The sequence below is a fragment of the Canis aureus genome, chromosome X (genome assembly GCF_053574225.1).
Source record: "Canis aureus isolate CA01 chromosome X, VMU_Caureus_v.1.0, whole genome shotgun sequence".
Classification (NCBI taxonomy): Eukaryota; Metazoa; Chordata; class Mammalia; order Carnivora; family Canidae; genus Canis; species Canis aureus.
Window position 1 is genome coordinate 62,334,681 of NC_135649.1, and position 144,179 is coordinate 62,478,859.

General features: G+C 36.5%; 1 protein-coding gene across 6 annotated transcripts; it reads right to left on the bottom strand.

Moving 5' to 3' along the window:
* Nucleotides 1-1,538: 1,538 nt before the first annotated feature.
* TENT5D (terminal nucleotidyltransferase 5D) lies at nucleotides 1,539-110,457 on the bottom strand. Of its 6 annotated transcripts, none has more exons than XM_077887385.1 (3): nucleotides 110,179-110,320; nucleotides 104,401-104,479; nucleotides 1,539-6,881 (listed from the first exon to the last, which is right to left on the bottom strand). In XM_077887385.1, exon 3 carries the CDS (start codon nucleotides 6,860-6,862, stop codon nucleotides 5,690-5,692), a length of 1,173 nt encoding a protein of 390 aa, XP_077743511.1. In that variant the 5' UTR covers nucleotides 6,863-6,881; nucleotides 104,401-104,479; nucleotides 110,179-110,320; the 3' UTR covers nucleotides 1,539-5,689. The 6 variants fall into 6 exon arrangements, 5 of the variants coding, with proteins under 5 accessions (XP_077743511.1, XP_077743510.1, XP_077743509.1 ...); XM_077887384.1 differs by lacking the exons at nucleotides 104,401-104,479; nucleotides 110,179-110,320 and adding exons at nucleotides 11,324-11,445; nucleotides 26,700-26,812; XR_013374392.1 differs by lacking the exon at nucleotides 1,539-6,881 and adding an exon at nucleotides 101,535-101,748 and having other exon boundaries at nucleotides 110,179-110,457.
* Between the last annotated feature and the right edge of the window lie 33,722 nt (nucleotides 110,458-144,179).

Here is a 144,179-nt window from a genome sequence, read left to right on the forward strand (position 1 = left end):
CCCAGTTTTTTTTTAATTTATTTTTTATTGGTGTTCAATTTACTAACATACAGAATAACCCCCAGTGCCCGTCACCCATTCACTCCCACCCCCCGCCCTCCTCCCTTTCCACCACCCTTAGTTCGTTTCCCAGAGTTAGCAGTCTTTACGTTCTGTCTCCCTTTCTGATATTTCCCACACATTTCTTCCCCCTTCCAAGTTTTGCGCTGAGATGCTTTCCTACAGCTACCTTCCTGCAGTGGCTTTCCACCTCTCCCCCAGTATATCCACCCCATTCGTCTTCTTCACCCTCCTATCTTGTCAGAAGTAATCACTTTTCCCTCTTTAGTGTTCCAGCTATTCTCTCTGTATATCTTAGATTGATTTCATAGGTGTTTAGGATGTTTTAAGTTATCTACCTAAGTTTGGGGGAACCAGATGTATTGAGGACCCCTACTCTTGTGCCACTTTGCCTCCCTTTCCTGCTTTTTGAAGGCATTTAATCCTAAGTGTTCCAAAGCTATCCTACAAAAGTCCCCAAAACCATAAAGAAAATAATTTATGTAGAAATCCTTTTGTTCAATGAGGCCACATGTTGGCTTAAAGAAAATTTTTTCCAATCCTGTTTATTCAAATATCCAATAATATATGTTTGGGTTGAATAATTTTATTGGGGGGAAATGAACATTTGTAAAAACTTTTCAAACAGACATTTTAAATGTAAATGAATAACAAATACCAGTTTTTATGTAAAATAACATTTTATAAGTGCCTACCAAAAATATACTGGAATTCCTTTCTTAACTGATTTTACAAGTTAAAGGTATTACAACATTTTTATTATTTTTCCATTTGAGGTTGAAGCCATATTATATATAGAAAAGTTTTTCTTTTGTCTTTCTATAATAAAAATGAAGTTTCTGAATATGTTCAAACTTGTATCACTCTCTGCTATCATTTTCATGGAGACCAATCTCCAATACTCATTATCTCCAGGGGTGTACCGATGCTAAAAGAAGAATTCAATCTTTGGATTCTGGGTTCTCTAGTTGAGCTAATGGCCATGTGTGACTTGGTCACACTTTATTATAATGTAGACTACTCACTAGAATTTTGGAGAACAGTTCAAATTCTACCAGCAGTCTAGGATGAGTAACAAGTACATTTTCATAAATCATCACAAAACCACTTGAATTAGATTTAACAGGGTTATTCAATTTACCACTTTTAATTTGGAAACATAAAAGAAAACTTTGAAAAGAAGATACTCTCATGGCACTTCTGTTTTATGACACTTATGCATTTATAGGAGTTAATTTCTTGGCCCAGAAGCACTGAAAGATATATCTATATGGTGCTCTTTTTCTAGGATAGGGAGTTTGTTTTCCTGAGGGATCATAAAAAACACATATACAAAAAAATTTCAATAAATTATTTGTTGCTCTTTCAAAGGCTATATCTAAACAAAAAGGGGTTTCTGATGTTTGATACACTAATGCAATTCATGTAACACTACCTTTGACACAACAATTTTATAAGAAATAACTTCACATTTTGCCATATTAAAGAAAAACAAAACAAAAAGTATAATGTGTTGAGCTTAAAGATAATCTGTTACAAGTTTGTTTTTTTTTTACAAACACCACAATTGGTTTTCACTCAAAACGACAAAATTCAAGGAAAACTGTTTCCTTAAGGAGGCACCTAAGAGCAATACATTGACATCTCAACAAATTAGTTCCTTCCAATTATACATGCTGAAAAGTGTTCAGAAAAGGGAACATTGGATCAACAATACAATTTCCAATACTTATTACATAAGTTTTAACATTGTAACATATAGAATATGACCACAAAAATAAGTGAAAACAAAGCATCATTAAATGTATTTTCTTTTACAATGGTAAAGCAAATGAATCCTAAAGCACTTTGAAATATTGGGTTTTAGGCCTTTCCAAGATGGTCTTCATAAGACTGCTTATCAAACTTCAAACTGTAGTCCCACAAATTTACCAATCTTGTTTTAAAGTTAATTTTACAGGCCAATACTTTTCTTTAAAATCTTCTATAAATGGAAATGCCATATTCATAGATCAATATAATTTTGATAATCATTACAGACTTTAAAACTTTAAACGTTTTCTCAATTATAAATTTTAACTCCCTATATTTTCAAAGTTGGATGAATATTTCCAGATAATAGATCTGCTGAATAAAAAGAGTTATAATCATATCTTGGGCATTTTGCATATTGCAGCTGTATAAATGTCTAAAAATAAAATATGGCTAAAGACAAATTTTAAAAACTTCTAATTTGCATACATTTTAATAGAACGCTTCTGAAATGATATTGAAAAATGGAATTTGGGACTAGGATGTTTTCCCAATATTTTTGAGAAGTGCACAACTGTTCTAGCTCTGATATTTTGTCTTTAATAATTCCACTAGCTTTTTGGAGTTAGGGGCACGTGGGTGGCTCAGTTGGTTAAGTGTCTGCCTTCAGCTCAGGTCATGGTCGCAGGGACCTGGGATAAAGCCCCTTGTGGGGCTCCTGCTCAGCAGTGAGTCAGCTTCTCCCTCTCCCTCTCTGCTCCTGCCCCAGTTATTGCACATACTCTCTCTCATACTCATTCACTCTCTCTCAAATAAATAAAATCTTTTTTAAAAAATAAATAACTAGTTAAACTTTGTCTTCAATTTTCTTAGACAAACTGGACCTCAGTCACTATGAGAAGAATACCTCTAAATTTAAAAGTTACAAATAGTCTAGAACTTTGATAATAATGTGAAGACATCTGTGAAATGCAGTAATATTTTGGTTTGAAAATATGTAGCTATAACTTACACCAACTGTGTCCCCATGATATGAATGCTAGTACTCTATAAAATGGTTTTCTTTTTCAGTTTTGGTTAGGTTTCTGAGAAGAAAATAAAATAATTCCCAAACTAAGACCCAGTCTTGAACTTGTATAAAATAAAAGAGGAAAAGACAACATAATTTCTCTCTTGCAATGAGATGACATATGCTCTAGAGTCAAATTTAACTAACCTCTATTAACACTTTTCGGCCAAGAAGCTAGCACATTTTTCATGGGAAAACTCTTCCATTTATTATCTCTAACGAACAGAATGAGATAATACTGTCTTTAAGACAACTACCCTAATCCTGGGGAGATACTCATATGCAAAGGATAAATATTTTTGTTTGAAAAATTGATAAATATTTTTGTTTGAAAAAGCAAAATTTTGGGATCCCTGGGTGGCGCAGCGGTTTGACGCCTGCCTTTGGCCCAGGGCGCGATCCTGGAGACCCGGGATCGATTCCCACGTCGGGCTCCCGGTGCATGGAGCCTGCTTCTCTCTGCCTGTGTCTCTGCCTCTCTTTCTCTCTCTGTGACTATCATAAATAAATAAAAATTAAAAAAAATATTTAAAAAAAAAGAAAAAGAAAAAGAAAAATTTTGCTTCTGTTGGAAGCAAAGGACAGCCTCACTTGGTGATGGTATCTATAGAAAGAAAACCATGAAAGATAAACCTATAGCCTTCTCTTAGTGATGGCATTTCCATTCAACAGGTTTGGATTATCTCCCTTGAAAAAACTATATGACAATTCTGAGCTTTTCTACTATAGTGAAAACACATATTTGAAATGTCAGGAGGAAGCTGGTAGCTTTCAGGCTACCAGTGGGACTTAAAGCTTTATGAGAACACCATAGGCAATTTGCTTTTTAGGGGAAAAGGTGTTCAAATTCTCAACTGGACCAAAGGAAGCTAAGGGAGCACGTGGGGGAGGTTTCCAAGCAGCTTCAGAATTCTGATATTCAGCATAAAATACTATGGAAATACTGAATCTTTACCTATTATTACTATAGTTCTTTTATTCCTAAATACTTCTCCTATATCTCTTTGGAATTGTTTTTTGGTACTGTTAATATGCATGTACTCCTTCAGTTTCATGTGTAAGCACTTATACTAATTTAAAACTAAAGATTGTACTTTACTGCAGAAAGATAAATAATTTTTTAGCCAATACATTCATTGTGTTAATATATTACTGAATTTTCTCCTTAATATATTATTTATAAATCCTTTATTTGTCCCAAGCAAGGAGGTGAATCCACATAATGTTTAAAAGCTTCAGAGTTGTATGCTTGATAAATATGTGCATGTATATATACGCATAAATTTATTTTAAATATGATTCTTTAAAAATATACTGATGGCTAGTGGTGTGGTGGTATAAAATATCTTGGAAATATTGGTTATTTGAAAATACTATATTTTATGTACTTTCTTTGTCCAGTATTGTAATGCAGAGAATAAAGATTAAGCACAGTTTATAAGTGACAAATTCTCAGAATATGCCTCTTGGATCATATGGTGATGAAAAAGTTCTGATTGTCAATGAAAACTGAGATGGTAATAAAAAATCAGAAGCAAGTTAAAATTATGATATTTTCTGATGGTCTTCTATATCCATTCAGAACAGTTCCCCTTCTATGATCTCAGTTAATATTGGTCATGAAATATTTTCTTCCCATAATGAAGAAAATATTTTAATTCCACTGGTAGATTTGCTAGCAGCATATTTGATGTAGTGAGTAAATATTCAGATAACTAATGAACATATGCAATTGCTGGATGAATTATATTATTATGCAAAAACTCATATAAGGAGGCATTTGAGTGGTAAGTTAGAAACTGATGTTCAGTAAGAGCAAAATGAAAAAAAGTTTCATCTCGCAATAATGAAAATATTTTCACTTACTAACAATGAATGTCTCCAGATATATTTTAAGATTTTAGACAATAGGTCATAAAAATGGTAAATACAACGTATGGCTAAAAGAAACACTACCTATTTTTTGCTATTTGCCATTTAGATAGGAAATATTCACATTCCATTCAGAGTTGGTCATTTTCATTCTTTTCAACTTATTCAGGGGGAAAAATGAAGAAACCTATAAAACTGATGACAGTGTTGGTTTTAGAGCTGGATGCTATTATTCTTCAGATCAACAAATTAATTTATTTGATAGCTGACAAATAGCTAATGTGCAGTGTTTTCCAGAATCAGTTTTTTCAGTGTTCCTTCAAACCATTCTAGGATTTTGTGTCTAACCCAATTTAATTTGAAAACAATAAGTGCTTGTAAAGTCCAGAGTTTTAATCTCTTCTGAATCGTTGTCTTTGAAATTAGGCATTTTTGTTAAGTATTGAAAATTCATTGATGGTGATATTCACTACAAAAAAATGAAGTGAATGAAACAAAGGAGTTGGTTTAATAAAAAAATGTGGCACTTTACCTTTGGATTTTAATACATGAATCTGTTCTTTTATATTTTAATCAAAGATGTAGGCATCTGCAATGTATTTGTCAGAGTAAATATGAAAGTCTTACTTAAGATTAAGTGAGATTTGAAAATCATTTTAAGTGATCCACAATATTTGAAAATTATTAGAGCTAATAAATAACACTTGAAAATCATATAAAGTAGCCAGTTCATGGATGATATTGTATTTACTATAATGGTGTAAGCTATAATTGATGGAAAATAGTTGGTAACTGCACAAAAATAAAAATAGATCTTATATTTTATGGATTTTGGAAACTTGCTTTATGAGGTGTTTAATTAAAGCAAAGTTTCTGGTGTGGGTGTGTGTGTGTGTGTGTGTGTGTTTGTGTGTGTGTGTGTGTGTGTGTGTGTGTTTAAACCATACCATTTGGCACATGAAAGTGCAGTGGGTGGTATGGCTGAAAGAAAATAGGTGGTGGTCCAGATGTCACATAATAAGTAGGGTGCCCTCCCTCAGCAGCAAAGTATGGAGCAGGCTGATAAAAGCAAGTTACATTATCTGTATTAGGTAGGATATTCTGTTCTCCAAGTACTTTTAAAGCCATAAGGGTGATCATATTGAGCGTCTGCCTTCTTTCATGTCCCATGAGACAAACAGTGCTTTCATTCACAACTCCACGCAAGGTCATAAGGTAGTCATACTTGCTCTTTTCTTCACCTATGAAATGGTTACGAAGGTATGATTCAATCTTCATTTGCTGTTCTGCTACATCAGGAAAATCAATAAAGAACCTAGAACACATATAACGTTCCAGTGTCTTGATTTCTGCTTCACAAGCTGGCTTAAAGTCACGAACCAGCAAGTTGCTGTACTTCAGAAGGCCACCACCTCTAATCTCTTCAGGTTTTCTAGTAGATATAAGCTTGAATTGCAAATGTGTCATTGCTTCCCGGAAGTCTCCATACATGCTTTCAGCTACCACAACAGGATAGGATTCTTTGGTTAGTTTAGCATTTTTGTCACTGTAGAATTCTAACATGGGATCCAAAACAATTTGAAAGGAATCAACGCTAAATTCAAATTGTCGTCTGAGTGAATTCACAAATTTTAGCTCTACATTCTTTCCAGTGTTGTTTGAAAGAGAAATGAGACTCCAACGATCGTGCTTATTGCAAACTTTGACCATCTTTTGCACATAAGCCTCTCTCATGGTTTTCAGGGTGATCTTTTCCTTTTTCACACCTTTTGGTAAAAAGTCAAGTAGACAACCAAGAACTGCATCCTTAACAACTTGAAATTCCTGATCACTTGGTAGTTCAACACCAAAAATAACATCTAGATCCTTATAGCTGATTCCATTGTGACTTGCAAGTATATAACTTGCTGTGGAACCATTCAATCGGGTATCTTTAACAATAATTCCTTGCTCTATTAATTGCTCTTTCACAACCTGAATGATATCTTTTGGTTTTACCTCCAATGTGGGGAAATTCCCCCTTCCATGAATTGGAATTACTTCATCTAATACTTGATCCAGTGTTATAAGTTGATCCCAAATGAGATTGCTAAATCTGATTTCAGACATTGTAAAGTCAGTAGAACAACTAAAAAGCAAGCAAAACATTAAAATCAGTGTTAAACCTAAAGCATGTAAAAAGTTAACAGACTTCTCTCAACATAAAGCTAATGTTAGAAAGTTAATTATCACTGTACCTAATTGTGTTTAAATATATTTTTTAGTTTTTATTTAAATTCCAGTTAGCATACAGTGTAATATTAGTTTCAGGTGTACAATATAGTGATTCAACACTTTAATACAACAGCCAGTGTTCATCACAGCAAGTGCACTCCTTAATCCCCATCACCAATTTTATACATCTCCCTACCCACCTCCCCCCCTGGTAACCATCAGTTTGTTGTCTATAGTTAAGCAAGTGAAATAAAACCCATTATGATTCTGTCAGAATTTTTAGATCCATTGGTATATGCAAACAAACATTCTTAGGGAATTCTTATAGTTGCAATTACTTTTTATATAAAATGGTGGTCTTCTCAATCCCCTCCATGTAAATACTATAATGATTATATTTGGTACACATTTTTTCATGAAATTACCATAGTATATCATTGATATTATTTGTCATGAATTTAAAGCGAGGTCAAAGAGCATGTCTATGTGTGTTAGATCCAGCTGACTGAAGGTATAATGTTTAGAAATATATAGCATCTTTAATACAAAAACTTTAGGGCAATAACCGCTGAGCCACTCAGGTGTCCCAGACTTAACTCATTTTGAATTGACTTTGACAGTCCATACCATATATATATATATATATATATAGTATGGTTTCATATATATTATTGCTCAAATTTTAAAGACTATTCATTAGGCTATGAATTCCCTGAATTTGAGGATAAGGATGGCACCTAATTTATGACCTCTTCTACTATGTGCCCATAACCTTATAAAAAATGTTGAAGGAAATAATATGTAGTCACTTTAAAATGAAAACTAAATGAGGCAACTCCATGTGTCTCCAAAATGAGAGTAAGAATATATAAAACCATAAGATTCCTGAGGTCTAAACACATTTTCTGCAGATGTACAATATGACATGCTCAGAAAATTTTACAGTTTGGAGGTGTTAAGAAATTAAAGTTATAAATACTATAAATTCAATTGTTAAATATATTATTAGGTACAATTACAGTTACTACATGGATCTTCAAATACTCTATTAAGCTGTCTAAGCAAATAAATCTAGGAAAACAAAGTGTTAGTTATGGATGTAGCTTTGGGTTTAGGCTTCCTATCTTGAATTCCAGAAATAAAAAATACCTGAAATTTAAGGCAGATTTGCATAGAGTATTCATATTTTGCCTATATAAGGAGTTATTGGAAAAAATCTCAATATTTAGAATTTTGTGTTATAGAAATAGAGCAAATATCATTATATTTGACATATATAGAATCAACTTTTTTTCTTTTCTTGATTTACTTATTTGCTTGTTTGTTTATTTAATTCCAGTATAACTAGGGGGTACCGGGTGGCTCAGTGGTTGAGCATCTGCCTTTGGCTCAGGTAGTGATCCTAAGGTCCTGGGATCAAGTCCTGCATTGGGCTCCCTGTGGGAAGCCTGCTTATCCCTTTGCTTATGTCTCTGCCTTTCTCTCTGTGTCTCTCATGAATAAATAAATAAAATCTAAAAAAAATAATTCCAGTATAACTAACATACAGTGTTAGTTTCAGGCACACAATATAGTGATTCAACTATTCTATACATTACTCAGCATCATAAGTGTACTCTTAATCCCCTTAGCTATTTCACCCATCCCTCTCATCCACTTCCCCTCAGGTAACCATCAGTTTGTTCTCTGTATTTTAGAGTGTGTATTTTTTCTTTTTTTCTTTGTTCATTTGTTTCTTATATTCCACTCGTATCTTGGACCTACTTGTTTTTTTTATTCATTCTTATTTTTTAAGACTTTATTTATTTACTCATGAGAGACACGGAGTGAGAGAGGCAGAGACATAGGCAGAGGGAGAGGCAGGCTCCATGCAGGGAGCCTGATGTGGGACTTGATTCCAGGACCCCAGTATCATGCCCTGAGCCAAAGGCAGACACTCAACCGCTGAGCCAGCCACCCAGGCATCCCAGACTTACTCATTTTGAATTGACTTTGACAGTCCAAGCATTTTTGCAAAAGGCCAATTAAGCAATGGCAAATCTATGTCAGTGGAATGATAACACTAAACCTATTCTGTTTCTGCATATGAAATCTCCATATATGTGAATTAAAGAAAACTTATTTTTATTAATTATGGGATAATCTGTCTCACATAAGGTATTCTTTGTTTCATTTTAAACCACTTTAATTACTAATGTTCAGAAAGTTTTATTGGCCGTGTCAATATCCACATCAATTACTTAAAAATGATTAAGTTGAATTGACTATACACCAGGCTGCTGGATTTTAGTTATTCACATATCAAGTGAAATGGTCTGTATATTGACATTAAGATATTGGAAAAAATAAAATGTTACACAAAGAATATAATATATAGCAAGAACTGGCATGCCAATTTCCTAATTTCTCTTCCTGGAATTATCACTGAATTGTTTTAAGCTAACAAACTTTGTTTTTCTCAAATTCTCAATCTAGAACATAACATTGGCTGGTTTCATGTAAAGGCCTAAACAAGATTAATAATTTGCTATTATTTTAGAAATATCACATGTAAACTATACAACTTTGATTGATATAGAAAAAGTTCCCAGGGATGCCTGGATGGCTCAGTGGTTGAGCATCTTCCTTTGGCTCAGGACATGATCCCAGGTCTGGGGATTGAGTCTCACATCGGGCTCCCTGCAGGGAGCCTGCTTCTCCCTCTGTCTATGTCTCTACCTCTCCCTCTGTGTCTGTCATGAACAAATAAAATCTTTAAAAAATAAAGTTCCCACATTTCTTTTTAATATGTAAAATTTTTTTTGCCAGCAGAAGTTTTTCCTTTCCTTATGGCAGATTTCCTTTTTCAATATTAGTTAAAAGTTTAAAATTCACTGGTCAAACACCAGGCCTACAATCCCCCTGTAAAGCTATACCTTTAATCACCAATGATCTGATAATAAAGATAATTTACATTGGTATACTGACATTATTAAAATTACCACATTCTTTCTCATACAAAAGTTTCCAGGATATTTATGTGCAAATAAAACCTCAAAGACATAACTTATCTAATTGTCAATATGTAGGAGTCCTTGATCAAAATGGTGTCCTTTAAATCAAGATATAGGAGGTTTTACTTTATATCTTAAATCTACTCATAGATATAAAAGGAGGAAGGGAAGGGTCAGAATTTTATTTCTCAGACAGAATCATACTGTGATCTTGAAAGACAAGAAAAGGTCGTCCAAATTTTAACTTCACTATACACTAGAGAAGTGGTGTAGGAAAACTGATCATCATTAAGTAACTATTTAGCTGCTGCTTGATCACCTATGTTAATGATACCCAAACTTCTGTTTTTCAGAATTATCTAGAGAACTTAAAAGATACACATATTGAATATCCATCAATGCTCACCTCTATTAACATGGATAATTAAGATCTGAGAGCAATATTATACTTCTTTGGAAAGTCTACTATTTTCACATAATGCACAATATCAATATAATGTTGTAACTATAGGTTTCATATATGACATTAAAATGATAAGACTTATCTTCATGTGTGGGTTATTGCTCAGCAGTTAACAGTCATACTTCATATAGAAGAGTCAAATACTTATATATCAATAACAAAAACATTAAAAAACTTGGAAATTTTAATTTGAAAGAGCACAGCGAAATATAAACTTTGGATGACTACCATATAAACGATGGGAAAACACCAACAAAATCATTCACATTGCTTACGTTTGTCTTGGCACAATACAGTTCTTAGTTACTGAAAGTGAGTTTATTGAACATGAAATATAAAGCTATATTTTTCACAGACTAAAATCTCAAATTCAAGGCAGAAATCTTTCACTATTGTGTAACATAAACCCAGACAGAAGTACAAAATCTGAAATTCCTAATTATTTTTCTCAAAGTATGGAAATCAACAGTAGGTCACTATTTTGCAGAGCATATAAATCTTATTCTGACTCTCTGATTTCTCCCAAAATAGTCATCTTTAAAGCTATCACTTTTTCTTTTTTTTATTTTTTATTTTATTTTATTTTGCTATCACTTTTTCTATCTAGCTTAACCAATATTAGTATGCCCATATTGTACCCAACTGTAGTAAACACAGAAAGTAGTTTCCATTATTCAACTGGTTATATTCACTGGAATTCAAGGCAAGATGAATGAGTTGGCAAGACTTCACAAAGAACTGAAAATAGACACCTGCATAATAAAGTATAAGAGTTCTCCCTATCACCATTCTATGGTCCTTCTGACTATAGGAAGAAAAGGAAAGCTTAGCCACTATTTTCATATTTATATTAATACTAGAATAATATTTTCAAAGAATTATAAAAGGCTTAAGACTTACATTGGAAGGATTACTTCAAGAATGCAACACAGTTGAATTAATATGATGATTTAGTGGATCCTTTAATAAGGATAGTAATTTTCATTTTATCACTGAATAAAATAATGAAACTTCCAGGAAAACTACAGGAAGAAAAAAATGCAACGATAGAGTTCTTCGATAAATGTTATATGCAAGCAATCTGGTGATCCCTTTTCAGTAGTCCTACAAGTTACATACACAGAGACACAGATACACAGAGAGATAAAGAGACAGAAAGTCTGACAGAAGAAATTATTTTAGCATACATAAGAATTACATTGACGGCCTGTAAACACACATATTCCTGAGTCATGCCTTCAGAGTTTCTTATCCAGATCAGAGGTAAGGCCTAAATATTTGCATTTTTACTAACTTCCCAGGTGATGTTGATGCTGCTCATCAGGAAACCACACTTTAAGAATCACTAATTTATAGAAAACTGAGAAAGAAGAGTAATCCCAATAGCAGTACATAGTCTCTCATAATTTGGCTAGTTCTATTTAATTTCAAGCATTACTTTGAATAATCTAGCTAATTCTAATAAAAGTAAATGTTCTTTTAGAATATAGGCTTTTTAAAATTTTAACAGTTAAATATTATTTCTCAACTAAATATTTAATAGAAAGTGTTTACAAACTTTGTATCAGGATTCTAAAATACAGGGACAGCTGGATGGCTCAGCGGTTGAGCTTCTGCCTTTGGCTCAGGGTGTGATCCTGGAGTCCCAGGATCGAGTCCCACATCAAGCTTTCAGCATGGAGCTTGCTTCTCCCTCTGCCTATGTCTCTGCCTCTCTCTCTCTCTGTGTGTCTCTCATGAAAAATAAATAAAATATTGTAAAAAAGGATTCTAAAATACAAGTCTAATAGTACCACTATCATAAATGATTGCATACAGAATTGGATTTCTCTGCTTTAGACACTGTCACTACATATATACATATATACCTACATATAGATAAACAGATTTTTTTTTCAAAACTTCAACATTAAATCAGGCCCTGGGCTGAAGGCAGTGCTAAACTGCTGAGCCAGCCGGACTGCCCAAACAGATTTTGATTATAATGTATTTTACTAGTTAAACGAACTGTTATATATTATTTCTCTATTGGAAAGAAGTATTGGATATTTTATCTGGTATACTGCTTTTGTTTCTAAGAGGAAATACTACCATCTGTGAGAAATGGTAAGAAGTGACAATCCAGTAATTTATTAAGCTATATTTTATTCACAACCAACCGTTATCTTTTAAAAAAAATACAGATACCCATTTCAGAAAAAAATAGTATTTTGGTATATCAAGAAGAAAATATTATGGTTGCCAATTAATATTACTTTGATGTTTCCATGCTATATTCGGCAACACAGTGGAATACCTTGGATGACATTAATAGTATAATGCACTAAATAGAAAATAAAAAGAAAACAGTATCTATGAACAAAAAGTGTTAGTCATCTCTTAGAAAATTCTTGCACAGTTTTCACCCTGCCAAAAATAAAGAATGAAATATTACATTATCCTAAGAGAAAACTCCTACTGATATTTGAAATCACTTAAATCTGAAAGAATAGTTAATAATATATTGATTGGGATGCCTATGTACCCATAGTCAGGCCAGGATTGGGAAAAAAAAACCCTCACCCCATCATGGTCACTGCTTTGTGTCTGGTTCAGGGATGAAAAATGTAAAACATCTACTGTTTTGTGATTTTGCATTTCAATATTAAAGTTGTAATGTCAATCAAATAGTTGGTTAATCAAACTACACTTTATTTATTTTTTAAATATTTTATTTACTTATTCATGAGACACAGAGAGAGAGAGAGAGAGAGAAAGAGAGAGAGGCAGGCGGAGACACAGGCAGAGAGAGAAGCAGGCTCCATGCAGGGAGCCTGACGTGGGACTCAATCCCGGGTCTCCAGGATCACACCCTGGGCTGAAGGCGACGCTAAACCACTGAGCCACCTGAGCTGCCCTCAAACTATAATTTAAAATTTACTGGGGGGAGGAGGGGCAAGATGGCAGAAGAGTAGGGACCCCCAATCACCTGTCCCCACCAAATTACCTAGATAACCATCAAATCATCCTGAAAATCTACGAATTCGGCCTGAGATTTAAAGAGACAACAGCTGGAATGCTACAATGAGAAGAGTTCGCACTTCTATCAAGGTAGGAAGACAGGGGAAAAAAGAATTAAAGAAACAAAAGGCATCCAAGGGGGAGGCGCCCCATGAGGAGCTGGGCTAAGGCCAGGGTGCGTGCCCCCAGGACAGGAGAGCTCTGTCCCAGAGAAGCAGGAGCATCACCAATCTTCCGGGGCAGAAAGGCACTCGCAGGGAGTTAGAGCAGGACCCCAGGAAGGACAGGGATGCCCTCAGGCTCCCTGGGACACTAACAGACACCTGCGCCCCAGGGAGAGTGTGCCAAACTTCCTAAAGGGCTGCAGCCCGCGCTCGCATTAACCCGAGAGCAGCACTGAAGGGCTCCGGTGGCGGGTCTGCGTGGAGGCGGAGGGGGCTGTGCGCCCCGGGAGCAGCTCGGAGGGGCTCCAGCGGCGGCTCCTCAGAGAGGGGGCTGCGCGGCCGGGAGCGCGAATCCAACAGCACAGGCCCGGGAGCACAGTGCGGGGACACAGCCCAGGATCCGGCCTCACCCCAGGACAGGCAGAGGCCAGGAGGGCCCAGGACAGCAAGGACGCTCCGGCCCGGATCTGGGCAGATCAAGGGCCCCGCCCCCAGAGCATCCAGGCCCCTGCAGACCAAGAGCTCCTTAGTTACTGCAGGAGCTGAATCCAGGGCTCCAAAGTGGGCCGCCACCACTGTGGTTGTTTCTCCTGGGGCCTCATGGGGTAAAAATCCCCCACTGAGCCCTGAACCAGGTAGGGGGAAGAGCAGCTCCCCCAAGTGCTACCACCTGAAAATCAGCACAACAAGCCCCTTCCCCAGAAGACCAACTAGACGGACAAGTTTCAGGGGAAGTCAAGGGACTTAAAGTAGACAGAATCAGAAGATACTCCCCCGTGTTTTTTCTTTCTTTCTTTCTTTCTTTCTTTCTTTCTTTCTTTCTTTCTTTCTTTCTTTCTTTCTTTCTTTCTTTCTTTCTTTCTTTCTTCTTTCTTTCTTTTCTTTCTTTTTCTTTCTTTCTTTCTTTCTTTCTTTCTTTCTTTCTTTCTTTCTTCTTTCTTTCTTTCTTTTTTTTTACTTTTTGACTTCTGTTTGCTTCCCCCACCCTTTTTTCCTTTCTTTTTCTTTCTCTTTTTTATTTTTTTATTCCTTTTTCCTTTTTTTCTCTTTTCTTTCCTTCTTTCTCTCCTCTCTTTTTCACCTTTTCCCAGTACAACTTATTTTTATCCACTCTGCACTGAGCAAAATGAAACGAAGGAAAAATTCACCTCAAAAGAAAGAATCAGAAACAGTCCTCTCTCCCACAGTTACAAAATCTGGATTACAATTCAATGTCAGAAAGCCAATTCAGAAGCACTATTATACAGCTACTGGTGGCTCTAGAAAAATCATAAAGGACTCAAGAGACTTCATGACTGCAGAATTTAGATCTAATCAGACAGAAATTAAAAATCAATTGAATGAGATGCAATCCAAACTAGAAGTCCTAACGACAAGGGTTAACGAGGTGGAAGAACGAGTGAGTGACATAGAAGACAAATTGATGGCAAAGAGGGAAACTGAGGAAAAAAGAAACAAACAATTAAAAGACCATGAAGATAGATTAAGGGAAATAAACGACAGCCTGAGGAAGAAAAACTTACGTTTAATTGGTGTTCCCGAGGGCGCCGAAAGGGCCAGAGGGCCAGAATATGTATTTGAACAAATTCTAGCTGAAAACGTTCCTAATCTGGGAAGGGAAACAGGCATTCAGATCCAGGAAATAGAGAGATACCCCCCTAAAATCAATAAAACTGTTCAACACCTCGACATTTAATAGTGAAGCTTGCAAATTCCAAAGATAAAGAGAAGATCCTTAAAGCAGCAAGAGACAAGAAATCCCTGACTTTTATGGGGAGGAGTATTAGGGTAACAGCAGACCTCTCCACAGAGACCTAGCAGGCCAGAAAGGGCTAGCAGGATATATTCAGGGTCCTAAATAAAAAGAACATGCAACCAAGAATACTTTATCCAGCAAGGTTCTCATTCAAAATGGAAGGAGAGATAAAGAGCTTTCAAGACAGGCAGGAACTGAAAGAATATGTGACCTCCAAACAAGCTCTGCAAGAAATTTTAAGGGGGACTCTTAAAATTCCCCTTTAAGAAGAAGTTCAGTGGAACAATCCACAAAAACAAGGACTGAATAGATATCATGATGACACTAAACTCATATCTTTCAACAGTAACACTGAACTTGAATGGGCTTAATGACCCCATCAAAAGGGGCAGGGTTTCAGACTAGATAAAAAAGCGGGACCCATCTATTTGCTGTCTACAAGAGAATCATTTTAGACTGAAGGACACCTACAGCCTGAAAATAAAAGGTTGGAGAACCATTTACCATTCAAATGGTCCTCAAAAGAAAGCAGGGGTAGCCATCCTTATATCAGATAAACTAAAATTTACCCCGAAGACTGTAGTGAGAGAAGAAGAGGGACACAATATCATACTTAAATGATCTATCCAACAAGAGGACTTAACAATCCTCAATATATATGTCCCGAATGTGGGAGTTGCCAAATATATCAATCAATTAATAACCAAAGTGAAGAAATACTTAGATAATAATACACTTATACTTGGTGACTTCAATCTAGTGCTTTCTATACTCGATAGGATTTCTTTTTTTTTTTTAATTTATGATAGTCACACAGAGAGAGAGAGAGAGAGACGCAGAGACATAGGCAGAGGGAGAAGCAAGCTCCATGCACAGGGAGCCCGACATGGGATTCGATCCCGAGTCTCCAGGATCGCGCCCTGGGCCAAAGGCAGGCACTAAACCACTGCGCCACCCAGGGATCCCTCGATAGGTCTTCTAAACACAACATCTCCAAAGAAACGAGAGCTTTAAATGATACACTGGACCAGATGGATTTCACAGATATCCACAGAACTTTACATCCAAACGCAACTGAATACACATTCTTCTCAAGTGCACATGGAACTTTCTCCAGGATAGACCACATACTGGGTCACAAATCGGGTCTGAACCGATACCAAAAGATTGGGATCCTCCCCTGCATATTCTCAGACCATAATGAAATTAGAACTAAATCACAAGAAGTTTGGAAGGACCTCAAACACGTGGAGGTTGAGGACGATCCTGCTAAAAGATGGAAGGGTCAACCAGGAAATTAAAGAAGAATTAAAAAGATTCATGGAAACTAATGAGAATGAAGATACAACCACTCAAATCTTTGAGAAGCTGCAAAAGCAGTCCTGAGGGGGAAATACATGGCAATACAAGGATACATTCAAAAACTGGAAAGAACTCAAATACAAAAGCTAACCTTACACGTAAATGAGCTAGAGAAAAAACATCAAATAGATCCTACACCCAGCAGAAGAAGAGAGTTAATAAAGATTTGAGCAGATCTCAACGAAATCGAGACCAGAAGAACCGTGGAACAGATCAACAAAACCAGGAGTTGGTTCTTTGAACGAATTAATAAGATAGATAAACCATTAGCCAGCCTTATTAAAAAGAAGAGAGAGAAGACTCAAATTAATAAAATCATGAATGAAAAAGATCACTACCAACACCAAGGAAATACAAATGATATTAAAAGCATATTATGAACAGCTATACACCAATAAATTAGGCAAACTAGAAGAAATGGACGCATTCCTGGAAAGCCACAAACTCCCAATACTGAAACAGGAAGAAATAGAAACCCTGAACAGGCCAATAACCAGGGAGGAAATTGAAGCAGTCATCAAAAACCTCCCAAGACACTAAAGTCCAGGGCCAGATGGCTTCCCAGGGGAATTCTATCAAACGTTTAAAGAAGAAACAATACCTACTCCACTAAAGCTGTTTGGAAAGATAGAAAGAGATGGAGTACGTCCAAATTCATTGTATGAGGCCAGCATCACCTTCATTGCAAAACCAGACAAAGACCCCACCAAAAAGGAGAATTACAGACAAGTATCACTGATGAACATGCATGCAAAAATTCTCAACAAGATACTACGCAATAGGATCCAACTGTACATTAAGAAAATTATTCAACATGACCAAGTAGGATTTATCCCCGAGACACAAGGCTGGTTCAACACCCATAAAACAATCAATGTGATTCATCATATCAGCAAGAGACAATCCAAGAATCACATGATCCTCTCATTAGATGCAGAGAAAGCATTTGACAAAATACAGCATCCATCTTTGATCAAAACTCTTCAGAGTGTAGGGATAGAGGGAACATTCCTCAACATCTTAAAAGCCATCTACGAAAAGCCCACAGCAAATATCATTCTCAATGGGGAAGCACTAGGATCCTTTCCCCTAAGATCAGGAACAAGACAGGGATGTCCACTCTCACTACTGCTATTCAACATAGTACTGGAAGTCCTAGCCTCACCAATCAGACAACTAAAAGACATTAATGCATTCAAATTGGCAAAGAAGAAGGCAAACTCTCCCTCTCGCCGATGACATGATACTCTACATAGAAAACTCAAAAGCCTCCACCCCAGGATTGCTATAACTCATACAGCAATTTGGCAGCGTGGCAGGATACAAAATCAATGTGCAGAAGTCAGTGGCATTTCTATACACTAACAATGAGACTGAAGAAAGAGAAATTAAGGAGTCAATCCCATTTCCAATTTCACCCAAAAGCATAAGATACCTAGGAATAAACCTAACCAAGGAGGTAAAGGATCTATACCCTAAAAACTATAGAACACTTCTGAAAGAAATTGAGGAAGACACAAAGAGATGGAAAAATATTCCATGCTCATGGATTGGCAGAATTAATATTGTGAAAATATCAATGTTGCCCAGGGCAATTTACACATTTAATGCAATCCCCATCCAAATACCATGGACTTTCTTCAGATAGTTAGAAAAAAATATTTTAAGATTTGTGTGGAATCAGAAAAGACCCCAAATAGCCAGGGGAATTTTAAAAAAGAAAACCATAGCTGGGGGCATCACAATGCCAGATTTCAGGTTGTACTACAAAACTGTGGTCATCAAGATAGTGTGGTCCTGGCACAAAAACAGACACATAGATCAATGGAACAGAATAGAGAACCCAGAATTTGACCCTGAACTTTATGGTGAACTAATATTCGATAAAGGAGGAAAGACTATCCACTGGAAGAAAGACAGTCTCTTCAATAAGTGGTGCTGGCAAAATTGGACATCCACATGCAGAAGAATGAAACTAGACCACTCCCTTGCACCATAAACAATGATAAACTCAAAATGAATTAAAGATCTAAATGTGAGACAATATTCCATCAAAATCCTAGAGAAGAACACAGGCAACACCCTTTTTGAACTCAGCCACAGTAACTTCTTTCAAGATACATCCATGAAGGCAAAAGAAACAAAAGCAAAAATGAACTATTGGGACTTCATCAAGATAAGAAGCTTTTGCACAGCAAAGAATACAGTCAACAAAACTAAAAGACAACCTACAGAATGGGAGAAGATATTTGCAAATGACGTATCAGATAAAGGGCTAGTTTCCAAGATCTATAAAGAACTTATTAAACTCAACACCAAAGAAACAAACAAACGAATCATGAAATGGGCAAAAGACATGAACAGAAATCTCACAGAGGAAGACATAGACGTGGACAACGTGCACATGAGAAAATGCGCTGCATCACTTGCCGTCAGGGAAATACAAATCAAACCCACAATGAGATACCACCTCACACCAGTGAGAATGGGGAAAATTAACAAGTCAGGAAACCACAAATTTTGGAGGGGATGGGGAGAAAAGGGAACCCTCTTACACTGTTGGTGGGAATGTGAGATGTTGCAGCCACTCTGGAAAACTGTGTGGAGGTTCCTCAAAGAGTTAAAAATCGACCTGCCCTACGACCCAGCAATCGCACTGTTGGGGATTTACCCCAAAGATACAGATTCAATGAAATGCGGGGACACCTGCACCCCGATGTTTCTAGCAGCAATATCCACAATAGCCAAACTGTGGAAGGAGCCTTGGTGTCCATCCAAAGATGAATGGATAAAGAAGATGTGGTTTATGTGTACAATGGAATATTACTCAGCCATTAGAAATGACAAATACCCAGCATTTGATTCAACGTGGATGGAACTGGAGGGTATTATGCTGAGTGAAGTAAGTCAATCGTAGAAGGAGAAATGTATGTTCTCATTCATTTGGGGAATATAAATAATCGTGAAAGGGAAAAGAAGGGAAGGGAGAAGAAGTGTGTGGGAAATATCAGAAAGGGAGACAGAACATAAAGACTCCTAACTCTGGGAAATGAACTAGGGGTGGTGGAAGGGGAGGAGGGCGGGGGGTGGTGGTGAATGGGTGACGGGCATTGGGGGGGGCACTTGACGGGATGAGCACTGGGTGTTATTCTGTATGTTGGCAAATTGAACACCAATAAAAAATACATTTATTCTGAAAAAAATAAAATAAAACTTTTTGGTTGCTGGGGAGTAGAAGGGTACCTGTAAAAGGAATAAAAGTATTGCAGTAGCTACGTAGTGATAAATAAAATAAACCTTTTAACAAAATTATCTTAAGAGGTTTATTTTTTCCTTTATTCTCAATAATGCAGAAAACTTTTTTCTTGCTTCCTTATTGTGCTATCCCAAAGCACAGAGATACCATCAGAGATGACAAAGCAGTGAAAGGCAAAGTAAGTGAGCTTCTGTAAATGGGATAAAAATCACCTCTGTATCAATAGAGAGTTTGGTGCCTTAGTTTCCTGATTATAGAGAATGCAAATTAGAAGAGGAAGTATCTTTCTAGTAGTCATTGTATTGATAAGAACGAGATTAAAAATTAATGCACTTAAAAAAAAGAAAATTAATGCACTTATAACCTACTTTGCATTATAATCCTAAAGTAATGCTTAAAATGGCCACCAAATCAGAATATATATCCCTTCAAAAAGACAGAGATGACTCCAAAGAATAGTTCAGATTATATACAGTTGAAACTAATAGCTAGATGTAATAAAATATAAGTACATGTACTTAAAGTTGACTGCATGTAGTCTGGTCTATTTTTAAATTAAGATTCCTAGTTATACCTTGAAGCAGACTCCTCCTCTATGGCTGTCATACTAATTTATGCTGATGACAGCTGAGGTTTTTTTTTTTAATTTCAGTATAATTGACACACAATGTCACATTAGTTTTATGTGTACAATAGTTATTCAACATTAGTATTAGGTGTACAAATAGTGATTCAACTTCTCTGTATCTTATGCTATGCTCACCACAAATTTCATGGCTGTAGTTTTTAAAATGGGATAGATGAAATTTTAAATATATATATATGGATTTTGTCTTGTTTTGTTTTATCCAAACTGAAACTGTATGTCTTTAGATTGGAGTATTTACTCCATTTACATTTAAAGTAATTATATATATAATTATATTATTATAAATTTTAATATTATAATCATATAAAAATGTATATATATATATATATATATATATATATATATATATATATATACACAATATATATATCGGACAATGGAAGTTAAAAAAACTCTAAAGAACTAGTTTTTCTTTTCAATTGAATTAATTCCTTGTTCCACTAAAATCAGAATGGGCCTTACCTAAAAGGAAACATAAAAGTAAGTCTGTGTTTAGAATCCAATTGTAGATGCAAAATATTTTAAGGTAAAATTTTCTTTTTATTTATTTTTATTTTTATTCCAGTATAATTAACATAAAGTGTTATATTAGTTTCAGGTATAACATATAGTGATTCAATAATTCCATACATCATCCAGTGTTTATCTTAACAAGTGCACTCAAACCCCAGCAGCTATTTCACCCAACCCCCTACCCACCTCCCCTCTGGTAACCATCAGTTCTCAATAGTTTAGATTCTATTTCTTGGCTTTTTTCTATTTTTACCCTTTGTTAATTTGTTTTGTTTCATACATTCTAAACATAAGTGAAATCATATGGTATTTATCTTTCTATGACTGACCCATTTCACTTAGCATTATACTCTCTAGCTCCATCTATGTCATTGCAAATAGCAAGATTTCATTCTTTTATATGGCTGAATGATATTCCATTGTACTCTTAATAACTAGTACTAACATTAAGTTTTGTGGAAAATCCTGAAAATTCTTTTTATAAACACCATAATCACAATACATTCATCAATCTAAATAGGTGGCTATTTTATAATCTGTTAAAAATAAACATTCTGACTAAAAGTCAGTTCACCCTTGTGGATTATTCTACTAATCCACATATGGAATTTAAGAAACAAAACAGATGAACATAGGTAAAGGGGGGAAAAAGAGAGGCAAGTAAACCATAAGAGATTCAACTGTAAAGGACAAACTGAACGTTGATGGAGGGGGGGTGAACCGGGGATGGGCTAAGTGGGTGATGAGTATGAAGGAGGGCACTTGTGTTAAGCACTGAATCACTAAATTCAAATCCTGAAACCAATATTACACTATATGTTAAATAACTAGAATTTTATGAAAATTTGAAAAAAAAAAGATTTTGATGGGATGAGCACTGGGTACTATACTATATGTTAGCAAATCAAACTTCAATTAAAAATGGATAGGAAATATCAGAAAGGTAGACAGAACATGGAAGACTCCTAACTCTGGGAAACGAACTAGGGGTTGTGGAAGGGGAGGAGGGCAGGGGGTGGGGGTGACTGGTTGGCGGGCAATGAGGGGGGCACCTGACAGGATGAGCACTGGGTGTTATTCTGTATGTTGGCAAATTGAACACCAATAAAAAATACATTTATTATTAAAAAATTTTAAAAAGCATAAAGGATAAAAAAGAGAAAAATGATTTAATTTAATTACAAAGAGATCTTAAAACATACTTCAGTTTAAAATCTGGCAAAGGGTGAAATGTTTTAAAAGAAAAAGTGTAAACATTTAAAAAGAAAGTTGCACACTTCCAACATGTTTAATATAGATAAATAGAATGGTCAAACTGTGGAAGGAGCCTTGGTGTCCATTGAAAGATGAATGGATAAAGAAGATGTGGTCTATGTTTACAATGGAATATTACTCAGCCATTAGAAATGACAAATACCCGCTATTTGCTTCGATGTGGAGGGACCTGGAGGGTATTGTGCTGAGTTAAATAAGTCAATCGGAAAAGGACAAACATTATATGGTCTCATTCATTTGGGGAATATAAAAATTAGTGAAAGGGAATAAAGGGAAAGGAGAAAAAAATGAGTGAAAATATCAGTGAGTGTGACAAAACATGACAGAATCCTAACTCTGGGAAATGAACAAGGGGTAGTGGAAAGGGAAGTGAGTGGAGGGTTGGGGTGACTGGGTGATGGGCATTGAGAGGGGCACTTGGCGGGATGAGCACTGGGTGTTATGCTATATGTTGGCAAATTGAACTCCAATAAAAAATAAAAAAATAAAAAAGATAAATAGAATGGAATGTTACCATAATATTTGTTTATAATTTAATTTAAAATGCTTATATGAAGTTTCTGTTATTGTGTGTATGCAATTTTTATATGATTGACCACTGTGCTTAAGTCCTAGAACAATACTTACATCACAAACACTGTATTAATTATCCACAATGCCCTACAGCAAGTTTATAGCATTTAAAGTTTTGAGAGGGACTTCTCAATACCAGTTCACTTTAGCATTAATCATTTTCAAATTTGGTGCTGAAGAATAAATCTCATCATACTGATGTTAAAACAGTTCCTATTTAGATTAATTTATAAATTATTTCATCTGTGATTTTACTAATGAAATAAATGGGTTCATATTCCAAATTTATAGTCTCTTACCAATGAACCTCAGATAATTATGAAATGAGAAAAAAGTATTTATTTTTAAATTTTCTTAATTTTAATGTTTTTAGTTATGTTAAAAACGTGATAATTTCATTTTTAACTACTAGTAGTGGCAAAGTGCTCTCAGAGATGTTATTGTACTTATTATAATTAGGCTTGGCCCATGGAGGAAGGGGTAAAGAAACATGAATTTCTCCTGTACCAAAAGATGGCAGCAGAAATGTTCATTATTTCTAGTTTCTATTCATATCCACAAAAAGGCAGGCAGATAGATTCTACTTTAGTGTTACTCATATCCTGATCTGCCATTCTCTTTACTTTACGACCATCTCTTTTCGAACACTATGCTTAGCTCCAATTTTTGTTCTAACAGTGTTATTACTAAGAATTAACATGAATTCCTGGTTTCCTGCCATTGATGAATAGGGAAATAACTTGTGCTTGAAATTCTTATATATGGATGGACCCATGCAAAAAGAGGGGTTTTCTATGGAAATCATCTCCCAAGTCCTTCCAGGTTTAGTGTCAATCCCTTATAGTGGGAAGTGTGAGAGAGCTCAGTAGCACAACTTTTTTTCTTTCCCACTGCTCCTTACAATGGCTGGTAGAGGCTGATAGCAATGCAAATTCGACAGTCAGATTTATTTTGCTTTAAGATACCTGATGCTTGGGGATCCCTGGGTGGCTCAGCGGTTTGGCGCCTGCCTTCGGCCCAGGGCCTGATCCTGGAGACCCAGGATTGAGTCCCATATCGGGCTCCCTGTATGGAGGCTGCTTCTCCCTCTGCCTCTCTCTCTCTGTCTCTCATGAATAAATAATTAAAATCTTTTTAAAAAATAAGATACCTGATGCCAAGAGTTGCTGCCTCTTCAAACTGCCATTAACCTCAAGGAGGGGATCTGGACAGAGAGAACTCTAGTTCCCTTTGGAGGGAATGACAGGGTAGGGAAATCACTAAGACTGAAGTACAATAGGCTCATAGGCAAGTTGTGAGCTAAAGATACCTACTGAGATCAAAGCTCCACCCCCTCTGCACTAGACTGTTCAGCTCACTATGACTCTCACAATATACTCAGTAACCAGGTAATCATTCTTCAAGTCATTCCAGATCTGTTACCTCTTTGTGGATAACCCTATCAACACACATGGATCAAGGATTCTCTGGAGGCTGAATGGGATTCCAGAATGATAGCCAACAATATATGTACCATCCATATGACTCAGGAACACTACCTGAAGAGGCAGTAAAGTAGGAACCTATCAGAATGCTCCAGGAAAAAGCCTTAGCATTAAAAAAATCTATTAGCTTATTTCCCCTTCTCCCTTCACAGCACCTTCTGGACCATAATAACTCAGTTCACCAACTGTTGCTCTCTTCAAGTCCATTCAGACAACTGCAGTGGGGCAGGGATATGGTGCTAGAATAAGGCTCTGGAGGGGGGCCTGCTGTTAAGCACAGAGGAGAAGGGGAAGGGTGGCCAAAGAAAAAACAAAGAGAAATGCAAAAAAAATAAATAAATAAAAGAAGGAATAAAGGCAGAAGGAAGGAAAGAAAGAAATTAAGGAAGGAGGCATGCCTAGGTGGCTCAGCAGTTGAGCATCTGCCTTTGGCTCAGAGCATGATCCCAGGGTTCTCTGCGAGGGGCCTGCTTCTCCCTCTGCCTATGTCTCTGTCTCTCTGTCTCTCTCTCTCTCTCATGAATGAAGAAATAAAATCTTTAAAAAAAGAAATTAAGGAAGTAGGAAAGAGAGCACAGACAGCAAGCACTTGTAACAGCTGCCAGGGCCCTTAAGCCACTGCTGTCCAAGGACAAGTGGGTACTGGCAGTACTTCCCCCAACAGACTCCTCCAGTCCCACTCACCCAGGCTCATGTCCCTTGTAGGGTAAAGCTATTTCCATGGTGACCTATGGGCACACAAATTAAGGTGGTCCATAATAGGAGTCATAGGAGTTCCACATACTCCAGGCGAGTGACCTGTCCATTAATTTCCTTTCTCCCTTAGTGTTGGACTTTGTCCAGTAGAATAATACTACCTTTTCTCTCTCCCCACACAGAAAAACAATCTCCTCTCCTTTCCCAAAATGCTCTGACAAATGTCTTTCCCCAACATACACTCTCCTCCTGCCTATACCTCTTCAATCATTGCCAGCATAAACACTAACTTAAATTCATGCTCAGAGGGCAGTTTTTCTGAAACAGGGGGCTTTTGGTCACTGGTGTCTTTTTTCCCCTTAACAATTTGTGTCATGAGGACTTCCCTCTCTTACTTAATACGTTCTGCTCTTCATTTGGGCTAGAAATATTTAGGTCCTTATGTTTCCTTCCATATGTATAGCCACTTCTAACAAAAGAAAACAGCTGGATGGTATTTTAAAAAGAAAGTTTCAAAATGCCGCCTTTAATAGCTTAAAGTAGAACTGCCTTAATGAAATCCACTAAGTTTATAATTAATAATATTAAATGTATTAATTGGGTTATTGTTTTTAAACTTTACTTCCATTAAAATTTTCTAACTAGCATAAAGTTCATTTTTAAGGTACCTAAAGACTATCCGAGAGATAACTAATGAGCGCTTTATAGAAGGAAAAATAAATCTTGAAAGGAAGTTTAGGATTACAGAAAAAATATATATGTAAATATTCCTGGTTAGATGGCTATAACATTCTTTCACTGATACATAGGAAACACACTTGATATCTAAAAAAAGTGAGGTACAGACTTTAATACTTCAATTTAGAAATGTGTGAGTTTAAGGTTTTCAAAATCATTCACTATCTGGCTATTTATTTAATTTAGGTGTTTTTATTTTATTTATTTATTTTTTTAAATAATAGATTTATTTTTTATTGGTGTTCAATTAGCCAACATACAGAATAACACCCAGTGCTCATCCAGTCAAGTGCCCCCCTCAGTGCCCGTCACCCATTCACCCCCACCCCCGCCTTCCTCCCCTTCCACCACCCCTAGTTCGTTTCCCAGAGTTAGGAGTCTTTATGTTCTGTCTCCCTTTCTGATATTTCCTACCCATTTATCTGGCTATTTATTGACATGTAAACGTGTTAGTCAATTAATCTGGAGGAGTTATAATTCCCTTACCCTAGAGCCATGAATTAACATAATTCTTGATACCACATCAACGTATCAGTTATATTTTGTTTCTCATGTATAACTGTTGACTTAAGCACAGAAAGTAAAATACAAAAAAATTACTAATGCCTTTTTCATCACACTGAGTTCAATTTTAGTCCTAATTATAGATACAATTATTAACAAAAGAGCTAATTTTCTACGAAATTCAGTGTATATTTTAGTTAAATAAGTTTTTGAAGGAAATTTAATTCTAATGTCAATTTCAATGTCTACTCATAGTTGAAACTAAAAGGAAAAGTAATGAAACTCCCTTTCTATGAGATTTCTCACCGTGTCTTTGGTTGCACACTTTTTTGAATTTAACACTACTATTTGGAAGATTAATTTTCTTCTCCAGAGTTCCCCATCAACTGATCTCCCCACATTCTCTGTACCTCACCTGCCACAACACCATGGATTCTGTTGCCAGGAGACAAAGAATATTACTGTTGCATCATTAATGCTCTTACAGTTAAAAAATATTTTCAAATGAGAAATTTGTATAAGGCAATTCTAAGTATGAAATCTCAAAAAAATCCAGTGCTACACAGGATATATTAAAGATTAAGAATGTATTCATTATGTTACTTTGAATTTAATAAAAAATAGTAACAATAAATAGATACCCATACAAAAGGAGAGAAAATGAGGGGGAAAAATCAGAGAGGGTGACAGAACATGAGAGACTCCTAACTCTGGGAAATGAACAAGGGGTAGTGGAAGGGGAGGTGGGTGGGGGCATGGGGTGACTGGGTGACAGACACTGAGGAGGCACTGGATGGGATGAGCACTGGGTGTTATACTATATGTTGGCAAATCGAACTCCAATAAAAACATATACAAGAAACCTCCCAAAAAGCCAAAACCAAAAACAAACAAACAAACAAAAAAAAAACAAAACAAAAAACAAAAAGCCAACAGGAAATAACAAGTGTTGGTGAGGATGTGAAGAAATCAGAACCCTCCCCAGGGCGTGATCCTGGAGACCCAGGATAGAGTCCTATGTCAGGCTCCCTGCATGGAGCCTGCTTCTCACTCTGCCTGTCTCTCTCTCTCTCTCTCCCCCTCTCTCTCTGTCTCTCATTAATAAATAAATAAAATCTTTAAAAAATTGGAACCCTTGTACACTGTTGGTGGGAATGTAAACTTGGTTAATTATTATGGCAAATATGATGGCAGTTCCTCAAACATATAATTCCCATATGATCCAGCTACTCCACATCCGAATATATACTCAAAAAATTGAAAGCAAGGTCCTCGAAAGAGAATTGTACACCTGTGTTCATAATAGCATTCTTCACAATAGCCAAGAGGTGGAGGCAACCCGGGATCTATCAGTGGATGAACGGATAAACAAAATATAGCACATGCATACAATGAAAGATTATTCAGTTATTAAAAAGAAACGAAGTTCTGACACATGGATGAACCTTGAGGACATTATGCTAAGTGAAATAGCGAGTGACAAAAAGACAAATACGGTGTGATTCCCACTTATACGAAATATCTAGAGTGGTCCATTTATAGAGACAGAAAGGGGAATTATGGTTGCCAGGGACTGGGGAGAGGAGGAAATGATATTTTGTTGCTTAATGAGAATAGGGTCTCAGTTTTACAAGATGCAAAGGTTCTGGAGATTGATTGCACAACAAATACACTTAACATTACTGAACTGTACACCTACAAATAATTAAGATGGTAAGTATTATATAATGTGTACTTTTCTAGAAATTTTTAAAAGCCTATCAAAAAATACTTAACTATGTTTCCAGAAATGTGAGGTTGGTGAGATATTACATCATTTATCATATTTGAGACAATTTTTCTCTGTGAACCTTGACTTCTGTACTTCAACCTCTAACTATGTCTACCTGGTTACCACAAAAATTAACCCGACAGCTATCAAATAAAAAAATGTACACACAGAACCAAATATTATTTTGTAATCGTCTATATGCAAAATCAAAATTAAGTTGCAGTTTTCTGGAATGCAAACTTTGAGGACATACTATTTAATTTTCATCACCCAAATGAACATTGTTTTGAAAATCCTTGAACAGTTACAAAGTATTGTAGTTGTTTAGCATTTGATATTTGTTCTGAATGCCAAAAATTAATATAAAACCATTTTAAGAGAGAGTTCTTTCCAACATAAAGTCATGTTATAGTATGACCAGTTAATAGAAATCATCACATAATTGTTTTTAATAAAAATATCAAAATTGAGAAAATAGGCAAGCAAATAGATTATAGGCAGGAAATTATTTTTCAAAGCCAATGATCCAAAGGACATGTTTTGGATAACCAATGTAGTCATTTTGCTGTGAAATGTAAAAGGTAATTAGTATACACTTTGGAAGGGCCAAAGATGAAATAAGATAGTTTCTCAATTTTCTCTTGGCACTACAACATATATCAAAGGAAGAAGAAAAAATTAACACCATCTAAGAGTATAAATCATGTATATGAAGAGATAATGTTAATCAGAACTTAATTTGAATAGGAAAATATCTCTGTAAAATTTCTAAAGGAAAACATAGAAATTATATGTTCCTGATATATAATAATGATACAGATCTTAAAATTTTACTTTTTGAGTACAGAATTTTTAAACATGTAATTAAATGGTAAAAATTACAAAAATTATACAATGCTCATAATATGTCAGGTACTAAGTGCTTTAATTAACTCACTTAATTCTCACTGAGAAAAATTATAATCAGAAGGCTCGGGATTCATGTAAAAGAAACAGAACGAGTCTTACAAATAATTTAATGAATAGAATAATAGATAAAATAGCCCAGGATTAACTAAGAGACCAATAGGCACAAGTTGGGGGAGGGATTTTAAGTAGAATTAAAAAGTTAAAACAATGTAGTAATAAAAGAAGACAATACATGTAAGAGTGAATAAGATGAAAAGAGTCTTAGGAAAATAAAAATACAAAAGAGAAGTCAAAAGACAACTATCACTAGGTAGCTGTTTAGTGATCCAAATGTCTGATTTAAGTCCCATTGGTTCCAAGCTTAAAATTCCCAATTCAACTAATTGTGCCATATCTCCTTATTAAAAATTTTTATTGGAGTTTAATTTGCCAACATATAGCATAACACCCAGTGCTCATCCAGCCAAGTGCCCCCCTCAGTGCCCATCACTCAGTCACCCCAACACCCTGCCCACCTCCCCTTCCACTACCCCTTGTTCATTTCCCAGAGTAAGGTGTCTCTCATGTTTTGTCACCCTCACTGATATTTTCACTCATTTTCTCTCCTTTCCCTTTATTCCCTTTCACTAATTTTTATATTCCCCAAGCCATATCTCTTTTGACTCAGTTCGATACATTAAAAAATCATTAAAGATCCTTTTCTCAAACAGAAGAGATTTTAAAACTTATTGAGTGAATTGTCACATTTTCGGGCAATTCAATTCCTTCCCTGAGCTCCTAAGAAAAGTGATAGAGGAATCATGCTCTGGAGAGCCAGAAAGGTAGATATCAAGATAATGGACATTGGATGTGGTAGAGAAAGGGAAAAAGCATTCTTATATGGGTTTTGGAAAATGAGCTGCTAGGGAACAAAAAACCCCTCAATATCTGAAGTACATCTTTGACCAGTTATATCTATCCTGAATGAAAACTATCTATTGTCAGCTAAGAGCTAGTTGAATAAAAAGCAGTAACATTTCCCTGGCGGGCGTATCAGGATGAACAGTTTGCTTAATATTTTTCATTTCACCTTCTTTTACCAGTAAAATGTTGCTATATTTTGTTTTTTAAAAGCTTTATAATAGGGACACCAGGGTAGCTCAGTGCTTGAGCATCTGTCTTTGGCTCAGGGCATGATCCCAGGGCTCCGGGATTGAGTCCTGCATCCAGCTCCCTGTGAGAAGCCTGCATCTCCCTCTGCATATGTCTGTGTCTCAAAAATAAATAAATAAACAAACAAATATATAAAAAATAAAATCTTTTTAAAAAGCTCTACTATGTTTTAGAGTGGAGAGTTCAGCGTGATTTTAATATTTATTTTTGCCTTTTTGTTTCACACAGATTGACTGGCCTTTTAAAAATATTTTTATTGGAGTTCAATTTGACAACATATAGCATAACACCGAATGCTCATCCTGCCAAATCCCCCCTCAGTGCCCATCAGCCAGTCACCCCAAAACCCCACCCACCTCATCTTCCACTACCCCTTGTTCATTTCCCAGAGTTGGGTGTCTGTCACATTTTGTCACCCTCATTTATATTTTCATTCATTTTCTCTCCTTTCCCTTTATACCTTTTTACTAATTTTTATATTCCCTAAATGAATGAGACCATATAATGTTTGTCCTCTCTGATTGACTTACTTCACTCAGCATAATACTCTCCAGTTCTATGCACATTGAAGCAAATGGTGGGTATTTGTCTTTTCTAATGGATGGGTCATATTCCATTGTACACATATACCACATCTTCTTTATCCATTCATCTTTCGATGGACACCGAGGCTCCTTCCACGGTTTGGCGATTTTGGACATTGCTGCTGTAAACATTGGGGTGCAGGTGTCCTGCCGTTTCACTGCATCTGTATCGTTGGGGTAAATCCTCAGCAGTGCAATTGCTGGGTTGTAGGGCAGATCTATTTTTGACTCTTGGAAGGAACTGCACACAGTTTTCCAGAGCGGCTGTACCAGTTCACAATTCCGCCAACAGTGCAAGAGAGTTCCCCTTTCTCCACATCCTCTCCAACATTTGTTGTTTCCTGTCTTGTTAATTTTTCCCATTCTCACTGGTGTGAGGTGGTATCTCATTGTGGTTTTGATTTGTATTTCCCTGATGGTCAGTGATGCAGAGTATTTTCTCATGTGCTTGTTGGCGATGTCTATGTGTTCCACTGTGAAATTTCTGTTCATGTCTTTTGCCCTTTTCAGATTGGATTGTTTGCTTCTTTGCTGTTGAGTTTCATAAGATCTATATAGATCTTGGATACTAGCCCCATATCTGATATGTCATTTACAATATCTTCTCCCATTAGGTACGTTGTCTTTGAGTTTTGTTGACTGTTTCTTTGCTGTGCAGCTTTTTATCTTCATGAAGTCCCAATAATTAATTTTTGCTTTTATTTCCCATGCCATCAGGATGTAGCTTGCAAGAAGTTGCTGTGGCCGAGATAAAAAACGGTGTTGCCAGGAAGCCTGGGTGCCTCAGCGGTTTAGTGCTGCCTTCAGCCCAGGGCGTGATCATGGAGACCCAGATCAAGCCCCACGTTGGTCTCTCTGCATGGAACCTGCTTCTCCCTCTGCCTGTGTCTCTGTTTCTCTCTCTCTCTCTCTCTCTCCGTCTGTCATGAATAATTTTTTAAAAGGAAAAAAATGGTGTTGCTTGTGTTCTCCTCTAGGATTTTGATGGATTCTGTCTCACATTAAGATCGTTCATCCATTTTAATTTTATCTTTGTGTATGGTGGAAGAGAATGGTCTAGTTTCCTTCTACTGCACGTGGCTGTCCAATTTTCCCAGCACCGTTTATTGAAGAAACTGTCCTTTATCTATGGGATAGTCTTTCCTGCTTTGTCGAATATTAGTTGACCATAGAGTTGAGGAGCCATTTCTGGATTCTCTATTCTGTTCCATTGATGTATGTGTCTATTTTGGTGCCAGTACCACACTGTCTTCATGATCACGGTTTTGTAGTACCACTTGAAATGTGACATTGTGATGTCCTCGGCTCTGGTTCTCTTTTTCAATATTCCCCTGGCTATTAGGGGTCTTTTCTGATTCCACACAAATCTTAAGATGACTTGTTCCAACTCTCTGAAGAAAGTCCATGCTATTTTGATAGTGATTGCATTAAATGTGTAAATTGCTGGATAACATTGGCATTTTCACAACATTAATTGTTCCAATCTATGCGCATGGAATATTTTTCCAACTCTTTGTGTCTTCCTCAATTTGTTTCATAAGTGTTTTGTAGTTTTTAGGGTATTGATCCTTTCCCTCTTTGGTTAGGTTTATTCCTATGTATCTTACGCTGTTCGTGCAATTGTAAATGGGATTGACTCCTTAATTTCTCTTTCTTCAGTCTTATTGTTAGTGTATAAAAATGCCACTGATTTCTGGGCATTGATTTTGTATACTGCCATACGGCCGAATTGCTATAGGAGTTTCTAACAATCTTGGAGTCGAGACTTTTGGGTTTTTGTATGGACAGTATCGTGTCATCTGCGAAGAGGGAGATTGTGACTTCTACTTGTCCAATTTGAATGTCTTTTATTTCTTTTTATTGCCTGATTGCTGAGGCAAAGATTCTAGTACTATGGTTAATGGCAGTGGTGAGAGTGAACATCCCTGTCATGTTCCTGATCTTAGGGGAAAGGCTCCCAGTGCTTCCCCGTTGAGAATGATATTTGCTGTGGGCTTTTCGTAGATGACTTTTAAGATGCTGAGGAATGTTCCCTCTATCTCTACACTCTGAAGAGTTTTGATCAGGAATGGATGCAGTATTTTGTCAAATGTTTCCTTTGCATCTATTGAGAGGATCTTGTGGTTCTTGTTTTTTCTCTTGTTGATATGATCTATCACATTGATTGCTTTATGAGTGTTGAACCAGCCTTGCATCCCGGGGATAAATCCTTATTGGTCATGGTGAATAATTTTCTTAATGTATTGTTGGATCCTATTGGCTAGTATGTTGTTGAGAATTTTTGCATCTGTGTTCATCAGGGATATTGGTCTGTAATTCTCCTTTTTGGTGGGGTCTTTGGTTTTGCAATTAAGGTGATGCTGGCCTCATAGAACGAGTTTGGAAGAATTCCATTCCTTTCTATCTTTTTGAACTGCTTTAGTAGAATAGGTATTGATTCTTCTTTAAACGTTTGATAGAATTTCCCTGAGAATCCATCTGGCCTTGTACTTTTGTGTCTTGGGATGTTTTTTTTATGACTGCTTTAATTTCTTCCATGGTTAGTGGCGTGTTTAGGTTTCCTTTTCTTCTGATTCCAGTTTTGGCACTTTGTGGTTTTCCAGAAATGCATCCATTTCTTTTAGATTGCCTATTTTATTGGCATATACCTGCTCAGAATACCTGTTTAAAATCGTTTGTATTTGCTTGGAATTGTTTGTGATCTATCCTTTTCCTTTTTTTAATTTTTATTTTATTTATTTTTTTATCTCTCCTTTTCCATTCGTGATTATATTAGAGTCTTTTCTCTTTTCCTTTTAATAAGGTTGGCTAATGGTTTATATATCTTATTAATTTTTTAAAGAACCAAGTCCTGGTTTTGGTGATCTGTTCCACAGTTCTTCTGGTCTCTATTTCATTGAGTTCTGCTTGAATCTTTCTCTCTCTTCTGCTTGGCATTGGTTTTATTTGCTGTTTTTTCTTCAGTTTTTTTAGGTGCGAGGTTAGCTTGTGTATTTGAGTTTTTTTCCAATTGTTTGAGGGATGCTTGTATTGCGATGTATTTCTCTCTCAGGCCTGCTTTTGCTGTATCCAAATATTTTGATCAGTTGTATCTTCATCCTTATTAGTTTCCATAAAACTTTTAATTCTTCTCTAATTTCCTGGTTAACCCTTTCATCTTTTAGCAGGATGCTATTTAACCTACACGTGTTTGTGTTTCTTCCTAATTTCTTCTTGTGATTGAGTTCAAGTTTCAAAGCATTATGGCCTGAAAATATGCAGGGGACAATCCCAATCTTTTGGCATCGGTTGAGACCTGATTTGTGACCCAATATGTGGTCTATTCTGAAAAAAGTTCCGTGCACTTGAAAAGAATGTGTATTCAGTTGTGTTTGGATGTAAAGTTCTGTAAATATCTGTGAAATCCATCTGGTCCAATGTATCCTTTAAAGCCCTTGTTTCCTTGGCGATGTTGTGCTTAAAATATCTGTGATTTGCAGAAAGTGCCGTGTTGAAGCCTCCCAGTATTAGTGTATTATTATCTAAGTATGTCCTTACTTTGGTTATTAATTGAATGATATTCATGGCAGCTCCCACATTCAGGGCATCAATATTCATGATTGTTAGATCCTCTTGTTGGATAGATCCTTTAATTATGATATATTTCCCTCTTGATGTCTTACTACAGTCTTTCGGATAAACTTTAATCAATCTGATATGAGGATGGCTACCCCTGCTTTCTTTTGAGGATCATTTGAATGGTACATGGTTCTCCAACCTTTCGTTTTCAGGGTGTAGTTGTCCTTAGGTCTAAAATGTGTCTCTTGTAGACAGCAAAGAGAAGGGTCTTGCTTTTTTTTCCAGTCTGAAACCCTGCATCTTTTGATGGGATCATTAAGCCCATTCGTGTTCAGAGATACTTTGGAAAGATGTGTATCATAATACCTATTCAGTCCCTGTTTTTCTGGAGTATTTCTTTGGGCATCATCTTACTTTTACAGAGTTCCCCTTAGTATTTATGGCAGAGCTAGTTTGGTGTTCACATATTCTTTTAGTTTCTGCCTATCTTGGAAGCTCTTTATCTCTCCTTCTATTCTGAATGAGAGCCTTGCTGGATAAAGTATTCTTGGCTACATGTTCTTCTCATTTAGGACCCTGAATATATCCTGCCAGCCCTTTCTGGCCTGCCAGGTCTCTGTGAAGACATCTTCTGTTATTCTAATATTTCTCCCCATATAATTTAGGGATCTCTTTTTTCTTGCTGCTTTAAGGATTTTCTGTTTACCTTTGGAATTTGCAAGTTTTACTATGAAATGTCGAGGTGTTGAATGGTTTTTCTTGGTTTTACAGGGGGATCTATCTCCTTATTCTGATTGCCTGTTTCCCTCCCAACGTTAGGGAAGTTCTCAGCTATGATTTGTTCAAATATGCTTTCTGGTCCTCTGTCCCTTTTGGCACCCCCTGGAACTCCAATTAAACGTAGATTTTTCCTTCTGAGGCTGTCATTTATTTCCTTTAACCTTTCCTCATGATCTTTTAATTGTTTTTCTCTTTTGTCTTCAGCTTCCTTCCTTGCCATCAACTTGTCTTCCTTCTCACTCTCTTTCTTCTACCTCATTAATCCTCATCGTTTGGACCTTCAGTTTGGATTGTTTCTCATTTAATTGATTTTTAATTTTGGCTTAATTAGATCTAAATTCTGCAGTCGTGAAGTCTCTTGAATCCATTATGCTTTTTTCCAGAGCCACCTGTAGCTTTATAATTTTGCCTCTGAATTGGGTTTCTGACACCAATTTGTAATCCAAATTCTGTAACTCTGTGGCAGAGAATAATGTTTCTGATTCTTTCTTTTGTGGTGAACTCTTCTTTCTAGTCATTTTGCTCAGTGCAGAGTGGGTAAAAATGAGTTGTACTGGAAAAAGGAAGGGAAAAAAAGGAGGGGGATCCTCTTGTTCTTTATAGTGTAAATCGGTGTTTTCCAGTGCTGCTTCGTGAGGAACTTACTCTTCTCCTCTCCTTCCAGCTGTATTCTGGGGGAGGGACCTGCTTTGCTGATTCTCAGGTGTGTGTACATGGGGGAACTGCCCGCCCCCATCTCCCCCCAGCCCCCCGCCAGTTGCACAGCTCAGTGGGAACTCTTTATCCTGTGTGGTCCCTATTTCCTGGTGGCCCAGCTCTGTCCCAGGCACAGGGTGACACCAAGAGGAACAACCACACTGGTGGTGGCCAGCTCTCCAGCCCTGGAATCAGCTCCAGCAGTAACTACTGCAACCTCCCAGTCTGCACTGGCCTAGATGCTCCAGGGGCGGGGGATGCTGATCTGCACAGCTTGAGGGGGCCCAGTTGCAGTAGAGACCTTGCTGTTCTGTGCCCTCCCCACCTCTGCCAGTCCCGTGGGGAGTGCTGGATAGTGGGTTGTTTCCCCCGGTGCCCTAGGATCTGGGACCTGTGCTGCTGGAATCGCACTGCCAGGCCATGGCTCCTGAAAGGAGCAGGGCACAGCCCCCTCTGCCAAGACCCACCTCCTGATCTCCTGTGGCCCCACGGCAGGCTCGCCCTAGCCCTTTACTGAGCAGGGCTGCGGTGTCTGGCGCTCTCCCCTTGGGTGCACTTCCTCTGTTAGTGACTCTGGGAGACTGGGGGCTCCACTGCCCCTCCTGCAGTTCTTCCTGAGTTCACTGCTAAGTGCCATTCCGTCCGGGATTAATCCAGTGTGGATTTTTAAAGTTCCTGCTTCTCTGGGACTAGACTTTCCTGTCCTGGAGGCTTTTGCCGCCTGGTCCTAGGGTGGCTCCTCGCGGGGCCCCCCCACTTGATTCTTTATTTTTTTCCACCTTTCTACCTTGTTAGAAGCACAAACTCTCTCTCTGTAGTGTTCCAGCTGTTATCTCTTTAAATCTCATGTCAAATTAATAGGTTTTCAGGATGATTTGAAAGTCAGTCGGAGAAGGACAAACATTATATGTTCTCATTCATTTGGGGAATATAAATAATAGTGAAAGGGAAAATAAGGGAAGGGAGAAGAAATGTGTGGGAAATATCAGAAAGGGAGACAGAACATAAAGACTGCTAACTCTGGGAAACGAACTAGGGGTGGTAGAAGGGGAGGAGGGCGGGGGGTGGGAGTGAATGGGTGACGGGCACTGGGTGTTATTCTGTATGTTAGTAAATTGAACACCAATAAAAAAAAAAATAAAAAATAAATAAATAAATAAATTTCTCTTCAGCTATAATGTGGCCTGCAAAAAAAAAAAAAAAAAAAAAAAAAAAAAAAAAAAAAAAGAAAGTTATCTAGGTAAGTTAGTGAGGATAGCTGACTTGGGGACCCTACTTCTTCACCATCTTGCCCAGCCCCTGATTGACTGGTCCTTAAAAGCAGACACTCCCTGGAGTAAACTCAAAGATCTGAGTTCACACTTGGTCAACAACTTTAATATACAAAATCAGATGCCAATATCCATCTAATATCATTTGGGCAAGGGAAATGAGTAAGAGCAAACTGAAGGTATCAAAATATCTTGGATAAGAAATTAGAACATTTTAAACAACAGGAAGTTATTGTGACGCAGTATAAGGCTCTGCTTTTAGCCTCTAATTTATCTTTGTATACCAACTACTCTCTACTGATTTTTAAAACAACTAGATAGGCACTGGGAGTGAAGATAAAGATGGAACTATATAAATGCTACTATAACCCCTTCTCTGAATCGGTTTGGTGTTGGCAGGGCATCTTTTAAATATCAAAAGTTTTCAGATATTAGAAAGGCAATATGGGAGTACATAGCATATATTATATAACATCTCCACTGGGATCTGGAGTAGCACCTACTAATAAATACTTTTAATATTTTAATGGGAAACATGACTATTCACACCAAAGGGACTAAATAAATATAATAATTAGCATCTCATATTTCTAGGCTTTGCTATCAAACCAGTTCATGCTAAGTCAGACGTTGCCACCAAAATTTTAGATTTTCCAAAATTTAAAAAAAAATCTCAATTGTGGATAAGGGACTATGGATCCATATATAAAGTCTGATTTTAATTAGGATAGTAGTCTATAGTTGAGAAAAACAGTTAAGAATCCCAATAATTCCAATTCTTATTTATACATCTATTATCCAAAGCCAGAGTTTTGTTTATAATATTTATGATAAATATTTTTTGAATTTTTATAATTACACTCGAATTTCACTGATGGAACCCATATACATAGTCAATACTTTTAAACTGAAATTTTACCTGACTACAATCAGTCATTAATTCATCTTAATCATATTTCCTCATATTTCAACAACTATCCAGTGTTTACAAATTATGTTTACATATATCATAAGCCTGAAAAGTAGGTGGGACTGCTACTATAATGTCATTTCATGGATGGTGGAAATATATTCATAGTTTCAGTGCTAAACACATTGTATAGAAAAACAAAACATTGTGGATAGGTCCAAGAGTTAGAAATCTGTGGAGGAATGGCTAAGGAATGTTCATTCATGTGCTCAGTGCCTTAATGCCCAATGCAAGACCTCTCAGAGTGCCCTCTTCTACTTAAAGATAAAGCTTTTCACCTGGCTTTGAGACATAATTCATTACCCTCACAGCAGAAAAAAGATGTAACCAGAACCCTGATTCATTACTTTATTAATTAGTATTTCCAGCATAGACATATACAAGCAATACTATTTGGTACAATTACTTCTCATTATTAAAGAATACAATGCTCTTCATCATGCTTTACTTTTGCACAAGTAATGTCTCATAGCTGACTTTCATCCCATAAAAGAAATTACATTCAGAAATAAAAAGGAAAGATCATTTATAATAAGATCTAAGAGTTGTAAAAGACCTAAAATCCATCTAGTCCAATCATCCAACCAATTATTGAATTCTCCATGCAACAGGCCTGCCTAACATGCATACAAATCCAACTCTAAATATCCCCCAATGACAAGTAATAAACTCTAAAGCAACCCATTACAGCTTTGGATAGCTCTTTCAGAAAGTTCTTATACCTAACTGAAATCTGTCATTCTGTTACTTTTACCCAGTAGTTCTGGTTTTACTGCTTAGGTGGGTAAATGAAAAGTTATTTTTCATTACCACGAACACTCTTCAAATATTTGAAGACTGTATTTTCAGGTCTCCCATGAGGTATCTTTCCATTAAGCAATAAATAACCTAATTTCTCCAACAATGCTTTATATTGCATGGTTTTGAATCTCTTTAACATACTGATCACAATATTCTGAACATGCTCCAGTTCTCCTGCTTTTCTGTTTATGTATTCAATAGATTTTACTAAGTAACACTCACATGTCTATAGACCCCTTAAAAGTACAGCATACATTACAGAGATTCCTATTTTAAGTTATGTATTTTACTATACATTATGACTGTTGGTAACCACTGTTTTCTATTTTTAAGAGAAGAAGTGCTTAATTAGTAAAAATGTATTCAAGAAAAAGCTGCTGGTAGAAAATGTAAATAAATAAAATGATGCATTTTAGGTATAATTTCTAAGGTAAAACAAGTTACCTATTTGGGTGTTGAGCCTTAATTCAATTTTATAACTTAAAACTCCTGATTGTCAAAAAGTTTAACTATGTAACAGTTTATGAGAGATCTAGATAATGTGATTCATTGTCATAGATATTAAAACTATATTATTATTATTATTATTATTATTATTATTATTATTATTATTTCCTTGTGTGTTCCCATGTGTGCTCCACTCTTTCTCTCACCTCTCCCTGGGACCAGGGTTCCCTCCCTTCCATAGCACCAGTTACCCCTAGTAAGCAGAAGTGTGAAAGAAATTTAAGTGTTTATGTTGCAAAGGAGAAAAGAAAATATCAAGCTGTCATTGACATCAGAGGTATATTTTAAGAGAAAGAAAAACACAGAAAGAAAATAAACTAAGACCTATAAGTCAGCAAAAATCCAGCTAAGCTGGCTGAGTTGTATATAATGACTAGTTTAGGATTAATATCAGAGAAAGAAGGTAGGTAGAACATAAATACAAACAATTATGAAAAAATTGATTTATTCTTAACAAGGTAGTCTATGAAGTAGTGAATATAGTAGACCACCAATACTCAAACATTTTGGCCTCAGGACATCATTACACTCTTAAGAACTGAGGAACCCAAGAGCTTTTGCTTACGTGGATTATATTTATACATATTTACCCATCAGAAATGAAAATAGAGAAATTAATTTTAAAAACCCAAAATTCCAATTTGCACTTGCAAGCTTACATTTCTTCCTTTGGCAATGAATACTGTCAGTTGCCTTGCTTGAAGTGAGAGAGACACCATTCACTTTTGAAAATATGTCTGCCAAAAGTACAAGTCAGAATAACCAAAGTTTGTTGGTAGTTCTTTCAAATAAAAATGATATTCCATGAAAAAAAAAGTGACTAGGAAAGTCCCATGGTTCAAACGATCTTATAAGTGCTTTTTCTTATGAAATAAGAAATTAATAATAATAATAATGATAATAATAATAATAAGGCTGCTTATATGCTATGACAACCATCATACTTGGTAACTTGATATGAGGAAGTGCTTTCTGCTCGTTTTCTACTCTGCTGTATAGATTATTAAATAGATGTATACTCAAAGGTCTAATCTAATAAAATTAATAATTTTAGTGCTTCCTCAGGGACATTAAATGAAAATGGCTTCCCCCCAAGTGCATTGTGGTAAAGAATACAAATGGTGGCTCTCTAGTATAGTACCAGTGCTTTGATTCATGCTAAGGCAGTAGTACTTTCCCTCATCATTGCTTTTGCACCACTGTGCAAATGTCAACATAGTGTATAGTGAAAATAATGTTTTAGCACTATGAAAACAGTTTTGATCTCATGGACTCATACAAGTGTCTCAGGGATTCCTTGGATCCTTGGACTACAATTTGAGAATCACTACAAAGGACTATACTTAAAAGCATGAGTTTCTCATTCATTTTTATTTGAACCCAAAACTCATTTTAGGTTACCATATGTATTCTTAATGAAATTGTAAATACTTTTATTTAATTAAAAGCTTTTTGTGGTTGATCTTATGAGAAAAGGGGGAACTACAATCCAGTAGGTATTTTCAATTCCAAAACTTATCTACACTTGAGAACCATAAAATTCTCTACTGCCACTTGGATATAGCAAACCCACATTACAAGGCAGGACAAAGATGAATGGAAAATATATAGTAAATACAAAATACTATTTCACTGGGTATGGTGGTAATTTAAAATGAAACAAACAATTAGAAAGAAAAATCTATAAAACTCAAAAAGAATAATTTTAAATAAGTTTTGATTTTATAAGATTAAAAAAGCAGCAAAGGAGCTAAGATGGCAGAGTAAGAGGAGGACTCCAGACTTGCTTAGTTCCTTGGAACACAGCTAGGTAAATATCAAATCATTCTGAATACCCATGAAATCAATCTGAGGACTGATGGACCAAACTGCACAACTAGAGGGAGAGCAGAGGCCACATTGTGGAAGATAGGAGATACAGAGATGTGGTTTGGGGGGGGGTAGGGATGGCTGGTCTATAGAGGGGAGGGAGCCCTGGTCTCAGAGAGAGGTGAGAGAAAGAGAGGAGAGCACAGGGGAACGCAGAAGGAAAACACTTCCCCAAAGCCATTGACTGGAAAAACAAGAGTGGTTGACTTTCATGAGTATTGGAACCAGTGGTGCTCAAAACCTAGAGTTTATTTTTTATTTCTTAAAAGATTTTATTTATTTATTCATGAGAGGCACACACACAGAGAGAGAGAGAGAGAGAGAGAGAGAGGCAGAGACACAGGCAGAGGGAGAAGCAGGCTCCATGCAGGGAGCCTGATGTGGGACTCGATCCCGGGTCTCCAGGATCACGCCCTGGGTTGAAGGCGGCGCTAAACCACTGGACCACCAGGTCTGCCCAAAACCTAGAGTCTAGAGGTCTGTTCCATGGCTGGTATAAAGCCCTAAGGCACTACAGTGCTCCCATAGAGAAACCAAGAAGGTAACTGGGGGCAGAGGACATGATCTGTGGATCACCTGAGACATATCAGTAGACATGTTTCCCCTTCTTGGAATGCATCTGAGAGAGGCGGCATTGCAACTCCAGGGACAAAGGAGCCAGTAGGTGCTATTTCCAGTCCACCCTCAGCATAGGTGCAGAGACACCTGCTGAAGGTGGCTAACCCGGAGACTGGTTCTTTAGTGTACTTTGCTCCAAGCCCCACACTCCTGCACTCTGGTGTGAATGCCCTTCTGAATTAAACCTACATCAATCCCAGTGCAGCAAGACACATCCCCAGAAGACCAGTTGAGGTCCTCACCACACCACATCAAACTAAAGATTGCAGTTTTAAACTCAGCCAGTCTGTCTGGGATAGAGTTCAAAGTGCACTATGCGGGTTCAGGCAGGCAAGCAACCTGGACACAGACACATGAAAAAAAGTGATCAGTAAACACATATGATGAATGAAGGGAAATTATTTGCTGTTCTGGGAGGGCTTCTCTGACAGCAGAGAGAACGAACTCCCCTATCCAGGGACAAAGGAGCTGGTTAGTGCATTCCCCTCCTCCTTTCAGCATAAAATAACTTCAATAAACAGTGTAGTGCCAACACTGGCTGCTTCAGTTGTTCACAACAAATCCCAATGCCCTGTGCTCTGCTGGTATTGTTCTTCCCAAGAAAGTGGGCCTGAGAATCAGTGCAGGAGGTCTCATCCTCTGAAGACCAGCACAAACCCTTGGACACATCACATCTGTCTATTGACCATAGAGTTTTGCAAAGCTTCAGCTCTAGAGATAATAGTTTCAGGTCTCTTTTAATAAGAAGATCAGAGCATACGTAGTTAAAACTCACCACACTCTGGCCAAGGTCCGAACACTCCCCACTACAGGAAAGGAGAAACCCTGCAGAGGACTGACTTGAGGGATAACATAACACAGCCACAGAGTGCATGCAGCATACACCAGAAACAGCAAGAGGCCTTGGAAATATAATTCATATTCCTTCTTCTTCATAAAGCCATTACTCTCAGGAGCAGGAAACATAGCAGGCTTTCCTGACACAGAGAAGTGTCCTACACAAAATGAAAAGACAGAAGGATTCATTGTAAAAGAAAGAACAAGGAAAGCTCATGGCCAGGAATTGAATCAAAACACATATAAGTAATATGCCTGATCCATAATTTAAAGCAAGAATCAAAAGAGTACTAGTTGGTTGTGAGAAAAGTATAGAAGACAACAAGGAGTCCATTACCACAGAGATAAAAAGAATTTAAAACTAATTAGGCTGAAATGAAAAAATGCAATAACTGAGATTTAAAAAAGACTGGATGGAAGAACAAAAGAATGGAAGAAGTAGAAGAATGAATAAATGATATAGAAGATAGAATTACGGAAAATAATGAAGCTAATAAAAAGAAAGAAAAATATTATATCATGAAAGAGACATAGGGAACTGAGTGCTTTCGTGAAACAATAACATTAATATCATAGGAGTCCCAAGAAAAGAAGAGAAAAGAGAGGGCATAAGGGTTATTTGAGGAAATTATAGATGAAGATTTCCCACTCTGGGGAAGTTCTGGGGTTCTTTGAAAACTCAACAAATCTGATAAGGATTCGAAATCCAGGAAGCACAGAGAACTCCTATCAAAATCAACAAAAGGAGGCCAATGCCAAGACATATTGTAGTTAAATTTGCAAAATATAGAGATAAAGAAAAAAATCCTATAAAGAAGCAAGACAAAAGAAGTCCCCAACTTACCAGGGAGGACAAATAAGGTAAGCAGCAGATATTTCCAAAGAAACCTGGCAGGTCAAAGAGAGTAAGGGACATGATATATTCTGTGTGTGGAATGGAAATATCTACAGCTAAGAATACTCTATACAGCAAACCTATCATACAGACTAGAAGAGGTAAAGAATTTTCAAGACAGGGATCCCTGGGTGGCACAGCGGTTTGGCGCCTGCCTTTGGCCCAGGGCGCGATCCTGGAGATCCGGGATCGAATCCCACGTCGGGCTCCCGGTGCATGGAGCCTGCCTGTGTCTCTGCCCCACCCCCCCCTCTCTCTCTCTGGCTATCATAAGTAAATTTAAAAAAAATTAAAAAAAAAAAAAGAATTTTCAAGACAAACAAAAACTAAAGGTATTCATGACCACTAAAGTAGACCTGCAAAAAATATTAAAAGGGACTCTTTGGGGACAAAAGCTAGAAAGGAACAGAGAAAATCTCTAGAAACAACAATAAAACAAGCAATAAAATTACAATATATTCATATATATCAATAATTACTGGGTGGGGCAAGATGAGGAAAAGTAGGGTCCCCAAGTCACCTGTCCCCACCAACCTACCTGGATAACTTTCAAATAATCATGAAAACCTACGAATTCAGTCTGAGATTTAAAGAGAGAATAGCTGGAATGCTACAGTGAGAAGACTTTGCGCATTTATCAAGTACAACTTGTTTTTGGCCACTCTGAACTGAGCAAAATGACTAGAAGGAAAAACTCAGCACAAAAGAAACAGTACTCTCTCCCACAGAGTTACAAAATTTGGATTACAATTCAATGTCATAAAGCTAAATCAGAAGCACAATTATAAAGCTACTGGTGATTCTGGAAAAAAGCATAAAGGATTCAAGAGACTTCATGACTGCAGAATTTAGATTTAATCAGGCTGAAATTAAAAATCAATTAAATAAGATGCAAAAAAACTGGAGGTCCTAACAATGAGGGTTAACGAGGTAGAAGAACGAGTGAGTGACATAGAAGACAAGTTGATGGCAAGGAAGGAAACTGAGGAAAAAAGAAAAACAAAAGATCATGAGGATAGGTTAAGGGAAACAAATGACAGCCTTAGAACGAAAAATCTACGTTTAATTGGAGTTCCAGAGAGCACCAAGAGGGTTCCAGATGTCCAGAAAGTGAATTTGAACAAATAATAGCTGAGAATTTCCCTAACTTGGGAAGGGAAACAGGCATTCAGATTAAGGAGATAGAGAGAACACCTGCCTAAAATCAATGAAAAATGCTCAACACCTCGACATTTAATAGGGAAACTTGCAAATTCCAAAGATAAAGAGAAGATCCTTAAAGCAGCAAGAGACAAGAAATCCCTAAACTTTATGGGGAGAAGTATTGGGATAACAGCAGACCTCTCCAAAGAAACCTGGAAGGCCAGAAAGGGATGGCAAGATATATTCAGGGTCCTAAATGAGAAGAATATGCAGCCAAGAATACTCTATCCAGCAAGGTTCTCATTCAGAATAGAAGGAGAGAAAAGAGCTTCCAAGATAGGCAGGAACTGAAAGAATATGTGACCACCAAACCAGCTCTGCACGAAATATTAAGGGGGACTCTGTAAAAGAAAGAGGAATTCCAAGGAAACAATCCACAAAAACAGGGACTGAATAGGTATTATGATGACACTAAATTCATATCTTTAACATAACTCTGAACGTGAATTGGCTTTGTGACCCCCATCAAAAGGCGCAGGGTTCCAGACTGGATAAAAAAACAAGAGCCATCTATTTGCTGTCTACAAGAGACTCATTGTGGACATAAGGACACCTACAGCCTGAATCTTACCATTCAAATGGTCCTAAAAAGAAAGCATGGGTAGCCATCCTTATATGAGATAAATTAAAGTTTATCCCAAAGACTGCCGTAAGAGATGAAGAGGGACACTATACCATACTTAAAGGATCTATCCAACAAGAGAACCTAACAATCATGAATATTTATACCCCGAATCTGGAAACTGCCAAGTATATCAATCAATAAATAACCACAGTTAAGACATACTTAGATAATAATACACTTATACTTGGTGACTTGAAGATAGTGCTTTCTACAATTGACAGGTCTTCTGAGCACAACACCCCCAAAGAAACAAGAGTTTTAAAGGATACACTGGATCGGATGGATTTCACAGGTATTTACAGAACTTTACCTCCAAACGCAACTGAATACACATTCTTCTCAAGTGCACCTAGAACTTTCTCCAGAATTGACCACATACTGGGTCACAAATCAGGTCTTAACTGATACCAAAAGATTGGGATAATCCCCTGCATATTTTCAGACCATAATGCTTTGAAACTAGAACGAAATCACAAGAAGACGTTTTGAAGGATTTCAAACACAGGGAGGTTAAAGACCATCCTGCTCAAAGATGAAAGGGTCAACCAGGAAATTAAGGAAGAATTAAAAAGATTGATGGAAACTAATGAGAATGAAGATACAACTGTTCAAAATCTTTGGGATACAGCAAAAGCAGTCCTCAGAGGAAACACATCGCAATTCAAGCATCCATCCAAAAACTGGAAAGAACTCAAATACAAAAGCTAACCTTGCACCTAAAGGAGCTGGAGAAAAAACAGCAAATAGATCCTACACCCATCAGAAGAAGAGAGTTAATAAAGATTCGAGCAGAACTCAATGAAATAAAGACCAGAAGAACTGTGGAACAGGGGGAACTTGGCGGGATGAGCACTGGGTGTTATCCTATATGTTGGCAAAGTAAACTCCAATAAAAAAATTAAAAAATAATTTATCTGAAAGTAAACGGACTAAATGCTCCTATTGGAATAAAAAAACCAAGACCCATCTATAAGCTGCCTCGAAGAGACTCATTTTAGACCTATAGACATCTGCAGTTTGAACATGAGGGAATGGAGAAATATTTATGAGGCAAATGGGCATCAAAAGAAAGCTGGAATAGCAATACTTACATTAGATAAACCAGATATTAAACCAAAGACTCTAAGAAGAGATGAAGAAGGGCATTATATCATAATAAAGGAGTCTCTCCAGAAGAAGAACTAACAATTGTAAATATTTATGCCTCGAACGTGGGAGAATTCAAATCTATAAAACAATCAATAACGAACATAAAGCAACACATCAATAATTATACAATAATAGTAGGCGACTTTAACACCCCATTTACATCAATGGACAGATAATCTATGCAGAGAATCCACAAGGAAACAATGGGTTTGAATGACACCCTGGACTAGCTGGACTTAACAAATATATTCAGAACATTTCATCCTAGAGCAGCAGAATGCCCATCATTTTCAAGTGCACATTGGAGATTCTCCAGAATAAATCAAATATTAGGTCACATATCCAGCCTTAACAGGTACAAAAAGATTGAATGGGTCATTAAGGAAATTTTAAAAAGTAGTTAAAATATAATAGAACAAATGAAAAAATGAAATCATTACAGTCCAAACCCTTTGGGATGCAGGAAAATTGGTCATAAGAGAGAAGTATATAGCAATACAGGCCTACATCAAGAAGCAAGAGAAATCTCAAATATACAACCTAACCTTGCAGCTAAAGGAGCTACAAAAAGACCAACAATGAAGCCTAAAGCCATCAGAAGAAAGTAAAAAAAAAGATTATAGGAGAAATAAATGATACAGAAACAAACAAACAAAGACTAAGTAGAACATATCAATGAAAGCAGGACCTGGTTGTTTGAAAAATCAACAAATCTGATAAGCCCCTAGCCATACGTACAAAAAATAAAAGGGAAAGGACCCCAAAAAATATAAGCACACATGACAGAGGAGAAATTATAACCAACACCACAGAAATACAAATAACTATAAGAGAGGATTATGAAAAAAAATTGGGTAATCTGGAAGAAATAGATAAATTCCTAGAAAGATTTAACTGCCAAAATTCAAACAGGAAGAAATAAAAACAACTTGAATATAATGATAACCAGCAAAGAAACTGAATCAGTCATCAAAAATATCCCAACAAAGAAACTTCCAGGGTCAGATGGCTTCCCAGCGAAATTCTACAAAACAGTAAACGTTAATACCTATTTTCTCGAACTGTTCCAAAAAATAGAAATGGAAGAAAAACTTCCAAACTCATTCTAGGAGGCCAGCACTACCTTGATTCTAAAACTAGACAAAGACCTACTAAAAAGAACTACAGGCCAATATCCCAGATGAACATGGATACAAAAATTCTCAACAATGGGGTGACTGGGTGATGGGCACTGAGGACGGTACTTGATGGGATGAGCATTGAGTGTTATACTGTATGTTGGCAAATCGAGCTTCAAGTATATATATATATGTGTGTGTGTGTGTGTGTGTGTGTGTACTTCTCAACAAAATACTAGCAAATTGAACCCAACAGTACATTAAAAGAATCCTTCACCTTGTTCAAGTGGTATTTATGCCTGGGCCACAGGGCTGGCTCAATATTTGCAAATCAATCATTAGGATAACACCACATTAATAAAAGAAAAGATAACAACCATATGATCCTCTCAATGTGTGCAGAAGAGGTATTTGACAAAGTACAACACCCATTCATGATAAAAACCCTCAAAAAAGTACAGATAGAGGGAACATACCTAAACATCATAAAGACCATATGCAAAAGATCTTGAGCTAATATCATCCACAATAGGGATAAACAGAGCTTTTCCTCTATGGTCAGGAAAGAGATAAGGATGTCCAGTCTCATCACATTATTTAACATAGTACTGGAAGTCCTAGCCACAGCAGTCAAACAACAAAAAGAAATAAAAGGCATCCAAATCAGTAAGGAAGAAGTCAACTTTTTATTATTTGCAGATGACATGATAATCTATGTAGAAGACATGAAATATTTCACAAAAAAATTGTTAGAACTATTACACAAATTCAGCAAAGTTGCAGGATACAAATTCAATGTACAGAAATCTGTTGCATTTCTGTACACCAATAATGAAGCAACAGAAAGAGAAATCAAGGAACTGATTCCATTTACAATCACACCAGAAACTATAAGATACCTATTAATAAACCAAAGATGTTGAAGATCTTAAAAGTATAAAATATTGATAAAAGAAACTGAAAAGACACAGAGAAATTGAAAAATATTCCAATGCTCATGGATTGGAAGAACAGATATTGTTAATGTCTATAACTACCCAAAACAATCTACACATTTCATTGAATCCCTATTGGAATCCCTATAAAAATAACAAATAGAAATGACAAATACCCACCATTTGCTTCAACGTGGATGGTACTTATTTGTCATTTCTTCTCTAGCTGAGTAATATTCCATTGTATGCATAAACCACATCTTCTTTATCTACTCATCTTTCGATGGACACCGAGGCTCCTTCCACAGTTTGGCTATTGTGGCCATTGCTGCTATAAACATTGGGGTGCAGGTGTCCCGGCGTTTCATTGCATCTGAATCTTTGGGGTAAATCCCCAACAGTGCAATTGCTGGAGGGTATTATACTGAGTGAAGTAAGTCAGTCGGAGAAGGACAAACATTATATGTTCTCATTCATTTGGGGAATATAAATAATAGTGAAAGGGAATATAAGGGAAGGGAGAAGAAATGTGTGGGAAATATCAGAAAGGGAGACAGAACATAAAGACTCCTAACTCTGGGAAACGAACTAGGGGTGGTAGAAGGGGAGGAGGGCGGGGGGTGGGAGTGAATGGGTGACGGGCACTGGGGGTTATTCTGTATGTTGGTAAATTGAACACCAATAAAAAATAAATTAAAAAAATAACAAAAGTATTTTTCACAGACCTAGAACACACAATCCTAAAATTTGTATGGAACCACAAAAGACCCCATATAGCCAAAGCAGTCTTGAAAAAGCAAAGCAAAGCTGGAGGCCTCACAATTCTGGAATTTAAGTTATATTACAAAGCTATCATCAAGACAGTATGGTAGTAGCACAAAAAGAAACAGACACATAAATCAATGAAATACAACAGAAAACCCAGAAATGGGCCCACAACTGTATGGTCAACTGAGCTTCAACAAAGCAGGAAATAATATCCAGTGGAAAAAAGACAGTCTCTTCATAAAATGGTGTTTGGAAACCTGCACAGCAACATGCAGAAGAATGAATCTAGACCATTTTGGTACATCATACACAAAAATAAATTCAAAATTGATGAAAGTCCTAAATGTGAGATGGGAAACCATCAAAATCTTAGAGAAGAACACAGGCAGTAATCTCTAACATCAGCCATAGCAATTTCTTACTAGACACGTTTCCTGATACAAGGAAAACAAAAGAAAAAAAGAAATATTAGGACTACTTCAAGACAAAAAGCTTCTGAACAGTGAAGTAAGTAATCAAGAAAACTAAAAGGCAATCTTTGGAATGTGAGAAGATATTTACAAATGGTATATGTGAGAAAGGGTTACTAACTATAATCCATAGAGAATTTATCAAACTCAACTCAAAAAAGAGAAATAATCCAATCATAAAATGGGCAGAAGACACGAATAGACTTTTTTTTAAAGATTTTTTAAAATTTATTTATTCATGAGAGACACACAGAGAGAGGCAGAGACACAGAAAGAAGGAGAAGCAGGCTCCATGCAGGGAGCCCAATGTGGGACTCGATCCTGGTACCCCAGGATCACGCCCTAGGCCAAAGGCAGGCCCTAAACCACTGAGCCATCCAGACATCCCACATAGACATTTTTCTAAAAAAGACATCCAGATGGCTAATGGATACATGAAAAGATCTTCAACATCACTAATCATTAGGGCAATACAAATCAACACTATGATGAGATATCACTTCCCATCTGTCAGAATAGTTAAAATAAACACAGAAAATGACTCATACTGGGGAAGATGTGGAGAAAGGAGAACTAACCCTTTCATGCTGTTGGTGGGAATACCAACAGATGCAGCCACTTTTGAAAACAGTATGGAGTTTCCACTAAATGTTAAATACAGAACTACCCTATGATTCGGCTATTGCACTACTAGGTATTTATCCAAAGATACGAAAATACTGATTTGAAGGGATACTTCCTGATATTTATAGCAGCATTGTCAACAGTAGCCAAATTACAGAAAGAACCCCAATGATGAGTGGATAAATAAGGGGTGAAATATATATATAAATAATGGAATATTAACTATAAAAAAGAATGAAATATTGCCATTTTCAGTGATGTGGATGGAGTTAGAAGGAATTATGCTAAATGAAATAAGTCAGAGAAAGACAATAAAGGGGAAAGGAGAAAAAATGAGTGGGAAATATCAGAAAGGGAGACGGAACATGAGAGACTCCTAACTCTGGGAAACGAACTGGGGGTGGGGGAACAGGAGGTGGGTGGGAGGTGGGAGAAGGGGAGGTGCCTGGGGGGTGGGGGTGACTAGGTGACGGGCACTGAGGGGGGCACTTGATGGAATGAGCACTGGGTGTTATTCTATATGTTGGCAAATTGAATACCAATAAAAAATAAATTTATAAAAAAAGGAAAAAAGAAAGACAAACACCCTATGATTTTACTCATATGTGAAATTTAGGGAAAAAAACAGATGAACATAGTGGGGAAAAAAGAAAGAGGCAAACCATAAAACATACTCTTAACTATGGAGAACAAACTGAGAGATGCTGGAGGGGATGTAGGCAGCAGGCTGAGTTGAAAGGAATGATGGGTATTAAGGAGGGCGCTTGTAATGAGTACTGGATTTTATATGTAAGTTGATGAATCATTACATCCTATTCCTTAAACTAATATTATGCTGTATGTTAACTTGAATTTGCATAAAAATTGAAACTAAAAAATATGCAGATAATAGATATTTAATAGAAAAAGACTGCCACAAAGAGTCTCTTTGCTTTAATATAATTTTCCAAATATTTACTATACTCAAAATTTCTCACAAATTTACACAGATCCTTTACATAGAACATCATGGTCTCTTTGATGCCAAGGATGTTGTAGTCTGGCAGAAATAAAAAATATAACACAATTTTAATTAAGCAATTTCTAAAGTGTTTTATATTATCAACAGTTTGATATTTCCAGAACATACTTTAGGCTTTTCTGACTCCCAACAATTTGTTCTTCACTCCTCAATACTTCCCTAAAACTATGCCTATAAAAACCCTTTCATACCTTCTGCTCTCCCCAATCTGCCTGACAGCCATCCTTCTGGCCCATTTAATTGTTTGAAAAGATTTTATTGATTCATGAGAGACAGAGACGGGGTGGGGGGTAGAGACAGACACAGGCAGAAGGAGAAGCAGGCTCCACACAGGGAGCCCGATGTGGGACTCGATCCCGGGACTCCAGGATCACACCCTGGGCCGAAGGCAGGTGCTAAACTGCTGAGCCACCCAGGGATCGCCATTCAGGCCCATTTCAAAAGCCATTTCATCCTTGAATCCTTTCCTATCTCTCTTACATTTGGCATTTTCTGTACCTTTTTAAAATGGCTTTTGGCATATTCCCCCTATTAATGATTTTATATATTTATTTTAGCTCTGTTACTTATGTTTCTTGAAGGAGCAGACTATTCTTTCCCATAATTGTATATTCTTCAAGGCCTAGCACAATGCTTTTCTCAAGAAAAATAGGTTGAAGAGAATCTATAAACATTTACTGAACTCATATAATGTGTGAAGTATAAGCTACACAATATATATATGAACTATAAGATCATTCTCGACTTATGAGTTCTTATAATCTATTGGAAGAAAACAAAGGATGAAAATAGCATGATATAATGGTAAACAAAAAGTATATTGATTCAGATGATAATGTCAGAGGAAGATTTTGAGCAAGAATTTATTGAAGTTTTCTCTTAGTTATAGCTGATGATAGGGTCATATAAGAATGAACAGTTCCTCCAAAGTTCTGTTACAGTGGTCCTGAACTAGGAGTAATTTTGCCCTTTAGTGGATATCTAGCAATGTCTCAAGATACATTTGTTTGTTACAGCTTATAGGAGCCATAGGGAGATTGGTATTGGCATCTAGTGGTTAGAGGTTAGGGATATCCTCAACATCTTACAAAGCACAGGAAAACTTTTCACAAGAATTACCCAACCTAAGTGTCTATAGTAGCAAGACTGATAAACCCTGTATTATTAGAAAGTACACAGATATTTACTTATATTCAATAAGAAGTATTTCTATTAAAGGATACTAAGGTCTTTAAAATTGCAAGGTTCCAGGCAGCCTGGATGGTTCAGCGGTTTAGCACTGCTTTCAGCCCTGGGCATGATCCTGGAGACCTGGGATCGAGTCCCACGTCAGGCTCTCTGCATGGAGCCTGCTTCTCCCTCTGCCTGTCTCTCTCTCTCTCTCTCTCTCTCTCCTTTCTGTGTCTCTCATGAATAAATAAATAAAATCTTTCAAAAAATTGCAAGGTTCCATTTTATAAAGCTATCAAAAACTCCTGTTTTTTAAGAAGGGAGAATGATAGTCATGATATGAGGTAATTAACAGTATATTAAAAGTATTTCACATTTTCATCTTGCTGATTTTTATGGCAGATTCAATTTTTTAAACTTTAGAAAGCAATCAGATTACGTTTAATTTTCACTTAAAATGCATTTAAATGATATTTTTAACCCTGTGACTTTATTTTAGAGAAATGATACATGTTCACTTAAAACTATTTAAGAACAGGGGCACCTGGGTGGCTCATTGGTTAAGTGCCTGACTTATTTTCTGCTCAGGTTATGATCTCAGTGTTGTGAGACAGAGCCCCATGTCAGGTTCCATGCCCAGTGTGGAGTCTGCTTGAGATCCTCTCCCTCTGCCCCTACCCCGACTCTCTCTCCCTCTCTCTCCCAAATAAGTAAGTAAATAAGAAATTAAAAAAAAATAAAATCAAACTGTTAAAAAAAAGTATAAATAGGATAGAAACAATTTACCTGGAATCTTACCAGGGCCTACATTTGAGGACACACACTCCATAACACTTTGTTCTTTCTGTGCGTATGGAAGGTTAGAAGTAAATAATTTTACACAAAAGGATCATATGATATTATTTTAAATGTTAAATGTAATTTATTTTATTTTTTTAATTTAAAAAAGATATTTATTCATGAAAGAGAGAGGGAGGGAGAGAGATAGAGAGAGAGAGAGAGAGAGAGATTGAGAGGCAGAGACACAGGCAGAGGGAGAAGCAGGCTCCATGCAGGGAGCCTGATCTGGGACTTTATCCCGGGACTCCAGGATCACACCCTGGGCTGAAGGCAGGTGCTAAACTGCTGAGCCACCCAGGGATCCTCTAAATGTAATTTTAGTTAACTTTTTAGGCAAGGAAATTGAAATTAAACAAAAGAAATTGCTTAATATAAGACAGATACTCCACAGCAAGATAGATTCATTTTTTCAATATTCCTCTAAAGTTAATATACTTTTGAATTTTTAACTACCTATTTTAACTTTGTCAGAATTTATTGATAATGAAATTAATATAATGACATTTCATCTCTTTCATGATTATTAGCTATGTAATCATTTTCACATCATGGAAGTTCAAAGCATTTACACTTTATAAACCAAAATTTTCTTAATTTCTCTATTTCCTTTCCCTTTTAATTTCCTAATACAGTATGTATCCAAATGTTCTCTGTCTGCTATAGTATGTTTACTCTATTTCCTATGATTCTTACGGTCTGTCCACACATTTTAGATCTTACTAGATCCTATTATACTAAGAAAAAACATTGTAGACGTTGTCATCGCTTCCATCTATGTATAAAGAATGGTGTAGAGTATCATTCCCACCCTAACAACAAGAAAAACTGGATAATACACAAAATCATAAATTTTCACGAACCTATCAAAAAGGCAAGGTCACGGAGCAATAATCTGGCCTGAAACATAAGGAAAAACAGGTGCTTCCAAGAAGAGATGAGACATGAGCACTGGCTAACTTGGGGAATAACATGGAAGGATAACAGGCAGCCATACAGGCAAGAACATGTTTAGATGAATTTTTAAATAAATTGCTGCAGACAGTGTGAGCTATCATGAAAGTACAGAACCACTGAGACCTGTAGATTGTGGAAAGCTCAAACCCACTTGCAAGTTCTTCTCCACAAACTTCTTTGGCTGCTCTATCACCACCAACCTTCCCCCACCCCCAAGAAAAAAAGATTGAAGGAAGATCACAAGACCAGAGAAGGCCTACTTCGTGGTATAGGCCTAGGGAAAGGGAGTGGTTACTGATATGGGAAAAACATGAATTTCTGACCAGATCACTTTCCCCTATAGAACAAATGCCTAAGATGCAGCAAACTTTGCCATTTCCATGGCACATTTGAAGACCCACTGTGGCTAAAGAAAAGCTATAGAAAATAACAAGAACAACAACAAAACTCTACCACTAGGTGAAGGGCAGGATCACTGAGGAAGTCTTCTTCAGGAGAACCAGGAGCACATGGTTGGTGGAGGACAGAAGCTAAAGCAAAGACAATAGAGAACATTTTCCCCTTCCTCCTACCAACATCATGTTTCAAGTAAAAATGAGAAGAGACACCTTTCTAAGGTACAGGATCACAGGAAAGACTAAAACTGAGGGTGTAAAAAAACACTGAAAAAACCCTCCAGGAATGTAGCATTCGCCTAAGTACAAGGTAACCAGTGGGAATTGAAGCTGGTAGTATACTGAGAATAATCACACCTAGAACAAAACCTACACCTGAGTACAATTCCTGATTACATTATCTCAATTTTAATTTCTAAATTATAATAATGTGATACCTCAATTACAATATCTCAACCCACACACTAAAACCCTGACAGAACATACACGCCCCTTTCCAGGCATAAATATTATTCACCCCATCTGTTCTGTTGTATGCATATTATTCAATTATAAAGCAAAAATTGAGTCACAGAAAAGGCAAGAAAAAATACAACAGAAGGAGATTAAAATATAAGTGCTATAAATGGTGAAACTATCAGAGAATTTAAAATAACTTCAGTTAAGTGTCACCTGGGTGGTTCAGTTGGTTAAGCGTCTGACTCTTGATTCCAGCTCAGCTTGTGATCTTGGAGTTGTGGGATTGAGCTCCTCATTGGGCTCTGTGCTCAGTGTTTAGTCTGTCTAAAATAAATAAATAAATAAATCTTGAGATGCCTGGGTGGCTCAGCGGTTGAGTGTCTGCCTTTGGCCCGGGGCATGATCCTGGGATCCGGAATCAAGTCCTGCATTGGGCTCCCTGTGGGGAACCTGCTTCTCTATCTGCCTCTCTCTCTCTCTCTCTCTCTCTCTATGTCTCTCATAAATAAATAAATAAATCTTTAAAAAATGAATAAATCTTTAAAAAAAGAACTATGGTTAAATATTCCAGTGAAAATGTGGACAATAGCCTCGGTGTCCATTTAAAGATGAATGGATAAAGAAGATGTGGTATATGTATACAATGGAATATTACTCAGCCATCAGAAAAGACAGATACCCACCATTTGCTTCAACGTGGATGGACCTTGAGGGTATTATGCTGAGTGAAATAAGTCAATCAGAGAAGGACAAACATTATATGGTCTCATTCATTTGGGGAATATAAAAAAATAGTGAAAGGGAATAAAGGGGAAAGGAGAAAAAATGAGTGGGAAATATCAGAGAGGGAGACAGAACACGAGAGACTCCTAACTCTGGGAAACGAACAAGGGGTGGTGGAAAGGGAGGTGGGTGGGGGGGTGGGGGTGACTGGGTGACGGGCACTGAGGGGGGCACTTGATGGGATGAGCACTGGGTGTTATGCTATATGTTGGCAAATTGAACTGCAATACAAAAAAGAAAAAAGAAAATGTGGACAATATTCATAACAGATGGGTGATCTCAGCCAACAGATAGAAACTATAGGCACACCTCATTTCATTGCTTTTTACTGCACTTTGTAGATATTGTCATTTTTATAAACTGAAGGTTTGTGGTAACTGTCAGTCTATTGGCACCATTTTGCTGACAGCATTTATTTACATCATGCATCTCTGTGTCATAGTCTGGTAATTCCAGCAATATTTCAAACTTCTTTATCATTATATTTGTTATGGTAACCTGATCAGTGATTATGACTAACTGAGATCTCATATGATGGTTAGGATTTTTTAGCAATTAAGTATTTTTTAATGAAAGTATGCATATTTTTAGACATAATGCTATTACACAATTAGTAGACTATGGAATAGTGTAAACATAACTTTTATATTCACTAGGAAACCAAAACATTCATTTGACTTGCTTTATTGCAGTATTTGCCTTATTGCAGTGGTCTGGAACTAAACCCACAATATCTCCAAGTATCTGTGTGAGAAAAAATTAAAGTTAAGCTATTAGAAATAAAATCAAGATAATTGGGGTAAAAATGTCTTCAGCAGGATAATCATTAGACTTAATACAATTGAAAAAATATAAGTGAACGTGAAGATAGACCAATAGAAACTATCCAAATTAAACAATTTGGGAGAAGGGATAAGAGGAAGAAAGGGAGGAGGATGGGGAGAGGGAGAGAGAATATGATAGAGAATGGCACATCCAACAGTTGTAGGGCAATATCAAATAATTGAATATACATATAATTTTAACTCCAAAAGAAGATTATAGGGGAGGGAGAAATATTTGAAGAGATAATAGCTGAGAATTTTCCAAAAGTAGGAAAATACAATAAATCACAACTTTAGAAAACTCAAAGAACACAGAGTAAACACACACACACATACACCCATCTAGAAACATTATTTTCAACCAACTAGTTGATTGGTAAACGATTCAGAAAGAACCAAAAATATTTCTCCATATAACATATGCCTCCTGCACCACTGCTCAGTTTTATACATACATAGTTGTAGCCTCTTGAATAGAGTTTATGAAATCTTCCAAAAACGTGCATACTACTGTATGAAATATAGCATAAATTAGGTTTGGGGAAGTGTAAAGTGAATGAAGATAAGAGTTTTTATCATGTAAATGATAGGCATCATTAAACTTTTAATCACATTGTAAGAGAAAAAAATAGCTTAGAATAGACACAGTTTTAGGAATAAAATTAGGATAAAGCATTTAAAAATTCTAAACCACTAAAGACCTTAGGCATTGGCCCATTGATAATGGCCATTAAAAGTATCCCAGGGATCCCTGGGTGGCACAGCGGTTTGGCGCCTGCCTTTGGCCCGGGGCGCGATCCTGGAGACCCGGGATCAAGTCCCACGTCGGGCTCCCTGCATGGAGCCTGCTTCTCCCTCTGCCTGTGTCTCTGCCTCTCTGTTTCTCTCTGTGTAACTATCATGAATAAATAAATAAAATCTTTAAAAAAAATAAATAAAAATAAAAGTATCCTAAATTGATTTATAGAAAAGTATGTTGTTAATTTTAAAGTATTAATTTTAAGCTCCCAAAGATTTATAGATTTTTATGATATTATAAATTAACTAAGTGACCTAGATCTTTCTTAATTTACTACACAGAGTCAAAGAGAAAAGTGAAGTGCATTAACATTTGTCAAGCTCCTATTAAATTACAGTATTAGACCATTTATATTTTTATATCATATAATTCTCATAATCATTTGAGGTGGATAGTCATATTTGAAAGATAAGAAACTTGAGGCTTAAATATATTAATTCATTCCAGGTGACACTGATTTTAAGTGGTAGAAGTGGGATAATATCATAGGCATATTTGGCTACAAATACCACACACTTTCTATGAAAACAACCTGTCTTTCAAGAGATTGCTATAATATTGTATATTTGGAGTACACAAGATTAAGGTTGCTTTATGAGTGAACATGTCTAGTGCCTAGTGATACTTCAATTAAACTTTTCCATATGGGTCTTGGGATATCTCATACATAATAAATACTACTCTATGCCAAACAGCATCATAATTTCTTATTTTATTTCAGCTTACATTTTCTCTTATGATAACATTTTTTTCTTTACCATTACATCTCTTTTAGATTTCAAGGGATGATCAGTACAAAATTCCAGTATTTCATAAACAATGTGTGTATACCTTTTCTATACACTCAGGGTTCCTTTCTTCAGACATAATACATTCTGTACTACCAATATAGACATGAGGTCAATATCATTTATAAATAAGACTGAGGTAGATATCCCAGTAGGATTTTAACAGCAAGATGGCCAGGTTGTGGGGAACTTAAATTGCTGAAATTGTGATCAATTTAGAAAACGTATATTCAAAAATAAGTATGCATAGTAATTTAGAAAGAAGTTTTTATTTAGAGCTGGAATAACAAGCTTTATGTTATTCCATGATTTATAGTGATTAAAATATAGAGAAAAGCCCCAAAATATTATTTAGTTTGAGGTATATGTTTAATTCCTATTTATTTGCTTTTATCTTTTAATAGATATTGATGAAAATAGCATATTCATCTAAATCTTAGACAACCTATAGCTATACATAAACCAAGTTGCTTTAAACACCACAAGCTTATAATTTATATAATAAAAATACTGCCTGACTTGCAATATAAACTTATAAGGTAAGCTACCACAAATGGAGTTCATTATACAGAGATTTGGCTTTTGGGTAATTCTGTAATTAATAAGGGTATTATTTATAGCAAAGAAATAATACTGAAGGCTACTGAAGAGCACCAAAAGGAAATGACATTATTACTTTAACATAGGTTCCATGGAAACTATGTGGATATTTTAACAAGATGTAGAATAAAAAAGTTATTCTATTCTCTATGTAGTTATATACATATGCTCTCAGAGTTTCAAGAATAACACTCAAATAGCTCTTCAAAATTACTTCTATCAGTTGAATATAAGCTAAGGTATCCATTTTTCTTTGACTTATCTAGTCTTAGATACCCCAGAGCTCCAAACGATATAAAGTCCTACTCTATTTCAAGGAGGAACCCCCTCACACCTATTTTCAAGCAATCTTTTCCTTCAACAATGACATTCTTGTCAGCAGCTTAATCTTCTAAATTTAATAAGAATAATGCCACCATGGCTCTAGATAGATCCTGACACTTCACATTCTGGGTTAGCTACTAATAATTTAAATATGTTCTTTTGTTTAGTTTATCTCCCAAGTTAGTATGTATATACTGCAGCTATGTACTACTTAAAGCAGGAACTTTGATCATGTCAGTTCTTAACAATGTACTTCTGCTCTCTTATGGTAATTTCTGGATTACTTTATGCTGACAGACTAAAAGCCCTATGTAAATGGAGACCTTGCATGTTTTCTCACTATTATATTCCTATAAAAGTTAACAAATGCCCAGTAAATAGTAGGTGCTCAAAGTTTTTGATTAGTAAATAAATGAATGAATTTTAGGAAATTGAGAGGGTTGGAAGATGATGGTGGAATAGGAGGACCCTAGATTCACCTTCTTCCATAATTACAACTAGATAGCTATCAAATCATCCTAAATACTCCAGAAATTGACCTAAAGACTGTCAGAACAAACTCCACAACAAAAGGTAGAGGAGAGGTACATTGAAAAAAAAGGTGGTAACTATGGAGATGCAGTATGGAAGCAAAAGGTATCCTGGCCACTATGTTGGGGAGGAAGATGCAGTCATGGAGAAGGGCAAGAGAGACCAACACACAGAGGAACACAGGGAAAAAGAATCCTTATAGCAACTTCCCTGAAAGCAAGAGGGGCCAAATTTCATGACTTCTGACTACCAGTGGGGCTTAAACCCTAGAGATTTAAAGGTCAGGAGGTGGGGCCCCTGGGTGGCTCAGTGGTTGAGTATCTACCTTCTGCTCAGGTCTTGATTCCAGGGTCCTGGGATCGAGTTCTGAATCAGGCTTTCAGTGGGGAACCTGCTTCTCCCTCTGCCTATGTCTCTGCCTCTCTCTTTCTCTCTCTGTGTCTCTCATGAATAAATAAATAAAATCTTTAAAAAAGGTCAGGAGGCTTAGCTGGTATAGCGCTCTGAGAGCATTGTACCATTCTTGGAAAGAAGGCAGGCAAACAACCTGTGGACATACAGCATGGAAACAGCCATTAGAAGAGCATCTGGGGTACATAGTGGGGAGGTAATTTGCTCATTTCAGAGCATGTTCCAGAGAGGCGGCATTCATAGAGAATCCACTGCTGACAGAAAGGAACTGGCAGGCATCACTTCTCTCCTCTGTTCCTCAGTATAAGCACAGGGCCTCCTATGGGAACCAGTGCAGCTCTGACACTTGCTACCTAATTGCTTACACCAAACTCCACCCCTCTACACTCAATGGAACCACCCTTCCCAGTCTTACTTGCCTCAGTCCCAAGGCAGGAGGCCCCCCTACTCCAGAAGACTGGCCCAAATCCATACTCACACTATGTCTCCCAACTTGAGAGACTTAAAACATGCCACATTCAGGCCAGGGAGGAAAATCTGCCCACAACAGGAAAAGAAAGCCACTGCAGATAACTATCCTGAAGGATAAAGCAGCCAGGACAAAAAGAGCAGAGTACACCCACCACACATTAGAGACACTCCCAGAAGCTCTAGGACCTGGAGAATAGAGAACACTACATGGCAGACCACTACATGACCTCTTCATCTTAAGGACATTCCCCTCAAAAATAGGAGACATAGCTGACTTTCCTAATGGAGAAACAGGCACAGAAACTTAGATAAAATGAGAAGACAGAGAAATTTATCCCAAATGAAAGAATAAGACAAGACCATGGCCAGAGATATAAGCAAAACAGATATAGTAACATGCCTGACAGTATTTAAAGCAATAATCTTAAGGATACTCACTGGACTTGACAAAAGGGTATAATATATGAGTGAGACCCTTAACACTGAGAAAAGGAATAACATAGAAATAAAAGGCCAAAAAGTGAAATGAGAAACACCTTGATAGAATAAATAACAGGTTGGAAGAAGCAAAGGAATGTATTAATGACCTAGAAGACAGACAACTGGAAATTAATCAAGCTGAACAAAAGAGAAAAAAATAATTATGCAAAACAAGAAGAGACTTATGGGACTCAGTGATTCCATCAAATGTAATATTCATTTTAAAGGAGTCTCAGAAGAAGAGAGAAAAGGGAGCAAAACATTTATTTGAAAAAAAAAATAGCTGAAAACTTCCCTGATCAGAGGAAGGAAAGGGATGTTAGCTCCAGAGAACCCCTAACAAAATTTTAAAAGAGCATCTCTACACCAAGAAATATTGTAATTAATTTTGAAAAATACAGTGATAAAGAAAAAATATTTAAAGTAGCAAGACAAAAGAAGAGAATTACATACAAGGGAAATAACATAAGGCAAGTATAGGATTTTCCAGCAGAAACTTCACTAGTCATGAAGAAGTGGCATGATATATTCAAAGTGTTGAATGGAAAAATCTGCAGCCAAGAATACTCTATCCATCAAGGCTATCATTCAGAATAGCAGGAGAGATAAAGAATTCTATATGTTGGCAAATTGAACACCAATAAAAAATAAATTTATATAAAAAGAATTTCCCTGATAAACAAAAGCTAAAGGAATTGGTGGCCACTAAACTAGCTCTGCAAGAAATATTAAAGGTGGCTCTTTCAGTGGAAAGGAGAGACCAAAAGTGATATTATAAAGGTAGGAAACATAAAAGCAATAAAAATGAATATTTCTATAAAAAATCACTTAACTCACAAAATTAAAGGATGTAAAATACAACATATATATAAAATGGGAGGAGAGAATAATGAGTTCAAACTTAAGCAACCATTAACTTAATGTTGACTGCTCTATGCAGAAGAGGTTATATATAAACCTAATGGTATATATATATAAAACATTAATAAATATGCAAGGTATAAAGAAAAAGTAATCTGAATATATCACAAAGAAAATCAGTAAACCATGAAAGAGAAAAATTAAAAAGGATCAGACAATATTTTCAGAAACTGCAAAACAAGTAGTATAATGACAATAAAAACATATCCATCAAAAAATTATTTGAATGTTAATGGACTAAATGCCCCAATCAAAAGACAAAAGGTGACAGAATGGATAAAAATAACACCTATATATATTCTGCCTACAAGAAACTGTTTAGATCAAAATACAGCAGCAGATTGAATATGAAGGGATGGAGAAACATCTATCCTACAAATGGACGTCAGAAGAAAGCCAGAATAGCAATACTTGACTGTATCCTTTGCTGTGCAAAAGCTTCTTATCTTGATGAAGTCCCAATAGTTCATTTTTGCTTTTGTTTCTCTTGCCTTCATGGATGTATCTTGCAAGAAGTTACTGTGGCCGAGTTCAAAAAGGGTGTTGCCTGTGTTCTTCTCTAGGATTTTGATGGAATCTTGTCTCACATTTAGATCTTTCATCCATTTTGAGTTTATCTTTGTGTATGGTGAAAGAGAGTGGTCTAGTTTCATTCTTCTGCATGTGGATGTCCAATTTTCCCAGGCCCATTGATTGAAGAGACTGTCTTTCTTCCAATGGATAGTCTTTCCTCCTTTATCGAATATTAGTTGCCCATAAAGTTCAGGGTCCACTTCTGGATTCTCTATTCTGTTCCATTGATCTATGTGTCTGTTTTTGTGCCAGTACCACACTGTCTTGATGACCACAGCTTTGTAGTACAACCTGAAATCTGGCATTGTGATGCCCCCAGATATGGTTTTCTTTTTTAAAATTCCCCTGGCTATTCGGGGTCTTTTCTGATTCCACACAAATCTTAAAATAATTTGTTCTAACTCTCTGAAGAAAGTCCATGGTATTTTGATAGGGATTGCATTAAACGTATATATTGCCCTGGGTAACATTGACATTTTCACAATATTAATTCTGCCAATCCATGAGCATGGAATATTTTTCCATCTCTTTGTGTCTTCCTCAATTTCTTTCAGAAGTGTTCTATAGTTTTGAGGGTATAGATCCTTTACATCTTTGGTGAGGTTTATTCCTAGGTATCTTATGCTTTTGGGTGCAATTGTAAATGGGATTGACTCCTTAATTTCTCTTTCTTCAGTCTCATTGTTAGTGTCTAGAAATGCCACTGACTTCTGGGCATTGATTTTGTATCCTGCCACGCTACCAAATTGCTGTATGAGTTCTAGCAATCTTGGGGTGGAGACTTTTGGGTTTTCTATGTAGAGTATCATGTCATTGGCGAAGAGGGAGAGTTTGACTTCTTCTTTGCCAATTTGAATGCCTTTAATGTCTTTTTGTTGTCTGATTGCTGAGGCTAGGACTTCCAGTACTATGTTGAACAGCAGTGGTGAGAGTGGACATCCCTGTCTTGTTCCTGATTTTAGGGGAAAGGCTCCCAGTGCTTCCCCATTGAGAATGATATTTGCTGTGGGCTTTTCATAGATGGCTTTTAAGATGTCGAGGAATGTTCCCTCTATCCCTACACTCTGAAGAGTTTTGATCAGGAATGGATGCTGTATTTTGTCAAATGCTTTCTCTGCATCCAATGAGAGGATCATATGGTTCCAGAATAGCAATACTTATATTTGATAAGATAGACTTTAAAATAAAAACTATAACAAGAGATAATGAAGGACACTATAATAATAATAAAGGGGACAATCCAACAAGAAGACATAACAACTGTAAACGTATATGCAGCCAACATAGGAGCAACCAAATACATAAAATTGTTAATAGCAAACACAAAGGAACTAATTCACAGCAATACAATAATAGTAGAGGACTTTACACTCAACTTATATTAATGGACAGATCATCAAGACAGAATATCAACAAGAAAATAATAACTTTGACTGACACACTGGAACAGATTTAACAGATATATGCAGAACATTTCATTCTAAAACAGCAGAATACATATGTTTTAAGTGCACATGGAACATTTCCCAGAAAAGATTACATATTAGGCCACAAACCAAGCCTCAATAAATTAGAAAAGATCACAGTCTTCTAAATACTACTCTATGAAATTACAAGTTAACTAGAAGAAAAAAAAACCTGGAAAGACCACAAATACATGGGGTTAAATGATGCTGCTACCAAACAATGAAAGTATGAATAGGAAATTAAAAAAAGAATAAAAAAGTACATGGAAAAAACAAAAATGAAAACACAATGGTAAAAAAATGTCTGGGATGCAGAAGTGTTTCAAAGAGGGAAGTTTATAGGAATACAGGACTACCTCAAGAATCAAGAAAAATCTCATATAGACAACCTAATCTTACACCTAAATGAACTTGGTGAAGAACAACAAACAAAACCTCAAAACAACAGAAGGAATTAATAAAGATTGGAGCAGAAGTAAATGATACAGAACTAAGAAAACAATATAACAGGTCAATGAAAGCAGGAGCTGGTTTTGACAAAATAAATACAACGTATAAACCTGGGGCTTCTGGGTAGCTCAGTTGTTAAGTGTATGCCTTGGACATAGGTCATGATCCCAGGACCCTGGGATCTAGCCTTGTATCCAGCTCCCTGCTCCATGAGGAGCCTGCTTCTCCCTCTCCTCTGCCCCTACTTGTGCTTTCTTTCTCTCTCAAATAAATAAATAAATAAAATATTTAAAAAATTAATAAACCTGTAGCCAGACTTATGAAGAAAAAAAGAGAAAACACTAAAAAAAAATCACAACTGGGAGAGGAGCAATAACAAACCATAACACATAAATAATAACAATTATGGGAAAATTATGAAAAAATTATATGCCAACATTGGACAACCTGGAGGAAATGTATAGATTCCTAGAAACATAAATTACTAAAACTGAAGCAAAGAAATATAAAATTGGAACAGACCCATAACCAGCAAGAAATAGAATCAGCAATAACAAAACTCTCAACAAAAAAAAAGTCCAAGACCAGTTGGCCTCACAGGTGAATTCTGCCAAACATTTAAAAAAAGAGTCAATACCTATTCTTCTGAAACTACTACAAAAAATAAAAATAAAAAAGGAGCAAAACTTCCAAATTCATTATATGAAGCAAGCATTACCTAACACCAAAATCAGGTAAATACATCACTAAATAAGAGAACTACCAACCAGTATCCCTTATGAACACGGATGCAAAATCCTCAACAAAATTCTAGCAAAAAGAATCCAACAAATTCATTCACCATGATCAAGTGGGATTTGTTCTTGGATTGCAAAGGTGGTTCAATATTCACAAATAAATCAAGAAGGCACATCACATCAATAAGAAAGGATAAGAACCATATTATCATTTTAATAAATGCAGAAAAAGCAACAAAATATTATATCCATTTATGATGAAATCCCTCAAAAAAGTATGTTTTGAAGGAACATACCTCAATAAAATAAAGGCCATATATGTAAAACCCACAGCTAACACCATCCTTAATGGAAAAAAAAAAGACAGCTTATCCCCTAAGATCAGGAATAAGACAAGTGTATCCACACTTACCACTTTTATTCAATGTAGTACTGTAATTGCTAGCCACAGCAATCAGAAAACAAAAAGAAATAAAAGGAATTCAAAATAGTAAGGAAGAAGTATAACTTTCGCTTTTGGCAGATGATATGATATTATACATAGAAAACCGATAATACTCCACCAAAAAACTGCTGGAAGTGATAAATGTATTCAGCAAAGTTTCCAGATACAAAATCGATTTCTAGAAATCTGTTGCATTTCCATACATTAATGGTGAAGAAGCAGATGGAGTAATTAAGAAAACAATCCCATTTATAATGGCACGATTTAGGGATGCCTGGGTGGCTCAGCAGTTGAGCATCTGCCTTCTGCCCAGGGCGTGATCCTGAGGTCCTGGAATAGAGTTCCATATCAGGTTCCCTGCATGGAACCCGCTTCTCTCTCTGCCTGTGTCTCTGCCTCTCTCTCTGTGTGTCTCTCATGAATAAATAAATAAAATCTTTAAAATGGCACCATTAATAATAAGACACCTGGGAATAAACCTAACCAAAGAGGTGAAAGGCCCATACTACGGAAACTATAAAACACTGATGTAAGAAACTGAAGAGGACACAAAGAATGGAAAGACATTCCAGGTTCATGGATTAGAAAAAAAATGTTGTTAAAATGTCTATACTACCCAAAGCAATTTACACATTTATTACAATTCCTATCAAAGTTCCAATAGCCTTTTTAATTGAGCTAGAACGAACAATTCTAAATTTTGTGTGGAACCACAAAAGACTCTGAAGAACCAGAACCACGTTGACCGAAATGAAGACAGAGGCATTACAATTCTGGACTTCAAGTTATATTACAAAGCTGCAGTGATCTAAAGAGTATGGTGCTGGCACAAAAATATACACATAGATCAATGGAACAGAGTAAACAACTCAGAAATGAACCCACAACTATATGGTCAATTAATTTGTAATAAAGCAGGAACAAATATCCAATGGGATAAAGAGTGTCTCTTCAACAAATGTTGGGAAAACTGGACAGCAACATGCAACAGAATGAAAATAGGTCACTTTTTCTTTCGCCATACACAGATATAAATTCAAAATGGATTAAAGTCTTAAATGTGAGGCCTGAAACCATAAAAATCCTAGAGAAGAATACAGGTAGTAACTTCTTTTACATGGGCCATAGCAACCTCTTTCTAGATATGTATCCAGGGGCAAGGGAAACAAAAGCAAAAATAAACTATTAGGACTTCATCAAAATAAAATCTGCACAACTAAGGAAACAATCAACAAAACTAAATGGCAACCTATGGAATGGGAGAAAACATTTGCAATGACATATATGATAAAGGGTTAGAATCTAAAATATATAAAGAACTTATAAAACTCAAGACCCTAAAAAATAATAATAGTATAAAAAATGGGCAGGAGAAATAAATAGATATTTTTCCAAATAAGACATCAAGATGGCCAACAGACACATGAAAAAAATGCTCAACATCACTCCCCATCAAGGACATACAAACTGAAACTACAATGAGATATGACCTTACAACTGTCAGAATGGCTACAATCAACATTACAAGAAGCAACAGGTGTTGGGGAGGATATGAAGAAAGGGGGACCCTCTTAACACTGTTGGTGGGAATGCAAACTGGAGCAGCCACTGTGGACAACAGTATGGAGTTTCCTCAAAAAGTTAAAAATAGACATGCCTTATGATTCAGCAATGATATTACTATTTACCCCCCAAATACAAAAACCATAAATCAAAGGGATATATTCACCCTATGTTTATAACATCATTATTTACAATAGATAAAATATGAAAGCAGCCCAAGTGTCCATAAGTTGATGAATGGATAAAAAAGCTGTGATATAGATGGATGGATGGATAGATAGATAGATAGAGTGTACCTTTTGTGATGAGTACTGGGTGATGTATAAAACTGTTTAATCATTATATTGTACACATGAAGCTAATATAACACTATGTTGTTCACTTGGAATTAAAAAACAAACTTTAAAAAAATAAATCAACTAAAAATATACAAAGTGAATTTTAAGAAGGTAAAACTGAGAAAGGCTATTAGGGGGCAAGATGGCAGAAGAGTAGGGTCCCCAAGTCACCTGTCCCCACCAAATTACCTAGATAACCTTCAAATCATCCTGAAAATCTACGAATTCGGCCTGAGATTTAAAGAGAGAACAGCTGGAATGATACAGTGAGAAGAGTTAGGTTTCTATCAAGGTAGGAAGATGAGGGGGAAGAAATAAAGAAACAAAAGACATCCAAGGGGGAGGGGCCCCACGAGGAGCCAGGCTAAGGCCAGGGCGAGTGTCCCCAGGACAGGAAAGCCCCGCCTGGAGAAGCAGGAGTTTCACCAATCTTCCCCGGAAAGGCGCTCACAGGGAGTTAGAGCAGGATCCCAGGAGGGCGGGGATTCCCTCAGGCTCCCTGGGACACTAACAGAGCACCTGTGCCCTGGGGAGAGCGGGCGCCACACCCCGCAGCCAAGCTCCCTAAAGGGCTGGAGGGCGCACAGCTGGAACCGGGAGCAGCTAGAAGGCGGCTCAGGCGGAGGCTCCACGGAGGGAGCTGCGCGGCCCTGGGAGCAGCTCGGCGAGCTCGGGCAGAGGAAGAGGCTCCGCGTGGAAGGGGCTTCGGGGCCAAGAGCGTGAATCCAACAGCGCAGGCCCAGGAGCACAGGGCGCCGGAGACACAGCCCAAGACCCGGCGCTCCCCCCAGGACAAGGAGAAGCCAGGAGGGCACAGGACAGCAAGGAACTCCTGCGCCAAGCTGAGCAGATCAGCGGCCCGTCCCCGCCCCCCCAGCATCCAGGCCCCTGCAGACTGAGAGCTCCATAGTTATTGCGGGAGCTGAATCCGGAGCTCTAGAGCCGGCGGCCACCATTGTTGTTATTCCTCCTAGGGCCTCACAGGGTAAACAACCCCCCTTCACAGTGACCTCACCGGATAAACAGCTTAAACATCTTTCACTGAGCCCTGCACCAGGCAGGGGACTGACCAGCTCCCCCAAGTGTTAACACCTGAAAATCAGCACAGCAGGCCCCTCCCACAGAAGACCAGCTAGACTGACAGGGGAAAAACAAATTAATGACCAAGCAGCACTGGAAAGTTCCAGGGGAAGTCGAGAGATTTACAGTACACAGAATCAGAGGATACTCCCCCTTGTTTTTTTTTTTTTTTTTTTGATTACTGTTTGCTTCCCCCCATTCTTTTTTTTCTTTTATTTTTTTCTTTTCTTTCTTCCTTTTTTCTTTTTTCCTTTTTCTTTCCTTCCTTCTCTTCTCTATTTTTCCCCTTTTCCCAATACAACCCAATACAACTAGTTTTTTGCCACTTTGCACTGAGCAAAAAGACTGGAAGGAAAACCTCACCTCAAAAGAAAGAATCAGAAACAGTCCTCTCTCCCACAGAGTTACAAAATCTGGATTACAATTCAATGTCAGAAAGCCAATTCAGAAGCACTATTATAAAGCTACTGGTGGCTCTAGAAAAAAGCATAAAGGACTCAAGAGACTTCATGACTGAAAAATTCAGATCTAATCAGGAAGAAATTAAAAATCAATTGAATGAGATGCAAGCCAAACTAGAGGTCCTAACGACGAGGGTTAATGAGGTGGAAGAATGAGTGAGTGACACAGAAGACAAGTTGATGGCAAAAAGGGAAACTGAGCAATAAAGAGACAAATAATTAAAAGATCATGAGGATAGATTAAGGGAAATAAGTGACAGCCTGAGGAAGAAAAATCTATGTTTAATTGGGGTTCCCAAGGGAGCCGAAAGGGACAGAGGTCCAGAATATGTATTTGAACAAACCATGGCTGAAAACTATCCTAATCTGGGAAGAGAAACAGGCATTCAGATCCAGGAAATAGAGAGATCCACCCTAAAATTAATAAAAACTGTTCAACAACTTGACATTTAATAATTAAGCTTGCAAATTCCAAAGATAAAGAGAAGATCCTTAAAGCAACAAGAGACAAGATATCCCTAATTTGTATGGGAAGAAATATCAGATTAACAGGAGACCTTGCCACAGAGACCTGGCAGGCCAGAAAGGGCTGGCAGGATATATTCAGGGTCCTAAATGAGAAAAACATGCAGTTAAGAATACTTTATCCAGCAAGGCTCTCATTCAGAATAGAAGGAGAGATAAAGAGCTTCCAAGACAGGCAGGAACTGAAAGAATATGTGACCTCCAAACCAGCTCTGCAAGAAATTTTAAGGGGGACTCTTAAAATTCCCCTTTAAGAAGACCACAGGTGGAACAATCCACAAAAACAGGGACGGAATAGATATCATGATGACACTAAACTTATATCTTTCAATAGTAACTCTGAATACGAACGGGCTTAATAACCCCATCAAAAGGGGCAGGGTGTCAGACTGGATAAAAAAGCAGGACCCATCTATTTGCTGTCTACAAAAGCCTCATTTTAGACAGAAGGACACCTACAGCCTGGAAATAAAAGGTTGGAGAACCATTTACCATTCAAATGGTCCTCAAAAGAAAGCAGGGGTAGCCATCCTTATATCAGATAAACTAAAATTTACCCCGAAGACTGTGAGAGAGATGAAGAGGGACACTATATCATACTTAAATGATCTATCCAACAAGAGGACTTAACAATCCTCAATATATATGCCCTGAATGTGGGAGCTGCCAAATATATCAATCAATTAATAACCAAAGTTAAGACATACTTAGATAATAATACACTTATACTTCGTGACTTCAATCTAGCGCTTTCTACACTCGATAGGTCTTCTAAGCACAACATCTCCAAAGAAATGAGAGCTTTAAATGATACACTGGACCAGATGGATTTCACAGATATCTACAGAGCTTTACATCCAAACTCAACTGAATACACATTCTTCTCAAGTGCACATGGAACTTTCTCCAGAATAGACTACATACTGGGTCACAAATCAGGTCTCAACCAATACCAAAAGATTGGGATTGTCCCCTGCGTATTCTCAGACCATAATGCCTTGAAATTAGAACTAAATCACAACAAGAAGTTTGGAAGGACCTCAAACACGTGGAGGTTAAGGACCATCCTGCTAAAAGATGAAAGGGTCAAGCAGGAAATTAAGGAAGAATTAAGAAGATTAATGGAAACTAATGAGAATGAAGATACAACCGTTCAAAATCTTCGGGATGCAGCAAAAGCAGTCCTGAGGGGAAAATACATCGCAATACAAGCATCCATTCAAAAACTGGAAAGAACTCAAATACAAAAGCTAACCTTACACATAAAGGAGCTAGAGACAAAACAGCAAATAGACCCCACACCCAGCAGAAGAGGAGAGTTAATAAAGATTCGAGCTGAACTCAATGAAATCGAGACCAAAAGAACTGTGGAACAGATCAACAGAACCAGGAGTCGGTTCTTTGAAAGAATTAATAAGATAGATAAACTATTAGCCAGATTTATTGAAAAGAAGAGAGAGAAGACTGAAATTAATGAAATCATGAATGAGAAAGGAGAGATCACTACCAACACCAAGGAAATACAAACAATTTTAAAAAACATATTATGAACAGCTATACGCCAACAAATTAGGCAATCTAGAAGAAATGGATGCATTTATGGAAAACCACAAACTACCAAAACTGAAACTGGAAAAAACAGAAAATCTGAACAGGCCAATAACCAGGGAGGAAATTGAAGCAGTCATCAAAAACCTCCCAAGACACAAAAGTACAGGGCCAGATGGCTTCCCAGGGGAATTCTATCAAACGTTTTTAAGAAGAAACAATACCTATTCTACTAAAGCTGACTTAATCAAGATAAAAAGCTTTTGCACAGCAAAGGATATAGTCAACAAAACTAAAAGACAACCTACAGAATGGGAGAAGATTTTGCAAATGACGTATCAGATAAAGGGCTAGTTTCCAAGATCTATAAAGAACTTATTAAACTCAACACCAAAGAAACAAACAATCCAATCATGAAATGGGCAAAAGACATGAACAGAAATCTCACAGAGGAAGACATAGACATGGCCAACACGCACATGAGAAAATGCTGCACATCACTGGCCATCTGGGAAATACAAATCAAAACCACAATGAGATACCACCTCACACCAGTGAGAATGGGGAAAATTAACAAGGCAGGAAACCACAAATGTTGGAAAGGATGCAGAGAAAAGGGAACACTCTTGCAAAGGATGCAGAGAAAAGGGAACACTCTTGCACTGTTAGTGGGAATGTGAAATGGTGCAGCCTCTCTGGAAATCTGTGTGGAGGTTCCTCAAAGAGTTAAAAATAGATCTGCCCTATGACCCAGCAATTGCAGTGCTGGGGATTTACCTCAAAGATACAGATTCAATGAAACGCTGGGACACCTGCACCCTGATGTTTCTAGCAGCAATGTCCACAATAGCCAAACTGTGGAAGGAGCCTCAGTGCCCATCGAAAGATGAATGGATAAAGAAGATGTGGTTTATGTATACAATGGAATATTACTCAGCCATTGGAAATGACAAATACCTACCATTTGCTTCGACATGGATGGAACTGGAGGGTATTATGAGGAGTGAAATAAGTCAATCGGAGAGGACAAACATTATATGGTCTCATTCATTTGGGCAATATAAATAATATTGAAAGGGAATAAAGGGGAAAGGAGGAAAAATAAGTGCAAATATCAGAAAGGGAGATAGAACATGGAAGACTCCTAACTCTGGGAAACGAACTAGGGGTGGTGGAAGGGGAAATGGGCGGGGGGTGGGCGTGACTGGGTGGTGGGCACTGAGGTGGGCACTTGATGGGATGAGCACTGGGTGTTATTCTGTATGTTTGCAAGTTGAACACCAATAAAAAATAAATTTATTATTAAAAAATAAAAAATTAAAAAAAGAGAAAGGCTATTAATTTTTCCAAGATTTAGGGCTTCACAGAAAATGACAGAGCCAAGCTAGAATCAGTGTTTCTGTCTCAAATCTGCTCTTTTTCTCTGATATAAGAAATAGCAAAAAGGATTATAAGGGGACAGAGTGGAATTCAGTGGGAAAAATTAGAAAGGGAGACAAACTATGAGAGACTCCTAACTCTGGCAAACAAAGAAAAGGTTGTGGAAGGGGAGGTGAGCGAGTGGATGGGGTAACTGGGTATGGGCACTGAGGAGGGCAGGCCAATAAATTAGAAAATAATCAGTTATGCAGTGTCTACATAGGCTATATATTGCTTTACTCTAAGCAATATCTTTCACATAAACTAGGATGCGAATGTGGGAACTCTAAGCATAAGCCCTGAATGTGCGATCTCTATCTTACATTCTTCTACCTTAAATCAAGATTAGGTTGGCTTCCTTAAGACAGGCTGAGCAGATCTTTTTTCTTTTCCTTTCTATTCCCCCTATACTAAATCAGTTTTGTTAAAATAGGACATTCTATTATCTATTACATTTTTCTCATTTTTGCTTCTGCCCACGCCTATCCATGGGGTACTGGTCTAAATTATTCTATTTTGAGGGTAAAGAAGAGCCATCATCACCCACTGCCCTAAAATCATAATGCTAAACTACATTCTATAGCATAGAATGCAGCATAGCCTTACATTCAGGTATCAGACTCTAGGCCAGCTAATAATGAAGTGAAACTTCGATTCCCATTCTGTTTTGTTGGTTGGTTGCAGAGAAACCCTGCAGAGAGAAGGGGCGATTAGCAAAGTAGGGTATAGGATTATCTGGGTTCCTATCTATTACACCACACAACATAAATGTAAAAATTTAGCAGAAACTATCATTTAGTTTCTCTACAAGGATTCAGGATTAATCATTTCTTTAAAAAAATAAACTGGTATTTTTGCATTGTTGCTGTGCAGGATTTAAGTTAAAAATTAAATGATTTTCCTTATAGTTTTCATTAAAGCACACAACACTCTCCTTGAAGGAATAAGGATAATGACTGCCACTTGAATCCTTCCTCATGCCTATCTTTGTACTTAATGAGCACTGTTAATATCTGACTATGTCTCATCATCCAAAAATTTCATTTTTTAAGAGTGATCCAAAATAGAAATAAAGAAGATGGTAATTTAGAGAATAAAATAAGAAAAAAAAATCCCAGAAAGGGTAATAGAAGTAAAATAAGATGAATAATAGAACATATTTAGGAAGGAAAAAGACAATAAATTCTATGTAGCCCTGTTCAGTGAGAATATTTAAAAACAAATAAAATTATGTTTTGTACATTCTTTTTCACAGAAAGCTAATGAAAGAAAGAGAATTTGACATGAGGGACTTATTTAGAAAAGTAACCATCAGTCACAGGGTTAGTATAGCTTCATCTAAATATTGTATACCTTTCTATACCTTATACATTCAAAGCATCATATACAGTGATTAACATTTTTAATGATGATCCTGAGATTCTACAAAATCTTCAGATGTCTTCTAAATTACACAAGATTAAGTTTAAAACAGTTATGGTGCTAAATATATTTTATTATAACTGATTTCTCTGAGAAATGATAACCCATAAATGGTATCTGTAGCAATTTTAAGTTAATCACAATATTTCATCAAACAAAATATCTCACTGCCCAATATTATAACTATATTGGATTTACTGCATACAAATTAAATATAGATAGCCAGTCTTCAGGTCTCAAATTTCAACTTAAAATACATTTGGTCATTACCAAAATATGAATTCTCCTCACTCACTTATATGATCTGTGGCCACTGTCATGTCATTATCAGAAGGAAAGGAAGCCAGAATTCAGACACATTTGTTAGAAGATATCCCCACTGAATAGAAAATTTGGAGTTCTAGCTGATTTTATTGGAGAACAGAGATCAAAATATCTTACTGGTGTGTCACTGTGTTACTTATTCTGATTTTGTAGCTCACATACTGGTTCTTACTCAAAAACAGCTTGTGAGTCACTGTAAATACCACTCTAATGAACAGAATAAGTACAGGATAGTTAACAAGCCTGAAGGTTCTCTTCACACAGCCTAGTTTTTAGAAAATAAATGTTTGCAGTTATCTCAATATCTCTGGGGAAAAATAAGTTGTCAAAAACAATTACTTTGTGTAGATTTTTCCAGGATTTTTGTTTGTTTTGCAGTGTTCTGTAGATTCCATAGCCTAAAATGAAGGCACTGACATAATAAGATATAGCCACACAAAATACTAAAAGCATAAACATAAAGACCTAATTTTATAAAATAAAGAATTGACTAGGATTTGATAAAATATTTTCTATTTTTTAAAACAGCAAAAAATATAGCCTATATGTAAAAGATTATATATTGGGAAATATTTAAAATAAAGTCTTTTATCCACCAAATAGTTCCAATATGGTAATTCAATGATAACCAGCAAGGTCTGATTGAACCATGACTAAGGGGGAATCCTGTCTTTAGATTATTCCCAGTTTATATTTTGTACAGTCAAAATGATGATATTGATGGCAGAATTTTGACATCACCAACTTCATTTTTAACATGAAATAAATATGTATGTATTAAGAGGAATTTATTATTGAGTAACTATTATTCACAGGCACCATTCCAAGCGTTTTACACATATAATTTATCTCATGGAAACCCTATGAGATACATATTACTACAACCACTTTACAATGAAAAAACTAAGACTAAAAAATTCTAAGGGCTCCCAGTGATTCTAAGGTGCCAAATCAAGAATGTGAACAACTGTTCTATGTGCTTACTGTATTTTCTAGATCTAGTATTTTATGAGAAAAAAAGGCCATTTCTTTCACTCAAAAAAGATATGATACAATAAATCCAACTACAAGCACAAACTACGTTATGGAAAAATATCCATAGATTAAAGCCAAATACTGTTTACATATCTGCACAAAATATGGTACAAATGAATATATAGTTTGGCTTCTTTTTAAGAAAAAAAATACTTACAAAATAGATGAAATGCTGGTTGATTTTATTAGAAAATGTTCCCCCACTGTGTTTCTTTGGGAGTTCCACTATGAACATAAGTCATGATTTACTCAAATGTTTTTTTCACATTTCTGAAAGCAAGGTACATGAATTGCAAAAAGTCCCCCCCCCAAAAAAAAACAAAACAAAACACCTGGCAATGATGTAAATTCTATTTATAAGCAATCAAAAATGAGTTAAGAAATAAAGTACTAAGGATGCCTGGGTAGCTCAGTGTTTGGGCGCATCTGCCTTCAGCTCAGGGTGTGATCCTGGAGTACCAGAATTGAGTCCTGCATCAGGTTCTCTGCATGGAGCCTGCTTCTACCTCTGCTTATATCTCTGCCTCTCTCTTTCTGTGTCTCTTATGAATAAATAAATAAAATCTTAAAAAAATAAGGTACTAAAACAGTATACAAATACTTTAAAAAGCAGTATTTAGAATAAGATGATATTTAACAGGGATTACTCCCTAGAATATGGGATTTTTGAATTCGTTTTGTATAGAGTGTGAAACTCAAAGGAGAGGAAAGGGGATGACATTACTGATACAAGACAAAAGAAAAATCATGGCCTGTGGAGAAGGGTGCAGGGAATGGGAGGGAAGAACAGTGGAAAGGGAAAGATAGGAGGGAAAAGGAAGGAAAAATGCATGGAAAATGGAGCCTTAAAGATGTGGCATTAACAGAGAATCTGGGTGGCTCAGTGATTGAACGTCTGCCTTTGGCTCAGGTCATGATCCCGGGGTCCTAGGATTAAGTCCTGCATCAGGTTCCCCATGGCGAGTCTGCTCCTCCCTTTGCCTATGTCTCTGCCTCTCTCTCTGTGTCTTTCATGAATAAATAAATAAAATCTTTTTTTTAAAATGTGGCATTCACAAATTTGAAAGGATACACATCATAGTGGCAAAAGTAGTGTGAGATAAGGAGAAGGAAGATGGTGGCAGTGTAGGAGAATCCCAGGTTCATCTTGTCCCAAGAACACAAGTATATAAATATCAAATCATCCTACATATCACATAAATAGACCTGAAGACCAACAAAAAAATTCCACAACTAAAAGGAGAGACAAGTTCATATCAAGGGAGGGAGGAAGTGTAGAAACTTGGTTTAAGGGAGAAAAGTGTGCTACAGAGGGAAGGGAGCTGTGGTTGTAGAGAAGAGCAAGAGAGAGAGGAGCACACAGTGGAAAGCACAAGTAGAACATTTCCCCAAATCCACTGGCTTGGAAATGAGAGGGGCTGAATTTTGTGAGTTTTTGCAACCAGAAGGGCTTTAAGCCTGGAGTTTAAATGTCAGCAAGCTTGCCTGGGATAGAGCCCTGTGATGCTACCCTGAGGTAACTGGGTAATGCGCATTAAGGAGGGCACGTGATGGGATGAGCACTGGTGTTATATACAACTGATGAATTATTGAGCTCTACATCTGAAAATAATGACGTACTATATGTTTGCTAATTGAATTTAAATTAAAAAATAATGGATAAAGAAGATGTGGTTTATGTATACAATGGAATATTACTCAGCCATTAGAAACGACAAATACCCACCATTTGCTTCAACGTGGATGGAACTGGAGGGTATTATGCTGAGTGAAGTAAGTCAATCGGAGAAGGACAAACAGTTTATGTTCTCATTCATTTGGGGAATATAAATAATAGTGAAAGGGAATATAAGGGAAGGGAGAAGAAATGTGTGGGAAATATCAGAAAGGGAGACAGAACATAAAGACTCCTAACTCTGGGAAACGAACTAGGGGTGGTGGAAGGGGAGGAGGGCAGGGGGTGGGGGTGAATGGGTAACGGGCACTGAGGGGGACACTTGACAGGATGAGCACTGGGTGTTATTCTGTATGTTGGTAAATTGAACACCAATAAAAAATTAATTTATTAAAAAAATAAAAAATGATGAAAACAAGAAGCAAGAAGAATCTCAAATAAACAACCTAACTTCACACCTAAATGAACAAGAAAAATAACAAAAAATTGAAGCCTAAAGCCAGAAGAAGACAGGAAATAATAAATATTAGAGCAGAGATAAATGATACTGAAACTGAAAAAAATAGAACATATCAATGAAAGCAGGGGCTGGTTCTTTGAAAAAATAAACTGATAAACTATAGCCAGACATAAAAAAAAGAAGAAGAAGAGGGAAAGGAACCAAATAAATAAAATCACAAACAGGAGAGGAGCAGTAACCACCAACATCACAGAAATATAAAAAAAATGATAAGAGAATATGATGAAACACTGCATGCCAAAAATTGGACAAACTGCAAGAAAAGGTTAAATGTCAGGAAACATAAACTACCAAAAGTGAAATTGGAAGAAATAGAGAACTTAAACAGACTTCTAACCAGTAAAGAAACCATTAACCAAAAATCTCCCAAAACAGAAAAGTCCAGGACTAGAGGGTTCACAGGAAAATTTTACTAAATATTTAAAGAAGAGTTAATATCTATTCTTCTCAAACTATTCTAAAAAAGTAGAAGATGAAGGAAAACTTCCAAACTCATTCTAGGAGGCCAGTTTTATTTACCCTGATACCAAAACCAAAGACTCTTCTCAAAAAGAGAACTACAGGCCAATACCATGATAAACATGGATGTAAAAATGCTCAATAAAATACTAGCAAATGCAATTCAACAATATATTATATAAATCATTTGGGGCACCTGGGTGGCTCAGTGGTTGGGTGTCTGCCTTTGGCTCAGGTCGTGATCCCAGAGTCCTGGAACCAAGTCTTGCATTGGGCTCCCTGCAGGGAACCTGCTTCTCCCTCTGTCTATGTTGCTGCCTCTCTCTGGGCCTCTCGTGAATAAGTAAATAAAATCTTTAAAAAATCATTCACCACAATGAAATGGGATTTATTTCTGGGTTGAAAAGGTGGTTCAATATTTGCAAATCAATCAACATGATATACCACATTAATAAAAGAAAGGATAAGAACTATATGATCATTTCAATAAATGTAGAAAAAGCATTTCACAATGCACCATGTCCATTCATGATTCTATATGAGGGAACATGCCTCAACATAATAAATGCCATGTATGAAAAACTCACAGCTAACATCATCCTCAATGAGGGAAAGCAGAGCTTCTCCCCTAAAGGCAGGAAAAAGACAGGGTCGTCTATTCTCATCACTGTTATTTAACATAGTACCAGAAATCCTAGTTCCAGCAATTAGACAACATAAAGAAACAAAAGTCATCCAAATAGGCAAATAAATAGTAGAACTTTCACCATTTGCAGATGACATGATATTCTATATAGAAAATTCAAAAGACTCCACCAAAAAACTTCTAGCACTGATATACAAATTCAGTAAAATTGGAGAATACAAAATCAATGTACAGAAATCTGTTGTATTTCCATACACCAATAATGAAGCAGTAGAAAGAGAAATCAAGGAATCTATCCCATTTAAAATTTTGCCAATAATAAGATAAGTACGAATAAACCTAACCAAAGAGATGAAAATAAATACTTTGAAAACCATGAAACAGTGATGAAATAAATTGATGGTGACACAAAGAAATGGAAAGACATTCCATGCTCATGAATTAGAAGAACAAGTACTGTTAAAATGTCTATAATACCCAGAGCAACCTACACATTTAATACAATCCCTAGCACAGTTCCAACAGCATTTTTCAGAGAGCTAGAACAAACAATCCAAAATCTTATATGAAACCACCAAAGTCCCCAAATAGTCAAAACAACCTTGAAAAAGACAAAGAAGCATCACAATTATGGCCTTCAAGTGTATTACAATGCTGTAGTGAGCAAAACAGTATGGTACTGGCACAAACTAGACACACAGATCAACAGAAAAGACAACCCAGAAAAAAACCACAACTCATTTGGTCAATTAGACTGTAACAAAGAAGAAAATATCAAATGGGTAAAAGATAGTGTCTTCAACAGATAGTATTGGGAGAAATGGATAGCAACACACAAAAGAATGAAACTGGACTATTTCTTATACCATAGACAAAAATTAATTCAAAAGGGATAACTTAAATGTGAGACCTGAAACCATCAAAATACTAGAGGATAACACAGGCAGGTATGTTTTTGACAAGGGCCATAACAATTTCTCTCTAGATATGTCTTCAGACACAAGGGACACAGAAGCAAAATTAAACTATTAGGACTACATGAAAATAAAAAGCTTTTGCACAGTGAATGAAACCACCACTGGAACTAAAAGGCAACCTAAGGTATTGGAGAATATATTTGCAAATGACATATCTGATAAAATGTTAGTATTCTAAATACATAAAGAACTTATAAAATTCAACACCCAAAAATGAATAATCCATTTAAAAATGGGCAGAAGACATGAATAGACATTTTCAAAAGAAAACATACAACAGACACGAGAGCTGACACATGAAAACAGGGAAATACAAAGCAGAACTACAGTGACTTATGTTCCCCATCACCTGTTAGAATGGCTAAAATCAACAACACAGGAAACAATAGGTGTTGGTGAGGAGGTGGAGAAAGGGGAACTTGCTTGTACTGTTGGTGGGAATGCAAACTGGTACAGCCACAGTGGAAACAGTATGGAGTTTTCTCAAAAAGTTAAAAACAGAACTGCCCTACAATCCAGCTGTTGCATTATTATGTATTTACCCAAGAAATACAAAAATACTAATTCTAAGGGATACATGCACCCTGATGTTTATTACAGCATTATCTACAATATCCAAATTATGGAAATAGCCCAAATTTCCGTCAACTGATGAATGAATAAAGAAGTGGTATATATACACAATGAAATATTACTCAGCCATAAATAACAACGGATCTTGTCATTTTCAATGACATAGCGTTAAAGACTAATGCTAAGCAAAATAAATCAGTCAGAAAAACACAAGTAACATATAATTTCACTCATATGTGGAATTTAAAAAACAAAAGAAATGAGCAAAGAGAAAAAAAGAGTGAAAGACAAACCAAAAACAAACAAACAAACAAACAAACATACTCTTAACTACAGAGAACAAACTGATGGTTACCAGAGGGGAGGTACAGGGGGGAATGGATTAAATATATGATGGAGATTAAGGAATGCACTTGCCATGATGATCAGCAGGTATTGTATGGAATTGTTTAATCACTATATTGTATACCTGACACTAACATTACACTGTACAATAACTAATGGAAATTTAAATAAAAACTTCTAAAAAGTAGATATGAGGCTCTGGAGTTGCACTAACTGAGATTATTTCCTATTTTTAACATTTACTAGCTGCCTATACTTAAGGTAGTTATTTTGCACCCTTGTGAATAGGTTTCAATACCACTAAATTAGGGTGAATAACATCTGTATGTCATGGGGTATTTTGATGATTATATGAGTTATATAAAAATTATTTATTTATTTATTTATTTATTTATTTATTTATTTATTTATTTAAGAAAGAGCAGAGGAGCAGAGGGGGACAGGGAGGAAGGGGGAAAGGATCTCAAGTAGATTCTGCGCTGAGCATGGAGCCAATGCAGGGCTAGATGTTAGGACCTAGAGATTAGGACCTAAACTGAAATCAAGAATCTGACACTTAACCAATTGATCCATTCAGGAAGGTATCCCAATATAAATTCTTTAGGACAGTACCTAGAACATCATGTTAGCTCTGTGTGTTTGTGTGTGAGTGTGCATGCATGCATGCATGTAAGAGTGTTTGCTGAGTGTGGGTGTGTAATCAGGCATGTGAAATGACTTAGGGTAAAACAGCTAGGATGGATTATACAATAAGAATTATAATGAAGGTATAGGGACTAATTTTAAGAATTTGACATAAACATAAATATTTGTTTTTGGACATTAAGCAGTTAAACAGTAAAACATTTTAGGTGTTTAGAGTCATGAGTGAAGACTGCAGAGAAAGTTAGGCTACTTACTAAATTAGATATTGGAACAAATTGAATTATTGATAAATAATCCCCTGGTTATTTTGTGCAAGAAAGGGTTAACTTATTATCCTTAAAGATCTAATATATTCTTTTAAAATTTTTTGCTAATGCCTGTTCTTGACCTGGAAAAACAGGGGAAATAGGCAGAGCGGCCCTAGAAGCCCTTATAAAGGTCTTCAGCACTAATGATGGTACCTTCTCCTTGACTCAGTTGTTTATCATATTTTTAACATGTCTTGACTTTCCCATTATAATTAACTGTATAATGATCCAGGAAGTTAACTAATTACTTTTGATTTTTAGTGGTAGAGTGGGAGTGAAAAGACAGATAATTAAAAACAATGGATAATTCCAATAACTACCATGTTTAACTTTAAAGTGTATTACAGATTTCTGATAACACATTTGCCTTTTTAAGGAAGTTTCTGATTATGGACAAAAAATTAAATTATATTCCTTGAATAATCATATCCTGGGAACCTAGCAAGGAAAACCTACATGATAAAATGATGACAGATGGGGAAAGCTAAGATCTAGAAAGGAGTTTATTAACAAAATAACCAACACATGAAAAATTGAGATCTGAGTACAATGACAATAGCCAGATTCAAAACAGATCTTTAAATATTTATTTTTATTTATTTATTTGAGAGAAGTCGAGAACATTAGAACATACACCAGCGGGGGGGGGGGGGATTAAGGCAGAGGGAGAGGGAGAGAATCTCAAGCAGACTTCCTGTTAAATGGAGGCTGACACTGGGCTCAATCTCAGGACCCTGAGATCATGACCTGAGTTGAAATCAAGAGCTGGATGCTTTATTTTTTTTTTAAAGATTTTATTTATTTATTCATGATAGTCACAGAGAGAGAGAGAGAGAGAGAGAGAAAGAGGCAGAGGGAGAAGCAGGCTCCATGCACCGGGAGCCCGATGTGGGATTCGATCCCGGGTCTCCAGGATCACGCCCTGGGCCAAAGGCAGGCGCTAAACCGCTGCGCCACCCAGGGATCCCGAGCTGGATGCTTTAATGACTGAACCACTCAGGTGGTTTGAGGGGTACTCAAATAGGCTTTTTTTTTTACAGATTTTATTTATTTATTCATGAGACAGAGAGAGAGAGAGAGAGAGAGGGGCAGAGACACAGGCAGAGAGAGAAGCAGGTTCCATGCAGGGAGCCCAATGTGGTACTTGATCCCCCGACTCCAGGATCATGCCCTGGGCTGAAGGCAGGCGCTCAACCATTGAGCCACTCAGGAGTCCCATAAAAAGGAAAGTTTAGATACGGTATGGGAAACGGACTATTTAGCAGACATTTAAAATCATTTCAACATAGTTGTTTTGAAGGGGCACATTAACCCCAATATTTATTGCAGCATGGTTGCAATAGCCAAAATATGGAAAGAGCCCAGGTGTCTAATTACAGGGGAATAGGTAGAGAAATGTGGTGTATTAATATAATAATTAATTAATATATATAATTAATATAAATATAAATAACGAAATATTACTCAGCCATCAAAAATAAGAAATCTTGCCTTTTGCAAACATGTGGATGGAAATGGATGGTAATTTGCTAAGTTAATTAAATTAGAGAAAGACAAACATATAATTTCACTTATATGTGGAATACAATAAACAAAACAGATGAACATAGGAGAAGGAAATTAAAAATAAGATAAAATGAAAACAGAGAGGTAGAAAAACTATAAGAGACTCTTAACTATAGGAAACCACCAGAGGGTTGCGGGAAGAGAGGTGGGGGGCATGGGGTAATTAGTTGATGGGCATTAAAGAGGGCACTTGATGTAAAGAGCACTGGGCATAATATGCAAATGATGAGTCACTAAATTCTACCTCTGAAACTAATAATACACTATATGTTAACTAAATTGAATTAAATTCAAAAATTTTTATTTTTATTTTTTTTATTTTTTTTTTGTTTTTTTTTTTTGTTTTTTTTTAATTTATTTATTTATTTTTTTTTATTTTTTTTTCAAAAATTTTTAAAGTATATAATAATTTCATCATCACCGTGAGGTTTAGTTGTGGTATATCATATCACAGTTGAATGCCAACATTTTTGCACTGTCTTTATTTGCTTCTTATGATAAATAAATATTTATGGAGAAACTAGGTAACTATAATGCTAGGTGATAGGAATGAACAGTATCCCAAAACCATTTTCTTTAGAATTTACCAATTGGCATATAACTTTTCTTTTTAAATGATAGGTAACATTATTTTATTTTTTATTTTTTTTAAAGATTTTATTTATTTATTCAGAGAGAGAGAGAGAGAGAGAGAATGCCAGAGACACAGGCAGAAGGAGAAGCAGGCATCATGCAGAGAGCCTGATGTGGGACTCGATCCAAGGTATTCAGGATCACGCCCTGGTCTGCAGGCGGCGCTAAACCGCTGCGCCACCGGGGCTGCCCTATTTTATTTTTTAAATATTTATTTATTTATTCATGAGACACACACAGAGAGAGAGAGAGAGAGAGAGAGAGAGAGAGAGAGAGAGGCAGAGACACAATCAGAGGGAAAAGCAGGCTCCATGCAGGGAGTCTGATGTGGGACTCGATCCTGGAACTCCAGGATCATGCCCTGGGCCGAGGGCAGGCCCTAAACCCCTGAGCCATCCAGGGATCCCAGTAACATTAAATTAAATATTAAGAGTCTATCATATTTCCGTCTTGAGTTTTTCCTGATGAATTTTCAAAATCCCTTTCATTTCATTCAGAATGAAATGTTTTTTTAGGACAAAGATAAAATCTAAGTACAATTCTTAGTATGATTCTCTTTACATTTAGATTTTTATTTTTAAATTTTTACTTCTGAACTATGAAATACCTCTTTCCTTTTCATGACGATAAAGAATGAACAATATTCATGATATGAAAAACTTCCTTGTTAATCTTTTTTATTAAAATGTACTTAACAGAAAAAGAAACAGCATCCAAATAAAATACTATTTGAGTAATCCAAGCCCCCCAAATCTCTTGTATCTGATGTTTACAGATAACTGAAGTAAAAATCTTCAGGATGTGTGTATTTAAGTGTAAGTCCATATACCTTTTATATATCTGAGTTTCCTTAACAGCACCTAGTGAAAGAAAGGCCTGGCAAAAGTAAGTGCTTAACACTGAGTGAAATAGCATAACTATTATATTTAATTATTATCATGATCTAGTGCCAGTAATTGGTATTATTTTTTCAAATAAATATTTTATTTTAGAATAAATTTAGATTTATAGGGAAGTTGTGAACATAGTAAAGAGACTTCTTATATCTAATTTCTCCTATCACCAATGACTGGATTCCTTTATTATTAATATCTTACCTTACTGTGCTATTTGTCCCAATTAATAAAGCAAAATTCATACATCATTATGCCCAATCATTATTCAGACATTTTTATGTATATTTTTATTGGAGTTCGATTTGCCAACATATAGTATAGCACCCAGTGCTCATCCTGCCAAGTGCCCCCTTCAGTGTGCATCACCCAGTCATCCCACCCCCCTGTCTACCTCCCTTTCCACTACCCCTTGTTCATTTCCCAGAGTTAGGAGTCTCTCATGTTCTGTCACCCTCTCTGATTTTTCCCACTCATTTTCTCTCCTTTCCCCTATAATCTCTTTCACTATTTTTTATATTCCCTGTATGAGTGAAACCATATAATGTTTGTCCTTCTCTGATTGACTTACTTCACTCGGCATAATACCCTCCACTTACATCCACGTCGAAGCAAATAGTGGGTATTTGTCGTTTCTAATGGCTGAGTAATATTCCATTGTATATATAGACCACATCTTCTTTATCCATTCATCTTCCCATGGACACCGAGGCTCCTTCCACAGTTTGGATATTGTGGATATTGCTGCTATAAACATTGGGGTGCAGGTGTCTCAGCTTTTCACTGCATCTGTATCTTTGGGGTAAATCCCTAGCAGTGCAATTGCTGGGTCATAGGGTAGTCCTATTTTTAACTCTTTGAGGAACCTCCACACAGTTTTCCAGAGTAGCTGTACCAGTTTACATTCCCACCAACAGTGCCAGAGGGTTCCCCTTTCTCCACATCCTCTCCAACATTTGTTGTTTCCTGTCTTGTTAATTTTCCCCATTCTCACTGGTGTGAGGTGGTATCTCATTGTGGTTTTGATTTGTATTTCCCCGATGGCAAGTGATGCGGAGCATTTTCTCATGTGCTTGTTGGCCATGTGTATGTTTTCTTTGGTGAAATTTCTCTTCATGTCTTTTGCACATTTCATGGTTGGATTGTTTGGTGTTTTGAGGGAAAAGAGGTCAATAGAAAAATTAAATCCCTGCTTTCCATAACTTACAGTACAAGGTAATAGTCCTCAAGCTTTTTGAATAGATAGAACACTTTTTTATACCAAAGAGATTCCAAGAAACCAACATGACAGCAGTTGACAAGTTCAGTACCACCGACTGAGCAACTATATAAAAATAATAACTTTGATAAATTTGGTACCACTTCCAAATAATTATTTGGGAGACTGTATTAAACTATAGTCAATTCTTGTTGCAAATAAAAACATGGATCACCTGCAATGACTTAGAGCTCTTGATCCCCAAGGGAATCACCACTCAAAAGTGTACAGCTTTAGCAAAGATACATATACAATGTAAATCAACTGACTATAATAAATATTTTTGAAAAACCTCCTAGGTGCCAGCCACTATGACAGGCTTCATAAAAGATAAGAGATAGAGTCCCTACCCTCAAAAAGTTTAATATAATGGAACACTAACAAAAAATTAAAATACTACCTGTCAGTACAAAGAATGATATAATTATGCAAGGAGGTACTGAGGTTTCCAAGCAAAGGTCCTATGGATGACAACTTATCCAAGTCTTAAAGGAAGAATTGGAATTACTGAGGTTTAAAAAAAGAGGGAATTCCAGTTTGGATGAAATCCCAAAGCAATACTCCAAGTGGACTTGGAGACGAAGCTCTGAATCGGTCCTATAAAGTAATATATAAGACTAAAAGAGATAGGAAGATAAGTAATTATAAAGGTCCGTATGTGACTGTGTTAAGGAGCTTGAATCTTGTGCTGCAAGTAATGAAGAACAATTAAAGAGCTTTAAGCTGAGATGTGGCATAATCAGACTTCTGCTTTAGATAGAGATTTGTAGGCAGCTAAACAGTAGATGAACTTGAAAGGGATGAGAAGAGATGTAAGAAAAATACTTGTTGAATAAAATGATTGAATGAATGGATAATGCTGTAATAGTCCTGAAAAGAGAAGGTGAGAGTTTAAACTATGACTGTAGTAATAGGGATAGAAATAAGGAACAGGGATCCCTGGATGGCTCAGCGGTTTGGTGCCTGCCTTCGGTCCAGGGCGTGATCCTGGAGACCCGGGATCAAGTCCCACATCAGGCTCCCTGCATGTCCCTCTGCCTATGTCTCTGCCTCTCTCTCTCTCTGTATCTCTCATCAATAAATAAAATCGTTTTTTTAAGAAAATAAGGAACAGTTCAATAAATATTTATATCAAGTCACCAGAACCTAGTGACTGATTAAATGTAAAATATAAAGGAGAAGAAGAAAAAGATAAACCTTGGTTTGAGTAACTGGGTAGAAAATGGTGCCTCCAAATGAGACCGAAACTACTAAATGAAGAGGTCCTTTTTAAAAAGATTTTATTTATTTATTTATTTATTTTTATTTTTTAGATTTTATTTATTCATTCATGAGAGACATAGAGAGAGAGAGGCAGAGACACAGGCAGAGGGAGAAGCAGGCTCCTCGCAGGAATCCTTTGCTGTTGAGTTTAATAAGTTCTTTATAGATCTTGGAAACTAGCCCTTTATCTGATATGTCATTTGCAAATATCTTCTCCCATTCTGTAGGTTGTCTTTTAGTTTTGTTGACTGTATCCTTTGCTGTGCAAAAGCTTCTTATCTTGATGAAGTCCCAATAGTTCATTTTTGCTTTTCTTTCTTTTGCCTTCGTGGATGTATCTTGCAAGAAGTTACTGTGGCCGAGTTCAAAAAGGGTGTTGCCTGTGTTCTTCTCTAGGATTTTGATGGAATCTTGTCTCACATTTAGATCTTTCATCCATTTTGAGTTTATCTTTGTGTATGGTGAAAGGGAGTGGTCTAGTTTCATTCTTCTGCATGTGGATGTCCAATTTTCCCAGCACCATTTATTGAAGAGACTGTCTTTCTTCCAATGGATAGTCTTTCTTCCTTTATCGAATATTAGTTGACCATAAAGTTTAAGGTCCACTTCTGGGTTCTCTATTCTGTTCCATTGATCTATGTGTCTGTTTTTGTGCCAGTACCACACTGTCTTGATGACCACAGCTTTGTAGTACAACCTGAAATCTGGCATTGTGATGCCCCCAGATATGGTTTTCTTTTTTAAAATTCCCCTGGCTATTTGGGGTCTTTTCTGATTCCACACAAATCTTAAAATAATTTGTTCTAACTCTCTGAAGAAAGTCCATGGTATTTTGATAGGGATTGCATTAAACGTGTATATTGCCCTCGGTAACATTGACATTTTCACAATATTAATTCTGCCAATCCATGAACATGGAATATTTTTCCATCTCTTTGTGTCTTCCTCAATGTCTTTCAGAAGTGTTCTATAGTTTTGAGGGTATAGATCCTTTACATCTTTGGTCAGGTTTATTCCTAGGTATCTTATGCTTTTGGGTGCAATTGTAAATGAGATTGACTCCTTAATTTCTCTTTCTTCAGTCTCATTGGTAGTGTATAGAAATGCCACTGATTTCTGGGTATTGATTTTGTATCCTGCCACGCTACCGAATTGCTGTATGAGTTCTAGCAATCTTGGGGTGGAGACTTTTGGGTTTTCTATGTAGAGTATCATGTCATTGGCGAAGAGGGAAAGTTTGACTTCTTCTTTGCCAATTTGAATGCCTTTAATGTCTTTTGTTGTCCGATTGCTGAGGCTAGGACTTCCAGAACTATGTTGAATAGCAGTGGTGAGAGTGGACATCCCTGTCTTGTTCCTGATTTTAGGGGAAAGGCTCTCAGTGCTTCCCGATTGAGAATGATATTTGCTGTGGGCTTTTCATAGATGGCTTTTAAGATGTCGAGGAATGTTCCCTCTATCCCTACACTCTGAAGAGTTTTGATCAGGAATGGATGCTGTATTTTGTCAAATGCTTTCTCTGCATCTAATGAGAAGATCATATGGTTCTTGGTTTTTCTCTTGCTGATATGATGAATCACATTGATTGTTTTACGAGTGTTGAACCAGCCTTGTGTCCCAGGGATAAATCCTACTTGGTCATGGTGAATAATTTTCTTAATGTACTGTTGGATCCTATTGGCCAGTATCTTGTTGAGAATTTTTGCATCCATGTTCATCAGGGATTTTGGTCTGTAATACTCCTTTTTGGTGGGGTCTTTGTCTGGTTTTGGAATGAAGGTGATGCTGGCCTCATAGAATGAATTTGGAAGTACTCCATCTCTTTCTATCTTTCCAAACAGCTTTAGGAGAATAGGTATGGTTTCTTCTTTAAACGTTTGATAAAATTCCCCTGGGAAGCCATCTGGCCCTGGACTCTTGTGTCTTGGGAGGTTTTGATGACTGCTTCAATTTCCTCCTTGGTTATTGGCCTGTTCAGGTTTTCTATTTCTTCCTGTTCCAGTTTTGGTAGTTTGTGGCTTTCCAGGAATGCGTCCATTTCTTCTAGATTGCCTAATTTATTGGCATATAGCTGTTCATAATATGTTTTTAAAATCGTTTGTATTTCCTCGGTGTTGGTAGTGATCTCTCCTTTCTCATTCATGATTTTATTAATTTGAGTCTTCTCTCTCTTCTTTTTAATAAGACTAGCTAATGGTTTATCTATCTTATTAATTCTTTCAAAGAACCAACTCCTGGTTCTGTTGATCTGTTCCACAGTTCTTCTGGTCTCGATTTCGTTGAGTTCTGCTCGAATCTTTATTAACTCCCTTCTTCTCTTGGGTGTAGGATCTATTTGCTGTTTTGTCTCTAGCTCCTTTATGTGTAAGGTTAGCTTTTGTATTTGAGTTCTTTCCAGTTTTTGAATGGATGCTTGTATTGCAATGTATTTCCCCCTTAGGACTGCTTTTGCTGCATCCCAAAGATTTTGAACGGTTGTATCTTCATTCTCATTAGTTTCCATGAATCTTTTTAATTCTTCCTTAATTTCCTGGTTGACCCTTTCATCTTTTAGCAGGATGGTCCTTAACCTCCACGTGTTTGAGGTCCTTCGAAACTTCTTGTTGTGATTTAGTTCTAATTTCAAGGCATTACGGTCTGAGAATATGCAGGGGACAATCCCAATCTTTTGGTATCGGTTCAGACCCGATTTGTGACCCAATATGTGGTCTATTCTGGAGAAAGTTCCATGTGCACTTGAGAAGAATGTGTATTCAGTTGAGTTTGGATGTAAAGTTCTGTAGATATCTGTGAAATCCATCTGGTCCAGTGTATCATTTAAAGCTCTCGTTTCTTTGGAGATGTTGTGCTTAGAAGACCTATCGAGTATAGAAAGAGCTAGATTGAAGTCACCAAGTATAAGTGTATTATTATCTAAGTATTTCTTCACTTTGGTTAATAATTGATTTATATATTTGGCAGCTCCCACATTCGGGGCATATATATTGAGGATTGTTAAGTACTCTTGTTGAATAGATCCTTTAAGTATGATATAGTGTCCCTCTTCGTCTCTCACTACAGTCTTTGGAGTAAATTTTAGTTTATCTGATATAAGGATGGCTACCCCTGCTTTCTTTTGAGGACCATTCGAATGGTAAATGGTTCTCCAACCTTTTATTTTCAGGCTGTAGTTGTCCTTCTGTCTAAAATGAGTCTCTTGTAGACAGCAAATAGATGGGTCCTGCTTTTTTATCCAGTCTGAAACCCTGCGCCTTTTGATGGGGTCATTAAGCCCGTTCACATTCAGAGTTACTATTGAGAGATATGAGTTTAGTGTCATCATGATATCTATTCAGTCCTTGTTTTGTGGAATGTTCCACTGAACTTCTTCTTAAAGGGGAATTTTAAGAGTCCCCCTTAAAATTTCTTGCAGAGCTGGTTTGGAGGTCACATATTCTTTTAGTTGCTGCCTGTCTTGGAAGCTGTTTATCTCTCCTTCCATTTTGAATGAGAGCCTTGCTGGATAAAGTATTCTTGGTTGCATGTTCTTCTCATTTAGGACCCTGAATATATCCTGCCAGCCCTTTCTGGCCTGCCAGGTCTCTGTGGAGAGGTCTGCTGTTACCCTAATACTCCTCCCCATATAAGTCAGGGATTTCTTGTCTCTTGCTGCTTTAAGGATCTTCTCCTTATCTTTGGAATTTGCAAGCTTCACTATTAAATGTCGAGGTGTTGAACGGTTTTTATTGATTTTAGGGGGGGATCTCTCTATTTCCTGGATCTGAATGCCTGTTTCCCTTCCCAGATTAGGAAAGTTTTCAGCTAGAATTTGTTCAAATACATATTCTGGCCCTCTGTCCCTTTTGGCACCCTCGGGAACACCAATTAAACGTAGGTTTTTCTTCCTCAGGCTGTCGTTTATTTCCCTTAATCTATCTTCATGGTCTCCCTCAAGAATTTAAATGTAGAATTACCTTTGATCCACCAATCACACTAATGAGTATTTATCCAGAGAATACAAATACATTAATTCAGAAGGATACACACACCCCTATGTTTATAATAGCATTATTTACAATGATAGTCAATATGTGGAAGAAGCCCAAGTGTCCATCAATTGATGAATGGATAAAGAAGGGTGGCATATATAATGGAATATTATTCAGTCCTGAAAAAAATCTTGTCATTTTCAATGACACAGATGGAGCTAAAATATATAATGCTAAGTGAAATAAGTCAGAGAAACACAAACACCATATGATTTCACTCATATGTGCAATTTAAGAAACAAAACAAGTGAGTAAAGGGAAAACAGGAGAGAGACAAATCAAGAAACATACTCTTAATTATACAGAACAAACTGATGGTTACCAGAGGGGGGCATGGGGATATGGGTTTAATAGGTGATGAGGATTAAGGAGTACATTTATCCTGTTGAGCATCAGGTGATGTACAGAATTACTGAATCACAATATTGTACACCAGAAACTAACAAAGCACTGTATTTAAAAAAAAAGAAAATGATGCTGTATTGCACAAAACAAAAGAACTATTTGGCTTCCAAGAATATGTTTATATAGAAAATAATCAATATGTAAAAATCCTGATCATTATACAAGAGATGTTTCCTGAATTAACTAGAAAATGGGCTAAATTAGAGTACCTTTAGGATGCCTTCAAGTCTGGGGACCTTGAGTCTTCTTGTTCCTATTTAAACTGTATGCCATGTATTATCATAATGTGTAACTTGAAATGGTGCCTGTTCAACTAAATAAATTAGGTTCCCACAGAAGCTACAAAGATGAATTGTTTCCTATAAAAATTCCTTTCCAAAGATGTATCAGAGTATACTAAGAGCTAGAAAATAAACAGATTTATTGATATGGCTCATTTCAGTTTTTAGTTTTATATGACATCTCTAAAATTCTGTATCTAATTTCTCTGATTATGAGATGAACTAAACTACACAGTTACTATTACTATGCCTATATTTATGAGCTCTGACCTCAAGATCAAGTTCTTTCATTTTTTATTGACCAATTAACTAGTTGAAATAATTAACCAATAAGTTATTTCACATTTTGTAACTATTTTCTTGTCTCCTCACCTTGGAAATGTGCTTTTCTGGGCCTATCTAGAAAACCAAATCATTCATTTATATTGCATATTATATGCATTTATAATGCATATTATATGCATCTATATCCCTAAAACTTTCAGACTTTTTCACTAAGAACCCTAGATTTTCCACTATCCTTTCTAAATTTAAGACTTTTCATATTTACAATATTATTTGTTTTTTTAGCATGGGTTTTTCCACTTCAATATGTATCTTGTTCCTCATGGGTATAAAGCTCTTCGATACTTCTGAATACTTCTATTTTCCTATTAATACATCTTGCTGTTGCTGTTATTCTAATAAATGGATTCTTTGATTTCAATTTGAAATTTTTAAATCCTCGGATTCTCTAGACACTGTCCAATTAATTCTTATTCTTCACTACTCTGAGAATAGTTAAGTACCTGACTTGCCACAAATATGAGTAAAATTCACCTCTCATTACTCTTCTTTATTTTTTTCCTTAAGGGCAATCTTATTTTAGCAATTGTATCCTTCAAATCCTTGCTATCCTCAACCTTTTACTGTCACTCTCTAAAAGCAATCTATTGTAAAGGATAATTATAGCCAACAAAAATACTGTTATAGAAGATTACATTTAGTATAGGAATCCCTTTTGAGCTGCTATTATTGGCTATTATACTTATGTTCATAATTGAGTATTACATTATCTTAGAAATTATCTTAGAAGATACAGGATCTAGGAAATTAGTTTATACCTTAATGACCACCTAACTGAGCAATTTATTATACCTCAAAATTAAATTACTAGGTGGGGAAATGTCAGTGAAATGCAACAACAGCACGTATATTATAAAGTCAGGAAACATGACAGACTAAATATGTATTAGCACACTAGATGTATTTTAGCATTTAAATTAAATTTTAATTAAATGCTAATTGATCTGAAATTCCTTTTGACTTTTTAAAGTTTCAGTAACCTTAAAAAGCATGTTAAAAGAGATTATACTTTTCTTAGATGTTCTTCTAGCCTTTTTTTAAAAAAAATATTTATTCATGAAAGAGAGAGAGTCAGAGACATAGGCAGAGAGAGAAGCATGCTCCTTGCAGGGAGCCCAATTTGGGACTCAATCCCAGCACCCTGGGATCACACCCTGAGACAAACGTAGATGCTCAACTGCTGAGCCACCCATGCATCCCTCTTTTAGCCTTTTTTTATTACATGTCTTTGAAGGATAAAAGATATTAGAAATTCTCTCTTGCACTTTTTTGTAGTTTTATGTTGGATTTACTTAATAGGTATTTCATCATTTGTATACAATGAAGTTTAGACTACTATGCATAACACATTTAGCAACATTGGAAAACACGTGAAAAAATCAAATATTTGGAAATCAAAAGAATTTCTCAGAATATTTTAGAATCCTTCTGGAACCAGCTTTCTTGAGGTATTATTAAGCTCTGTAGTATGTCAAAATGAACTAAGAAATATAAAATCAGAATCAAACTGTTAATATGAGACATATTTAAAAATTCACAAAGTGATCAGCTTACATTATGATTAGCATCAAATAAATAATTATTGTATTTTGGTCATTTTACATTAGCTATCTGGGTGCAAAAGTGTCAAAGGTTTTAGTTTTCGGAATTATTAGACTGAAAGAGATTCAAATTCCAGTTCTGCCACTTAATAACTAAGGAGTCACGGGTAAATTACTTAAGTTTATAAAGTCTCTCTCTCATTTATAAAATTAAAGTCTCATTTTCATTTATAAAATGTATCTAAATTTCTGTATACATGAATGCTATGAAAATTAAAATGAGAGAATGTATTATGTAAAGTGCTCATCACAGTACCCTAAACATTGCAGAGTCCTTAACAAAACACTACTAATTATATATTAAAAAAACAAACAAAAAAAAGTACTTTGAGAACCTGGATATATAATTCCTGGTAATCCTTTCCTGATCCTACAAAATTTTTAAGTTATAAAATATATGGTACAATGTCTTGGTAAGAACCAAATTTGAGTCCCAGTATCTAAGTTCCCTTCCCATAAAACTAGCCAAAGGAATATGTAGAAAGGAAAAAAAAAAACCCGTGTCATCAACTAGAAACTGTGGAGTGATATGTACCTAACAGAGAGAAATTTTGAGTGATTTCTGTTCAGTATAGAGTAAGTGAAGGCAGGCTGACAGAAGGAACCAAAGACTTACTGATAAAGAAAAGTGGTATCAAAAAGTGAGGACCTGGCTCCTGGGTGGCATAGCTGGTGAAGTATCTGCCTTTGGCTCAGGTCATGATCCTAGGATCCTGGATAGAGCCTTGCATCAGGATCCATGCTCAGCGGGGAGTCTGTATCTTCCTCTGCTCTTCCCTCTGCCCCACACTCTGCTGAGGCAGGCATAGGCGCTCTCTCTCTCTCTCTCTCTCTCTCTCTCTCAAATAGTAAAAAAAGAAGTGAGGATCTTGCCATGGACTTCACACACAGTTTTTAATCATGGGGAAAAAAAGAAACCACTCTTAGAGATAAAACATAACTGTATATTTATATTTGCAAACATTCTCTGAAATGATATTTAAAAATAACAAAAGAAATAGGTTGCCTATTTGTGGATTAAGAAACAGAGAAGTTCAGGCAGTAAGGAACAGGAATGAGAGGAAAACCTCAGTGTTTTAGATAGATAAACAGATATATGGTATGTGTGTTTAGACTTTGAGCCTATCTATTCAAACTAAACAAAACAAAGATAAATATACAAAAGCCTTTCTGTATCTAAGCTTGTTGTCTATAATATATTGTTCTCTTTAGGGTATATTATAACAAGATTACATAGGAATCACTAATGAGGAATTTATGGTATAGGAGAGGATGATGATAAGATTTATCAGGGTTAGTATCTTTTTTAACAACACTGTTCAAATCATACCTTGTCTCATATAGGCAATATGTTATAATAAAAACAAAAATACTGGATTTGCAAAAGAGGACATCTGGATTTTAATATTGACTCTAATACTGTGTATAGAACTTGGCAAGTCACCTCATCACTTTGAACTCCAGTCTCCTCTGTGAAATAAAAGGATTGGACTAGGTTATTAAGAAACTTAGCATAGCATCTCTAATTTTATATGATTCTATTCTAAACAGTCGGAATGTCAGCTATTTTAAGGACATTGCACAAAACTACCTTCTTGATTTGGAACCGTTTTTATTATATTTTTAATGTATATTAATTTAATATATATTTATAATTTTTTTGAAGTTTTAGCCTTAGATTTCAAATGATACCATGGGAATTACGGGGTAACAGCTTTGGGGTTTTTATTTTCTTTTCACATTTTAACAATGCGGTTTTTTTTTAAATAATAAATTTATTTTTTAATGGTGTTCAATTTGCCAACATACAGAATAACACCCAGTGCTCATCCCGTCAAGTGCCCCCTCAGTGCCCGTCACCCATTCACCCCCAACCCCTGCCCTCCTCCACTTCCACCACCCCTAGTTCATTTCCCAGAGTTAGGAGTCTTTATGTTCTGTCTCCCTTTCTGATATTTCCTACCCATTTCTTCTCCCTTCCCTTCTATTCCCTTTCACTATTATTTATATTCCCCAAATGAATGAGAACATATAATGTTTGTCCTTCTCCAATTGACTTATTTCACTCAGCATAATACCCTCCAGTTCCATCTATGTTGAAGCAAATGGTGGGTATTTGTAATTTCTAATGGCTGAGTAATATTCCATTGTATACATAAACCACATCTTCTTTATCCATTCATCTTTCGATGGACACCGAGGTCGGGACACCTGCACACCGATGTTTATATATTTATAATTTTGTTCAATATATAGAGTTATTACTGAAGAGTTCCCTTGGTTCTTCTAATATACATGCTTTTATTACAAATATCCAAAGAAGCTGAACTATTGCTCTGTAACCTCCCTGAACACAAACTATCAAATATCAGACACCATTTCTTCCATATCATGTGTAAACAACAATCTGAATTCTTCCTAGTAACTTCCACAGACTAAGAACTTGAACTTTATTTCATACTTTAAGAAAAAGAGTAATATTTGCAAATGACGTATCAGATAAAGGGTTAGTTTCCAAGATCTATAAAGAACTTATTAAACTCAACAGCAAAGAAACAAACAATCCAATTATGAAATGGGCAAAAGACATGAACAGAATTTTCACAGAGGAAGACATAGACATGGCCAACACGCACATGAGAAAATGCTCCACATCACTGGCCACCAGGGAAATACAAATCAAAACCACAATGAGATACCACCTCACACTCGTGAGAATGGTGAAAATTAACAAGACAGGAAACAACAAATGTTGGAGAGGATGTGGAGAAAGGGGAACCCTCTTGCCCTGTTGGTGGGAATGTGAACTGGTGCAGCCACTCTGGAAAACTGTGTGGAGGTTCCGCAAAGAGTTAAAAATAGATCTGCCCAGCAATTGCACTGCTGGGGATTTAACCCAAAGATTCAGATGCAATGAAACGCCCGGGCACCTGTACTCCGATGTTTATAGCAGTAATGTCCACAATAGACAAACTGTGGAAGGAGCCTCGGTGTCCATCAAAAGATGAATGGATAAAGAAGATGTGGTTTATGTATACAATGGAATATTACTCAGCCATTAGAAACGACAAATACCCACTATTTGCTTCGACATGGAGGGACCTGGAGGGTATTATGCTGAGTGAAATAAGTCAATCGGAAAAGGACAAACATTATATGGTCTCATTCATTTGGGGAATATAAAAATTAGTGAAAGGGAATAAAGGGAAAGAGAGAAAATGAGTGAAAATATCAGTGAGGGTGACAAAACATGAGAGACACCTAACTATGGGAAATGAACAAGAGGTAGTGCAAGGGGAAGTGGGCAGGGGGTTGGGGTGACTGGGTGATGGGCAATGAGGGGGGCACTTGGCAGGATGAGCACTGGGTGTTATGGTATATGTTGGCAAATTGAACTCCAATAAAAAAATTAAAACATATATCTCGTAAAAAAAGAAGAGCAATAATTTAATGAAACATATTTTATAGTTAATTTATACCAAATTCAAAATCCATTTTGTTTATACAAAAATTTATCTTTAAATCACATGCAGTTAACCAGTCTGAACAGGAACCAACACTATCAATTTCTAAAATTAATGATTCAAACTATCAAAATATTGTCCAAATCCACTTGAGTCAAAATAGCATTTCTTTTGGTTCAAATGCCTAAATTGGGTTTTTTCACTTTTCTATTAGAATTGTATGATATTTGATCTCCCATCCAATAAGATATAAGTTTAAAACTTATTCAAAGGGCCAAATATAAAAGAACACACCTTTCCATACTATAAACCTTAATTTTATTCACAACTTATAAATTGTCACATTATTAATCGCTCATTGAGTTATTTAGCAATAATAAGGCCTTATTGTAGCATCATTGCTATTGTGTAATGTTAAGTGCAATGTAAAAAATAAATGGTCTCACTATATAGGCAGTACAGTAAAAGCTGTACTTTTGTGTTTGTTAATGTGTAAGATAGTGTAATGATGCCATAAACATCAACCAGTAAACAAGGGATAACTGATTTCTCAGTCTCACTCATCTGGTTCTGGAACTTGTAAAACTATTTTAGTATCACACAGCTCTAAACTACCTTTTAAAGAGTAACTCTTTAACTCTACTACTTTGGATAAAGTTAACTAGGAAAATGTTACTAAGATATTATCATTGATATGCTCTTTTGATTGTTAGCACTTCCAGTTAGTGAATATATGCCATGGAATAAACAAGAAATACATTACTTAACTTTATAAACACTAGAGTTTCATAGTCTCCCAATTAGGATTTAAAGTTGGGTTACTGCCTATATCAACACAGGCATAGTCCTGTAATGTAAATATGTATTAATCTTTATTCCATCTCTTTGATCATGTCATACTACCTATCTGGAATTGCTCTCCTTTTGCCTGTGATCTATCCTAAGCTTTTAAGTCTGATGTCTTTCCTGAAACCTTGAGCATTCTAGTCAACACTGGTATTTTCTATGTCAAGCCAGTGATGCAAAGTTAACACTTACTGTTTTCTAATTGCTTAATATATGATGGTTTGATTTCTATAACGGAGTTATAACTTCCTCGAGGACACATTCATGTCTTACATTACTTTTTCACCCACAGTTGTGGGAAAATAGAAGGTATCTAAAAATGTTCATTCATTAATTAGATTCAACAAAAATATCCCCTGTCATGACATTAGCACAAAGACATTAGGATAACCCTCCTGTAATAACAAAATTCCAAGGGTAAGTGAAATCACAAGTCTGCTTCATGAAGAAAAGGAAGCTATTGGTTTCATAAAATCTGTGTCTCCTCTGTGAAGTTTGTGATCTCAACTTGTCCTATGATTACATGCTTAAAGATACTCCTTTGACTATTCCATTTTAGAGAAGGCCAATATTTAAAAGTTCTTACTAAATCTCTATCACTAAAATGCTTCATATACAGTTAAAAAATAATAAACCAGAACTTGCTCCCTGTAACACCTAACTACATGGTATTTTGGCATGGTCTTCATTTTTAGCCATTCACAATGAAAATCATCTTTTATTGTGGGGGTAGATATCTTTTATCTTGAAAGGTATTCTAAGGATATTCCCATATATGTTATTTCATAACTTTAAAATTATAGGACCATCATTCAACTAACTTATACCATTAGATCTTATACCATTTATAAAGATATCAGAGTTATAAAATCAGGAACAACTCTGCTAGCACCAAAATTAGTTAATTTTTATCATTATCAGACCAAAAACACCTGAGGTTCATAAGAGAGTATTTTCCATTGCTGATTCTGTTGGAAGCTAATTCATGCTCAGTTACTGACTGGAATTAAAATAATCTAATATGTTTAAATATAAATAATCTACTAATTGTATTGAACAGTCAGTTCTCAACTTCAGATGTATTCATTTAGAGAGAAATTAACAGGCATTCCTGCCTACTGAAAATAAACTAAGAGTCTCTTTTTCTTCTCTTTTCAGCTAATTAATCTGTTCCAAATCTCTTACTCCTCAAGTATTTGCATATACCTCCCAATCATGAAAATGTAACTAGATATAAAAACAAGAAGCTCTATGAATACAAGAAATTGCTCTAATTTAAAAAGTAATAATAAAACTTCATCAACAATAAAGATGTACTAAGTTTCAATTATATGCAAGGAAATTAGTTGGTTCCAGGCGTCAGAAGTCATATAAGGAATAAGATGACCTGGTCCTAAAAATGCTTCCAAGCTAATTGCAGAGATAAGGCATATAAATAAAAAGATAATAACAATTTATATAGTAACCAAAGTTGTTTACCACAGTGATTACTATAGTGGTTGTACCACTTGAATTATTTGACACCAAATTTCTAAATGGCACCTTTTTAGAGGTTGATAGGCTCCTAGCAAATATTAAGAAACATGAGGTATTAGAACATTTATACACTCATGCACCTGGCATGGCCCCTCTTTGCATAATATGGCATTTTTATTTTATTTTAAGTTTTCAAAGATTTTATTTATTTATTCACAAGAAGCAAAGAGAGAGAGGGGACACAGGCAGAGGGAGAAGCAGGCTTCCTGAGGGAAGCCAGATGGGGAACTCTATCCCAGGATCCCAGGATCACAACCTGAGTGGAAGGCAGATGCTCAACTGCTGAGCCTCTCAGGCATCCCAACATGACACTTTGAATTAAAGCTTTACCTTAACTGAACTGTATCCTATCCTAGTAACCTTTCTGAAAATACACATAGAAATCTAGGTTGAGCTTGAGATTCCTTGGTTAAGCATGACTTTAAAAGTATCCAAAAGTATTGGTACCAAGGATGAATATGAAAATTAGTAAGAAAAAAATTAGGGAAAGGCTAATAAGAAAGGAGAAAGGAACACTAACAAAGAACCACTACTAGTGTAAATAAAAAGAATATAAAAGAATAATATAATAGAAAATATATTTATCAAATATATGTAAATAATCTTTCTTTCCCTCCCTCTATCCAAAGTTGAATAACTGCTTAAAACCGTATTTTATTAAAACTATACTTTATTAATGTAATTGACAAAGGGAATTTTCAAGATGAGCCTTTCTACCCTGTTCATAAATATATCTTTAAATGATGAGTTATCTGTAGGGTGAAATAAAAAATGAAAGGCTTAATTCACACTCACTTGATGTATGGTCTTTAGCAAGTTCCAATACCTGTCTTTTTTTCTTCCAATTCATATATTTGTGCCTTTCTAAACTTTGTATCTTACCTCCAGTTAGGGAAACTTCACTTAGATAGACGTGGAATGTTGGATGATTTCTTTTTACAAAGAATTAAATCTTAAAAAAAATAGAAATAATCATTAAATTTTATGTAGTCTGGATCACTGCGTAGGTCTCATTAAGCTTCAGTTAGGACCTGACTTAGAAAGAGGTCAACTGAATTTAGTTACCATATAAATTCACTGTTTTGATTTCAGAAAACTGAGTTACATATGGTCTGGAATAATTTGTGAAATGAGATGTTAAGCCTTTTTTTGGCCGAATATGGAATTTGAGACTTGTTGTGGTGAAAGTGATAATCTCAATGAAAAGTTCTATGAAAAATCTAATAAATACCATTTGAATTAGCTCCTCTCAAGAATTTCCATAGGACTAACTTCTCATTGTTCTACATTTTTTTCATTAAATCTTATTTTTTTACATTCTTATCAGAATTTGCCTTTTAATTGACTGTCTCTTTTATTCTAGTTTTATGATAGATCAAGTGATTATATATATCTCCCCTTTATATCTTCACATGCTTTACTCAATACGCATTTTAGGAAAGCATAATATATATGGATACGTTAACTTTAAGTATACCTCAGCAACAACTGATCGACAATGGCCTTTAAAATTGTGAGGTTCAGAGAAGAGGAAAGCATATGACAAACCTTCTAGACCAGGGTTATGCAAATCAAACAGGCAATGAACCTGATATACTCACACTTGGTATACTTTTGTCTGGTACATTGATCTTGTCCTGTAGATAGTCTTTCCTTTTGACTGAATTAAGAGCATAATGAAAGCTATTCTGGATTCATCCATCCAGCTCAGTATCCTGTTTCTGATGATATCACTTGTGCAGTTCTGAGCATACAGTAGGCAATCAATATTTCATTGAACTTTTCTTGAAATAAGTAGGCATATCTGACTTCTAAACTATCCTAAATAAAAGCCATAAATTCCTCCATTAAATGCATATAAATTTAACTCCTTTTTGAATCTTCATTTTCAGTATACAAAACCTTTTTAACATATAAAATGGTACTTTTTCATTTATCTTAATATCTTAATATAGCTATTTCTACCCTATGTCCCAGTAATTCTACTTCCAGTATATACCTTAGAGAACTCTTGCAAATGTGTAGAGTGTTATACATTTAGTACTGCAGCATTTCTTTAATTGGAAAAGAAAATAAAAGCCACCTATAAACGGCCATGAAGAGGGGATGGATAAATGAGCCATATTTATATGATAAATTATTATATATACAAATGTAGAAACAACATGGGTAGATCTCAAAAGTAATACTGAGTAAAAGCTATGGAACCTAGATATATATTAAGTGTAATAATGATATAAATTTAAAAACATGTATAAAATATTGTATATTTTCCATGAATGCATATTTCTTCATGGAAAATGATACACATAATACTAAGTAGCTGTTTTCAGAAGGGAGAACAGAATAAGACTAGTGAGTGTAGTCAAAGGAGACTTCAACTTCACTATATTGTTTTATTTATTTTATTTTAAAAAGAACTGGAAACAGGTGTGACACAATGTTGACTGTTGTCCTGTTGTCGGGGTACCAGGGTGGTGTAATCTATTAAGTATTCAACTCTTGGTTTTGGCTCAGGTCCTGATCTCAGGGTCCTAAGATCTGTTAGGCTCCATGCTCAGTGAGGAGTCTGTCTTCCTCCCTTTGCTCCTCCTCCCCGTCTCTCAAAAATAAATAAATCCTTAAAAAAATTTCACTGCTGTCAATTCTTGGAGGTAGAAACATGGATGTTTAATATATTATTTTTATATCTTCTATATTTTAAAGTTTCTCATAAAAATAAATTTTCTTAGAAAGCTACAAAGTGACTCATTTAATATTGAGAGCATATACTACAAGCTTATTAAAAACAAGCAAACAAAAGAATACTTCCCTCTATCATTGAGTAGGCTGAGTTGTGGGAAGGTTACCTTCTCTTAGTTGCTCAAGACCTCAGTAACAGGGGTGCCTGGGTGGCTGAGCCAGTTAAGCATCTGCCTTTGGCTTGGGTCATGATCTCAGAGTTCTGGGATCGAGCCCTACATCGGGCTCCCTGCTCATTGTGGAACCTGCCCTTTCCTCTCCCTCTGCTGCTCCCCCTGCTTGTGTGCTCTCTCTCTCTTTCTCTCTCTCTCTCTCTCTCTCTCTGCCAAATAAATAAACAAAATCTTTTAAAAAATCCTAGGAACAAAATCATATTTACTCTACCTATACACTCCACGATTTTATGCAGATTCAATCAAGCCATTCTTTCTATACAGAAGAATATTAAATATTCTAATAGTATTAAATAGTCTAGTCTGCTCAAAGCCCTTCTGGCACTTTTTGAAACTTCTTCTCTGGCCCCTGTCTTGACATTAATTATTTCTCAAGAAGTGGTGAGCAGAAATGCCACAATTTTTCAAGCACCAAGGTACCATGGTTTTATATCAATATGATTTTCTCTTTTGTTTCAAATACCTTTCTTGATGTTTACATATTTGTTAAGGGTTTTTTGGCTGTAGAATACATTACTAAGCTATCATTTCTGAGAGGCTCTAAGTATTCTAACATTCAAGATAATCTCATTTAATCCTTATCATAAACCTAAGAAATAGATATTATTACCCCTGTTTTTGTGAGTGAGGAAATTGAAATACAAAGAGATTACATAACTTGCCCTTGATAATCACATATTAAATATAGGAACCAGAAATTCAAACCTAGCTCTGTATGACGCTAAATGTCTTGTTCTTTCCAATGGCCTGAAGCAAAAAAATTTATAATGACTTCAAGATACCTTTCCTGGATTCAATTTTACCAATTTCAGTATACCAGTTGAAAACCTAGACATGCTATCATTGCACTGCATTTGCTATGGCTATTCCTAAAAAAGAATAAGCTGAAAGATATTTTGTTGTACATCTGTCAATTTAATATAAAGGCAACACTAGATGATTCTAGACATAGAGTAGTGGTTCGTAAATGGAAGTGATTTTATCTTTCAGAGAATATTTGACAATCTCCGGAGATATTTTTGGTTGTTAAAACTTTGGAAGTGGTAGAAAGCTACTGTATATATAGAGGTGTATATAGAGGGCAGGGATACTGCTAAATGTCCTACAATGTACAGGACAATCCTCCAAAACAAATAAATGATCAGCTCAAAATGTCTACAGTATTAGTTGAAAAATCCTGACACAGAGGGAATAATTGTGGACCACATTATAGCTAATTTTAGGGAAAAATAATATTTGAAAATAACAAAATATATGTTAATTGTACTGGAATTAAAATAAGAGCCTTAATAGAATGTGTGTACTAAAATATAGAGAATTCAAATATTTAAAAAGCTTGCTAACTCTGTTCGAACCAGTTACCAGATAAATTTCTAAAATCATGAAAATGACTTTGACAGAATTTTGACTTGAGATTCCACAGTCTATGATGAGAAAGTAATAGTAAATAAAAGCAGTATTTAGAACTAAGTGTGTAGGTGCTGTAGCCATGAAAATGGGATACAGGAGTACAGAGTAGTACACTTTTAAAAGAGCAAGTGTTTTGTTTGTTTTTTACCTTGTCTTCACCTGTCCTTCTGATAAAAGTCTCTTATCTTTGTTCTTTCTTCTCTTAAAGACTTTTCTTCAAATAGCTCCTAGACGGTAAAATAATAGATATAAGGAAACGTTTTATTAAAAATGAGTTTCTATATGAGCACCTACACCTATATTAAAGAAATTCTGAATCATACAACTCTCAAAACTAATTTGGAATCATCCCAAAGTGGGAAAGTATCTCTAATAATAGCAAATGCTTTATTCTTTCTCACCATCTCACCTTCTAAGAATCAATCAACTCATTTAATAACAAGATATAGTTGCATTGATTATTCAAGTTTTACAAAGGTTTTCTGGCAAAGGCAAATTTTAAAGCCTTGAGTGCTCTGTTAAAAATCAACGTAGTCTAGAGAAATTCTCTTTCTGATAATTATGTATTACAATCACTAAATATCACCATTTATTATTAAAATAACAATGAAATCCTAAAAATGGTCACTTATAAAAATGATAAATATGCAGATGTATTTTTCCTAAGACTTTTTTCTATTCAGTTGAATCTTATATTCAACTTATCTTGTCTCCTTGTGCTCCTCCCCCACTTGCTAATTATAAACTGGATATTTTTCATATCATCTACTGCAGCCACTCAAACCCATTCTTCTTGTCTTTAAACTTCTATTCCTGCTTCATCTTCTATTTGCCTTAGCTAATAGAGTTTTACCCCTTTTATTTTTTTTTAAACTTTTATTTATTTATGATAGGCACACAGTGAGAGAGAGAGAGAGGCAGAGACACAGGCAGAGGGAGAAGCAGGCTCCATGCACCGGGAGCCCGACGTGGGATTTGATCCCGGGTCTCCAGGACCGCGCCCTGGGCCAAAGGCAGGCGCCAAACCGCTGCGCCACCCAGGGATCCCGTTTTACCTCTTTTATAGCTCTCATCTTTGTCCTGTCACTTGAACAGTTCTAGGCTAGGAAATTCTGCAAATTAAAACCACAGAAAAATGAAACCAGCTAGGTGTTTGTTGCCTGCTAGGGAAAAACTTTTCCCATTATGAGCAAGAAAGACCCTACAAAGAAACAAAACAGAGGATCATAGGGAAAGGAATGGAAAAATAAAATAAGATGAAATCAGAGAGGAAGACAAATACTAAGAGACTCTTAACTGTAGGAAACAGAGTGAAGGTTGCTGGAGGGGAAGTGGAGGGGGGATGGTGTAACTGGATGATGGGCATTAAGGAGACTAAGTGATGTAATGAGCACTGGGTCTTATATGCAATGGATGAATAACTGAAATCTACATTTGAAATTAATGACTATGGTAAATAATTTAATTATATAAGTTTAAAAAAGATCCTATGATATGGATGGAGCTAGAGAGTATTACGATAAGCAAACTAAGTCAATCAATCAGAGAAAGACAAATAACATATGATTTCACTCATAGGTAGAATTTAAAAAACAAAACAAATGATCATGGGATGAAAAAAGAGAAAGGCAAACCAAGAAATAGGCCCTTAATATAGAGAAAAAAACTGATGGTTACTAGAGGCTACCAGAGGCTACCTGATGGCTACCTCAGATTAGAAGCATTTTGTAAACTATGAAGGGTGTGTGGGGAAATGGGTTAAATAAGTGATGGGGATTAGAGAGTGCACTTGTGATGAGCACCAGGTGTTGTATGTTAAGTGTTGAACCACTAAATTGTCCACTCAAAACTGATATTACACCGTATGTTAACTGGAATTTAAATAAAAACTTAAAAAGTAAGAAAGACCCTTAGTTTCTACCTCTCTAGGGATTCTAGAAAACTGAATCTTCTGGAATCCCTGGGTGGTGCAGTGGTTTGGCGCCTGCCTTTGGCCCAGGGTGCGATCCTGGAGACCCAGGATCGAATCCCACGTCGGGCTCCCGGTGCATGGAGCCTGCTTCTCCCTCTGCCTGTGTCTCTGCCTCTCTCTCTCTCTCTCTCTCTCTCTCTCTGTGACTATCATAAATAAATAAAAATTAAAAAAAAGAAAACTGAATCTTCTTAAACTATAGAAAGAAGGAAGCAGAAGTAGTCTAATGAGTCCTCCTTGTCAATCTGCTATAAGCATTCAAAAGTATTGGATTACAAGTCAATGAGTCCTGAATTGAATACTGACTCCATTTACTCAAACTTCGCTTGGGCAGGGACACATGGCTGGCTCAATTAGTTCAGCATTTGACTTTTAATCTTGGGGCTGTGAGTTCAACCCCCATTTGGGTATAGAGCTTACTTAAAACTTGCTTGGGCAAATTATATGATCTCTCTGAGTCTTTTTTTTAATTAGTAAAAAGAGGATGATAATGCCTTTTCAGGTTGCCTCAGATTAGAAGCATTTTGTAAAGTATGAAGTTCCATCCAAATTGAGCTACTAGACAACATAGTATATTAACCTATATTAAATTATTCATTTCAATTACACAAACAGAGACAAAATATAGACTTCTGGGACCAATTCCAAGTTTATTCTATCAGAATCTATAGAGGGGAGTCCCAATCATCTGTATTTTTAACAAGAACACCAAAGTTTGATTAAGACTACACACACTATGCCATTCTGATTTCTGGTGTCCTTTCTCTTACTTCAATGAAAGTTTAATTATATGTACCATTTAATTTTCTGATCATCTTGAAATCATTTGGTAAAATGTAAGAAAAATGCCATGTTGTCAAAAAACAACTGAAATCAAATCTTAAAAATTATATAATTTAGACTTTAACAGATATTTTTAAATAAATATTTTAAAATGTAAAAAGCAAAGCTTGTTTTTTATAACACAGTAGATTGTAAAATATTTACAGAACTAAGAATGATTAAACATGAAAATAATTCAATTTACTGAAGGAATTATTATGATTTCCCACATTAGCTTTATTTGAATAATGTCAAATTTTAATACATTCAATAATGCTGAGTTAACTTAAGATACTGTATTGGTTCTTCAAATCTACATTATCTTAGTGAAAATTCTCAGATATTTTAAAACACATCTTTCTAAGTATCTATAATTGAAATTTTCCACATCTGGGTTTATCAACTGATAAACTGATGCTACTTCTGTTAAATCTTCATACTTAGAGTTAACTAAGTTCCAAAAGAACAATTTGGGAGGTCCTATACATGTTATTTTTATCATTAAAATAACAATTTGGGAGGTCCAAATTAAAATAACAATCATTAAAATAACAAGTGGGAGGTCCTATACATGTTATTTTTATCATTAGCCCTTTTCAAAGGCTGAAAGGAGCAAAAGGTAGCTGCCTATTTAGGTGAGACAGGGTTAGAGGTATTACTAAATCTGGAAGAGTGGAAGAAACAAAGCCATGATCTAAGATAACCCAAAACAATAAGAAATATAAATACAATAAACAATAAATGAATAATAGTTCCTTGGGGGAGAGAGTAAAATGATATTGGTAAAGAATAAATCTAACTTTAAGGGATCCCTGGGTGGTGCAGCGGTTTAGTGCCTGCCTTTGGCCCAGGGTGCGATCCTGGAGACCCAGGATCAAATCCCGCGTGGGGCTCCTGGTGCATGGAGCCTGCTTCTCCCTCTGCCTGTGTCTCTGCCTCTCTCTCTGTGTGTGTGTGTGTGTGTGTGTGTGTGAGACTATCATAAATTTAAAAAAATAATAAAATAAATAAATCTAGCTTTAAAATGCTTAACATTAACTATAACTATAATAGAATAAACATTTCCAGAATTCATCATAATGTTTAAGAGACTTAAGTTATTGATTTTAATTAACTGTTTAGAATATGTGTTAATATAACACTGGTATATTCTTACAGGCTATATTAACCTGGAAACAACACAAATATTAATCATTAGGACAATGAATGAAAATTAACAAAATGTTCATACAGTGGAATACAACAGTGAAAAAGAATGAACTACAGTTATAAGCAATAATGCAGGCAGACAAGGAACATTATGAGTTACAAAAGCATGTCAAAGAAGAAAAAACACTGATTTATGCAGAGTTTAGAAATATACAACAGTAAATAATACTGTTTAGGAATTCAAATACTATGATAAAACTGTAAATTAAATCAGGGAAATTATATATAAATTTGAGACAGCAGTTGCCTCTAAGGAGGGAAGGAAAGAAATGTGATTAGGGAAAGGGTACACAAGGGAATTTAAAAGGAATGGTACTTTTCTTAAATTAGGTCATATGTATTTCCTGTATTGCTTTTTATTCTGTACTCCTGTTTTACAAATATTTTATAGGTATTCAATTATTAATAAAAACAATTAAAAGTTGATGACTTTCCTTTGAGTACTTTTTTATAATAAAAGCAGCTTATGATTTTAATATCTTTTAATTCCTTGTTTCAACAGCAGCAATAATATACATATACTTCAAATATTTCTATTACTGTGCCTAAGATTAAAAAATAAATTCTAAATCTAACTTTAAAAGATAAGATGCCCAAGATAAAAACATGAGGGCAATTTTTGGAGTCAATATTAGTTCACAACTCATATAAATAACAATTTCCGAATCTTCTAAGTAGTTTGTCAATCAAAGATATAGGTTATGCATTTTATTTCCTAGCATGGACAATAACAAACTTCCTAACTGAACAAATATTTTTAGATCTTAATTCTACTAAAAACCCTGTTCTATCCTAAAGATCCCTATCTTAAGAAGTTCAACAATATGCAAAACAATTTAAAAAACAGTTCAAAAAAGGCTTAATTTATAGGTTACCGATATATAACTAGAAATAACATAAGACATGGAAATTCTTAAGTTTTAGCGGATTGTTCTAGTCTATATGTGGATTTATTGAAGGCACTTTGTTAATACATATTAAGCATCTAAGGAAGAACTTCTAAAAATATTTTTCACTTTCACACCAAAAAAAAATTCTCAGTGAAATACAATTATCTATTGTGGAAAGTGATGAAACAATCGTTACATGTGCCAAGTTTTTTCTGTCTCTATAAAGGTAAATCTTGCATCTGAAACATATATAGCAAGATTAAAAAAATAAATATAATCTTTATACAGTTCCGTTTATGTAAAGTCTTTTCTATCGTACTCTCCCTGAGCTTTTAGGGGAAAAATAAAAGGTTTTCCAGGATCAAGGGCTCATAATTAGTTAACAGTCTGAAGCCTACCAAACGTCATTAACACAAAAGTCTAAAACAGTACCTTTTTTTTAGAACCATTTTGGTGCAACAGGAAACAATCCTGAAGATAAAAAGGCCATTATATATTCATTATTTCCCCCACATATTGAAACTTTAAAGATGAGAAAAAATTTAAAGCCAAATATAAAATTCCTCAGCAAGAGCATAATTACTCTATTTTTTTTCCAAAGCATTTCTTGGAATTTCCAAGTGTTGAATTAAATGCAGTGATTTCATCAAAGATCCCCTTTCTTTCCACAAATCTAGAGATGGTGTCTAATAAATTTCCTTGGATATCTTGGTGTTACATAAAAGGCACCAAGTGTTTCAATAAACCCTCCCGTCAATTATAATTTGGAGCGATTTTATGGTAATTTTCGTATTTTACCCATCCACTCCAAAAAATAATAATTTATTACAACTTCGTATTTCACAACAACTTCGCCTCTTAAACCTGGGCTTACTCTTTTGTCTTCCCCTTCTAACTTAAAACTTTAAAGATCATGACCTTTTTAAAAACTTAAACTGAACCTCGCAACTGAAAATTCCCACCCCCGCTAACCCTGAAGGTTCTCATTTCATAGGGTTATATATATGTTTAAAGTACTGTAGAAACCCTATACCTTTTCCTTCATCCGTAAGACAAACTCTGAGAACAGAAGGAGAGGCCAAGGATAGTGTGAAATCTGAGGAAAGAGTTTGGGGCGGAAGTTTAAGAAGAGCTCAGAGTACGACAAAAGAACTAGGCGGTTAGCAGAGTGACGAAAACCGTTAGGCGCTGGCTTAAAGACACTAGGGGGAGGGGCATAACCCCTAGAGCCCGCCAACGCCCCCAGGCGACTACTGCCCACCCTAACAGCTACTCCGAGCAGCAGCCATTTTGGCGTTACACCAGCCCCGCCCCTCGGTCGTAGGCGGCTCCACCCCCGGCCAACTGTGAGCGGAAACAGGAAGTGGGATTGTAAACCTATAGGAGCGAGGCAGGCAGCTAGTCAGAAATAGGGCGGTACTCTGAGTACCCTATCAAGTTCGTGCTATTGCTTTGGGCTGTCGCCTCACCAAAAAAGTTGTGGGACCACGTTGAATATGGAGAGTATCCTTTCCCGTCTGAAAAGCTGCTGCTGGAGTTTAGGAAAGGGGAGAAGGGCAAAGGCTGGGGCCCTGTGAGGCGCATGTAGGTGACCTTTTAGGTCTAATTATGGGAAGATGAGGGCACTGATGCTGATTGGTAGGTGTCTGTAACTCTGTTGTGGTTTCCTGGTAGCCGCCGCTGCCTGGGAAGTGGGACTGCTTTGGCGAGTGTGGGAGGAGTTGGGGGACTGAGATGATTTTTGAGTGTGAACCCTTGTTCAGGGCTCCTGTCACGTGTCCTTTCAGTTATTTTATCCACTTCTTAGAAATTGAGGGGGGGGGGGTTGTATGGTTAAAAGCAGCGGGAGTTTGCCAGAGGTTTTTGGAGCAGAGGTATAGGTTTTGAATACAGAACAAGGCCAGATGGCTTGTTTGTTTGTTTTTGTTTTTCCAGATGGTTTTTGTGGAACTTCATTTTTCTGGATGTAGGTGACTGGTAATGAGGTGAAGTCCTTAATACCACACTGGCAAACTAAATTGAGAGCTTGCTTGATAATCTGATTTAGCATATAAGGAAACTCATGGTTTCCTAAAGCTGTAAAAATCCATCAGTTGCACCTGTTTTTCTACTTGAGCACTAAGGTCAAGGTTAGGAAACAAGCTGTGTGATTCCCTGAATTGGGGGATGAAATAATTTTTTCACTACTGAAATACGTTTACAAAATTTCCATTTCTTTGTAATTCGTCTTTCTTACAGGAGTTGGCATTATAGAAAATAGAGTAGCTTGGTATTTTGCTACTGAATAAAATTTGGCAAAATACCAATATGAGGATAACAGTTATTGTTTGATAGTTCATTTTATAGCTGTTTTGTCTTCATTAGTTTGTAAATCTGAAAAATAGGATTTCTGGTGGGAGGATAAGATTATATAAGCCATACTGAGAATATTGATCCTGAATCATTTCCTATCCTGTGCTGAACTGACCAAGATAAACCAAGAATAAAATGAACCTTTGAAGAGGCATGAAATATGTCATTTCATGAACAGAGTAGATGACTAAAAAGTCCAATTATTGGAGTTTAAAGGATATAATTTACGGAAATGTAGTTGTGTTAGATGATTTTTAAAAAGCAATTAGACTATGAATCAGATGATTCTAATCCCAGTTCTGCCTCTTAAGAAATGAGTTAGGGAAAGTCATAAAGTCTCTGTCAGGCAACTTTTATTCATTTGTAAACATACTAACTGACCTGCCAACCTTATACAGCTTTTGATAAAGATAAAATAAAATGGAAGAGCTTACTAAATTATAAAGTTTTGAACATATTGTTAAGTATTACCAAATAGAGTACAAATTGCTATCTCTTTCCCAAGAACTTTTGGAAGGATTTGAGGTAACAGCTCTAAAATTGCTTTTGTTTCCTACTCTAATCAAGTTATTTTTGCTATACCTAAGCATACCACTTGTGATTTACAATAACATGATAGTTACTAATTTTATTTACTGAAAAGCATGTATGCCTAATTATAATTAAAATTAATAATACTGTTATCAATAGTTTCATACTTAAAATGAAGTATTACCCTTCATTCTATCAAAAGAAGTGTAAAATCCAGATTTTTTCCTTGGAATATAGAGGAAGAAAATGACATGGACTCAGACCTGTCTTCCATAAATAAATAACATCACTTGAAACTTGAGTAACACTTATTTGTAGCCTATATAAAATGCAAAAAAAAAAAATAGGCATGCCTGGGTGGCTCAGTGGTTGAGCATCTGCCTTTGGCTCATGGCGTGATCCTGGGATTCTGGGATCGAGTCCTGCATTGGGTTCCCCACAGGGAGCCTGCTTCTCCCTCTGCCTATGTCTCTCCCTCTTTCTCTGTGTCTCTCATAAATAAATAAATAAAATCTTTTTTTTAAATGCAAAAAAATATCATTGTTACAGCATGTAAGACCTAAGTGTGCTAATAGTTAGAATTGTAATTGTGACTTCTGTCTTCTATTAAACATAATCAATTTATCGTGGTGGATTAGGATAAATTTCACTTTATTTTTTTAAGATTTTATTTATTTATTCATAAGAGATACACAAAAAATTGAGAGGCAGAGGGAGAAACAGGCTCCATGCAGGGAGCCTGGTACAGGACTCGATCCCAGGACTCCAGGATCACACCCTGGGCCCAAGGCAGGTGCTTAACCGCTGAGCCACCCAGGGATACCTAAATTTCACTTTCAAGAGCTTGATTGGATGGCCAACTTTATTTGTTGTAGTGTGTTTTACAAGTGCAGAACTAAGAGCAATATGTGTGCAATATTAATACAGTGTATTTCAGTAATGTTTGATTTACTTGCAGGAATGAAACAATAGAAGAGGTATTATTAAGAGATACTTCACTACTCCACAGGTCTTTTTCTTTGTCCTTCATTTTCCATGTTTCTACTCCTCTTCTGGTATTTTGTTGTTTTTGTTGGACTTGGCTCAAGCATGCTTCATATCCAGGAAGCTTTGCATGTCATTTTAATCTCCTAATCCACCATCTCCAACAAACCTAGAAATCTGAGAGCTCCAGCTCCTACTCTGTGCTTATTTCCCCATCTGTTTTCCCCTCCAGTTTAGACTTTTTTCCTAATACTGTAATTATATGTTTACTTGTCTCCCTCTTACATTAGGTTGTGAGTTCCTTGAGGATCATATCCTTATCTTTCACCTTTAATCTTCATTTCCTTGCACAGCATTGCCCCATAATAGATGCAAAATGGGTAAATGACCTTCTGTTAAAAATTATTAACATATATTGAGTCTCTACTGTGCGCTGAGGAATGCACTCAAGCTTTTGATACAGAGGGTTATAAGACCTATTTTGAACCTTGAACACCTTTTGATCTGAGTCAGGACACATATAGTTGGGGATAAATATCAATACTAGGTAACACATACTAACTGAGGTGAATGCTTGAACACATTCTTGATTACATGTGTGGATTTACTAAACTTAAAATTGCATGTAAAATTTTTATGTTAGAATGTGCCTTTACCTGGGGTAAAACATATGTAGCTGACGTGTTTTTCCAAAGGATTCTAACATGAAAAAAGCTGATAAATAATGAAGTAGATAATAGGTACTATAGATATTCTGAGAGTAGAGAAAAGGATGTCATAAACTGGACTGGTGTCATTGTATTCTTTTGTAGATGCCCAGACAGATGAGACTGTTACAGGCGATGATTGCCACCTACCTTAGAAATGGCTGTATGCCATTATGAATGACTTTATATCCTAAGCAGAACTAATTACATATCAGAGTCTCTGAGGTTTTTATATTATTGACAAATATACTGTGATATTTTTGGACCAAATATTAATGATATCTTAAATGTGCTTTTTAAATATTGTTACCTGTCATGTGTCTTATAAATTATGGCCTGGCCTGGCTAGCTAGTAGAATGCTGGGTCTTATAAGAAGTATTGCATGTGTAAGGATTACTTCTGGTTCATAATTTAAGGCCAATTAAGGACCAATTCTGAGCAATTCACTCTGAAAGCTAAAATGCAAAGAGGAAAATATGAGATGTGCTGGATTTGAATTTCTTCTTTTTTTATGTAGCAATTACTGCTCAATTATCTCTCTCTAGGCTTCAGTCTTCACATCTATAAAATGAGTGAAGTTGACAAGTAATTTCTAGGGTTCCTTTCAATTCTAATGATCCCAAACTCTACCTACCAGAAATACACAAGAGATGATCAAGAGCATAGGAGATGAAAAAGAGTTGATTCATAATGTCACTTCTTCTCATCAAATGTATGAATAAAAAATCTATGATATTGGTATTATTGCTTTATTCTGGGACAGGCAATTGCTAGTGGAAAATTTTTATTTCCTTCCTCTTACCTCCATTTTTTTCCCATCCTCTACTTCTGTGTGCCCAAAGGACTGCATAATCCTTTAGCACTTGGAATCAAATAGCTTTCTGCTCTACTGTATTTGGAAAACTTTCACTTGGTGTTACTCCACCACTTCACATAGGCAGACAGGACATGAGATTTCTACTATGAAATTCTTCTAGTAAACTGAGTATAACAATTTTTCTTGAGGTAGCAGACTGAAATCTTAAAGCAAGACTTCATTATGCATGCATAATATGTTGAACCCTAATGACTTGCTTAAATTTATTGAAATTTTAAAGCAATAATATATTAGCGCATAGCTGATTTTCATCCCTTGCCTGTGTAATTGCAAAAAGTTAATTCAAATAAAATATTTTAAAGAGGCAATGGTGCTTTTTATTCCCTGGTGAACTATATTGTCCAATTAAGATATGTGGCTTAGTGAGTCATGAGGTGGTAATTAAAATTTATAGAATATCTATATGTGCTAAACTTTCTGCTAGGTATTTTGTATATATTATCACAGACTCTCAAAACAACTGGGAAGACAGGTGATAGTATCATTTTTTTTGTGATAGTGTCATTTTATAGAAGAGGAAACTAAAGCTAAGAAAGCCACATTGCTTATAAGCACAGAGTAAAGGATCTAGGCTGGGGTCCAGTATCTGTTGTATTCACCTTAACATAGTACCTTCACATACAGCATAATTCATTTGTGTTTGATGGAATCCTAGGGTTACACAGAGATACTTCTTCTATATATTAATATTCAACTTGGGATTTTGCTTTAAAAAGGTTTGAGAAACCATGAATCTACACAATCACTTTAGGGAGCCTAGCCTATGTTCTCTTGAAGACATTTCCTTGTAAAAGGTACACCTTAGATGAGGTATTTTATAGAATTGGAAAGGTGGGAGTTACTACTTTCTGAAAATATGAAATAATTGAAATGTTGAGATTAAATTCATTTATCTTATTTATTGTTTGTTTCCTTATTTATCAATCCCAAGGGCCAAGTGAGGTTTTTTTTTTTGCTTTTTGTTTGTTTGTTTTGTTTTTTGTTTTTTGCTTTTACATGGATTTGGGTAGGAGGAGGGTCAGCTATCGCCATTAATGGAGCTCTTTGAGAACAGTTTCTCAGAGTCAGTGTTATTGTTTATGTTAGCCGAAAAGCAAGCATGATGGTGTATCCTAAACTTCACAGGAGTTAAGATGAAGGTGGTAGAAATGGGAGAAAGAAGGGCAAACTAGGTAAAGGAATTGTATGTAAAGGCATAGAGGAGAGGCCAGAATCTTGAAGTACAAGGTGTTGGAGGCTGGGATTACCCAAAACCTTTTAAGGGCCTTCTGCATCATTCTATACATGTTAATAGACATTGCTGTTCAGTTGTTTTAAACTTTAAGTCCATTAAAAATAGAGTATTTCAGCCATTGTCTTTCCAGTGGGCAAAGAAATACAAATTCTGTCTTAATAGCAACCACTTTGCCAAATTGAATTTATGATTAGCCAGTGAAGGAGATTATTCTGCCAATGTTATTTCTCCAAATAGAAAAATACTCCAGGGATTTATCATCAACTAAAATATCACAGAAGGTCAACTCTGGTTCATAGCTCAATTTAGTAGTTGAATTGATACCATTACTTTCCATTCCCCAACTTCAATATAGAGGATAGTCACTTATTGTAGTATACACAGAGGGTGACTATTTGAGTAACAGATACTTGAATTTAAGGATCTCATACCCTGGTTATAGAAATTACCCAAGAGTTAGAGGTAAGGGATGATACGGGGATGTTTTGATTTCTGGTATTGGGAAAAAGATTCATCATCAGGAAAACACTGGTATTACTAGTTGCCTGGGCTATGTAGACATATACAAATATATTTAATGGTGATTGTAGTTTAAGATATATAGCCCTTCCCTGTGGATTCATGGCTTATGCTTATGTATATTAAACTGTACTACAACTGTTGGTAATCTTGTCTGTCATATTCTAGTGTAAGGTTGAAGTTAGAGAATTCATCTCCTTATTCATATCTGAACATACAGAATTATTTGGAATAGGAACTGGTAAAACTTTACATGCCCTTAATGTACATCTAGCCTCATGGTAGTTAATTATTTTTTAACTTAAAAAGAACTTGACAAAAAGAAAATAACTTGACTGTAGAAGGTGTGTGTGTGTGTGATGAGTGTGTGTGTATATACACACATATACTTTGTGCTTTTATGGGACAGAATTGTTTTTCTGAATTTATTAAAATAAGTAATAAAATAATAAGTGATAGTAATTATTTATGTAATAGTCTTATGCTTTCTTTCACTGGTCATTGTTGATTTGTATGAAGTACTTTTCATAGTTAAAATATACCTCCTGGCAGGGATCCCTGGGTGGCGCAGCGGTTTGGCGCCTGCCTTTGGCCCAGGGCGTGATCCTGGAGATCTGGGATCGAATCCCACGTCGGGCTCCCGGTGCATGGAGCCTGCTTCTCCCTCTGCCTATGTCTCTGCCTCTCTCTCTCTCTCTGTGTGACTATCATAAATAAATAAAAATTAAAAAATATACCTCCTGGCAAATAAAATTACTTTTTAAATTATTTGAGTGACTTTAAAACTTAATTTATAACTACTCGAGTTACAGATGTTTTACTAAGCCCCATATTCTTTTCCAAAGAAAATATTCCTGATAAAATTTAAAAATAATTCGATTATGCAGGAAAGTAGTATCTTCATGGCTTAAGGGAGCACCTCCTAATCATGTACACTAATATTTCTACACTGAAATATATGAACCTTAAATGGGATAAGTCAAAGACTATACATAACTTGCTTTTTTAAAGATTTTATTCATTTATTCATGAGAGACACAGAGAAAGAGAGAGACAGAGACACAGGCAGAGGGAGAAGCAGGCTCCATGCAGGGAGCCCAACGTGGAACTTGATCCCAGGTCTCCAGGATCACGCCCTGGGCTGAAGGCAGTGCTAAACCGCTGAGCCACCCAGGCTGCCATATACATAACCTGTTAGTTGAGATCAGACTTCGTCATCAAATTTGTTTTGGTCAGGATGCTTTTTTGTTTGTTTGTTTAACTTGAGTGTAGTTGCCATACAATGTTACTTAGTTTCAAGTGTATAACATAGTGATTGGACATGTTTATACATTATGCAATGTGCACACAAGTGTGGTTACCACCTGTTTCCATCACTTTTACATCACTGTTACATTATAATTGATTATATTTTTATGCCATGCCTTTTATTCCCAGGACTTATTCATTCTGTAACTGGAAGCCTGTATCTCTTAGTCCACTTTACAATTTTGCCCCCCCCCCCCACTTCCCTCTGGCAGCTATCAGTTTGTTCTCAGTATTTATAGGTCGGATTTTTTTCCGATATATCGAAATGCTTTTTTCCCAATATATCATGTGCCACTGTAAGATGCTTCTGTACTATACATTTATATAAAATGCTTTGAGTATTTCCGTTAAGCACTACACTAGGCTGATAATAAAAGGATAATTAAGACTCATCCTTATTCACAAGGTGTCCATAGTCTAGTTGAAGAATCAGACATATAAACAAGCAATTATTGAGAGCTACAGAAAAATACATACCCAGATATATAAAGGAACATGGGAATATAGAGTAAGTAGCTACTGACACTGTAAACTTCAAATTAGTATTTCTTTAGGGTATACTTAAAGTTTAGAAACAGATTGTGTGAAAAGAGTCACAGAAGCTATTTTATACTGAATTTATATGAAGCACAAAAAGGTTTAGCTTTCTGAGTTACAATATTACTACACTTTCATATGTGTTGTCCATATACCTGTATTGTTTAATACATGATAATTGTTTTCTTATCATTTCATTTTCAAATAATCATCCTTTTAAAAATTGAAAGATACCATCTTATGGATCAAGTATTATAAACTCTTAATGAATCAAACCTTTTATTTCAAATGACTTTTTTACAAAAACAATGTAGATTTAATCCTCATTCCACCCTAAAAATAGTACAAAAAAGAACAAAATACCAGTTACCTACTACTGAGTTAAAAAACAAAACATTACCAACTTAGCTCCCTTCTCCCACCAAAGGCAACGACTGTCTAAAATTTCATATTTATCATTTCCATGTACTTTATATTTTACTACATAAATGTACATTCTTATGATATTATATATTCCATATTTCCCAGTTTTGTATGTATGGTGTCATATTGCCATATTCTTTTTATTCAAGGTGATGTTTTGGATTCATTATGTCATTTCATTTCCATATTGTTTTTCGTTGCAGAATATCCCACAGTTTATCCATTATATCTGTGATGATCACTTAAGATATTTCCACTTTTTTTGTCATTACAAATAATACTGCTATGATCATTATTGCACATATTTCCTATGTTGACTGGGCATGATTTCTCTAGGATGTATACCTCAGATGGAATTTCTGTGTTGAAGAATATGTGCACTTTGGATTTTCTGTGTAGACATTTGTAATATTTGAAAGTAATGATGCTTTGATGAATTTCAATGTAATCTGTATGCAATTTTAAATTTTCATATTTTTTATTTTATCTTATCGTAATTAGTTTCTTATCATGCTTCCTAGGAATCCAGAACAATGCTTAAAAAACAATAGCAGAAAAAAATATAGCAGGCAAATTTTCTAGTTATTGATTTTATTTTTTTTTACTTTTTTGTTATTCTAGGTTTTCTTATATTTTATTTAAATTCAATTTGCGAACATAAGGTATATAACACCCAGTGCCGATCTCATCATGTGCTATCTTTAATGCCTGCCACACAGTTACACCATCCCCCCCACCCATCTCTCCTTCTGAAACCCTTTGTTTGTTTCCTAGACATAGGAGTCCTTCATGGTTTATCTTCCTTTCATTTTTCCCCATTCGGTTTTCCTCATTTCCCTTATGGTCCCTTGCACTATTCCTTATATTACACATATGAGTGAAACCATATGATAATTGTCTTTCTCTGATTGACCTATTTCACTCAAAATAATACCATCCAGTTCCATATACATCAATGTAAATGGTAGGTAGTCATTTTTTCTGATGGCTGAGTAATACTCCATTGTATGATATATACCACATCTTCTTTATCCATTCATCTGTGAAGGATATCGTGGCTCCTTCCACAATTTGGCTATTGTGGACATTGCTGCTATGAACATAATGGTGCTGGTGTCCCATGGTTTCACAACATCTATATCTGGGGTAAATACCCAGTAGTACAATTGCTGGGTATAGGATAACCTCTGTCTTTAACTTCTTAAGGTACCTCCACACTTTATTCCAGAATGGCTACATCAACCTGCATTCCCACCAAAAGTTCAAGAGGGCTCCCCTTTCTCCACATCCTCTCTGACATTTGTTGTTTTCTGTCCTGTCAATTTTCACCATTCTCATTAGTGTTTGGTGGTATCTCATTGTGGTTTTGATTTGTATTTCCCTGATGGCCAGTGATGCGGAGCATTTTCTCAAGTGCTTGTTGGCCACGTCTGTGTCTTCCTCTGAAATTTCTGTTCATGTCTTTTGCCCATTTTATGATTGGATTGTTTGTGTCTTTGCTGTTGAGTTTAATAGGATCTTTACAGATCTTGGATACCAGCCCTTTATCTGATATGTCATTTGCAAAATCTTCTCCCATTTTGTAGGTTGTCTTTTAGTTTTGTGGACTGTTTCTTGTGCTGTGCAGAAGCTTTTTATCTTGATGAAGTCCCAATAGTTCATTTTTGCTTTTTCCCTTGCCTTCCTGGATGTATCTTGCAAGAAGTTGCTGTGGCCAAGTTCAAAAAGGGTGCTGCCTGGGTTCTCCTCTAGGAATTTGATGGATTCTTGTCTTACATTTAGATCTTTCATCCATTTTGAGTTTACCTTTGTGTGTGATGTAAGAGAATGGTCCAGTTTTATTCTCCTGCACATGGCTGTCCAATTTTACCAACACTATTTATTGAAGAGACTTTCTTTTTTTCCAGTAGATATGCTTTCCTGCTTTGTTGAAGACTAGTTGACTGTAGAGTTGAGGGCCCATTTCTGGGTTCTCTATTCTGTTCCATGATCTATATGTCTGTTTTTGTGCCAGTACCATACTGTCTTGATGATCACAGCTTTGTAATACAGCTTGAAGTCAGGCATTGTGATACCCCTAGCTTTGGTTTTCTTTTTCAACATTCCTATTGCTATTTAGAGTCTTGTATGTTTCCATACAAATCTTAGGATTATCTGTTCCAACTCTGTGAAGAAAGTCCATGATATTTTTATAGGGGTTGCATTGAATATGTAAACCGTTCTGGATAGCATAGACCTTTTCACAATATTTATTCTTACAATCCATGAGCATGAGATTTTTTTTCCATCTCTTTGCGTCTTCTGAAGTTTCTTTCATAAGTTTTCTGTAGCTTTTAGAGTATAGACCCTTTACTTCTTTGGTTAGGTTTATTCCTAGGTATCTTTTGGTTTTGGGTTCAATTGTAAATAGGACTGATTCCGGGATCCCTGGGTGGCGCAGCGGTTTGGCGCCTGCCTTTGGCCCAGGGCATGATCCTGGAGACCCGGGATCGAATCCCACATCGGGCTCCCGGTGCATGGAGCCTGCTTCTCCCTCTGCCTGTGTCTCTGCCTCTCTCTCTCGCTCTCTCTGTGACTATCATAAATAAATAAAAATTAAAAAAAAATAGGACTGATTCCTTAATTTCTCTTTATTCCATATAATTGTTAGTACATAGAAAGCAACTGAATTCTGTGCATTGTTTTTGTATCCTGCCACATTGACCAATTGTTTTATGAGCCCTGGCAATTTTTTGGTTCAGTCTTTTGTTTTTTCTCTATATAGTGCCATGTCATCCATCTGCAAAAGGGAAAGTTTGATTTCTTCTTTGCCATTTGAATGCCTTTTATTTCTTTATGTTGTCTGATTCCTGAGGCTAGGACTTCTAATACTATGTTGAACAAAAGTGGTGAGAGTAGGCTTCCTTGCCATGTTCCTGACTTTAGGGAAATGCTCTCAGTTTTTTCCCATTGAAAATGATATTTGCTGTGGGCTTTTCATAGATAGCTTTTATTATATTGTGATATATTCCATCTATCCCTACACTTTGAAGAGTTTTAATCAGGAATCGATGCTGTATATTGTCAAATGCTTTCTTTGCATCTATTGAGATGATCATGTGGTCCTTTTCCTTTATTGACATGATCTATCACGTTGATTGTTTTATGAATGTTGAACCAACCTTGCATCACAGGGATATTGGTCTGTAATTCTCCACTTTGGTGGGGTCTTTGTCTGGCTTTGGGCTCAAGGTAATGCTGGCCTCATAGAATGAGTTTGGAAGTATTCCTTCTATTTCTTTTTTTTATTCCTTCTATTTCTAGACTTTGAAATAGCTTTAGTAGAATAGCTATTATTTCTTCTTTATTTTTTTTAAATTTTTATTTATTTATGATAGGCACATAGAGAGAGAGAGAGAGAGAGAGGCAGAGACACAGGCAGAGGGAAAAGCAGGCTTCATGCAGAAGCCTGATGTGGGACTCGATCCCAGGACTCCAGGATCATGTCCTGGGCTGAAGGCAGGCACTAAACCACTGAGTCACAGAGGAATCCCTATTTATTTAAATGTTTGTTAGAATTCCCCTCAGAACTCATCTGGCTCTGGACTTCTTTTCTTGGGAGTTTTTTGATGACTGCTTCAATTCCCTCGCTGGTTACTGGCCTGTATGTACATGTATTCCATTTTTTCCTGTTTCAGTTTTGGTAATTTGTAGGTTTTGAGGAATGCATCCATTTCTTCCAGACTGCCTCATTTAGGCCTAATATCATTGCTCATGTTACATTTTTATTTTTTTTATTTTAAAAAAGATTTTATTTATTTAATCATGAGAGACACGTTGTGAGAGAGAGGCAGAGGGAGAAGCAGGCTCCCTGCAAGGAGCCTGATGTGGTACTCAATCCCAGGACTCTCTGGGATCATGCCCTGAGCTGAAGGCAGGTGCTCAACAGCTGAGCCACTCAGGCATCCCTCATATTACATTTTTAAAATACTTTGTATTTCCTACATATTGCTTGTGATTTCTTTAATTCATGATTTTATTAATATGAGTCTTTTTTCTTTTTATTTTTTTTAATTTTTATTTATTTATGATAGTCACAGAGAGAGAAAGAGAGAGAGAGAGAGAGAGAGAGGCAGAGACACAGGCAGAGGGAGAAGCAGGCTCCATGCACCGGGAGCCCGACGTGGGATTCGATCCCAGGTCTCCAGGATCGCGCCCTGGGCCAAAGGCAGGCACCAAACCGCTGCGCCACTCAGGGATCCCTCTTTTTTCTTTTTAATAAGTCTGCTTATTATCTATCTATCTTATCTATCTAATTCTTTTGAAGAACCATCTCCCAGTCTCAGTGATCTGCTCTACAGTTCTTCTGGTCTCTGTTTCATTGACTTCTGCTCTAATCTTTACTCTTTCCCTTTTTCTGCTTGGTTTAGGCTTTATTTGCTATTCTTTCTCTAGTTCCTTTAGGTGTAACATTAGCTTGTGTACTTGAGTTTTTTCGAGTTTTTTAAGGAAGCTTATGTCAAGATGTATTTCCCCCTTAGGAAATACTGCCTTTGCTGTATCCCAAAGATTCTGAACGTTTGTGGTTTCATTTTTATTAGTTTCCATGAATCTTTTCAATTCTTCTCTAATTTCCTGGCTGACCCATTCATCTTTTAGTAGGATGCTCTTTAACATCCATCTGTTTGAGTTTCTTCCAAATTTCTTCTTGTGATTTAGTTCTAGTTTCAAAGCATTATGGTCTGAAAATATGTAGGGAAAAATCCCAATTCTTGCTATCAGTTGAGACCTGATTTGTGATCTAGTATGCGGTCTTTTCTGGAGAAAGTTCCTTGTGCACTTGCGAAGAATGTGTCTTTAGTTGCATTAGGATGGAATGTTCTGTATTATCTGTGAAATTCATTTGGTCCAGTGTGTCATTCAAGGCCCTTGTTTCTTTGGTGATCCAGATATGTCCTTTGCTGAGAGTGCATTCACATATTCTTCCAGTTTCTGTGTATCCTGGAAGCTCTTTATTTCTCCATCTATTCTGGATGACAGCCATACTGAATAAAGTATACTTGACTACATGTTTTTTTCATTTAGTACCCTGAATATATCATGCCAGCCTTTTCTACCCTGTCAGGTCTCTGTCAATAGATCTGCTGTTAACCTGATATTTCTCCCCATATAAGTTAGGAATCTCTTGTCTCAAGCTGCTTTTTTTGTCTATATCTCTGAAATCTGCAAGATTCACTATAATATGCCAGGTTATTGATTGGTTTTTGTTGATTTGGGGAGTGGTCCTCTCTAGCTCTTGGATATGAATGCCTGTTTCCTTCCCCAGATTAGGGAAGTTCTCAGCTATGATTTTTTCAAACATACTTTCTGGTCCTGTCTCTCTCTCTCTCCACACCCTCTGGAATCACAATAAGATGGATTTTATTTTTCTCAACATATCACTTTATTCCTGGAGTCTTTCCTCATGGGTTTTAATTGTTTCTCTCTTTTCTCCTCAGCTTCCTTCCTTTCCATCAACTTGTCTTGTATAGCACTCTCTCTTCTGCCTCATTAACCATAGCTGTTAGAGCATCCAGTTTAGACTGCATATCAGTTAAAATATTTTTAATTTCAGCCTGATTAGCTCTCAGATATGCAGTAAGAGAATCTCGAGAGTGTTTTGTATTTGTTCAAGAGCCACCGGTAATTTTATAATTGTAATTCTTAATTCTATTTCTGACATGTTACTTAAATCCATATCCTTTATATCTGTAGCAGATTATATTACTTCAAGTTCTTTCTTTTGTGGTGAATTCTTCCTTCTAGTCATTTAGTCCAGTTCAGAATGGCTGTATGAGTAGAGTAAAACATATCAACCATGACCTAAGCAAAATTACACCCTAGACAATTCCAAAGAGGTCAGAGACCAGAAAATTAAAGAAAAGGAAAAATTTAAAAGACCACAAAAGTGAAAAGGGAATTTAAAAAATAGTAAAAATTGTAAAAAGTGTGTGTGGGGAGAGAATATAGTCTTACAGAGTGGACCAGGATGGTGATCTTGGTTCTGAGTGTATTTTGGTTCATATGTTAGAAGGTGCTAAATTCCATATTTATATAAACAAGCAAAACTTATTTAGAGAAACAACAACAAACCCCCCCAAAAAAACACAAGAAGACAAAAGAAGGGGGTGGAATGGGTAGTAAAAGAGTATATAATCTCATAGAATGGACCATCACTTTGCTCCACTTGGTTTTGAGTGTATTTTTGTCCATGTTAGAAGGTACTAAATTCCAAAATTATAAAACAAAAGAAGAAAAACAAAAAAAAAATCCAAAACTTACATATCTACAAAAGTTAAATTGAATACATTGAAAGGAAGCCAAAAATAGAGAATATATCTATGACAGGTAATTGTAAAAATATGAAAGTCAAAAAGCAAAAAAAAACTTAATAAATAGTTGATAAAATATTTTAGTTAAGGAAGGAAAAAAGAAAGAATATTGGAAATTTTTAACCTGAAATAGAAATAAATCATAAGGAAATTCTTTATGTTCTATATACTATTTTCCCTCAGTCCTGGAGATTTCCAGTGCTGCTTAGTCAATAAACCTGATGTTTCCCTGTTCTTTCTGCTTTTCTTTTTGGGGAGGGGCCTGTTGCACTAATTCTTGGTGTCTTTGCCTGGGTCAAGATGCCCAGTACCTTGCCAGGTGGATGGCCTCAGTGTAAGGTGTTTACCCAGTGAGACCTTTGTTCCCTCGAGGCTGCACCTCTCCAGGGTGAGGTAGAGGGAAAAAGAAACAAAAAAATGATGGCAGCCAGATCTTCAATCCCCGAGCCAAGAGCTCCTAGCATGTACCAAACTGCAATCTCTTATTGTGCACTGACTTAGATATTCCTCTGTACAGGCATGGGGGCACTGATTCATATAATTTGAAGGGCAATGGGCAGTGGGAAAGATTTTTCTGTCTTGTGCACTCAGTGGCTCTGCCTCTCCTGGAGGGAATGGAGGATAGCCCGTTTTTCTCTGCTGCTGAGCCCTTGGTGGTTCACCCGCTAGAGTCTGTACCCACATGGCCTCTCATTTGGAAGGGAAAATATCCCATTTCTCTCTGCTGCTGGTCCCTGGGGCTTTCACCAGCATGAGTGCACACCTGCTCCACCTCTCCCAGGTACCTGCAGAAGGGTGCTGCATTCCAGTCCTTTATCAGGACCTAGCCCAGCATCAGTCCTCCGATCGGATCACAGTTTGCAGTCTATGGCACAAGTTAAGCTTTCTTCTGACCACCTCTATTCTTTCTGTCTCTGGGAGTATTAAGACTTCACTGCCGTTCCTGTGATTCTGTCCTACTTCACCACTGAGCATATTTCAGGCAGCAAAGACTCTTAGGAGCAGATTTCTAAAGGTCCCAATTGTGTGCTGTATCACTTTCCAGCAGCCAACTTACAAAGGCTCCCTCCCCCTGCCATTTATTTTCCAACATATCCCCTCCGTTTCTCTTCACCACACTTCTACTTTGTAAGATGCAATCACTTTGCTCTATAGCATTCCAGCTGTTCTTTCTTTACATCTCATAGGTTTTTAGGATGGTTTGAAAGTTATCTAGCAGCTAAATTAAGGGGACCAGATAAAATGAGAACCCCTACTCTTCTGCCATTTTGCCTCTGCCTCCTAAACTTAGGTTAAAAACAAATTTGAGCCCTGAAAGTATACAATTATTAGAAGAAAACATAGGCAGTGATCTCTTTATTATCTGCTCGGGCAAGGGAAACAAAAGCAAAATTAAACTATTGGGAATACACCAAACTAAAAAGTTCTTTTTGCAGCAAAGAAACCATCAACAAAGCACAAAGCATCCTACTGGAGAAAATATTTCCAAATAATATATCCAATAAGGAGTTAATAACTAAAATATGTAAAGAATTCATACAGCTCAACAGCAAAATTATCATCGTCATCATCATCATCCAATTAAACAATAAGAAGAACACCTGAATAAACATTTTCCAACGACCTACAGGTGGCTAAAGGATAAAAAGATGCTAATAACCACTAATCAAATGCAAATCAAAACCACGATAGGAGAACCTCATACTTGTCAGAATGAGTAAGGTCAAAAATACAAGAAATAATGTGTCAGTGAGAACATGAAAAAAATGGGGCACTCTTCCACCATTGATACTAACACAAATTTGTGCAGCTGCTGTGAAAAGCAGTATGGCAGTTCCTCAAAAAATAAAAAAAAAACTCCACATAATCCAGTAATTCCACTACTGGGCATTAACCCAAAGAAGGTAAAAATGCTTTTTCAAAAACAGCTGCACCCCTTTGTTTATTGCATTATTATTTAAAATAATATGTTTTTAATATTAAAGTAGCAGTATTAAAAATAGCCATGATTTGGTAGGAAATCAAGTGTCCATCAATAGATGAATGGATGCAGAAGGTGTGCAGATACACACACACACACACACACACACACACTGCAATATTGTTCACATATCAAAGAATGAAATCTTGCCTTTTGCAACAATGTGGATAGATCTAGAAAGTATAATACCAAGTGAAATAAGTCACAGAAAGACAAATATATTATTTTACTCATATGCAGAATTTAAGAAACAAAGGATCAAACAAAAAATAGACAAATACATTTAAATACAAAAAAAAAGTTAAGAGGGAAGATGGTGGAAGAATAGGGGACCCACCTTTCCTCTGGTCCACTGAATTCAGCTAATCATCTATCAAATCATTCTGTAAACCTGTGAATGCAACCTGAGATCTAAGAAAAGAATCTACAAATAGAAAAGCCACCACTTTTTGCAAAGTAGGAGATGCAGAGATGAATCTGAGGGGACAGATCTGAAAATAAGCCATGGGGGAGGGAGCCTCCATAAGCTGGTTACTGGAAAGTGATATAGCAGCAGAGTGCAGAACTGGAACTTTTAGAAGTCTGCTCTAGTGAGAGACATCCCTGCCTGAAATGTTCTCAGGTGGTGAAATGGAATTCTAGTTCAGACAGTGAGGTCTCATCCCCAGGGTCACAGAGAACAGGAGTGCGTGAGTGTAGCAGAGTTCCCAAGCATTGGAGTGGGGAAACTGGCTACAATTACCCATCCTAGAGTGGCCTCTAAGCTAGATATTGCCATAAACCCCAAATAGCAGCCCTAATGCCCCCATCAGATGACAGCTCTCCAAGCAAGAGCCCAGCAAGGAACAACCACCGAGAGATGATGCTCCTTACCCAGGGGGAGTGCTGTGGGTGCATTCAAATCAGGTAACTGCTCCTATAGCAGGGGCCAGAAAGCTGGGGGTGGTCTTAGTGAGACCCTCCTCCCTTCCCTGAGAGGATTGGTGTGGAATGAGTGAAAATATCAGTGAGGGTGACAGAACATGAGAGACACCTAAATCTGGGAAATGAACAAGAGGTAGTGGAAAGGGAGGTGGCCGGGGGGTTGGGGTGACTGGGTGATGGCCAATGAGGGGGGCACTTGGTGTGATGAGCACTGGGTATTATGCTATATGTTGGCAAATTGAAATCCAATAAAAAAATTAATAAATAAAGAGGGGATGGGAGGGGCAGGATGGCAAAAGAGTAGGGTCCCCAAGTCACCTGTCCCCACCAAATTACCTAGATACCCTTCAAATCATCCTGAAAATCTATGAATTCGGCCTAAGATTTAAAGAGAGAACAGTTGGAATGCTACAGTGAAAAGAGTTCACGCTTCTATCAAGGTAGGAATACGGGAAAAAAGATATAAAGAAACAAAAGGCATCCAAGGGGGAGGGGCCCCACAAGGAGCCTGGCTAAAGCCAGGGCGAGTGCCCTCATGACAGGAATGCACCGTCCTGGAGAAGCAGGAGCTTCACCAATCTTCCCAGACTGAAAGGCGCTCGCAAGGAGTTGGAGCAGGAGCCCAGGAGGGCCGGGATGCCCTCAGGCTCCCTGGGACACAAACAGACACCTGCTCCCTGGGGACAGGGCACCAAGCTCCCTAAAGGGCTGCAGCGTGCACACACGGCTTGACCCGGGAGCAGCTCGGAGGGGCTCGGGCGGAGGCTCCACTGAGAGGGGGCTGCCTGGAGGGGCTCAGGCACAGGCTCCGCGGAGAGGGGGCTGCCCCCCGGAGCACGAATCCAACACCACAGGCCCAGGAGCACAGGACACCGGGGACACAGCCCAGGATCCGACCACCCCGCGGGACAGGCAGAGGCCAGGAGGGCCCAGGACAGCAAGGACGCTCCTGCCCCAAGCTGAGCAGATCAGCGGCCCCGCCACCGGAGCATCCAGGCACCTGCAGACTAAGAGCTCTGTAGCTACTGCAGGAGCTGAATCCAGGGCTCCAGAGCTGGCCACCGCCAATGTGGTTATTCCTCCTGGGGCCTCACGGGGTAAACAACCCCCACTGAGCCCTGCACCAGGCAGAGGGCAGAGCAGCTCCCCCAAGCGCTAACACCTGAAAATCAGCACAACAGGCCCCTCCCCCAGAAGACCAGCTAGACGGACAAGTTCCAGGGAAGTCAAGGGAATTAAAGTATACAGAATCAGAAGATACACCCCTTGGGGTTTTTTTTCTCTTTTTCTTCTCTTTTTTTTTTCTTTTTTTCTTCCTTTTTTCTTTTTCTTTTCTTTCCTTCTCTCTCTCCTCTCTTTTTCTCCTTTTCCCAATACAACTTGCTTTTGGCCACTCTGCACTGAGCAAAATGACGAGAAGGAAAACCACACCTCAAAAGAAAGAATCAGAAACAGTCCTCTCTCCCACAGAGTTACAAAATCTGGATTACAATTCAATGTCAGAAAGCCAATTCAGAAGCACTATTATAAAGCTACTGGTGGCTCTAGAAAAAAGCATAGAGGGCTCAAGTGACTTCATGACTGCAGAATTTAGATCTAATCAGGCAGAAATTAAAAATCAATTGAAGGAGATGCAATCCAAACTAGAAGTCCTAACGATGAGGGTTAACAAGATGGAAGAATGAGTGAGTGACATAGAAGACAAGTTGATGGCAAAGAGGGAAACTGAGGAGAAAAGAGACAAACAATGAAAAGACCATGAGGGTAGATTAAGGGAAATAAATGACAGCCTGAGGAAGAAAAATCTACGTTTAATTGGGGTTCCCGAGGGTGCCAAAAGGGACAGAGGTCCAGAATACGTATTTGAATGAATCATAGCTGAAAACTTTCCTACTCTGGGAAGGGAAACAGGCATTCAGATCCAGGAAATAGAGAGATCCCCCCTAAAATCAATAAAAACCATTCAACACCTCGACATTTAATAGTGAAGCTTGCAAATTCCAAAGATAAAGATAAGATCCTTAAAGCAGCAAGAGACAAGAAATCCCTGACGTTTATGGGGAGGAGAATTAGGGTAAAAGCAGACCTCTCCACAGAGAACTGGCAGGCCAGAAAGGGCTGGGAAGATATATTCAGGGTCCTAGATGAGAAGAACATGCAACCAAGAATACTTTATCCAGCAAGGCTCTCCTTCAGAATGGAAGGAGAGATGAAGAGCTTCCAAGACAGGCAGGAACTGAAAGAATATGTGACCCCCAAACCAGCTCTGCAAGAAATTTTAAGGGGGACTCTTAAAATTCACCTTTAAGAAGAAGTCCAGTGGAACAATCCACAAAAACAAGGACTGAATAGATATCATGATGACACTAAACTCATATCTTTTAATACTAACTCTGAACGTGAACGGGCTTAATGACCCCATCAAAAGGCGCAGGGTTTCAGACTGGATAAAAAAGCAGGACCCATCTATTTGCTGTGTACAAGAGACTCATTTTAGACAGAAGGACACCTATAGCCTGAAAATAAAATGTTAGAGAACCATTTACAATTCAAATGGTTCACAAAAGAAAGTAGGGGTAGCCATCCATATATCAGATAAACCAAAATTTACCCCGAAGACTGTAGTGAGAGATGAAGAGGGTCACTGTATCATACTTAAAGGATCTATCCAACAAGAGGACTTAACAGTCCTCAATATATATGCCCCGAATGTGGGAGCTGCCAAATATATCAAGCAATTAATAACCAAAGTTAAGATATACTTAGATAATAATACATTTATACTTGGTGACTTCAATCTAGCACTTTCTACACTCTATAGGTCTTCTAAACACAACATCTCCAAAGAAACGAGAGTTTTAAATGATACACTGGACCAGATGGATTTCACAGATATCTACAGAACTTTAGAACCAAATGCAACTGAATACACATTCTTCTCCAGTGCACATGGAACTTTCTCCAGAATAGACCACATACTGGGTCACAAATCGGGTCTGAACCGATACCAAAAGTTTGGGCTTGACCCCTGCATATTCTCAGACCATAATACCTTGAAATTAGAACTAAATCACAACAAGAAGTTTGGAAGGACTTCAAACACATGGAGGTTAAGGACCATCCTGCTAAAAGATGAAAGGGTCAACCTGGAAATTAAGGAAGAATTAAAAAGATTCATGGAAACTCTTGAGAATGAAGATACAACCATTCAAAATCTTTGGGATGCAGCAAAAGCAGTCCTGAGGGGGAAAAACATCACAATACAAGCATCCATTCAAAAAGTGGAAAGAACTCAAATACAAAAGCTAACCTTACACGTAAAGGAGCTAGAGAAAAAACAGCAAATAGATCCTACACCCAGCAGAAGAAGAGAGTTAATAAATATTCGAGCAGAACTCAACGAAATTGAGACCAGAAGAACTGTGGAACAGATCAACAAAACCAGGAGTTGGTTCTTTGAAAAAATTAATAAGATAGATAAACCATTAGCCAGCCTTATTAAAAAGAAGAGAGAGAAGACTCAAATTAATAAAATCATGAATGAGAAAGGAGAGATCACTACCAACACCAAGGAAATACAAACGATTTTAAAAACATATTATGAACAGGAATACGCCAATAAATTAGGCAATCTAGAAGAAATGGACGCATTTCTGGAAAGTCACAAACTATCAAACCTGGAACAGGAAGAAATAGAAAACCTGAACAGGCACTAACCAGGGAGGAAATTGAAGCAGTCATCAAAAACCTCCCAAGACACAAAAGTCCAGGGCCAGATGGCTTCCCAGGGGAATTCTATCAAACGTTTAAAGAAGAAACTATACCTATTCTACTAAAGCTGTTTGGAAAGATAGAAATAGATGGAGTACTTCCAAATTCGTTCTATGAGGCCAGCATCACCTTAATTCCAAAACCAGACAAAGACCCCACCAAAAAGGAGAATTGAAGACCAATATCCCTGATGGACATGGATGCAAAAATTCTCAACAAGATACTAGCCAATAGGATCCAACAGTACATTAAGAAAATTATTCACCAAGACCAAGTAGGATTTATTCCCGGGACACAAGGCAGGTTCAACACTCGTAAAACAATCAATGTGATTCATCATATCAGCAAAATAAAACCAAGAACCATATGATCCTCTCATTAGATGCAGAGAAAGCATTTGACAAAATCCAGCATCCATTCCTGATCAAAACTCTTCAGAGTGTAGGGATAGAGGGAACATTCATCAACATCTTATTTTTTTTATTTATGATAGTCACACACACAGAGAGAGAGAGAGGAAGAGACACAGGCAGAGAGAGAAGCAGGCTCCATGCACCGGGAGCCTGACGTGGGATTCAATCCCGGGTGTCCAAGATCGCGCCCTGGGCCAAAGGCAGGCGCTAAACCGCTGCGCCACCCAGGGATCTTAAAAGCCATCTATGAAAAGCCCACAGCAAATATTCTCAATGCGGAAGCACTGGGAGCCTTTCCCCTAAGATCAGGAACAGGACAGGAATGTCCACTCTCATAGCTGCTATTCAGCATAGTACTAGAAGTCCTATCCTCAGCAGTCAGACAACAAAAAGACATTAAAGGCATTCGAATTGGCAAAGAAGTCAAACTCTCCATCTTTGCTGATGACATGATACTCTACATAGAAAACCCAAACGCCTCCACCCCAAGATTGCTAGAACTCATACAGCAATTTGGCAGCGTGGCAGGATACAAAATCAATGCCCAGAAGTCAGTGACATTCTATACCCTAACAATGAGACTGAAGAAAGAGAAATTAAGGAGTCAATCCTATTTACAATTGCACCCAAAAGCATAAGGCACCTAGGAATAAACCGAACCAAAGATGTAAAGGATCTATACCCTCAAAACTATAGAACACTTCTGAAAGAAATTGAGGAAGACACAAAGAGATGGAAAAATATTCCATGCTCATGGATTGGCAGAATTAATATTGTGAAACTGTTAATGTTACCCAGGGCAATTTACACGTTTAATGCAATCCCTATCAAAATACCATGGACTTTCTTCAGAGAGTTAGAACAAATTATTTTAAGATTTATGTGGAATCAGAAAAGACCCCGAATAGCCAGGGGGATTTTAAAAAAGAAAACTATAGCTGGGGGCATAACAATGCCAGATTTCAGGTTGTACTACAAAGCTGTGGTCATCAAGACAGTGTGGTCCTGGCACAAAAACAGACACATAGATCAATGGAACAGAATAGAGAATGCAGAAGTGGACGCTGAAATTTATGGTCAACTAATATTCGGTAAAGGAGGAAAGACTATCCACTGGAAAAAAGACAGTCTCTTCAATAAATGGTGCTGGGAAAATTGGACATCCACCTACAGAAGAATGAAACTAGATCACTCTCTTGCACGATACGCAAAGATAAACTCAAAATGGATGAAAGATCTAAATGTGAGACAAGATTCCATCAAAATCCTAGAGGAGAACACAGGCAACACCCTTTTTGAACTCGGCCACAGTCACTTCTTGCAAGATACATCCACGAAAAAAAACATTTAAAAAAAATATACATCCATGAAGGCCAAAGAAACAAAAGCGAAAATGAACTATTGGAACTTCATCACGAAACGCCGGGACACCTGCACCCCGATGTTTCTAGCAGCAATGGCCACGATAGCCAAACTGTGGAAGGAGCCTCGGTGTCCAACGAAAGATGAATGGATAAAGAAGATGTGGTTTATGTATACAATGGAATATTACTCAGCTATTAGAAATGACAAATACCCACCATTTGCTTCAACGTGGATGGAACTGGAGGGTATTATGCTGAGTGAAGTAAGTCAGTCGGAGAAGGACAAACATTATATGTTCTCATTCATTTGGGGAATATAAATAATAGTGAAAGGGAAAATAAGGGAAGGGAGAAGAAATGTGTGGGAAATATCAGAAAGGGAGACAGAACGTAAAGACTGCTAACTCTGGGAAACGAACTAGGGGTGGTAGAAGGGGAGGAGGGCGGGGGGTGGGAGTGAATGGGTGACGGGCACTGGGTGTTATTCTCTATGTTAGTAAATTGAACACCAATAAAAAAATAAAATAAAATAAAAAAAAGAAGCTCTTGCACAGCAAAGGATAGTCAACAAAACTAAAAGACAACCTACAGAATAGGAGAAGATATTTGCAAATGACATATCAGATAAAGGGCTAGTTTCCAAGATCTATAAAGAACTTATTAAACTCAAAAGCAAAGAAACAAATGGTCGAATCATGAAATGGGCAAAAGACATGAACAGAAATCTCACAACGGAAGACATAGACATGGCCAACACGCACATGAGAAAATGCTCTGCATCACTTGCCATCAGGGAAATACAAATCAAAACCACAGTGAGATACCACCTCACACCAGTGAGAATGGGGAACATTAACAAGGCAGGAAACCACAAATGTTGGAGAGGATGTGGAGAAAAGGGAACCCTCTTGCTCTGTTGGTGGGAATGTGAACTGGTGCAGCCACTCTGGAAAACTGTGTGGAGGCTCCTCAAAGAATTAAAAATACACCTGCCCTATGACCCAGCAATTGCACTGTTGGGGATTTACCCCAAAGATACAGATGCAATGAAACGCCGGGGCACCTGCACCCCGATGTTTATAGCAGCAATGTCCACAATAGCCAAACTGTGGAAGGAGCCTCAGTGTCCATCGAAAGATGAATGGATAAAGAAGATGTGGTTTATGTATCAATGGAATATTACTCAGCCATTAGAAATGACAAATACCCACCATTTGCTTCAACGTGGATGGAACTGGAGGGTATTATGCTGAGTGAAATAAGTCAGTTGGAGAACGACAAACATTATATGTTCTCATTCATTTGGGGAATATAAATATTAGTGAAAGGGAATATATAAGGGAAGGGAGAAGAAATGGGTAGGAAATATCAGAAAGGGAGACAGAACATAAAGACTCCTAAATCTGGGAACTTCACTAGGGCTGGTGGAAGGGTAGGAGGGCGGGGGGTGGGGGTGAATGTGTGACGGGTACTGAGGGGGGCAGTTGATGGGATGAGCACTGGGTGTCATTCTGTATGTTGGCAATTTGAACACCAATAAAAAAATAAATTTATTATTAAAAAATAAGTAAATTCTTTTGGCAGCTAACAAAATGTTTGAAAAATGTTGACCAATATTCATATACACATTATTTAGTCCATGATTTGGTAATTATGTGGTGTTCACTAAATTGTTTCAGAGTTTGCTTTTGCTTCAAATAAGAGCTCAGTATTTTCTCCATTTGATCATATTAATATATGTCTCTCAGATGCACAATTTGAGCCATTTTCCAACTGACTGGTGAATAAAGGAAATTGAGGGAAAGAGACCAAAAGATAAAGCGAAACAGCTTGGATGAGTTTTTCTTGGGCCTTCCATAATAGTCAAATAATATATAGTCCAGAAACCTCAAGACAGCTGGTGTCTACATCGAACATTTGATAGTTTGTTACACTTATGATGTGTTAATTGATTTCCTTTTTACAGTGAACAACAAACTGGTAGGCTCCTATACAGAACTGAAGAATTAGCTCCTGCAAATCAGTTATCATCTCCATGCTGGTGAACAGGAGTATATCTTGCAGGTCTGTGGGGAAAGGCACCAGGATGTACTGATAGCAACAAATGGGAGCTCCTAGAATGAATGAACTCTCTACCCCAAGTGGAGATCAAGTGAGGCCAATAGGAGCTGAAATAATCAGTAAATCACAGAGCGGAATTATGCAGTATTGCTATAGGATGCTTCCAAATGCTTGATTAATGTTGGGTAGTATATCAAAGTGAGATGCAGTGAAATGGAAGGATAGCCATGGGTTCATCTAGCATGTATTTATGAAGATTCCTCCAAAGAATCTAGAAAGTACTGTGCTTGACCCATTGAATGAAATAATAGCAGTGATATTAAAGACCTTGCAGTACTGAAGTAAGTGAAGTAAATAAGTTATGGCAGGGCCTCCTTCAAATCATACCTTCTGGATGACTGCCTCCTTTGCATACATTTAAAAATGTTCTTAACTTTTTAGTACATTAGTAGCAATGCTTGCATAATTTTCTAGGGTGTAGCACACACACCTGAGTTTGAATCCTGCTCTGGCTCTTACCAGTTGCAAGGACCTTCAAAGGATATTTAATTTTCTTGAATTTAGGCCTTTCCATCTGCAAAAATTATCTCACAAAGTTGTTCTGAGGATTAAATGAAACAGTGTATGTCAAAGTGTCAGTTTCATAGTATTGTCCCAATAAAATAATAATAATAATAATAATAATAATAAACAACTAACATCTATATAGTATTTACTGTATTGCAAGCATTGTTAAAAGCATTTATTCATCTTAACTTATATAATCATAATGACTCAATGAGGTAGGTACCATTATTACCTTCATTTTATAGATGAGAAAACTGAAGCATGGAGTTGACCTGCTCAAGGTCATACAACTATGAAGTGGCAACACCAGGATTCAAGCAAGCAGAGTGGCTCTCTGTTGCCTACATGTAAGTATTTTCATAGGAAGATAAATCCATAGAAAAAAAGAAACATGTTTTGAATGATGAAAGAACTGGATTGTTTACGACTTTGAAGGCGAATATTTTTGAAAGAGCAGTCAGTAAATTTAGGAGATATTTATTTAAAAATTATCAACAACTATAATAACATTAATGATAAGTAACATCTTTTTCAGCCTTTACTACTTACTGGACTTTATATTACCTCTCAGGAATCCTGACCTGTAAGCATTCAATAAGCATTAATATTTTCTATCATGAATATGAAGCTCAGAGCCTATTAGGAGGAATACAAGATATACACAATAGTTAGAACACAAAATAGAAAATGCAAAATGACAAGAAACATGAAGGTAAAGTGATCTGGGAGTTCAGAAGCAAGAGAGGGCACTTATAGGGGTGGGAACATATATGGCACTGATAATCAAAAAGGCTTAAAGGAGACAGCCATTTACAAGAAGGAACTTGAGAGGATAAGGGCTGCAAAATGTGGAGCAGGAAAAGAATAAAATTAGACTAAAATTCTAATAGAAGGGACAGAGACAGTGAATTGCACAGTATATTTTGTGAATTACAGGTAATTAATTTTGGTTGTGAAAGGACTGTAGAAGATGAGCTCAGCTAATTGGGATGAGGTCAGATTTGACTCATAGATATGGATCATAGTCAAGCATGCATATGCTCATGAAAGCCACAACCTGTACTTGAATCCTCTAAGCAGTAGATGGCGATTATAAGTCATCTATTGGCTTCCAGGAAGATATTGAAGGTGATTTTCCTATTCCATAATCTCTCCAACTGGTTTTAGTAAAAAGAAATAGTAGCTTTGCTTGAAAAGGGCTACACAGACTTTTTAACCCTTGTAGTAGGGAATGTGACTTGAAAAATCTTATAAATGCTTTGCTCCCTGTGTGTACCTTTCTTTTTAGTTTAGCTGAAAATTCTACCAGAAGAGCAGAGTTTTGAAATCCAGGTGGAGAGCATCTCCAAAGGAAGGAATGTGCATAAAAATACCCAAAGTTGGATGATGGTTGTGGTCTAGTAATGGATTGGGAATTATAAGTCTAAAGATAAATAAGGGAAGGAAGCAGAAGGTGGGATAAAATCTTGCCTCTTTCTTTGAGAATATAAATCCATTCTACTTCCTTTTGAGTATTCAGAATATCTTGAGGTAGACTTTAGATCTATATCCCTGGATAGAGATGGGAAGATCAGAACTTCAGAGAGGTTGAGGGCAATTAACCATTCTTCAATCATATTCCCTTCTGACCACAGTCTATGAAGATTCTCCCAATTTAAAGAATAGATGTGATTAGATTTGACCCATTCAGACAACCCAAGATAATCACTTCATTGTTTGTGACCTTAATCAAATTAATCACAAAGTCCCTTTTCTCATGTAAATGTAAGGTAACATATTCACAGGTTCCAAGGATTAGGGAGGAAGAGAGGGAAAGGAAGAGCAGGAGAGGGAGAGGGAAAGAGAGGAATGAAGTTCACATATCAAGTGGGCAATACTTGTCTGAGATTATTCAACTGAACTGCTAAGAAATGGGTATTGTGGGTCAATCAGACATATACTTTGATTGTCTCTAATAAGAAGAGCATGATTTTTGGTGGTATGAATTTGACAGTCACAGAGAAATGGTAAGAGAAATTTAAAAAAAATTAAAAGAGTAGTCCTGCTTCATGCTATACTAAATCGCATGATACCTATGTTAATATAATAATAATTGTTATTATAAATATATTATTATTATTATCATTAACTTGATATGTCTCAGGCATTATTGGTTTCCCACAAACACTAGTAAAGGATAAATGACACAAACAATTTCTAGACAATTATTTTTCTTCCATCAAGATAGAATTAGTTCTTAAACAAAATTGTTTAAATTCATTTACATTATTTATTTAAATAACCATTAGTCATTGCTAAAAGAAATATGAAATCAATACGATATTATTCTTTGTATATATCTTCCCAGATTTTTATTTTATTTTTTCCCTTTGTTTGCAAAACAGATGAAGATGGAAAAAATATTTGTTCATTTTTCAGTTTCAACAATGCATATCTTTCCTAGTCATTTGTTGAAGAGCAGGAAATCTAATTCAGAGTATTTGAATTTCAGCCTAGTGTTTTATTTTATTTTTTTCAGTTCTATTTCTAAAATGAAAGGAAGAGTTAAGATGGTGGAGTAGTAGAGGAACCCTGAGCTTGCCTAACCCCTCAAACACAGCTAAATCATCATCCAACTATTTTGAACAACTAGAAATATGATCTGAGGATTAAGAAAACAATGTGCTAAGTTGGAGGGAGAGAACATAGTAGATACCAGATTCAGAACCAAGAACCGAAGGAGAGGAAAAACACAGGGCCCTGAAGGGGAGGGAACACTTTCTGCAGAACAAAGTCAGGGAGAGGGAGGGAGAGTGAGAGAGAGCACAGTGGGTAGGAATTGCACAATAAGCCACAGGAAAAAGATCCCCTGGGTCCTATTGGGAGAGATTGCACCTCAGTTTATTTGGAAGAGTGTATTTTGTCTCTCCAAAGACAAAAAGCCAACTGGGAGCCACTGAGTGGTGCTCAACAGCAGGAACAGAGATGTGCACAGAGGGAATAAAACCTCATAGCAGCTTTTTAAAAAATATTTTTATTTATTTATTCATGATAAACAGAAAGACAGAGAGAGAGAGAGGCAGAGATGTAAGCAGAGACATAGACAGAGACAGAGGCAGACTCCGTGCAGGGAGCCTGATGTGAGACTCCATCCTGGGACTCCAGGATCATGCCCTGGGCCAAAGGCAGGTGCCCAGTTGTAGCAGTTTTTTGTTGTGAGCCACAATAGGTTTAAACCGTCATGTGCATGCCAAGTGGCCACTTTTCTGGGACAGAACTGAAAAGAGAGCAGTAGACAGGCAGACTGCAGATAACCTACCTGCTGCTTTTTGCTATCTGCCACAATAGATTCAATCCTCTTTGTGACTGCTTCTCTGGGACAGAACACAGTAGGAGACTGAGTCACATGTAGATGACAGATAACCTTGTTGCAGCTTTTCACTGTACATCACAATCAACTCTAGCCACCATGCACACACTGTGCAAACTGCTTTTCTGGGACAAGATGGTGATAGGCACACTCCAAGGCTCTCCTCCAGGGTAAGAGAGTGAGTCCACACCTTGCCAGGCCCTTTAAAACTTGAGTTTTGAATCCCACTGCTGGATAGAGATAAAATACAGGAAATCTGTGGAGCCTGGGCACATGCTGACAGCCTGAAAACAGACAGGTTAAGGGCAGGGATCTGAGGAAAGCTTGGGATATAGGAGATTGTTAGCTTTTCTGAGAAGGCCTACTGAACAGCAGTGGCCAGGAACTCCCCTCTCTGGGGACCAGAGAGGAGAATGACACCACATTTCTCCTCCATCACACCTCTCATCCACCCCAACACACACACACACACACACACACACACACACACACACACACACACACACCAGCACAGTTGGGACTTTAGAGAGAAACACAGCACCTCTAGTGGAAGCTGTAGTACCTTACACCAAACCCCATCCCCTACTCTTGTGCCTGGCAGGGACATCTTTAGGAGGGCAGCACTGTTTGTGAGCCAGCCAAGTAGGGTTCCCTCAGAAGACCAACACAGCTCCCCCACCACTCCGCCACATGTACCAAGTGCTCCAAAGCATCACCTTTATGACACACTGGACCAGATAGATTTAACAAATATTTTCAGAACATTTCATCCTAAAACAGCAGAATACAATTCTTTTCAAGTGCACACAGAACATTCTTCATAATAGATCACATATTAGCCCATAAAACAAGCTTCAGAAAATTAAAAAAAATACTGAAGTCATACCATGCATCTTTTCTGACAAAAGAGCTATGATATGAGAAGTCAACCACAAGAACAAATCTGGAAAGCCAATAAATATATAAAGATTAAATAACATGTTAATTGGGGGCACTTGGAGGGCTCAGTTGGTTAAGGGTCTGCCTCCAGCTCAGGCCATGATCCCAGGACCACAGAATCAAGCCCCACATAAAGCTCTCTGCCTCAGGAGGGAGTCTGTTTGTCTCTCTCCTTCTGCCCTTCCCCTCTGCTCCTGTGCTCCCTCTCTCTCATTCTGCTTTCTTTCTCTCTCAAATAAATAAAAACTTAAAGAATAAATCACATACTATTAAATACTGAATGGGTCAATGGAGAAGAAATCAGAAAGCACATGGAAACAAATAAAAATGAATAGATAATGGCCCAAAAACTTTGGGATGCAAAGCAAAAGATGTTTTGAGAGAAAAGTGTATAGCAATACAGGCCTACCTCAAGAAGCAAGAAAAATCTCTAATTAACAACCTAACCTTATACCTAAATAAGATAGAAAAAAACATAAACAATACCCAAACCACTATAAGGAAGGCAATCATAAAGATTAGAGTGGAAATAAATGATAATAGAAGCTACAAAGACAATAGCACATATCAATGAAGCCAGGATGTAGTTCTTTGAAAAGATAAACAAAATTTATGAATATCTAGCCAAATTTATCAAAAAATTACTCAAATAAAGAAAATCACCAATGTAAGATTAGATATACCAACCAACAGCACAGAATATAAACAATTATAAGTGAATATTATGAAAAATTATATGTCAAAAATTTGATATCCTAGAAGAGATGGATAAATTACTAGACAAATGTAATCTGCCAAACTTAACCAGAAAGAAACAGAACATTTGAACTGACTGATTACTAGGAAGGAGATTGAATCATTTATCAAAAAATCCCCAACAAACGAAAGTCCAGGACCAGATGGCCATGGAGGCGAATTCTACCAAACATTTAAAGAAGAATTAATACCAATTCTTCTCAAAGTATTCCAAAGAAGTAGAAGACAAAGGAACTTCAAAATTTGTTTTATGAGGCCAGTTATCACCATATACCAAAAGAAGATAAAGACACCACATAAAAAGAGAACTACAATTCAATATCTCTGATGAACGTACAAGCAAAAATCATCAAAAAAATACTAGCAAACAGAATTGAACAATACATTAAACAAAATTATTCACCACAATAAAGTGAGGTTTATTCCTGGGAAGCAAGGGTGGTTCAGTAATCACAGATCAATTGAGATTATATATTACAACAATAAGAGAAAGGATAAAAACCACACGATCATTTCAATAGATGCAGAAAAATCATTTGACAAAGTACAACATCCATTCATGATAAAAGCCCTCAATAGGTGAAGCTTAGAGGGAACATAACTCAACATAATAAAGACCAAATATGAAAAACTCACAGGAAATATCATACTCAATGGGGGATAGATGAGAACTTTTCCCCTAAGATCAGGGAAAATACAAGTATATCCACTCCCACCACTTTTATTCAACATAGTATTGGAAATCCTAGACAGAACAATTAGAAATCAAAAATCAAAAAAGAATCCAAATTGATGAGGAAGAAGTCTTTCACTATTTGTGGATGACATGATGCTGTATGTGGAAACCCTACAGAATCAACCAAAATATACTACAACTGATAACTGTATTCAGTAAAGTCTCAGAATATAAGTCAATGTGCAGAAATCCACTGCATAATTATGCACTAATAATGAAGCAATAGAAATTGAAATTAAGTAAAGAATCCCATTTAAATTGCAATATATGCAATAAAATATCTAGTGATAAACAACCAAAGAGGTGAAAGAACTGTACTCTGAAAACTATAAAACATTGATGAAAGAAATTCAAGAAAACACAAAGAAATGGAAAAAAATTATATGAGATGTAATAACAAGTATTGTTCAAATGTCCATACTATCCAAAGCAATACACAGATTTAATACAATCTCTATAAAACTACAAACAGCGGGCAGCCCGGGTGGCTCAGTGGTTTAGCGCGACCTTCAGCCCAGGGCCTGATCCTGGAGACCCAGGATCAAGTCCCATATCAGGCTTCCTCCATGGAGCCTACTTCTCCCTCTGCCTGTGTCTCTGCCTCTCTCTCTCTCTCTCTCTCTCTTTGTATGTCTCTCATGAATAAATAAATAAAATCTTTAAAAAAAACTACAAACAGCATTTTCCCTCACAGAAGTAGAACACAAAAAAATCATAAAATTTATATGGAACCAAAATAGACCCTGAAAAGCTAAAGCAACTTTGAAAAAGTAAAGCAAAGCTGGCGGTGTCACAATTCCAGACCTCAAGTTATATTACAAAGTTGTAATAAACAAAACAATATGGCACTGACACAAAAATACACACATAGATCAATAGTACAGAAGAGAAACTCCAGAGATTAACTCACAGTTATATGGTCAATTAATTTGTGACAAATCAGGAAAGAATATTCAATAGGAAAAAGACCATCTCTTTAACCAGTGGTGTTGGAAAACTGATGAACTCTATGCAAAATAATGAACCTGGACCACTTTCATTCACCATAAACAAAAATAAACTCAACATTGTTTAAAGATCTAAATGTAAGGCCTGAAACCATAAAAATTGTAAATGAAAGAACAGATTCTAATCTATCCAATATTGGCCTTAACAATTATTTTCTAGATATGTCTCATCAGGCAAGAGAAATAAAAGCAAAAACAAACTATTGGGATATCATCAAAATAAAAAGCTTCTTCACAATGAAGGAAACAATCAACAAAACTTAAAAGATAATCTATGGAATGGGAGAAGATATTTGCAAATGTCATGTCTAATAAAGGGAGAGTATCCAGAACGTATAAAGAACTTATTAAACTCAACATGCAAAAAAACGAATAATCCAATTTTAAAATTGGCAAAATACACAAATAGATATTTTTCCAAAGAAGACAGACAGATGGCCAGACATGTGAATAGATGCTCAACGTCACTTATCATTCAGAAAATGCAAATCAAAATTTCAATGAGGTATCACCTCAAACCTGTCAGAATGGCTAAAAGCAATAATACAAGAAACACGTGTTGGCAAGGATGTGGAGTAAAAGGTACACTTAGGCACTGTTGGTGTGAATGCAAACTGATGCAGCTACTCTGGGAAACAGTATGAAGTTTCTTGCATATGTTTGCCTGTGGACAGGTGTAAACCTTTTTTTCATAGTAATTATGTGTCTTCCTTGTGTAAGGAAGAAGTACAGCTGTCACTCTTTACAGATGAAATGATACCACATGTAAAGAGTCCCAAAGATTCCTCCAAAAAACTACTAGAATTAATAAGTGCATTCAGTAAAGTTAAGTATACAAAATTAATATGCTCAAATCTGTTCCATTTCTACACATTAATAACAAAATATGAGAATCATAAATTAAGAAAATAATCACATTTCAAATTGTATTAAAACACTAAACTACCAGGAAATAAATTTAACCAAGGTGGTGAAATTTCAACACTTTGAAAACTAAGACACATTGGTGAAAGAAATTTAAGACATAAATAAACAGAAAGATACAACATGCAAATGGATTGAAAGAATTAATACTATTAAAATGTTTATACAACCCAAAGCAATTACAGATTCCATACAATCCCAATAAAAATACCAATGGTATTTTGACACAAACGAAACAAATAATACTAAAATTTGATATAACAACAAAAGACCCTTTATACTCAGGGAAGTCTTTTTTTTGAGATTTTATTTATTTATTATGAAAGATACACAGAGAGAGGCAGAGACATAGGCAGAGGGAGAAACAGTCTCTCTGTGGGGAGTCAAATGCAGGACTTGATCCTAGGCCCCAGAACCAC